This window comes from Sciurus vulgaris, assembly GCF_902686455.1.
Source record: "Sciurus vulgaris genome assembly, chromosome: 1".
NCBI lineage: Eukaryota > Metazoa > Chordata > Mammalia > Rodentia > Sciuridae > Sciurus > Sciurus vulgaris.
The window spans coordinates 114,638,915-114,783,093 of NC_136461.1; the positions used below are offsets into that span (position 1 = coordinate 114,638,915).

Consider the following 144,179-nt stretch of genomic DNA (forward strand, 5'->3'; position numbering starts at 1 on the left):
CATAGAGGTAAGATCTGCATTTCACTCAAAATTATAGTTTCCCTACCAAAAACAAGTTATGTATATATAGTGTAATACATAGAGCAGCTGCTAAAAATATGAGTATATGAAAGAGATCTACTAAAAAACACGATAGACAGATCAAAATGAAATAATTTTTAAAGGCTGCTTGGGGTTAGGGGAGAAATGACATACATCAGGTAAAGCTATCCTTCCTACACTCTTCAGTACATCTTCTCTTATAGCTGTGCTATTGCCAGGTGCCATAATCCCTCTCCTGGTTTATTTAACATGCATGGTTGTTTCTGTTGGGGAGGGGAAGTTGGTGGTAAGAGAGAGTCAAGCACTAGAGTCCTATTTCTCCATCTTGCTAATGTCCATCCAAAACTATCGTGTACACACGTGTTTTGTGTCTGGCATCTTTTGCTTTGTATTAAAGTTGTAAAACTAATTCATGTATTTTCTTTGAGCAGTAGTATTTTAACTTTTATATGATTTAGCAGAATATGAATCTACCATAGTTTTTCTACTGTTGATTGACATTTGGGTTGCTATTTTCAACTTTTTGCTATCACAAGATTTGTACATGTTAAGCTTTGATGGTTAACTGTCAATTTTCCCAAGTGGTGCCTCAGGGTTCCTGATGGCGATGGTTTACAGCTCACCAACGCTTGGTTTTGTTTTTGCTATAGTGTTGATCTATACTTAGCTTTCTACAAATCAAATATTTATATGTCCTGTTCCTATTATCACTCATTTTAACACCATTACCCTGGGAATCAGATTTCAACATGGTCTTCAGAGGGGACAAACCATCTTCCAACAATACACCTTTCAGTGTTCTGGGAAGTTCAATCAAGTGAAATATTCATTTGAAATACTGCACTTTCTATTTCCAGAATTTCCATCTGTGACTTTTGTAAGGTCCCCATTTTACTATGGAGATTTCCCATTGTATTATTCATCTGAGCATTTTTTTCTATAAATTCTTTAACATATTAACTTTTTAAGTCTGCTAACTCTACCATCTAGTCATCCTTGTTTTGATCTTCTTCTCTAGACTATTTATTCTCTTGATTATGTTTTTGTTGTGGTTGTTTGTTGATGATGTTTTTATATTTAGTAATGTTGAGTTTTCTGGTTCTATTTTCTTCCTCCTAGAAAACTGTAATCTGTTCTGGTAGGCAGGTACATGAACAGCAAACCACCTAAGCCTTATCTAAAGGATTATCTTTATAGACCTTATTTCTAGGATGTTACCCTTGGTCCTCTATCACAATATTAACTCCTAAGGTGTAACTTCTCTGAAAGTTGAACAAAAAACACCAAGATTTTTACCAAGATCATCTAGTTTGTCAAGACTCAGACTATAAACTGTCCCTCCAGTACCAAAAGCCAGTGAAGTCTCTGCTTGGCTCCTAGCTTTCCATCTGTTATTTTCCCTATTGCGCATAACTGTTTTAGCATCCTATCTGCTTCAATTTCTGCTTTTTATTGCTCTCAAAGATTCAAAAATACTTTAAAATCAATTGTTTTTCATATTTTCCCAATATTTATCATTACTATTATTATTATAAGACAGTTAAACCATTTTAAAAAGCTACTTTGACATCATCAGAACTGAAACCTATCCATAATTAGCTCTGTATGGTAGTTTGATTGTGTTTTTTGTTTGTTTGTCCAATTCTTGGAATTGAACCTAAGGGCACTTAACCACTGAGTCACATTCCCAGAACTTTATGTTTTTTTTTATTTTGAGACAGGGTCTCACTAAGTTGCTGAGATGTCTCAAACTCGAGATCCTCCTATCTCAGCTTCCCAAGGCATGTGCCACCACACCCAGCTATTGGAATCTCAACAAGCATAATTATTGTTCAATTTTGCAGGGGCATCTGGCAATGTAAGCTATCTTGCCCTTCCCCTATGCACATACTCATTCACTAAAAACTAAAGGGTTGGTTTTATTTTTGTAAATGTACTTGCATATCCTGTATACCTGCCACATATAAGTAGTCTAATATCATTCTTTATGATAGATCTATTGATGCCCTGCTCCAATACCCTGAATCACTCTAACAATTTGGGTCACTATTCATCAGTTTCTCTGCACACAACTTGTATATGAAACTGTCAGAAGGTTATCCTTGACTTGAGCTTTCTCACTTACATGGAGAACCAGAAATGGTGAGGAGTAGACCATAGCCAACGAATGAAAGTTCTGGGAGTTCAAAAGCTCAGCTCATTTGCCTCAAGGTGTAACAAACTCTGAGATGCAGTTCATACTCCAGAGCTCCTTGTGGAATGGGATTGAATGGGGAGCTTTGCTGGAGTCACCTTATTTGACCTCTTTCCCTTTCCTTTTCTACTTCCTTCCTTGCTCTGTTACTGAACTCTCCTGGGAACACTTTCTCAGTAAATCACTTCACACAAATCTGCTTCTCTGTGAGAACAAAAGCCCAGACGCAACGTACTTTTCATGGTATACATTGGGTTTGAATTCAACCCAAGCAACATCACCATTTGACTTTCGTTAGATGTATGTTCCCAGTCACAGCCTAAGTTCTTTTCTGAGAATTATTAAAATGGTAAGTGACAGAGCCACAATTTCAACCCAGATCAGACTAATTACATGAGATGAGCTCTTTGTCCTGCATTGTTATTCCTTCTTTATGGGGAATATGTAACCATATTTATTTGTTTTCCTTTTTAAATCATCAAACATCCTAAAATATCCCCTATATGGTCAGAGGAATATAGTTATGGTCTAAAAATAATAATAAAATAAACACCACATGCATCCAATACCCATCTTAAGAAACAGATAATTGCTAGTGGTTTAGAAGCCTGCTAGGTGCCTCTTTCCTGTCACTGTCCCAATTTCACTTTACCTAGATTTTACTTTAAATTTTTATATATATGTATACTAACCTAAATGGTAAAAGCTTTCATTTTGACCACATTTTTAATTTGTATAAATTCATATTTTATGTTCACTTCTGAGATATACTTATTTCACTCAACATTATTTTTTTGAGATGTATCAATGTTGAAGCATAAGACTATTGTTAATTAATTTTCACTTAATGTTGCAGCTACTTATAATTTTAGTACTATGTACTTATTTATTGTATTCTTGATGATATGCAAACTGTTCAGTTTTTACAATGTTACTATGAGCATATTTTTTTACTATGAGCATTTTTATACATATTTCTTTGCCCATATGCAAAAGCATCTCTGGGTTTAACAGAATTGTCAAGTTCTAGGATACACTTATCTTCAATTTAGTAAATTGCCAGTGCAATTTCCATCTCCAGTAGCAGATATGTTCCTCCATATCCTAACCAACACTTGGTATCACCAGATATCTTAACTTTTACTAATTTGTGAATATAAAATGGAACTGGAACTTCAAACTGGAACTTTACATTTATTCTGCTGTTCTTTTATGCTTCTAAAATTATATATTTAGCTCAAATGTTATCATAATCACTAATAAGACCAAGCATATTTATATGAATTTTAGACAGTCCTATGTTCTCTATTGTAAATTGTCTTTTCAAGCATTTTATCTTTTTTATTGGGTTGACTATATTTCTAACTGAATCACAAGAGTTCTCAGTATGTCAACTCTTGTCAATTATATGCTTTGCAAAGATTTCTCCTTGTTTATGGCTTATCTTTTCACTGGCTTTATGATATTTATAATTTTTTTCAATTCATAGCAGACAGGCTGTTTATTTAAAGTGACTAAGGTTCACTTTCAAACAAAAAAAATTTCTCTTTTAAATATTCTGATTCCTCAGGTTGGGACTAAGAATGGGTAAGTGTGCTGCCTGGAGCCCATTCACAAGACTCCAATTTTAGATTTAACAAACTAATACCTTGCCCAAATTCTATAATTTTGTAAGACTCTATTGGGTTTTCTGTGTAGACAGTTATATTTTGGTGAGTTGTGACAGTTCTTTTTATTCCTTTCCAATCATTATGCTTCTAATTTTCTTATATTACTGTACTGATTGAATGTATAGTGATAGTGAAATCTCTGGCTCATTTCTCAGTATTAAAAGAGTATATTTAATATTATATCATTCATCAGAAAGGTCACACTGGATTTTTTTTACATATCAGTTTAGATTTTAGTTTTTGCTTCTTTTACTAGGTTGCTAAGAATTCTTATACAGTTGCCAAAAATTGGGATGATTCCATGAATCTTCTTCTTTAATCTATTAATAGAGTGAATAAAATTAATACTTTTTGTTTTGAACCAACTTTGCATTCCTAGAGTGAAAATCAACTTATTACATACCATTTTGTGCATTTCTAGATTTATGTTACTGACAGAATTTTTAGGATTTTGCATCTGTGTTCATAGGAGGAATTGGTTTTATTTTACTGTCCATCTCTGATTTGGTGTCAAGCTAATCTGGCTTTCTAATATCAAACCTTCTTATACTCTAAGAATTTTTATGTATCTAGAAAAATCTGTTTCTGGAACACTAGTTCGAACTTTTAGATAATCTCTCTGCATTTGATATTTTGTTTCATGGGAAGATTTTAAACTCCTCATAGTTATATAACCATTCATATTTTACTTTCTTCTTAATTCTGTTTTCAATATTTTCATTTTCCTAAACATGTCCCCACTTGTTTGTTTTTATATTTATTGACACAAAGCTGACTTATTTTTTGAATTTTTGCTGAATCCCTACTAGTCTCCTTTTCATTCCTAATAGTCTTATTTATTCTTTTTCTCTTTTTGATTTATCTTAACAGATATTATTCTATTTCATAGTCATTTCAAATAACTAATTTTAGGGGTTGTTTTTTTTTAATCTTCTCACATATCTTTTTCATTGCACTAATTTTTCTGAAGGTATTTTGTGCTCATGGTCAACATCTATAATCAACTGACTTTAAGGAAGGAGATGATCACCACAGTATGGGTGGGCCTCATCCCATCAGTTGAAGTTCTTAAGAGCTAAATCTGAGCTTTCCTGAAGAAGAAAGATTTCTACAACGAGGCTATAAAAAGAAATCCTGAGTCTCAGCCGTTTGGCCTACCTACAGATTTTGAACTCAGGACTTTGGCTTCAACTCTTTCCTGAGTTGCCAGCCAGCCTGCCCTAAAGATTTCAAACTTGCCAGCCCTGACAATCACAAGAGTCAATTTCTTACAATAAATACTTCTACTTCCTTTCTTGCCCCCACCCTTCCCTCTCTCCTGTTGGTTCTCTTGCTCTTGAGATACCTGACAGACGCAGCCATGCTGTTGTCAGAGTAGATGCTCAAGGCCTCCAGGGTTAGGTAGAAATCCTTAAGCCAAGAACTTGCTTTTATGTTCAACTATCTCCCAACTAGTTCTTACTTTCTTTTACTTTTTAAATATAAAAACAGATTTCTTATTTTTACTCCAGTTTAGTAATGAATCTCATTTTTAATCATATCAAGCATTTTAGTTGGTTCAATAAAAAAGATCATGCAAACCATACAATTTGACATCTTAACAGGTACAAAAGTCAATTGGGATGCTGTCAATGTCTCCATTTTACAGAGAATCTGAGACCTAAAAGACTAACCTTCTCGAATCCCTACCTAGAACCTGCATATTTACTACTAAGCATATATCCTCTGGTCAAATAATTAACAACACAAATAAATTACCAGATGACTTCTATGACATCATAGACAGATTTGACTACCACAGTAGAAACAAGCCCTTTATCACTCATTAAGATTTTTTCATTTTTACTTTTTTTTAAAGTTTTTCCTCTACATTCCTTTTCTTTTACTCTTTTTAAATTTTAGGACTTTTTTCCATTTTTTCAAACATCACTTTATTGCATTATTCTCAATGTTTTATTATGCATGATTCTGTGGGTGAGTATGCATGTGTGATCATGTATGCTCTCACTACACAGATAGGTTTGAATATATAGATATACACATATAGATATACACACACACATATAGTCATACAACTTTATACATTAATAGTTCTCTCCTGCATGTGTTCATTATTTGACCTAAATTAGACTTAGATTGGGTACAATTATATGAAGATTCCAATTGTTTTGATCTTACGTTTTCTGATTATTTTATACCTAGGTTCTGGGCCTTCCCTTCTCCCCTACTTCTCTCTCTTTCCCCAGTAACAGCCAAAATTTCCTGTTCCCTCCTTCTCTCTGCACATCAATAGATGAATGGATTATGAAATTATGGTATGTATTCCAGTGCAAATTCAAACATCAGTTGTCTATCAAAACAACGTGTAAGACAAGTTGCTTGGCATCATCTCTAAACCTAAATTTTCTAATTGTAAAAAAAAAAAAGTGAAAGAGATTAATTAGATCAGCATCTCTAAATATTTATGTGCACATAAAAAATTCCTGTACTTTCAGTATTAAATGCAGTTCCCAAGCTTTATATATCTGATGTAAGAGATCTGAAGCGAAATCTAGAAATTTACATTTTAATGATTACCCAAAGTATTTCTGGTGCAGGTGATCCAAGGTCCATTTTTCAAGAAACACAGAGTTAGATTTTATCTAAGGATGCCCCCAGCCTTGACCATCACCTGATCATCATGGGGAGGAGCTATTAGTAGCTCTAGAGTAACTTTTCGATAGTAACTTGGTGACCAAGGTAACAAGGCATAGAAAAAGGTACAGTGATCTGGTGTCTGAGAATTGGACACATCACTTAATTTCACTGAAGTTTCTCCTTTAAAATGCAAATAATCATTCTTATGGAAAGGAAGGGGTAAAACTTAAGTGAAGGAAGTTGAATACAAGTGTCCTATACATTGTTGGTGCTCAAAAAAAAGAAAACAGCAATTTATCTGAAAAGTTTAAAATTATGTTCTACATTCATCTTGGACTATCCTCACCTTTAACTCCAACTCCTCAGCTTCTTATTCACCATTCTTTCACCTGTTTGCCTCCATTTTCCACCATTCCCATCCACATTCTGCTGCGACCATGTTGCACACTGCCCATTCCATGAATCTATGTCCTTCTTTGATGGTTAATCTTCCTCCAGAAAGCCCTTTCTATCTTTCACCTAGTTACTTCCTACAACCTCTTCAAGCTTTAATGAAATGTGCATTTCTTCTAGGAAGTCTTTCCCAATCTCCCAACTCCTTCCCTTGTTCTCCCTAGAGCCCAATATGCCTCCAAGGTAGACTAACCAGGCTGTATCTTGTGCCCACGTCCATGTCTCTCTTATTCACCAGCCACATATTAAGGTTATGGTATCATGAGAATAAGGGAGCCTGGATCCCTGAATGACTGAATGGAGGAGAAGCCACCTGAATCCACTGCAAATTTATCATGAGTGAGAAGTTAATCTATTCATTTATGCCACTAGTGAGGCTTTGATTTGGAGGACAATTTTAATTACATTAAAATATAAATGTAAGTTTGGATAGGCTAAAAAACCTATCGACTAATTCAACTTCACACCAACAGCATAGAGGAAGACATCCAAATGAATACAGAGAAAAGTTAAAATGTGTACAAAGAACAGAGAGGCGTATAGATATAAACCAAAACCCCAATGTAATGATGGTATTTGGAGATGGGACCTCTGGGAGGTAATTAGTGTTAGATGAGATCATGGGGAGGGTCCCTGGGCCAGTGGAACTAGTGTCCTAAAAAGAGACACCAGAGAACTTGAAAATTCATTCATTCTCTTCTCCTTCTCTAACAATTCTTCCTCCTGCTCCTCCTCCTCCTTTCTTTTCTTTCTCTTCCTTTCCCCATCCCTCGCACACTGCCACCCCGCATCTTGAAGACAGGAAGAGAGCTCTCACCAGATTACAACAATGCTGGCATCCTGATCTTGGCCTTCCAGCCTCCCCATATGTGAGAAAATAAATTTCTGTTGTTTAAGCCACCCATCTGTGGCTATTTTGTTTTGGCAGTCTGAGCAAAGTAATACATGGGCTTTGTGACTACTTAGTTAATAACGAGCACATACTACAGAACTGAATAAATAAAAGACTTCCCTAAATTCTGCAGCTGGATCTAGGAAAAACAGCACTCACTGGACAGTTCCCTTCAAAGTGGCCACTTGTGTGCCTGAGGAAAGCATTTGGAGGTGGCGAGTTCATTGTAGCTGGAGATTTCAAATAGGGTTGAATAACCATTTAGTTAAATAGGAGGCAGAACTAAGTATGAGTAAAGGTCTTTATTAACATACATTTTTGAAAGTGTCATATCTACCACAAAATCAGTGTAATGTTCCAGAAAGAGTCCAAAATATGAAGTGAAATAATTGGATTTGGGACCAGGGATTCCACAACTTGAGCTAAGGCAAATCACTCCATCCATGAGATGAGAGCTCTGTAAAATGGTGTAACAAAGCCCACCTCACATAGCCACTGTGAGCTCACAGATATAATCCTTCGAGAGGAAAGAAATTCGTCCTTGCTTCGTGATCTCAACCTACCTGAGTCTCTGATTGAGGGTGTGTCTGTGCCACTTGCATCACACAAATGGCCTCCCCTGCCCTCCACTGGTGGACATCAGCATTACACTTCATGTTTCATCTGATGCTTCTCCTACCCCAAGGGGTTTACTTTCATGCTAGCAATAGTTTCAGTCAATGCAGTTCTGTGCAGGTAACCTTGTGAGCAATCGACACTTTCTGACATGGGCTCACTGGAATTAGTCATAATTTCCACAAAAGGATAGTGTGTCTCTATATCCCTTATGGACATCAGCAGTAAATAAATCGCCTAAAGGAAAGCACACGGACTTTGAACTTAGGCTTGACTTTATAGATCTTATTCTGTTATCTGAGCAGCTAGGTCACCTTGGCTTCTCACTGGCATTTATTGAGAGGTGCTTGGTTATTAACTTTCTTAAGTCATTTGGTATTTTAAAGAAAATGTCAAAATATTAAGAGATGAAAAACATGCACATCTTATTACTAAACAGATTATCATTCCATCATTTCAGAAAACAGAGCAGATTTCCCACAACAACCATCTTAGAGATTCAGATGAAGAAATTCAGGTTCAGTGGTATTAGTTAATCTAAAAGACACCAATTTTATTTTGTTTCTATTTCTATTGTTGTTTATTTTACCTGTATTATCACCTTAAACTCAAGGGAAACGTATTACAATAGAAGACAGTAGGGAGGTTCAGGAATAAAGACTGAAGGGTGTATTATTGCTAAAGAAAATGGGGACAGTAAAATACCATGTCCCTGAGCTTTCCCTTTTTGTTCCCAAAAACTTAGCCAAGTCAAGGGAACAACAAGAGCAACCCTGGGCATGAAAATCCAGATATATATTACCTTGAAAAACACTGACTTTCTCTTATGAACACTGGGAACAAGGCAAGTTTGTGTTATCTGTAAAAAGTGAGCTTTTTGCACATATGCCATCTTGGGATGCTGGTCAGACAAGCAAATGAAGCAAGGTAATATTAATGATGTCTCCACTTCTGCAGCCTGAGATATAAAACCCATCTCCTAGGGCTGGGGATATAGCTCAGTTGGTAGAGTGCCTGCCTTGCAAGCACAAGGCCCTGGGTTCAATCCCCAGCACCAAAAAAAAAAAAAAAAAAACCATCTCCTAGTGAGGACAAGTGTGGGACTGAGGGAACTATGGAATGAAGCTGTGTCACTTGTTCAGATGGCCACTGCTGCACAAGACACCATGAGAGAGGCACTGCTTGGCAATCACCTTAAAGACTAGAGATGCTATCAGTTTAACACCACTGAATTCTTCTTGCAACAGTTGCTGATCTCTTAGAAGCTTTACCCCAGTAAATCATAAGTCTCCCATGCTGTCTCCAGGTATTTTCTTTGGCCTGTCTGCAACCTACCCCACTGCCCTGTTGCAACTGGGCTGTGGACAAGACAGAGGGAAAATTCAGGAAGTCATTTCCCATGGAAGAAAATAATTCTGCTTCAAAGAACCACCAGCAGATAGATTCCCAGCTCCCAGACTGGGTGGAGTCTGACAACCTAAGCCCCCCAACTCCCTAAGGAAACTTTTACCTGAGAGCTTCCCCTTGCTCGCATCCACAGGGAAGTTTATATTTGATTTTCCCATGATATAAAGCAACTCACATAAGCTATTGAACAACCACCACATTCAATAACTGGCTTGGACCCTAAAGACACACATGTCCCAGTCCTTCTGGAGCTCAAGTTCTAGTGGGAAACAAACAGATAAATTAATGATAGCATTAGTTCATTAACCATCCCACAAATGTTTATGGATCACCTGGGAGCCTGGACCACAGCTCAGAACAAGAATCTCAGCCTCCACAAAGCTCTTAATCTCATCACAAAAATAATCCCCAAACCCAGCACAGGATGAAACACAAGAGTTCTCAGGGTCCCTATTTAGGGAACTCTGCCTTGGAAGACTAAGAAGGGATAAATAGAAGATGTGATGTGCTGGGGGTTTCAAGAAGAAGTAAGTTATCCAACACAGAGGAACATTCAAAGGCACCGACCTAAGAGGTCAGGGAACAGGTCTGTTGGTTGAGTCAGGAAAGAACAAAGAAGACAAAGAAAGGGAGTGGATGCTGGGAGAGAGGTCTTAGTGCAGGCAAGGCAGGGCCCAGTGTGTCAAAACCATCCAGTGGCTAATGAGGACACAAGGGCCTGACGAGTCAGACTTGGTTTTTTGTTTGTTTGTTTGATTGTTGCCTTTTGATTTTAAAGGAAGATTACCACATAAGCAGTATGAAAAATGAAAAGCCAATAACGTAACTAATGAAACACTTGGGTAAGAATAACAAGAATATAACTCAGGCGGTGACATAGGAAAGAAAGGTAGAGATTACAGTCAGGAAACATTTCTGAGCTCAAAATCATAAGGTTTGCAAATAATTGGTTGTGAATAATAGTTCATAAATATTGATGCCTATCATCCTCTTGGTTACCATTAAGCACTTCACCCTTCATTATTTCACAATAGCCTGATAATTTCTGTACTTTACATTCCATCTTGCAGATCTGGAATCAGAGGCTTAGTTTTGGTCCGAATTCCATCTGGATCCAAATTATAGATGCTGAACCAGTAACAATACATCCTCCCATGTTAGATGCAGATGACAAAGAGGGGGAAAGGGTGACATGGAGATTTGAAAAAGGTTTTTAGAGAAAGGAAGTGCCATCACTGATAGGCATGTGGGAAGTGGCATGTCCATTTCACAGTCCATTGCTCTGATGCTCAGAGAAGAGCTTGGCTGCACCCATAGAACTAAGCATTATCAATATGGAAAGGGTAAAAGTAGGAACACAAGTGAGATTATCTGTGAAAAGGTAGAGGTAAAAGAGAAGAGGAGAGAGTTCTAGGGAATTTCAATATTCCTAGCAGGTGGAGAAAGAGAACTTGTAGAGAAGTGGGATAAGAGGCAGCCAAAGAAGCAGGAAGAAAACCAGGAGCAGCATGTTCTCTCCCTGCGGTGGTTCCTGTCAGTTTGGATTTTTTCTGCCAAGGAAAACTTAGTATTATCTGCAAACCTGGATTTCAGAATACCAGCCCAGAGATCAAGCAGATAAACAAAAAATACATCAGATCTGTCAGCCCCAGATAGGTCTCTATTACCCCCAGGATAAAATCTCAATTAAAACATTGAAAGTACACTAGTATAGGTCTCAGAAATGTCACTTTTAACATTTTTCCTAGTGGAAGAGCTCTTATTTTTGTACAGAGGACAGAGAACTTGGTAAATAAAACAGTTTCCACTGGTGCTACATTGAATTATTACAATGCTGTCATAATGCTTTTCAAAGTCCAAACATAGCACATATTCATATGCACTTCTCCAGAGTGCTCTGATAAGAGAGACAGGCTGGCTTCCGCTCACAGAAACCTTCTTGATTCCCTTTGCTGTGCCAGTCACCAATCACACATTATAGCAATGGGTTGGTCTGGATCAGCCGTGTCCTGTAGAAATATAATGTTCATCCAAAAAAGAATCACAGATACACAGAGATGTACAGATGGAGAAGGAGGCAATAGAGCTATGAATTTTCTCCAAGTGGGAAGATTATCTATGTAGAAAATCACAATATGCAGAAAACTACCGAAAATAGTAAATAGAGTAAGATCACATGATAAAAAGTTAATTTTAAAAGTCAATTGTTTTCCTGTTACCAACCAACAATGAACATGAGAATTTGAAAATTAAAATAATGCCATATAAGGCAGGCACAGTGGTAAATGCCTGTGATTCCAGTAACCTGGGAGGCTGAGGCAGGAAGATCACAAGTTCAAGGCCAGCCTGGGAAACTCAGAAAAACCCCATCTCAAAATAAAAATTAAAAAGGACTAAGGATGTATATTAGTGGTAAAGCACCCTGGGTTCAATCCCAGGTCAATAACAATAATAATAATAACAATATTTACAATAGTATCCAAAATAATAAAATATTTAAGTATAGATCTAAAAAAAATATAAGATTTATATGCAAAAATTATAAAACTGATGAAATTTTTTTAAATCTAATTGGAAAGATAGCCTGTATTCATAGATTAAAAGACTCAATAGTGTTAAGACATCAGTTATCCCCTGCTGGATCTATAGATTTAATGTAATCTAAATTTAAAAATCCCAGATAGCTGTTTGGTGGATATCAACTAACTGATCCTAAATTTTATATGGAAAGACAAAAAACCTAGAAGACCTAACACGATACTGCAGGAGAAAAAAAGCAAGTTGGAAAATTTACAGTACCTGATTTTAAGATTTGTTATACAGCTACAATAATCAAGACCATGTTGTTTTGGTGAAAAAACATAAATAGATTAATAAAACAGAAGGAGCCCATCCACACACAAAATAATCAGCTTTAACAAAAGAACAAAAGAATTCAACAGAGAAAAGATAGTTGCTGTAAGAAATTGTGTTAATAACAATAGATGATGAATATGAGAATAAAAGCAAATATAGACACAGACACCTTTCACAAAAGTTAACTCAAAATGGATCATAGCCTGAAGTGCAATATATAAAACTACCAATTTTCTTGAAGAAAACATAGGAGAAAATCCAGGTAACCTTGGACATGGCGATGAGTTTTGAATAACACCAAAAGTACAATTCATGGAAGGAAAATTAATAAGTTGAAATTAAAAACTTCTCTATAAACAACAATGCTAAGGGAATGAAAAGACAAGTAACAAACTGGGATGAAATACTTGTAAAACACATATATAATAAAGGACCTATATCCAAAATATACAAAGAACTCTAAAAACTCAGTGATAAGGAAGAAAACAACCCAATTACACACTGGGGAAAATGTCTGAAAAGACTTACTCCTCCCTCTCCCCACCACACATAACATACACATATGTATGTGTGTATATATATATATATATATAATGTCATATATGATGTCTATAAATAATGTCTATATAGGCCAGTAAAAAATAAGCACATGAAAAGATGCTAAACATCTTTGGTCATTAGGGAACTGCAAACTAACACAACAATGTCCCACCACTACTATGGATTAGAATGATATCTATCAGAATGAATAGAATTTTTGAAAAAGCTGATACAACCAAATGTCAGTGAGGTTGCAGGTCAACAGGAACTCACGTTGGTTGCAGTAGGAACACGAAATGGTATACCTCTTTCAGATGACAGATTGGCAGTTCCTTACAAAGGTAAGCACAGGCTTACCACACAGTCCAGGAATACTGCTTCTAAGCATTTACTCAACTGATTTGAAAATTTATGTTCACACAAAACCTGCACGCATCCTGTTCAGGCTGGTCTGGGCTCCCGGCACCCTCCCTTATCCCCCTTACTAAACTTATTACTTCTACCTTCCAAATTTATGTTTGTACCTGAAACGTCTTTTTTAATACCAAGTTCAATTTTTTTTACCAAGTTCAAATCTGAATTATGCATTTCTGTCTCCACTTTGACATCTAACATGTACCTGATCCAAAGACCAGTATGTGATCTCTTTCATCAGATACTACTCCAGCCACAATCTCCTTCGGCTCAGAAAATGGCACTCAGGCCAAAATCCTTGGGAGTCACCATCAACTCCTTTCCTTTTCCCCATTCTCCTCTCAGTTTGATTCTACCTTCAAAAGACACTCAACGATTCAGCCTCTTCAAAGCACCTCCCTTGCTATCACTCTGGTTTGAGTCCCCATCACCTCTTACCTGAAGCTGTAAGAGCTTCTTAATCGCCCCCTCACTATCTGCCATAAACTCATTGAATTGTTCAATTCCAGCAAGCACAGCAGTATTAGAACTGCTAACCCATTCTCTGTGGGAAACAACTTTATTAAGCAGAGTACAGTGCTTACCTATGACTTCTTTTTTCTTCAATTTTACAGACTCAGTTCATTTCCAGAGTCATTTAAGCTAGCACCTTTGCCCCTACTCCTGTCAGCGAGATTGTTTCAAACATTTGTAACATGGTTAATGTTTAAAAAAAAATTCTTCACTTTTTCCTGAAATTCTTCATACCTCCTAAATAATCTTTGAAAATTTGCATACATTTAAAGATCAGTTTAAAGATCATGCAGAATGTAATGTTTTCACAATTGCATACCCTATTCTTTTCCTCACCTAAGAAAACTATAACTCACATCCTATTTCATTAAAAAAATTTGAAACCTCTGCTCGTAATGACTCATGTCTATAATCCCAACTACTACCTGGGGTACTGAGACAGGAGGATAGCAAGTTTGAGGCCAGCCTCAGCAACTTAAGGAGACCCTGTCTCAAAATTAAAGGTCTGGGCATATAGATCAGTGGCAGAGTGCCCCTGATTTTACTTCCCAGTACCACCAAAAAAAAGTTCAAATGGTAAACTTTATGTATATTTTACCACAATAAAAAAGTGCAGTAAGTTAATTATAGTACATATAGTATTTACATGAGGCAAATTTAAAAATTTGATTTTTTTTAAATAGAGGAAAAAGTCAATGGTGGCTCTGAGATTTCAGGGTTTCTGCACATTTAGAGCTTGAAGTACCAGTGAATGTCCTAGAGATGCCCAAGGGTGAGGGTATTATGTGCATCTGGTTCTCTGGAAAAAAACTCTGGGTGGTCCTCCAGACCTATAGATCTTCAGAATATTGGGGATGAACAATATGTTATCTTTAGGCAGGGAAAGCATATGGAGAGACAGACTACATAAAGATTGGGTGGAGGGAAAAGCCCTCTAAGGAAAATTAAAGTAAAAACTGAAAAGAGAAGAAAAAAATCTGGAAGGCATATTGTCACCAGGGCCACCATAATGAAAGACTTCCAAATATCTAAGGGAATATCTAGAAGTATCAAATACAATAGGTAAAGGCTGGATGATGAAGACTGGCAACTGGCCCCTTGAGTTTGATTTTACAAGTCCTGGAGGAAACTCAGTAAGAGCAATCCCAGTGCAGCAGGAGGTGTGGGAAGCACACTGAAGAGTAAATGAAAAATGAGAACTAGGATGAGTGTTCTAGAAATGTGAGTGAAAAGAATAGAAGACAGATTAGAAAGCAACTATAGAAAGGTGGGGTAAAAACACATTCATTTTTGTTTTTTCAATTTTTTATGAAAAATGAAAATTCTTGGGTATATTTATAGACTGTGGGTATTAGTACAGAGGACTTGGGAAATTCAAAAAATTTATTCTACGAAGTCTTTTAAATACCTACTGTGGCAGGCAAAACCCGGGGCCCAGGGTTACGCCATATGCATCTAAAGATGGCGACTGGCAGAGAGCAAATGGTGTCCTGATTATGCCTGGAGAACGGCAGGAAGCGTTTACAATTGGCTGCATGATAATCAGTTCTGCCGCCTTGCGCACGGACAGATATATTTACATGTATGCTTGAGCGAGTGATCGCTTGACCTTTAACAGGATTGGATGGACATATCTGGTTACAATTGCTTATGCATGAGACTGCTTATATATTGAGGGTGTTATTTGAATAAAGCAGAAGCTGCTTCATGAACCTCTGAAGTGTATGTGTCTTTCGTGCCGCTGGTCCGCCGTAAGAGAAGCGGCTGTGGAGCCACTTGGAGCAGCTGGGCAAAGAAGCGGCGGCTTTCCGTAACCTACTATGTATACCAGACCCTCTTGGGGTTTTTTTCTTTTGGTTTGGTTTTGGGGGTTTGTTTGTTTGTTTGTGGTGTTTACTTGGAGGTTTTGTTTGGTTAAAGTACTGGGGATTGAACCCAGAGTACTTTACCTCTTAGCTACGGATCCAGCACTTTTTTTTTTTTTTTTTCTGAGACAGGGTCTTATTAAGATGCCGAGGGTCTCCCTATGTTGCTGAGACTGGCCTGATCTTGCAATCCTCCTGCCTCAGCCTCCCCAGTCACTGGAATTACAGCTGCCAATGCACCCGGCATACCAAACCCTTTCATGAGGTGCTGATGCTACAGTGGAAAATCCCCACCTCCAGAAACTTATGCTCTGGTTGGAGGAGATAAACAATAAACGTGATAAATAAATAAAAGACAGTACAAAAAAGGGTGCAATAGAGCAGGGAAAGGAGAGAGAGCTGACAGAAAGGCAGCCATGGAAAATCCCTTTGAGAAATTGGCATTTGAGTAGAAGCATGAACAGTGTGAGGGAGGGGAGATATGTATATGAAGGAACAGCCTCACAGGCAGAGGGAAGAGCAGGCCCTGAGGCAAAAGCATCCCTGGACCAGACAAGGCACACAAAGGAGGCCAGTGAGGCTGGAGCACAGCGAGAGAGGGAAGAAATGGTAGGAGATGCAGTCAGAGCCAAAACGAGCAGCTGGATGATGTAGAACCCTCAAGGTCATAGTAAGGACTTGGGCTCTCAATCTGAGTAACGTGAGAAGCCATCGGAGGGTCTTGAGCAAAGGAGAGACCTTAACAGAAGAGAGGCTCATCCCTTTCAAAGTTCATGTGAAGAAAGTTTTAGGAATGCGGATGCATAGACATTTGCAAGCTGGAAGGGAGTTGAGTGAGACCCTGTCAGATGGCCTCAATCTTCTCTGCCAAGAGTAGGGGTTTGGGAAGGAGGCTTCAGGAGAGAGGTGGACAGCAGAGATGTGGTAACAGTGGCAGCAGGGAGCACCCAAAACATATTTGTCCTAAGAAAACGCCAGGGACCTCCGGGAGACTGGGCTTGGTTCCTCTGACCTTGGAGTCTCAGACCCGCGGCCACCTGTGGCTCTGCACCCTGGGGTGTCAAAAATGGTTTGGGGACAGGAAGTCTCAGGACGCCAATACCCTACGAAACCTTCTAGAAATTGCCCCAACAGGTTTCCACCTCCAGCGGTTCTCCCTTCCTTCCTGCGCCTGCATCAGCTGGGCACAGCCTCCTCACCGAGCAGGTCCAGGGAGTCTCCAGTTACGAAGGATCCTCCAACTGTGCACCCACCTCAGCATGCCCAGCCCACAGCAGAGGCCATGGAGCCAGCTCACCTGCACCACCTACCGGCCGACCGAGGCAGGACTTCAGCTCCCTTCTGCTGGGGAGTCAGGATCCAAGGCATCTCAGACCTGAAAAATGTCCAAATCACTGTTTCAACCCATTGTTTTACGGAGAGAATGCTGAGGGCATTCATTCATCCCACACATTAAGTTGCCGCTATGTGTTAGTGTACCTGACTCCATTCAGGAGCTAGGGATACTTTGGTGAGGTTCTTACCTTCCTGAAGCTAACAGTCTAGTGAGCAAGACTGATACAAAATAAATAACCACAGAACTAAAGATACAGTTCCAAATGATGGGGTGTTACAAAGTGGCAAAATTGCTTGCCTTTATTTTACCAACTTGAGAATGTGTATTTTATCCTCCAACATATTTGTAATATTGCAAACTCTTGTCTTTCCTTTAAAAAGCAATCCAGAACCTGTCGTGGTGGCTCACACCTGTAATCCTAGCAGCTCAGAGGTCTGAGGTAGAAGGATCATGAGTTCAAAGCCAGCCTCAACAATTTAACAAGGCCCTAAGCCATTCAGTTAGAACCTGTTTCTAAATAAAGGGTTGGAGATGTAGCTCAGTGGTTAATTAACCCTGAGTTCAATCCCAAACCCTGTACCAAAAAATAAAATAAAAAACAACCCAGAGAATTTCATTATTTCCTAAGTTTGTAACCTTGGTTTCATTGAAACTAGAATGTACCTGTAACCTCCTCAAATATCAGAAGTCTATGGATCATGAAGTTCTGTTCACTTTCCACAAGCCATAAATCAATCAGAAAAGTCTTTATGCAGAGGGTGCAGTAGTGCATGCCTATAATCCCAGCAATTCGAGAGATGAGGCAGGAGGATCACAAGTTTGAGGCCAGCCTCTGCCATTTAGTGAGATCCTTTCTCAAAATAAAGAACAAAAGGGACTGGGGATGTGACTCAGTGATAGAGCCTCCCTGGGTTCAATCCCCAGTACTGAAGAGGAGGAGGAGGAGAAGAAGTCTTATACATTATTCTTCCCACACTGTATGAACACAATACTATTACCTACCTGCCTGGCTCAGGAATAAGTACTTTGTGCAAAGTGAACTACAAGGGCTATGGAGACACCATCCTTGGGCCAACCAGCCACAATACCAGAAGACATACACTTGAAACAAGAAATCCATCACATGTGTAAAAAGATTATGAGAGGAGGTTAAGTAAAAATGGAGCTAAGAGATATTCTCATCTTTTAGTGATAAACTACCATGAAAGTTCCAGATCTGGGACTCATTAGAATAGGGGGTGATAAATGAAATTGATGACTGTAGGTGCTCAATAATGAAAATGAACTAATTGATAGTACTGTGTAGTGCTGGTACAACACACACACATACACACACAAGCATGCTCCAGGGATTGTAAGATAGATGGTACCTATCGATACCTTTGTGGTTGGCAACAAACCAAAGCAGAGATTTATGACTAATGGATTATATTGTCAGCCTGAAGGGAAATCTCTGCAAAAACAACACAAGGTAGCAATAGTACAGGAAAGCAGGTACTCAACCTGTTACTCATCTGTAAAATGGGAACAATGTACCCTTCCTGTTCACAGCAGCATTCTTATGAGGGTCAAGTAGGGCGATCTATGTAAAAGTGCTGGCACGCATTACCCAATGCATACAGATGTTTGATGGATGGATGATAATACAGGATTTGAATATAAATGCTGAAGATAAAAAAAGTGAGCAATGAATCACAAAGGATGACAAAATGGAGATTTAAAAAGATTTCAAAAGATTCGAGTTATGGGAAAAGACTACTAATATGAGTCTAAATCAAGACAAACCGGAGTCCTGCAGCTAGGTTGAAAAACAGGTCTAGTGAGGGTATAATGGGGTGAGAGGTGTGTTAATAGCGCTTATGGTGATGTGGGGGCCAATGGTGTGATGCAGTAGCCAGAACAATGCATCTAAGGTCCCAGTGCCGTGGCGATTATTATTATTATTATTATTTATTATTATTGCTATGTGATTACAGAATTAAACAATTTAAATAGAATTTTTACATGCATTGCCATATTAATTGAAGAACATTGTTGAACCAAGAGAAACAGGTCCTCCAGTAAACTCTGCCAGGGGTCCATTTCCAATCAACAACTGTGAAAGGCTTGTGAGTACTTGGAGGACAGCCAGTGTGGACAAGAACAGAGACCCAGTTCAGCACAGATATGCTTTCACTGTGTGGCCATAAGGAATTAACTTAATCCCTCAGATCCCAACTGGTTTTCTCAGCTTTCAAATAGGAATTAATTCCTGCACAGCTGTTTTAAGGATTGAATGAAATCACATATGGTATGTGCCTAGCAGAAAGGATAGCCAGATGTCATTAGGCACTCAGCCCTCTCAGTTACCCATTATGGGATCTGCTCTGTGGGTCTGCTACAACCTGCTGATCCAAGGTCATTTTCCTGCTGATTTCTCCATCTTCACAAGCTGGACCCACTACCACCCAAGGGTGAGCTCAGTGGGGACAGACCCAGGCAAACCAATTGTACTTGCCACCTGCTCCACAGCAAGCCAAAAAATCACAGCACCTGCTCTCCAGACCTTGGGATTCGGTCTGTCTGTCTAAACTATTGGCTGAGCTTCTACTGAGCACCAGGACAGAGTGATAAACAAGGTCTGTAGGAAAGTTAAAAATATATATATATTAAATATATATATATATATATATATATATAGAGAGAGAGAGAGAGAGAGAGAGAGAGAGAATACATAAATAAATAATTATACATGAACAGAGTCCCAAAGAAGAACAGAATAGGAGAGTTCTGATTTGAGGACTGTAAGAACTGAACTTTCAGAAGCAGTGGCACGTGAGTTGAATGCTGGGGGTCGAATAGGAAATTCCTTCTCCCCTCCTGGGCAGGCTGCCACACCACTCTCATGTCTACCAGCCACTCTGAGAGGGAGCTCCCAGCTCCCTGCCCAGGGAGACACTTCTTACTCCAGCCCACTGTGGAAAGTTCCCTAAGAGGTCACTGACATGCCTCCCAGGAGCTCCACCCCCACCCACCACTCCTTCCAACTAATATCAGCTTCTGCTCTTTCAGAGCTCAACTCTAATTAGAGCCTTTCCCCATCAGCCCTGCCTGGCAGAACCTGCAGGACCAGAAACACATGTGATCCTGCTCTACCTGCCTCTAAACTTCTGGAAAATGTGCACCTTTCCCAGAACCACCCCATTCCTGGCCCTCCACCCATCTCCTCCCACTCCTGGCACCCCTGTGGCCCTGGGACAGGGTGAAAAGGTGATTTTTTTTTTTAAATAATAACTTTATTGAGATGAAATTTACTATCACAAAGTCTACCCTTTTAATGCAATATATAGTTCACTGGTTTTGCACACTCACAAATTGTGTGTTGAACTCCACTAGCTAATTCCAGAATGTTTGCATCATCTCAAAAGAAATCCAAATCCATTAGCAATTACTCCCATTTCTCCCCCTCCCCACTCCCCACCCAAATCCTGGTGATAATCTCCTCTCTGTCTCAGTGCATCTCCCTGTTCTGGGCATTTCATGCAAATGAAGTCATGTATATGCAGTCCTTTGTGTCTGGCTGCTTTCACTCAGCATAGTGTTTTCAAGGGTCATCCATGTTGTAGCATGTATCAAAACTCCCATCCTTCCTGTGGCTGAATAATGCCCACTGTCTGGCTAGGCCACATTTTGTTTATCCACACATCCACGGATGGAACTTTGAGTTGGCTCTGCTCTTTTATTTTTATGAACAAAGCTGCTACATACAAGTTTTTGTGTGAACATGACTTTCTTGAAAGAAATTCTTGAAGAGGTGATTTTGAGGTGCAGATAGAGACGATTCATGTGTTTCCACAGGACTGAGGCTTAGCACCACCACTTCCTTCCCCACTATTTTTTTCACACTAGCATATTCTAGAAAAAGGGCAAAGGTGGGAACAGACGGAACAGGACAGAAGGAGACAGAAAATGAGAAGAACTAAGAGTAGAGAGGGATGCTTAGTGAAAGAAAGAATGAGAGACAGAGGCAAGGAGGTGGGAAGGGAGAAACAGAGAGAGAGACACAGAGACTCTACAGAAAAGGATGACACATAGGGAAAGCAAAAGACCAAGGGACAAGGAGGAAGAGCCCAGAAGCACAGGGAGGGTATGTGCAGGAACCCCAGGAAGAATTTTCCTGTGTGGGCTACTGAGAGGGAGGAAGCACCGAGCGGCAGCCAAACATGTGCTCTGCAGGGCTGCGGTCACCACAGAAGGAAGGTCACAGAAGCCCAAGGTGGGGAAAACATTTGTGCTGGAGAACATGTCTTCCCCCATATCTCACACTGGTGGGAAAGTCACCAGAGGGTGGGGACAATGAATGGCCTAGAATTAAGAAGGAATTAACCTGTAAGAAATCTAGCCAATCATGGCAGTGGGCTGGGTCTGGTGCAGCAGGAAGACACAGGGATTTTCCACTCTGTGGCAAGCATCCAAGACCAGTTGAAAGAAAAACTGCCGCCCTCCCCTGAGGACCTCACCCTGCCTTTCATTCCAGACACCTGGGTAGCCCCAGTAGTATGCCTGGCCCTGCATGAGGCCCTAAAGATGGATCCAGGGAGGAGCAAGCACAGGACCCAGGGAGACCAGGGTCAGGAAAAGGGAGTCCGCCTGAGAGAAGCCATGGGCACTTAGGGAAGGGGATGTCATTTCTGGTATGGAGAAGCAAGGGGCATTCTGAAAGAGCTAGCCTTCAAAAAGCACTTTTAAAAAGTGGGTAGAATTGGAAAGGTCAAAAGGTGGAGTGGGGGTGGCATGAGAGAAGGCACAGGTTGGGAAGCCCAAAGGCTAGGCTCAGGGTGGTCCCCACAGGTTCTATGGAAAAGACTAGACTAGAAGTAGACTCAACCCTGTTGAAAACCATGGAGAGCCATATCCTGATCTTCATCAGAGGGGTGATAGGAACCACGCCTTGGCTCAGAATCTGAGTGTTCCTTCCTTTACCAACTTATCAGACCAACTCCCCACTTTGGGTTCCATCTTCAATAAAATAGGGGGCTTTATCAGCTTAGTATTCACAATTCTAAAACCAAAGAAATTTTTGGAGACTTTTTCCCCCAATTTACAATTTTGGGAAACAACTGAGTAGATGAGCCCTGGAGTCTCTCCCAAACTGACATCCAAGGGGCTCTGAAGGAGATATGACCTCTCCTTCACCACCTGGTTCCTTCAGACCCGATGCCTGCTGATGTGTCTAGCCTCTCCCTGCTCATCACAAGGTTTGGGCTCAGGCTGCACCAAACTCCCCCAGGTGGCTGAGATTAGTGCCCACAAAGCACATCCTTCCTGCCACAGTCAAATAGGACTAATAGACAGCAACAATCACAATAATGATGACAAAAATAATTATAATACCTCAACTAACTTTAAAGGAACAATGGTTGTATGCTGGGCATGGGTTCTAAGATTCTTTCATTGGACTACATAATTCGTAAAACCCAAGGATTTAATCATCACCACAGTCATTTGAGGACACTGCTAGCATAACCCCCACTTCAAATGATTAAGGGGGAGGGAGGAAGAATTTTTCTGCAAAAGAGCACAAAGAGGCCGGGCGCTGCACCACATGCCTGTAATCCCAGTGACCCAGAAAGCTGAGGCAGCAGGATCACAAGTTCAAAGCCAACCTCAGCAATTTAGGAAAGCCCTAAGCAACTTGGCAAGACCCCGTCTCTAAATAAAGTTAAAAAGGCTGGGGATGTGGGTAAGCGCCCCTGGTTTCCAACAAAAAAAAAAAAAATTACAAAGAGGCTAACTGCATACAATGGGCTACCTTGGAATTTGCCTTGAAAGAACATTTGCCAGCTGAGGGCCCTGATTTCACCTATATTGTATGTTTAAGAACAATAAAAATAGATAATCAGAGAAAACAATAATTCAGGCCGTACAGTACTGTGGGTTTTTTTTAATTCTTTTTATTGGATTGCAATTATACTTAATAGTGGAATTCATTATGCCATATTTGTACCTGCACATATAATTTGATCAATCTCATTTAATACTGCGGTTTGGAGGAGTTGTCCATGACTGCTGATACAGACAGGGGAGTCTACAAATCCTCCTCCAAAAGCTGCCTGGGGCAGAGTCTGTGTGGGCATAGGCCAACAAGTCCCAGAGGCCTGGAAATTGTATTTAAATCAGAGAGGGGACCCTCTACTTTGGAGGATTGTGAGGAAGGCCAAGAAATTGAAAGTTAGTGTCTTAGTTTGTTTTAGTTTGTTTTGTACTTCTAGAAGAGAATGACTGAGACTGGATAACTTTAAATATATATTATATATATGTAATATATATATTATCTATTTTTATATATGTATATATATTTTACATATGTACATATGTATATATGTGTGTGTGTGTAAATATATATATATATTTACAATCTGGGAACTGGGAAGTCCAAAGTCAAGGGGACCACATTTGAGTGGGGCTTTTTTGCTGTATCATTCCATGGCAGAATGTAGAAGAGCAAGGGAGCATGTGTGTACATGCTTTGAGAGAGAGAGAAAGAGGGAAATGAATTTACTTTCATACCAAACTCACTCTCATAATAAGATTAATGCATTAGTCGCCTTTTTAAAGTTCTATCTCTCAACACTGTTGCCAATGAGGGACTTAATTCCTAACACATGAACTTTGGGAAACACATTCAAACCATAGCAAATGACTTTTTCATGAGACATTTTCTCGGCATCTCAGTCTATCCCCTTGGCTGCCTCCTGCAGGAGGGGCTGTTAACTCACCCCTGCTCATGAGGTCTCCCCAGGAAATTCTGCGCCCAGCCCCACACCCACAGGAAGCATTGGGCGGACAGAAGTCTCCCATAGGAGAGATGGGATGCCATCCTATCCCAGGAGTCCCCCTCCTACAACTGCCTTCCTTTGCTCTTGTGAATCAGAAGGAGTGCCAAGTCTCCCTGGACCTACATGACCCTCTAGACAAACCATTCCTTCCCCTGCTTACACGCCAGGATGCCTGAGGGAAAAGAACAAATGGTCAGAGATAATCTACTGAATTTAGAGGGAGTCTTTGAAAAGCACAGAGCTGTAGAAATGTGAGGCTGTTAAAACTTGCCTTGTGGTAAAATATGTGAAAATACTCTAAAAGCAAAACACAGTATAAATACCAAAGGAATGTATGGTGGGGGAGAAGAACACATTTCTGGCTCCTTCCCTTCACTCCACCCCTTCTTCCTCCTCCCCTTCTTCCCTTGTTTTTGAATCAGGCCCAGTGAAGCAAGAAACAGCTGTGTGCTTCTATTGAACAGCAATAGGTTGTCTTACCTCTGTCAGAAACTATGGCACTTCCTTTTAGGAAGAAGGAGTCCAGGGGGGAGGACTGTGGAGCACCAAGACTCCTGGTCCTCCACCTGCCCAGCACCTAGCAGGGTCCAGCCAGGTACAAGCAGGTGGCAAGCACTGGACAGCTTATATGGACTAACCCCTGCACTGGCCCTGAAGGAGCACGTGTTCCCTGCCCTCAGGGTTCTCTGGGAGGACAGGGACATAGGACCCTAGAGACACAACACCCATTTCAGACAAGCCACCAGAAACAACTCTGAACTCCAAACTGGGAGGGAACAGGACAGAAAGAGTACTGATGGGGTGGGGCAGGTCCAGAAGGGCTCCCCAAAGAGGGTTGATGAAGGAAACTGGCCAGGTGAGCAGAAACTAGGATCATTCATTTATTCATTCATTTCTTCAACAAACTTCTAAAGCACCTATTAAATTCCAGACACTGCTCAGGAACAGAGAACACAGGGATAAATAAAACTCAGCTTCTCCCCCAGAGAAACTCATATCCAGAAGAAAGAACAGACACTGCAAAAAAAAATAATAATAATAATTACAGCCCTTAAATATGGACTACATCCAAATCTGTACAAGTTGATGTGTGAGCAGAAAGAATGAGTGGACAGCCTGGCCTGAGTGATGGATGAGGGCTGGGGGCTTCCTGGAAGACCACAGGGGAAGGCACACCAGGCAGAGGGACCAGTACAAAAGACAGAGAAGTCTGACAGGGACCAGCCCATCATCTCACCTGGCTGAGCAGGTGGTAACTGTGTTCAACTCAGGTCTATAAGTGCCCAGCTTACAGCCTGGGGATGCTGGAGGATGTTAGCAAGAGAGGACATGAGCATCTCAGCCTGAGAAAAGTGGGTTTGTAGGAGAGGAAGCTCAGATGTTGAGCCAGAGTCCAAGGTGCAGACAATGAGGTCCAGCCATAGGGAGAGCAGCCTCAGGAGCTGGGGCCTCCCTTAGTGCTTGAAGTGAGGCCAAGTTTTGATGATGTTGTACAAAGCCTGCCCAGGAGACAGAAGGTTAGCCACATCACTGTGGCCCACCAGCAGGTAGTTGGGGTCCAGGTACCCTTTGACCACGGCACACTGGATCAGGTCCTGGGCTACGTCCAGTGAGGCTGCATTCGGAGGCTTTTCTGCAAAACACATTTACCCCATCAATCCTTTAGTCTCAAGGTTGCTGGTTTAGGGCAGAGACAAGCAGCTAGATACCAGTCTTCCCCTTTTTTCTCTCCTCACTACATCCCACCATCACCCTAACCAACAAATTCATGGGAACTGTGGCAATCAGACGCTGAAAGAGAACCGGTTACTGTGTCCCCCATTCCTCCTGGCAAAAATTTCTTCCAGTAAGATAAAAGCTGCCCTGGAGTAGAATTCCAGAATGACCCACCACTTCTTAGCAAGAATAGAGCAGATCCAGAACCACTGGATTGTCTACTACTGTCATAGGCAGTATTATTGCCATGGTTACCAAGGAAGAGGACATATTTACCAAATAAGTCATAACAACACCAAAGTTTAAAAAAAAAAAAAAAAAAGATTTTTTTTCTCCCTTGCCCCATGCTTGCCTTGAATATGGGCATAAAGTGAAATGGGGGTGGGGATAGGGATAGGCGAATTAAGATAAATGTTTTGCCTGGGAGGGGCTCCTGATGACATTCACTCTGTACTCAATCCACCTTAAAATACTGCCACTTTGAAAAGCACCACAATGCTGCCTCATGTCCCCACGTTTCCCTGGCATTTCACATGGGACTTCATCACCCAGAACCCCTCTGCCCATGTTCATCCCTTACCTACAAAGTTGCCTATGAAGGCAATTCCTAGAGCAATATCGTTGTATCCATAGGTGTGAGAGCCTTGAACGTGCCAGCCGACCCCCTCATACACTCCACCATCCTGGCCCACCAGGAAGCTAGAATTGGGCAAAGAAAAATAAAGAAAGTCACTCCCAGGAGCAGAATTTGTTTCATTCCTTCCTTCCATTAATTCATTCTTTCATCCATTTATCATGTATTGACTGAATGTCTCTTGTGGGCCAATGAGCATACAGGCCCAAAACCAAAACACCATCCCATCCGCTTCAATGTGCCTTTGTCCTCACCATTTCACTGAATCTGACCCCTCCAAGATGACTAGTGACCTCCTTGATACAGTGCAGAGGACACTTACCTCTGGAAAACACTGATCCCATTGACCATGATCTCAAAATGTCCTCCACCCCAGGCTTCCACAGGCCCATATCATCCCAATCCTCCCTACTCTGCTGCTCCACTGGGTCTCTCTGCCATCCCACCTTCCTTTCACCAAAAGTTGTGCTCTTTGGGTCTCCGGTCTTCCTTGGGACCCTGGCCTAGCCTTTTCTCTTTTCACTCAATGTATTCACCCTGAACAATCATCAGCTCCCATGGTTTCAATCATTGCCTATAAAAGCCACATCTTCAGGTGTGGTGGCACATGACTATAATCCCAGCAACTAGGGAGGCTGAAGCAGGAGGATCAAAAGCTCAAGGCCTGTCACAGCAACTTAGTGAGGCCCTAAGCAACTTAGCAAGACCATGTTTCAAAATGAAAAATAAAAAAGACTAGGGATGTGTCCCATTTGTTAAATATCCCTGGGTTCAATCTCTGGTACAAAAAAAAAAAAAAAAAAAAAAAAAAAGCCACATGTCCAAACAAACCCATCATCTGCCACAGTTTCCCCAGTCAGAAAACTGGGCATCATCCTGAATGCCTCCCTTTCCCTCTCCCTGTCCCATCCAACCACTAATCATAGCCCGTCAAGCCCGTCAAGCGTCTCCTACATAGCTCTTAAGTTCTTCTACCTCTCCTGCCAATTGCCTACCCTGCTCCAAGTCACCGGGTCACTGCAATAGCTCCCTACACAGAGTTTTTGCCTTCTTCCAATCCATTCTTAAAATAGTACTGGAGAGGTTTTTCTAACATACCTATCCTATGGTGGGGCATGGCTTTCAAATAGTCAATCTTCAGGATCAGTTACAAGGCCCCCATCTCTCATCACTCCTCTCTTGGAAATCTGTTTTTGGTTTGATTTATATTTATTTCAGTTCCTCAAAGATACATACTCTGTCTGGACCCCAGGCCCTTTAGTTCCCCTTTACCTGGACTACTCCCTCCTCCTTTGCCTCCACTTCTTATTCATGTCCATAGTAGATGCCCCTCCCTCCAGAAGCCTTTCTCTGACACCAGTCACTCCCCCAAAGTCTTGAACAGAGAATCATCCTATGCACATCCTGTTCCTGGACCACCTTTTGTGGTGAACTTACTTGTTTATTATCTCTCTCAATTTCACAAGGGAAAAAGGACCACATCATCCTTGCCTGGCACCAAGTATACAGTAGCTACCCAATAAAAATTGGTTAGGGATGTAGTCTACTTGGTAGAATGCATGCCTAGCATGTGTGAAGCCCTGTATTCAATCCCCAGCACCATGAGTAATAAAAATAATAATAGTAATTGGCTAAAAAATTTAAAATGATGAGTAAATGGGTGTTCTGTCCTAGTTAGAGTCCACATCAGGGTTGGAAAGAGCACATCATGTGGCTAGAATAGAAAGAGAATTAATGGCAGGTTTTGAAAGTCAAGTAACAGGGAGCAAGTTTTTAAAGATTGAATGGAAAAGGAAAACAAACATTCCTTCAGCTTTGGATGTTTTCCATTTGGAATTTTTAAGTTTATAATCAATTCTCTATTATCACTGCTAAATAACTACAGCAAGATTGCAAAATATCCTGCAAAATGAAACAAGTTTAAAATTCACTGTGATTAAGCCAGGTGTGGTGGTGCACACTTATAACCCCAGCGACTCAGGAGGCTGAGGCAGGAGGATTGCAAGTTTGAGGCCAGCCTCAGCAATTTAGCAAGGCCCCTAAGCAACTTAATGAGACTCTGTCTCAAAATAAAAAAATAAATAGGGCTGGGGATGTAACTCAGTGGTTAAGCACCCCTGGGATCAATCCCCATTATTAAAAAATGATGTGATTACATTACCAATGAAATTTATCATACACTAACCCTAAATCCATCCTATGGAAATTCCCAGGCATCTCCCAAGTAGCTTCTGCTATTCTGTTAGCCATCTTACAGCTGGCATGAAAGGAACCAAAAGAGCACATTTTTCTCCCATTCTCTGTCTTCAAATTGAAAATGTATTGTTGCCCCTATGATAGAAATGAGCCAAAAAAGACTAACAGAAGTTAAAAATTCTGTATCTATAAATAAGGTAAACTGAGCAATAGCAGCCTTCTAATATTACAGAGAGTAAATTTGGGCTTGGGCCAGACCAAGAAGGAGGGGGAGCAGGGCCTTTGCTTCTGATTGATCAGAAAGGACTACAGAGAGGGCACATGCCTTTGATGGCCTCCCTGAGGGTCTCACAGTTTGCTTTATCTCTGCTGCTTCCAGTGCCTTCTTTTCAGAGTCTCACAACCACTTGCAGACAATGTGCAAGAGATATAACTAGCCTTACCGTTGCTCTGAATGATTCTCAGTCCAGAGTCTTGCAAGAAATAATAGAATGCCTTCAGCGAAGCACCTGCCACAAAGGCAGGACTCAGGAAATACCAGCTCCTTCCCCAGGCTTCCTTTCCACAGCTCTGAAGAAGACAGGGTCATGTTTCCACTGGTTCTACTTACTGATATCCGATGTCACAAAAGTCCAGTTTGTCCATGTGGAAGGACTGTATGTCTCTGACGCTACTCAGGCAGTCCATGGACACATTGCATCTTGTCCCAGCAGTGTGGATGATGATAACGTATTTGGCTGGGAGGTTCATTTGAGGGCAGTGTGTCTCTCTGGCTTCCCAAGCAGATCGTGGGGTAATGCTGGGGCAAGCTGAAGTAAGATGGAAAATCAAAATGGAATTTGCCTTTGTTCCTTTGTGAACAACCTCACAACCACAGGGTGGGTTATACCTCAGTCTCACCCCAATGTCTAGCACTATGGACACATCCTAACATGAACTTGACTGTAGGAGTCTGGAAAGTTCAGGAATGTATTGTCTGGGTCAGGTTGCTGAAGCCAAGGGACAGGGTTCTGATAACTACAGAAAACTGTAAAAGCAGAAGGGAACAGACTGTCTGTCAAACAGAGGTGTGGTCATTTTCTTTAAGTAACAATGTATACCTGCATGTTTATGTACATAGAACTAATACTGTATATTATGTAACAAGACTGATAAGCAGAAATTGGCTCATTTTTGAACCGATTACATGTAAATGGAAACTATTTAAAATCTATTTAAAAACTACAAATGTTAAGGATGTATCATTATTGAAGATGGTAGCTGTTAAAAATTAGTCATGGCAATATTATTCTAGTAGGATATAAAAGAAACCAGGAAAGTGCCTGCAATAGTTTGGATTGGAGGTGTCCCCCAAATACTCCGATGTTAATGCAGGAAAATTCAGGGGTAAAATGATTAGATTATGCGAGCAGCAACCTAGCTGGTCCATCTTCATTTGAATGGACTAACCAGGTGGTAAGTATAGGCTGGTGGGGTGTAGCTGGAGGAGGTAGGTCACTGAGGGTGTGCCCTGGAAGGGTTCATCTTTTGCTGAGGCCCCTTTCCTTGTACCCTGATTCACAGCTACTATGAGGTGACCAGCTTTCCTCCACCACTGCCCTTTCACCTCAGTCTCATAGCAATGGAGTCAGCTGACCATGGACCAAACCTCTGAAACCATGATCCCAAAATAAACTTTTCCTCCTCTAAGTTGGTTTGCTGGATATTTTGGTCACAGTGGTACAACTCTGACTAAAACAGTGCCCACTCAGAATTTTGCAGATCTTGGCATCATGATAGGCATGAGATATTCTTGATCCAAGAAGCCCATGAGATCTTGACAGGAAAGAGCACTCCCAAATATGTATGGGTGGTAAAGAGGAGGAGTCTGAGGTAGGATTGAGGGTCTTACCTTTACTGGACAGCCCTGGATGCTGAGGGGCCAGGCAAATCTCTTCTTTCAAGAGAAGTGGTTGAATGTACCTGGGTGATAGGTGACCCTTCTGAATGGCATAGAAGATCAGGCCCCCTGCAGCTGATAAGGCTGCAGGGCTGGGGCTGCTGCCTTGAAATGAATGACATGGAACACAGAACTGTCATTAGTCCAACCTGGACTAGGGAAGATAAGATGACCACCTGAGCCTGAGTTACAGGTGAATGGAGAGAGAGGAAACGTCCAATAGCTGGGACAGAGGGTCTAAAAGACAAGAACTAGTCAGACAGACGTCATCCAAGTGCCAAACTAAGGCTTTATTTATCCCCTCCCTCTGTATACCTACAGGGCCAGAAGGAGGCAAAAGATGCATGCAAAAAAAGGCCCACCTGACCAACTCGGTCATGCCCTAGCATGGAGAAAAGGGTGACAGTGTTTATTAAGTAGTTGCCATGACCAAGCATGTGGTAAGCTCTCTACATACATGAGCTCACAGTTATCACTGGAAATCCCTGAGGTAAATGCAATTACTCACATCAATTATCAACAAAAGATACTGGCAGGTGCCAGATAGCTCTCAACTCCATCCCTGCTCCGTGCTCTCCTCTGCTTTTGTTTTGGTTTTGCAGGGTACATTGCTAGAATCCTACAAACTCCATCTCTCTGACTTCTTTGCCCACTCTCTTCTGGTTGGTTTCTACCAGTGGAAGACACTGGAAGAATAAATAAGCCATGTTGGGCTGGGGATATAGCTCAGTTGGTAGAGTTTTTGCCTTGCATGCACAAGGCCCTGGGTGCAATCCCCAGCAAGAAAGAAAGAAAGAAAGAAAGAGAGAGAGAGAGAGCAAGAGAGAGAGAGAGAGAGAGAGAGAGAGAGAAAGAAAGAAAGAAAGAAAGAAAGAAAGAAAGAAAGGAAGGAAGGAAGGAAGGAAGGAAGGAAGGAAGGAAGGAAGGAAGGAAGGAAGGAAGGAAGGAAGGAAGGAAGGAGAAAGAAATCATGTTAGGGCATCGGTTTCAGATAACTTCAGATCCCAGAACTGATGGCAATAACTGTGAGCTCCAGCAATGTCCATGGTGGCAATGTCCATGGTAGCTTCAGCAATGTTACAAGAGTCAGACCAGGGAAGAGGAAGAGAACATGTCACAGAATCCATCGGAGAAAAGAACTTCAAGAGACAAATGATTATCAGAGAAGACAAGCATGATGTAGGCTGAAAAGGTAAGAGTGTTGAGACTAGGAAAGGGAAGAGGGCTGTAGACCACTCTCTGGAAAAGGGTCCACAGGGAACAGCCATTACCTATCTTATTACCAAAGAAGGCAAGGCCCAGGGAGACACCGTTGTAGCCCTGGGTGTGCGAACCTTGGACCTTCCAGCCAACACCTTCGTACACCCTGCCATCGTCCCCAACTAGGAAGCTGCCAAACAAGGAAATATGGGTAAATAAGGGTAAATCTCCATAACCAAAAACCTCTCACTAATCCCCAAATGGTAAATGGAATTCTAGATGCTCATAAATAAGTGCTACACGTCAATAACATAAGCATAGTAGGGGGACAGAATGACCAATGTTAGACCTCTAAGAGAGGAATATACTTCAATTTTTGTTGTGACTTAACTTACATGTGCTCTCCAGAATCTCACTTTATTTCAAAGTGGAATTTAAATGTGTGACTTTCAAAGACATGTGTTCAATATTTTCAAGGGCTTAAGTATTAATTCATTGTGTTTTTAAATTGCAGGGCCAAGCACTTGAACATTCTTTCAAACAATGACCTGACACTCACGAGTTCCTTTAAAGTGACTTTTTCTTCAGTTTCTCCTTAGGAATTCATTTAAGCTCTTCTTTATCATAGAAACTTTTTTAGAATAGCTAAATAGTTCTCTTTTTTTTTTTTTTTTCAGTTCACTTTGAAATCCAGTGTATGTTTATTTTTATTCTACCTCTTCATTTATTTCTGCCTATTTATATATGCTCATCCTCCACATTCCAGTCTTCAGAATTCATATTCTCACAAGTCTTGCCATATTGAGCTTTTACTAGATCATGAGTTTCCAAAGCTAACTGAACACTGAAGGAACATTTACTTCCCCAAAGTCAAATAGAGACCCTGCATTGAGTCAAGCTGCCTTTCCACCTCACAATGAGGAACAGGTTGGGAGCCCAAGCATGTCCACCATTTCCCTCGCTTGTATTTTTGGTAGATTCCTCTGTCACTTTTGCAGCAGCTTTAGGTGAGTCCAATGTGAATAGTCCCTCAGGGCTACAGTCAGCTGCACTGTAAAAAGTGGAGATTGTTAAATTGTCAATGCAGAAACCCGACTTGCAGATGTAGTGGCTGAAATCACACATACTGTGGCTTAAGTAGACAATGCTGTAGTGACAACTGCAGGGCAGTAGAGGTACGAGAAGCAGGGACAGCAAAAGCACTCTAGTCAATAAAGTCAAAACAGCATCCTCAGAGGGTGAGCCAGGATGCCCTACAATCCTAGGAATGCTGGTGGCTACAACCAAGGTTTCGAGATGTTATCATTTATTTGTGTTTTAAAATGAATAAACAAGAGGGCGTGGATTATCCTTTCCAAATTGGATAATTCAGATGTCATTTCTATTTGCCTTTAGGATTCTGTAAGAGAAAATCCCATTCCAACTCTCTTTCTAGACAAATAGTTTAAATGGAACCATATGGTGGCTCTATTCCTAGTCCTCTGAGGAACCTCCATACTGATATCCATAGAGATTGGACTAAATGAGAAAAGGTGCCTGGCCTCCAATATGATCCTTAGAGTAGATACTCAATACACAGAGCAAAGATCTTTCAGTCTCACGTTTTTCTTTTTTTCTTTTTTTTTATTCATGCATTATAATTATACATAATAGTGAGATACATTATGATATATTCATACCTGCACGTGAGACACTTTTGGTCAGTTTCATTCCCCTCCCCACCCCATTCCTTTCCTCTACTTGTCTCACTTCTAAATTCATGAGATAGATCTTCCCACAATTTTTTTTCCTTTTTTCTCTCTAACTCACACATATGAGAGAAAACAAACTGAGTTTGTCTTATTTCACTTAACGTAATGCTCTCAAGTTTTATCCATTTTCCTGCAAATGACATCATGTCTTTCCTCTAGGTGAATAAAACTCCATTGCATATATATCCTATGTTTTCTCTAGCCATTCACTTGTTAATGGCCACCTAGACCAGTTTCATAGTTCAGCTATTGTGAATTGTGCTACTATAAACATGGGTTATGTATACATTGCTATATTCTACTGACTTTAATTCTTTAGGATAAATACTGAGGGGTAGTAACCACCTGTGGTGGTTCCGTTCCTAGTCTTTTGAGGAACCTCCATATTGACCCCTGTAGTGGTTGTACTAATTCACATTCTCAACAGTGTATAAGTGCACACTCGCTTTAGCATGAGGTCCTCCTCCTCACCATTCCTGATGCCCACTCCTCCCTGTGTGATCCTGGAGTGGCCCTTCAAGGTAATAAGTAGGACTTCACTGCACAGGTCCTCCCTGCTGTGGGGTTGGAGGGGACAGGGCTAGACTATAGGCAGTCTAGATGCTATCCTGGGTACATGTTGTGTGTCAATTTCTCTAAGTCACAGCATTCTCAGGTGGAAATAAAGAAGGTACGGTTTCTTGTACCCAATCTTCCAAATAGATAGGAGGGCCTATCTGTGTAATATTTGTGAAGACCTTTGTGAACTGTAATGTTTGGTGCGCTTCCAAGGTGCATCTGTAACTATTACACAACCTTCCTCATTTCTTTTCAGGATTTTCCAGGGTCAAAGACTACATGAGGAAATGTCTCAGAGTTGCCCCTCCTAATGACCTCTGGAGGATTGTGGATTTTGTTTGATCTCCTTTTAACTATTTTTTATTCATTATAAAAGTAACATAATTGAAGACCAGAAAATAGGAAGAAGGGGAGGAAGGGAGATGGGAAATATCTTTGGATACGGGCTTTGGGGACACAACTGGCCACTTACTTGAACGCCATGTCACACCAGCCTTTGATGTGGACAGAATGGAACTGTAAGCCCCGCAGCATCTCACTGCAGATGGTCTGCTCCTGGCACTCCATCCCAGTGAGCTGTTCCATGATGAGGAAGGCCACAGGTGGTCTCAGTGGGGCCCGGCAGGTGAGTGGTTTTGCCCCCCATTCCTTGCGGGAGACTATGGTGGGAAAGCCTGCAGGGGAGACTATCAGATGGCATACAGCAGGCCCAACACAGTCTGGCTGCAAGGAAAGGGGCCCTAGGGGAGACCTTTACTCCCTGCAGCCTCACTTGAACTTCATAGCCATATCTCCATCTGGGCTCAATGAACACCCAGACATACTTTCACTCAGCCTGGGAAGTCAGGTCAGTCCCCAGACAATCTCCCCTTACATGCCTCTGGACTCTTCTGGCCTCCTCTCTGGCCTGTATGAACTCCCCTCCTTTAAAACATCCCTAGCCAACATTCCACACGCAGCCCTGAAGTTCTGAGCTGCCTTCTCTTGAAGCACCTTATCATGAATCTTTAGGATGTGTTTCCCTCAACAGCACTGACCCCTGATTCTCCTCATGTGTTCACTCAGATTAGTGACTCTCTGAAGGAAGTTCTGACAGTCTCCTCAGCTAGGGGCTCCAGAGCCCACAGGAAGTTCCAAGCACATAGGGTAGAAGATTCTTCCAGATGAAAACTCTCCAGGGACAGGGCTACAAGATCCCCACATGGGACTGCAGGCTCCCAGAGGGGTCCATTTCTCTCTCCTCATCTTAAAAGCCCCAGGAGCTCTCTGAGGGATAGCTTTCTTACTCTGGGATCTGGGGAGTGAGGAATGTGTCTTTTCTACCTGGTTTTTCTCTCCTCTCTTTCTTCTCTTGTGTTTTCTCTTCTTTTCCTCTCCTTAGACCAAGGAACCCACTTTTACCTAAGGACTCAGGACAGTCCATGGAAGTCATTGACAGATGAGCCCCTTGGGAACTCTGCCCTGCTTACCCACTCCCAGCCTGGATTATCAAGTCCTGAGAAACCCCAGACAATTCCCAAACAAACTCACCATTCTGACTCTTGTGAATGAGCTGTGAGATGCTGATAAACAGGTCCAGAAGTTTCTCTGAGATTCTTTTGTCTTCAGTTTCATCCCAGGAGAACTGTGGGCCATTTCCTGCAAAGGCTCATAGGTGTTGGTCCTCAGAGAACACCTAGCCAGCATGCTCAGAGGCACATCCAGACATCCCCACCCCACAGCCCACAGTCTTTCAGCCTCTCAAGGCCCACAACATCTTCTAGGAAGCAATGAAGGAGAACCATGGACAATTTTGGTCTCAGTCTGCTCCTGCCTCCCACATCAGCCCCAAGGAGGATTTTATTCATCCAGTCCTGCTCCAATCCCCCTCCATTCCAAGAGCACAGCAGTCTCTCCTGCTCCTTATCTAAACAGGGCAGCTTTCCTGGTTCACCTGCATACCTACTAATGCATCCATTGGGGGCCATTATTTTGAGTTAACACTTAATACTTGTATTAGGCACCTATGGGTGTCATAAAAATTTCTTAAAATGGAGAAATACATGGGTCATGTGCCTGCTCTCAAAATACAAATCATATTGAGGATTAGTCAGTGCCAACTTGTCCTCATCCCCAGAGCCCATGAGAGCAATAACAACCAGCAGCAGCAGTATTGTCCCCAACATCACTTCCCACAGGCCAGCTGTGTGATGACAAAGCCCCCTCAAGTACACCATCAGAATTGTGGCTTAGAACAACTTCATGAGATAAGCAAAGCAAAATAACCACTGCCTCTCCACAGATGGGAAACTGAGGCTCAGTGCAGTTGAGTGACTCATCTAACACAATACAGATTTTAAGCAGTGAACTTAGATTTCCACCAGACTCTGAACCCAGAGCTTCAGTTCATGACCAACACCCTCTGCAGCCTCCCCAGAGATGTCAGATAAACTTGGGCAAGCCTCTACCTCAGAGAGGCCTATTTCTCTATCTATAAGACAAAGTCCTTGAGGGTGTCCACTGGGTTCTAGGATTCTGTCCTTAGAAATTAGGAGCTAACGCATGACCCTTAGAAATCAAAAGCAAATGCATGATCCCAAGCCAAGGTATACTGGGCAGCAGGACAAAAACTTAGGACAAGAGCCTGTCTCTTCAAGGAAGGAGTCCACAGCTGCAAGGAAACAGGATATGAGAAGAGAGGTGGTGGCCCTGGAGATTTACAAATGATTTACAAATGAAATCCACAGGGCCTTCAGAGTAGAAAAACAGCCATCAGGCCTGAGCCTACACCACATGGGCAGGACAGGTATAGAGCAGGAACAGGAGACCAGTGAGGCCCACTGTCTCACTTGAGCAAGTTCCTTCCCCATCAGGGCCTCAGTTTCCCCATTCTTAAAATGGAAGACTAAACTATGTTTACCCTGATCTGTGTTTCTCCAATATGAACCCTGTTTCAGTCAGCTTTTACACTGCTGAAACCAAGAGACCTGACAAGAACAATTTTAGAGGAGGAAAAGTTTATTTTGCCCTCATGGTTTCAGAGTTCTCAGTCCATAGAAGGCCAACTCCATTGCTCTAGGCCAGAGATGAGGCAGAACATCGTGGTGGAAGCACGTGGTGGAGGAATGCAGCTCAGGACCTCACACCAGGAAACAGAAAGAGATCGACTTTCCAGGGACAAAATATATACCCCAAGGGCATGCCCCCAATGGCCCACCTCCTCCAGCCACACCCTCTCTACCACCCAGTTAATCCCTATCAGGGATTAATACACTGATTAAGTTAGGCTGTCACAACCCAATTATTTCACCTCTAAACGTTCTTACATTATCTCATACATAAGCTTTTGCAGGACATCTCATATCTAAACCGTAACAAACTCTTAAGTAACTCATTAAATTGTCTAAGTAACAGGAGGCAGAGAGAGAGTTCTAATATATCATCATTATTTCTAAACAGTAACTATGGATGTAATACAACATGAAAACATGTCCAGTATTTAAGAATTACCAAAACCAGTTCCTTTTTGATTCGATAGCATTTATGTATTGAGCATTTGCTAAGTGTCTAATCACATGTACGAAATTATAAGAAATATGCTGATGTAGTAAAGGGCACTGCTACTCTGAAGGAATTTGCATTTATTTACAATTATCAACCCCAGTGCTGGGTTTAACCATGATTGGTATAATAATGATGATAAGACAATTAAATTATAGCCAGAAATTACATAATGTTTATTACTTGAGCATTATGCTAAATGTCTCACACTTTGTATCTAATCCTCCAACAACTCTAAGAAAAGAGCAATATTATTCTTCTACCATGGAAGCAAATAAAATGCAAAGATACTGACTAACCTGTTGAAGATCATAGCAAATGACAGGGAAAGTATTTGAACAGTTCCAGAACAGTGCTCCAAATTGAAAAGCTACACTACCCTCTAGCAAAGGAGGAGCTCTGGGGCATTTCTGTTATTCAACTTAAGAATGTCATTTGTCACTCACCAAAAGCACTTCTGATACCAGGAAAGAGAACTTACCCCAGGCCTGGAGACTCAGAGCAAATAAGACAAGAAGCCTGGGCAGCATCCTCATGTGGTCTCAGGTCACCAACAGAGTGCAGGTGCCCTGGGAGGGCAGTGATCCTGGAGAGACACTGACAGTTAATACGACATGCTCTCTCCTTGGGTAGAACACTCACCTACCACTGATACCCCTATCTGCTTCCTGAGGGCCTCCTGAGGGCCAGCACCTGGCTCAGGTTTTTCAGGGTCCCCTTCACACACCAGGTGCTCAATAAATGTGAGGACATTAATGGGTGGGGAGTTGTGGCATTAGACATAGACATTAGCGTTCTCACATTTATTTATTATAAAATCTATCCTGTGTGGCTATTTTCACATCTAATGCTTCAATTTTATATCTATTCCTTATAAAATTCCTGTAAGATAGAACTGAACTCCATTTTTATATAAGAACACTGAGGTTCAGATGGATCAAATGACAAGTGGAGGCTGTCTTGGTCTTCATACTGTCCACCGTAGGAGAATCAGAGGAGTGTAAAGTCATTCAATTCAGTTCTCTACTCTACAAAGATCTCTGACAGACGCTCAGTTGTCCTCAGGATATCGTCCCCAAAGTTCTGCCCTCAAGGACCCCCTCCCTTTAACTAGGTCCCTCCTCCTACAGTTTCTGCCATCGCCCAATAGTCCACTCAACTATGAGTATAGATGGATTAATCTATTGATAAGATCAGAGCCTTCATGACCCAATCACTTCCCAAAAGCCCCAAGTGAACATTGCTACCCTGGGGATGAAGCCTTCAACATATGGGCCTTTAGGAGACAATGTAGATCCAAATCTTAACATTAGGAAATGAGAATTATGACAGCAGTTACTGATCACCTTCTATGGTCCAGGTATTTTCTGAAGACTCCACAGACCATTTCATTAAGTCTCAGTGACCTGTGAGATCCATACCTACCATCAGGAAACTGAGCCTAGAAGCAGTTTAAGTCATTTGCTCAAATTTCCCCAATGTTATGATTTGGATCTACAAAGTTCCCCAAAGTCTCACATGTTGAAAACTTAGTCTCCAGTGTAGCAATGTTGAAAGGTGGGGCTCTAGGCAAGTATTTGAATCATTAGAACTCTAATCTTATGATCATGGGCGTATCTAATCATGATGGTCTCCCTCACCAAAGGCCCACCACAGCAGTGGAATCAGCTGACCATGAACTGAGATCATGAATCAAAATAAATCTTTCCTCCTTTAGGTTATTTTTCTCAGGTATTTTGTCACAGTGCTGAAAAGCTGACTAACACACCCAACTACCCAGAACCAACCCCTACTACTTAGGTCTGCCTGACTCCAGGGCCTCTGCCTGAAACCACAACCTGCCTGAGTTTCTGATGGTAGAGATTCTCCATGTGGCCCTAGAAGATAAACTACAGAATCACTATGGTTCCAACATCATCAGTTCCAGGAATTTTTTTCTGCTTTTTCAGGCAGAAGTGAATTGCTTACTCATGTTCAATCAATATTGAATATCAATCTGTCAACCAAAACATCAACAATTGAGAAACTGCAAAAGGAGGTTTCAGATACAATGGGATAGATCATCACCTTCCAAGGTTCATTTAATACTACAGTCTCCAGATTGAAAATTTTTAGAACCACAGCCTAAGAGTTAAAGATCCAAGCTTCTTGGATCAGGACAAGCAACCTTGTAACAAATAACACCCAGGATTTCATTCATTTAGGAAAACTGTACACTAAAGACAAAATGAGCCCATCACAAATGAAGCAGCCACTGAACAAGTATACAGGACTGTGGGGGTCTCTAAACCACGTCATGTGTGGATGAGAAAAGGGTTTAACTGCCAAAGGATTATGTTGGCTATAAATCAGTCAATTACCCATAAACTTATCTACTCAATAAACACACAAGAGCCAATACTCCTTTTAAGTGAGAGGGGGCATGATGGGTTGGCCACACCAGCTCTGGCCTCTAACAACATGGAGTAGCCCAACCCTCTTTTATTTATAGACACACAGGTAAAGGGGGCCAAGACCAGGAAGAGCTTCTTCTGTGATGGACAGGATAGGGTAGAGTTAGGGAACCCATTCTCTTAGGGGAACTAGACAGGGAACCATCTGATTCTGCTAGATAAGGATGGCTTCCCACACAGGACAGTGTTCAGCCTTCCTCATTATCCAAACAAGTCATAAGGATTAACTTTCCCAAGGCTGAATCCCTGTAGCTGGTCTCCAAGAAAAGGAGCTGGCCTCCTGCAAAGGTCCTAGAAGCCACTGCCAGTCCTGATCAAGAGGAGATTTAGATGCTCATCACTTAATGGTGCTGATTTCCCAACCATGAATGTTAATGTCACAACTCCTGATCCACCCCTGTCACATCATACAACTGAAGTTTCAAGACCTGAGCCCAGCCTTCATCTGGCCAGGGCCAAAACTGATGGTGTCTCCCACCCGCACCTGGAGCTGCAGACACGGAGCTGGCAGGGTAGGCTGGAGCCTGGCTCACATTACCATACATCTCTACACTTAAATAAATAGCAGAACAGGAGACAAGTGAGACATAACGGATTCAACAGAAAGGAAAGGAATTGTATAGAGGAAACCCCAAGACCCACAGCCTTAGCAAGAAAGATCAAGGAGTGCTAGTACCAAACTCATATAGAAAAATGGAGAATAGAGAAAGTTTTCTTATCTGAAAGAAGAGTTCAAGAGCAGGGATCAGGGGAACTTTCTCTACCGTGTTCACATTTTAACCTGATAGAGTCCAGTTTCTTCTTCGGGAGAGGGATTCTGAAGAAGAAACACTCAGACTCAGAAATACCTACAGAACCCTGCGCTGTCCTGGCCCAGCAGCAGGTCAGGGTGCAGTCCACTCGCTCCTCATTGGCTGGCAGCTTCTTTTCTTTCAGACTTGGCCTCTGACACTCCCCTCTTCCAACTGGTGCCTCCTCCTCCAGCCTTCACTCTCCTCAGCACTAGAGGGCGCTCCTTCCCTGGGAATGACCCACTCAGCAGGCTCTGGCTTCCCAGGGAGAAAAAGAAAGCAAGCCCAGGATCCCTCAAAAAAGACAGAGGGCAGAGGGCAGAGGTCTGAGGCCCAAAGCTGGCTCGGTCCACAGCAGCCAGAGGAACTCGGGTGAGATCAGACTGGGCTGGGAACACCTCGGGACCCGCCCTGAGAATAAGCCCAGGAACCTCCTCCCTGGGAAAGGACGAGATTGCCCAACTTTCCCTGAGCTCATTCCTCATCCCTGGCCAACCTGAGGGACCCTGTGGGACCTGTGGGCTGTATCCCTGGCATCTGGAAACTTGGTACCCTTATAGATGAATCTGCTCCAGGAGCTGAAGGCTGTAGATTGAGATCATTCACCTACACTCCCACCCAGCCCCCTTCACCCAAGGTCCCTAGCGGGGTCAGGATGGAAGGAGAGAAATACCTTCTCAGGAGGCTGCCCACAACGTGCCATCATCAGTACTTCTAACTCTGTAGAGTCATCATGGCCATTCATCACCCACCCCCACCGCGGATCAAACTTCCCTGACACAAACGAAACCTTTCTACCTCCTTATCCATTCCTGACAGGCGCCCTCAGTTTTCAGCCCTGGTCCCCCTAAACCTTCTCAGAATAGATTTACACATGAGACTTTCTGTAACGCTCTGCAAAAGTCATCTTAGTTGCAGTCCTTCAAAGTGGGAATGCTCAGGCCAGAGGTCCTAAAAAGTACTCTGCCCACCTGAGAGGTCACTTGAATAGCCACATGTCCTACACACTGATTGGCCAGACCATGCACTTCAGGAACAGAAGCTGGAAAGATCTCTCCCAGAACCTGGAGCCTCATAAGCCTGTTGACCTCTGAAGGAGACATACTGAGTGAGCTCCATTCTCCAGAGACACAGTGAACCCTGGACAAGGTCCTCAAGGTCAGACATGTAGCAAGAGGATCAGAAGTTGTAGTTGGTGAAATGCTGGATGCCACATTATATATTTCTTAAACCTCGGCAGCAGCCTCATGTCTGAAATTTTTATTTATGACTCTGAATGCTTTACTACCATGATTAATAGTTAAGCCCTTAAAGTAAGAATCGTATGTAAGCTCGTCTTTAGAACAGCAAGTTGGGAAGAATCAATGAGATTTTCTCACTCTGAAGTCAAGACTTGGCAGAAAAGAAATCCAAGGGATAATGGGGGATGGTGGCAGCACAAATAGAGCAAGGAAAATAAGTAGAGTCCTGAGGTCCCCAAATACAGATTAAAGGACACCGAAGGGATTCACTGGTAGAAAATCTGAGGGAAGGTTACTTCTAACCCAGATGTATTTGTATGAGAATAATGGAGGGTGTGCCTTCCACAGGTAAAGATTGTACTTAATATGTTATTTATTTCTCTAGAAAAACAACTATAATAAACAGTCACTTTGCATAAATTATGTATACCACATTATTGAACATATAATAGCACTTTGAGTTTTTAATACAATAGTTAGAAGCTCAAACCCAAGAGATGTAACACTGTTATTTATTTGCCTTACTCTCAGAAGAAAAGGAGATGCTCCTGGCTGAAAAAACAAGCTGCCATGAAATGACAGGAACAATGAAGGGGCCTGTGACAAGGGCCCCCCAAGAAGTTTCTGGGGTCTAAACATGGTTCCAGGTCAACAGCTTGAAGAAAATACAAGCTGTCAACAAAATGAACAAGGTTGGGATCAGATCCTTCCCCAGCGAAGCTTGGAGAGAACACAGTCCTGCCCACCTTGACTGCAGCCCTGTGAGTACCTGAGCATGGGACACAGGTAAGCAGGCCCACATTTCTGACTCAGGGGAACTACGCAATCATAAGTGTGTGTTATTTCAAGTCACTACGTTTATGGTAAGCTGATATGCAGCAATAGACAAATGAATCCAGTATCTAAGATGATCACATCATCTCCTGGCCATACAAGAATATGTCAACAACTTAGAATAAAATCTTCCTGCTTACCATACAAGGGTGATGAATAATTCTTTTTAAAAAAATCACTACACTTTCAATAAAATCACAAGACAAAATTAGGACGAATAATTTTAGGAGACCTGTTGTACAACATGGCGATTATAGTTTTTAAAAAAATGTACTCCAGTGCTGCAAAAAAAAAATAATAATAATCGTAATAATAATGTAGCATACACTTGAGAATTGCTAAGAAAATAGATCTTAAGTGTTCTCACTATCAAAAACTAAGTGTCTGACTTCACAGAAGAAGATATACAATCAACAAATATATGAAAAAATGTTCAACATCTCTAGCAATTAGAGAAATGCAAATCAAAACTACTCTAAGATTTCATCTCACTACAGTCAGAAAGGCAATTATCAAGAATACAAGCGACAATAGGTGTTGGTGAAGATGTGGGGAAAAGGTGCACTCATACATTGCTGATGGGACTGCAAATTGGTGCAACCATTATGGAAAGTAGTATGGAGATTCCTCAGAAAACTTGGAATGGAACCACCATTTGACCCAGCTATCCCACTCCTCAGTTTAACCAAAGGACTTAAAAGCAGCATACTACAGTGATGCAGCCACATCAGTGTTTATAATAACTAAATTCACAATAGCTAAACTATGGAATCAACCTAGATACCCTTCAATAGATGAATGGATAAAGAAAATGTGGTATATATACACAATGGAATATTACTCAACCTTAAAGAAGAATGAAATTATGGCATATGCAGGTAAATGGATGGAGCTGGAGAATATCATGCTAAGTGAAATAAGTCAAAACCCCCACCAAAAAAAAACAAAGGTCAAATATTTTCTCTGACAGGGGATGCTGATCCATAATGGGACAGGAGGATAGAGAAGAATAATGGAATTTTGGATTGACTGAGAGGAGTGAGGAGAGGGAAGGGAGTGTGGAGGTGGGAAGGATGATGGAATGAGACAGGACATTATTACCCTATACACATGTGTGACTCTGTACCATGTACAGCCAGAGGAATGAGAAGTTGTGCTCCATGTGTATACAACATGTCAAAATACATTCTACCATCATGTACCACTCATTAGAACAAATTTAAAATTTTTTTAATTAAAATAAGGGTCTGAGGTAATATATACATGTTAATTAGATTTATTTAACCACTTCACAATGTATACTTATAGCAAAACATAGTGTTGTGCACCATGCATATATGCAATTACAGAAGGTGTACCTCCCACGGGTAAAAATTGTAGTTAATAGGTGATTTATTTAGATTAAAATATCCACGGACTTCCAATTACATGAAAGTATGTAGGGGGAGAACAAATGAGCAAAACCAATGCAGAGGCCATAGCAGTGCCTGGAAAGGCCATGATGAGGCCGAACTGGGGGAAGATCTCTGGGTGGGAGAAGAGAACCTGGAAACAGACACGGATATTCATCCGCACATGGTGACCTTCCAGAGTGGGAACTGCTGTGACAGGTCTGAGAATGAACAAGACAGAGCACGGAGGTACTGGAGGTCGACAGAAAAGGACTGGAGAGTGCAAGAGAAGAAAGGCAGTATTACAGCATAGTCAATGAACCGACCACTAAGTAGCATCACGAAAAGCAGCCCAGGAACTGGGAAACAAGCTGCCCCACCCTCTCCCACATCCCGCCATGACATCACAGGGTAACTCCTGCAACATCGGGGCCAGGAAAACCCAGTGTTCAAATATGAGTGACAAAATGGCAGAACTGCCACATCCCATGGAAGTCTCCATTCAAATATAAAATGTCAAACACACTTGATTAACAAAAAAAGAAAATCACTGGAAAAAATGGTTATCATACCTCGTGTACATATATGATCACATGACTGATGCGATCCTACAATATGTGTAATCAGAAAAATGAGAGATTACGCTCTGTTTATGTATGATCTATAAAAATGTATAAATGCATTCTGCTGTCATGTATGACAATTAGAACAAATTTTAAAAATTTAAACAAAAGGCAGAGTAAGTCAGCAAAAATAACTCCAACAGAATTTTCTATAAAAAGAACATCACAAAGCATGACCCCAAAGAAGAATTTAACTAGACAATGGGAAAATCTGAAAAAGAAGTGACATAATAATTCCAGGAATAAATATTAACTTTTACTTCTGAAATTATTATGCCTCTTCCCTTATAGAGGAAGAACAGGTGGAAGAGATGCCACAAAAATACACATGGTTGGGGTTCTAAAGAAAAGAAACAAAATATTCCAAGGAAACTGAAATAGGAAAAAGAGAAGACAGATAAAGAAGGATTTAAGACACATTGTACATAATATGAACATATTTATTGTCTCTTCAATTGTATGCCTAAAATGGTTAAGGTGGTAAATTTCGTTACACATATTTTTCCATGATCTCTTAAAATTGGGGGGAAAGGATTAAAGCAAAAATGACAGAACTAGAATGCAGGCCAAAGAGATCCAACATACATATTATTCATATCCCAAGAAAAGAAAACCAAACAAAGTAAGGGTAAATGTTTTAAACAATTATTCAAGTAAAATGTTTTGAAATGCAAGAAAATATGACTTTACATATTGAAAGGTCACACCTTACACCTGGGAAAACTGAGCTGGAATAGCACATACTAAGATATAATGGGATGTTTAAAATATGTAGGGAAAAAAAATCTTTTCATTCAGTATGAAGAGAGTCCAAGTCATTTAAAAGAGAATATTCAGGTCAGCCTTACACTTCTCAACAACAACATCCTCAGCCAAACTGAACCGGAGGAGTATCTTCAAGTCATGTATCCTTGAAAAGAGAGTATGAGCCAAGGATCTTGTGTCCAGCCAACCTGTCCTTCAAAGAATAAAAACTACAGAAAAACATTTTTCTGAATGTACAGAAAGTAGATAAATATTGCTTCTCCATGAGCATGACTTCAGTTTGAATGTGTCCCCCAAAATTCATGTATTGGAAACTTAATCTCCCATGTGACGGTGTTGGGAGGTGGGGCCTAATGGGAGACGTTAGGTCACCAGGGCTCTGCCCTTTTGAATAGATGAAAGTCTTTATGAAGAGGGCCCACAGAAGTGGGTTCACTCTCTAGCATTTATGTGCATCCTCTTTCCACCATGTGAGGACACAGCAAGAAGGCCCTCACCAGGTGACCAAGACCTCAGTGTTGAACCTCCCAGATTCTAGAGCTGTGAGTCAATAAATTAGACCTCAGTGTTGGACTTTCCAGATTCTAGAGCTGTGAGCCAATAAATTTCTATTCAGTCTACATTACCCAGTCTCAGATATTCTGTTAAAGCAGCACAAAAAACATTAAGACAAGCCTCTTACTGAGGAATTTACTAGGGAGCTATCTTTATCCAATCAAGAGGTAACTAGAAAAATTTTGGCAAAAGAACTTTCAGTAAAGAATGTTTAACTTAACAACTCTGGCTAAATATGTCTAAAGGAGACAAAAGCAGATTTGTTTACATTTTCAATAAAAAGTATTGAAGCAACTGGAGAGTCCTATAGAAAAGGATATATTTGGATGTATACATATGCAATATGCCATAAAAAACTCTTAATGAATCAAAAATAGATATAAAAATAAAAATATTGAAGTACTTGAGAAAGCATAAGTGAATTCTATTTTATCAAAGATGATAAATTGTCTACTTAAAATAAAAAATGCCAGATATTCCAAAAATAAAAGTGCATCCTAACTAAAAACTAAAGGCAAATAAGGAAATGGGGAGAATTCTTTGCAATTAGTTTCTCAAAGAGCTAATTTTCCTAATGTATATATTTTTATATGAAAGCTCTTAGACTACTAGGAATCTCACCTCCTGATAAATGGTAGATCTTTTTAATATTGTGTATATGATCTTTTTGTCATGTATGTGTTTTGCAAATATTTTGTCTAACTCTGTGGCTTACTTTTTCACCTCTTAACAGTGTTCTCTGATTAATAGAAATTCTTAATTTTAATGCAGTGTAATTTATAACATTTTCTTTTAGTGTTAATATTTGTTTTTATCATTCTTAAAAGTTTTTTCCTACCCTATGAAAAATAAAGATAACACGTTATCCTCTAATGCACTTCTGTTTCCAGATCTACAACTCACCTGACATTGATGTTTGTTTATAGAGTGAAGGGGAAGGTAGGTTTTATTTTTTGCTATAGAAAAATACAATTAATCCAGCACCATTTGTTATAAAGACAGTACACAACTATGCACTTCTTGCTTCAGTGCAGTGGAGGCAGTGTATCCTCCAGTCTTAATAGTGTGGGGCTTGGCCAGGTGCCTTGCTTTGGCCGATGGAATATGGAAGTAAGGAACAAAGACTTGGAATTTACAGATGTAGTTGGGCCGCAGAATAAATGTACACAAGGCTGATCTGTGTCTAATCTGGAGCAAGGAGTTAAACTCAGACAGAATCACAGCTTGAAACCAACAAAGCCTACCAATCAAATCTAAATCAGCTCATTCACATTTGTTCTGCAGACTCATGTGTGAAGAACAGATGCTTATTGTTATATTCTGCGAAGTTCTGAGGCAGTTGACTAGGCAACATTACTGTGGTCAGAGCTACACTGGGGAACCCATTCATTATTCTAAGAATTGAGCTTTATTCTTTTGGGGGTATTTTTATTTTGGATTTTTCTCTGTGTGTGTTTTTGCTTTTGTTTTTTTTGGTTTTTTGTATCAACTCTGTCTTGTGATATCCAAATGGTTGATGAAGGGAAGATTTTCTTTCTAAAGGTATTCCAGCTAATAAATGAAGCTAGAATGGTTGGATTATTGTATCATCACTTCAATTATCCCTAATGGATTACTGGACATTTTTACTAGTGTCTACTAACATCAGAAAGAAGAGTCAAGCATACATTCAGACATTATGTCCCTCTTAGTTAAAGAAACCAATTTTGCTGTTAAGTGGTCTTAATCCAAAATTTTTTAAATTAAGATTTGATCAAGTCTCCGAATCTACCACCTTAAAGGAAATTACAAAGTGGAGAGATGTGTTCAACTATGCCGTAGGTACACAATTTGCAAAACCCCATACTTTAGAAAACTAAAGTAAAACAACCTAGTTTCTTCAACAAATAAATTTCAAGGGAAAAAGAGAGAGAGAGAGAGAGAGAGAGAGAGAGAGAGAGAGAGAGAGAGAGAGAGAGAGATGCCAGGAGCCTATAGATTAAAAGAGTCTTAAAAGATACGTTGAACACAATGTGTGGACCTTATTTGAATGCTAATTCTAACAAACTGCAAAAAGAATGTGAGAAATTTGAACACAGTCTCAAATATTTAATGATATTGAGGAATTATTGTTGATTCTTTTAGGCATGGTAATAATATTGGCTCTGTTCTTAACAGAATTATCTTTTAGGGATACATGTTGAAATTTTTATAGGTAAAATTGTATAATGCACAGAATTTCTTTTGAGGAAATAGTTGGGAAGTATTGTTGAAATCTAAATAGTCATGAATTGTTCATTATTGAAGCCAACTAATTGGTACATATATGTTAACTATATTAATCTTTCTATATATATTTGAAACTTTCCTTAATAGAGGGCATTTTTATTGTGCTGCCTCATAGAATAAGTTGGAGAGTGTCTCTCTTCTGCTACTATGGAAAATAGTTGTTTAAAATTGACATTATTGGGCTGGGAATATAGCTCAGTGTTAGAGACCTTTCCTAACATGTGTGAGGCCCTGGGTTTGATTCCCCAGTACTGCAATCAATCAATCAATTTGATATTATTTCTAACTTATTTTATAGAATTCACCAGCGAAACTCTCTCAGTCTGAAGTTTTTTTTTTTTTATTGTTTTTATTTTATTACAGAAGGGTACTAATGATAAATGCCATTTCTTTAGTGGTTATAAAACAATTCATGTTTTTGTTTCTTCTTGGAAGAAATAAAATTTGATGAGGTACACTTTTTCAGAAATTTATTTAGTATAGGTTTTCAACTCTATCAAGTAATGCTATTCATATGTTCTCTCACCATCTCTTTACTGATCTTCAGTAATGTCTCCTCTTTAATTCCTGACTTTAGTTATGTATGTATCATGGTTTGGATATAAGGTGTCCCCCAAAAGCTCCTGTTAATGCAGGACTATTCAAAGGTGACAATGCTTAGAAAGCTTAGACAATCCTATTTTGAATGAACTGACTGGGTGGTAACTATAGGCAGGTGGGGCATGACTGGAGGAAGTAGGTCACTAGAGATGTACCCTGAGGGCTGAGGATATAGCTCAGTTGGTAGAGTGCTTGCCTCGCAAGCACGAGGCCCTGGGTTCAATCCCCAGCACCGCAAAAAAAAAAAAAAAAAAAAAAAGAGAGAGAGTGATGTGCCCTGAAAGGGTGCATCTTCCCTGTGGCCCCTTCCTCTGTCTTTTTTCTGCTTTGTGACCGCATCATGAGTGGAGCAGCTTTCTTCCACTGGGCCCTTTGACCACAGTGTACTGCCTGGCCTTGGTCCCAGAGCAATGGAGTCTGCCATCTATAGACTGGGTCTCTGAAACCATGAGCTGCAAATAAACTTTTTCTCCTTGAAGTACTTTTTGCCAGAGATGAAAATCTAACTCAAACAGTATACTTATCCTCAACCACCACCCACTTTGAGGACCCAGAGGCCCTCAAAGTAAACTGCCATTAGTGCATGACTTGAAAGGAGCGCAGAGTATTCGCACCCCATCAGTTCCAGGTGGCCCTGTTCTTTCTCAGATTGGGAATGCATCAATTACTCTTTTCTGAAAATAACATTTGGTTTTCTTTTCTATTTCATTAAATTCATTAATCTTTCTTATTTCCTTCTTTTCACTTTCTTTGGATTAATGCTGCTACTTGCTTTCTAGTCTCCTGTGATTAAATCTTCTTATCTCATTAGTTTTAATTTCCTTTTTTCCAATATTTGCATTTAATGAGATAATTCCTTTAGCTGTATCCACGAAAGTTTTTGTGGAATATTTTTATTATCATTCAGTTCAAAATACACTCTACTTTTCATTGCAATTCCTTCTTTGACCCAAGAATTCTCTGTTTATCACCTGGTCAATTCCTACTTCTTCCGAAGTCACTGTGGAAACATCAGTTTCTCAAAGAGACTGTCCATGCTCACCAGTAGAATCATGCTCCTTAATATTTTATCTCATAATTTATCAGGCAATTTACTTCATGCCTGGCTCCCTGGTAGACTTTAGCCCCCAGAGTGCCATGAGCTTTTATTAACTTTGTTATCCTAAGTGTTATCACCATGTCGAGAATAGCACACTACAAAAATATTTTGAAAGAATGAAAGAATAAATGAATGAAGTCTTCATGTGGCGAATCATTCCAAGAGCTAAAGGCTGTCTTTAATTAGGAGGTGGCAGTGTAGACTGAGGACTCTGAGTCCATTTTTTCATCGCTAAGATTTCCCAAATTTCCCAGCTGCCCTGATCTTCCTCATATCTTCATATCAAAACCATTATTCCTTCCATTACCCTGCACACAACTACCAGGGTTTACTTTGGGCAAAGTTCATCATCCCAAAACAATTAACATGAGAATCAGTTCACTTTCAAGGAGTTAATAATAGCTTGTGGGACACAGGCTCAAATACCAAGAATTGTTACAATAATAAGGTGAAATATGTAAGCAAGAGAAATTTTAAGGGGGGGTGGACTATTAAGGCTAGAATTGAGGCCCTTAAATGGGTCTCCACCCTATGGCTTCATGCTTGGCCTCAGCAAGGAGTGAAATACTAAGAGATGTAGAAATGTCAGAAGAGACTGGGGATACAAGAGGGATTTACAGTGCTCTCAATTTGAGAGCTGATGTAGGGCCAGCAATGATGAGCTCCAGGACTGGGGCTCAGTTGAAGCTGAGAAAGTTAAAGGAAACAAAATGATGGTTAAAGCAGCCTAGAGGCCAGCGGGATGATCAGGTCTTTGTGTGGACTGAAGTAAAGGCAGGACTATGGTCTAAATATGTCTTTAGCTATTCTGAGACCTTCTAATGCACAAGAGGCATATGGGAAGTGGGTAGACTGGGAATGTATTAGAAAGCATCAGGAAATTACAGACAATAATGCCAGATACTATGATTGCAGAAAGCACCTTGGAAGTGACCTAGGATGAAGGAAGGAGATAAGGAGGCAATGGGTAGGAATATATTCTTGAAGGAGTTAGGTTTAAAGTCTGTGACTCAGGGTAGGGGGAAGGAAAACTAACAGAATGAATCAAACACCATTACCCTATGTAAATGTATGATTACACAAATGGTACGCTTCTACTTCATGTGCAACCAGAGAAACAAGTTGTACCCCATTTGTTTACAATACATAAATAAATAAAATAAAGTCTGTGACTCTTCGCAGACCTCAGACCCCTCCAGTGAAAGATCAATGTACGTGAACAGCAGAGGCTCTCCTACTGGTGGGTCAACAGGCACACCTGGATTCAGAAGCTTCCTGGACCCTGGAGGCTTATAATAATACAGTCTCTGAAAAGTCTAGTCAGCTCTAGATATGGCCCAAGCCAAATCTAGAACCCAGTTCTGATTCCCATGGTCTAGTGAACACTTTCAGCCAAGAGTCTCTGATCCATCAGAGCTAAAGGATAAGACCTGGGACAATCACCCTGGGTATCTGATGTAACAACACCCTACTGCATCCTACTGTTTAGGGGAGGGTAAAACCAGGTTTCAAAGGCCATTGATTGCTATCTAGACGGAGAAAAGTTCCCAGAGGTATCATCAGGATATAGAGATGGAAAGAGACAGACTCATTTTCTCTCCTGGGAGTAGAAGCAAAGTGCTGATTAGATTGTGTGCATATTAAGCCTCTGTTTTGCTTTGCTTCATTTTATGATTGAATGACCCATTTGAACAAACTTCAATGGCTCCCACCCAGTGACCACAACATAGCACCAGAAACACAGTCAAGACACTGCCTCTATTCATGTACTAGTAGAAGGGTTTTGGAAATCTATAGAGCCACTATAAGCCTATAGGGGGAAATCTGCAATACCCCAGATCTGCACTGCTAGAGGGGAAGATACATGAACAACATGAAAAAACAAGGGAAGAAAATGATCCAAACAAATCTAGATTCTATAGTAATAGAATCCAATGACAGTATGTTAGAAGAAATGTCAGAAAAGGACTTCAGATTATACATGATTCAGATGATTTGTGAAGTAAAGATGGAGATTAGAGAACAAATGCAGGCAATGAATGATAATACCAATAAGCTGAAAGAGCACCTGCAGGAAGCAAAAGATCATTTCAACAAAGAGATAGAGATTCTCATGTACTAGTAGAGTTACCCCACAACAACTTGACAAATAAGGATGATCCTGCAGAGAAACTTTGTATACCTTAGATTTATAAAACTTATTTTTTGAAGACATAACTTCCTTCCATTCATTGGAAATCACTGACTAGAAGATGTACAAATCTTTTATTAATCTCTGACACACCAAAAATCCATAAAGATCTAGCCTCAACTACCCATTCATCTTTTATCATGGGTGTCCTTACCTGCCCTCATATCCGGGTCAGGTCCCCTCCTCTTCACCTCTACTTTATATGATTGAACTCATACCTGCTCATACCAGACTACACCAGAGGAAGTTGCGGTGACTGCCCAAGAAGACATGCCCTGCCCAGAGCCCAGATGAAGTTGACAATAACCAAACAGAACTAGCTCACAGGTACTGAGAGATCACCGTATATCAGGCACTGTTTCCAAACAGGTCACACATTGTAATATACCTAATTTCACAAATCCTGTGAGGTACGTATTTCTATTGTCCCTAGAGCAAATGTTCAGGGATAACACAAGAAGCCAGAAAGCAATTTCTTTATAGCAAGGGTTTATAGGAGGTCATCTGTTTGTAGCACCTGAAATTTTACCCTGAAGCTGCATTCATCTAGCAAACACTTTATTTTTACTGAGACAGTATGTGGAAGAACAGTGTTTTAAAATTGCATGCAAGTACAAGGCCCTGGGTTCAATCCCCAGCACCACAAAAAAAAATTGCATGAATAGGGGAAAATGTCAGTAATTCAGACCAGGAATTATTTTCCTGGTGGCTGCAGAAGGGCATAGACAGATGGAGATGCTGAAAGAAGTGGAAAAAGGCTACCTACCTTAATCAGCTTTATATTGCTGTGACCAAAGTTTCAGACAAGAACTTAGAGAAAAGATTTACTTTGGGATCATAATTTCCAAGGTTTTAGTCCATAGTTGGTTGACTCCCTTGCTCTAGACCTGAGATGGGACAGAACATCATGGGTGAAGGGGATGGTGGAGAAGAGCTGCTCAGCTCATGGCAACTAGGTAACAGAGAAAAAGAAATAGAGAGAGGAAGGGACCAGAGACAACAGATAGTCCCCAAGGGTATGCTCCCAGTAACCACTTCTTCCAAACAACCCCACCTGCCTACAGTTTCCACCTCACCCCAATAGTCCACTCAGTTAATTAATCCATCAAATGGATTAATCCACTGATGAGGTTAGAGTCCTCATGATCCAATCACTTCCTAGAAGCCCCATTTCTGAATGTTGCTGCCTTGAGGACCAAGCCTTCAACACATGCTTTTGGGGAACATTCAGATCCAAACCATAAGAGAGGCTAAATTCCCTCCCAAACAAGCAAGGAAAGACTGAGAAGTCCTTGACTCCTGATACCAAAAGAGTGAAGACCTGGAAATCTGGACAGCTCCTGTTTCATATCACCATTTATGAGACCCTGTTCTTCCTTTTTGTTCACTTTTTAGTCACATCCTTCAGCAGAGGGCAAGGTAGGACAGAAATATCTTCTCTTGTCCTTCATCTCTTCAGGGGAAGGACTGAGGTTGGCAGGACCCTGGGGGAATGAGTATCAGGAGGGTCCCTCCTGCAGCCTCATTCCACTGTTAGGTGAGATAAGAAGAGACTCAGAATCTCTCAGGTTTGCTCTGCCCCTTGGGAAACAAGGAGAATAATTCTCACATTCATTATATAGATGGTCTGAGGGCAAATGGCAGACAGGGAGACTGAGGTCAAGTGAGGCCCTTTGAGCACTTCAAAAACCACAAACTACTTGCTTTAAAATTTTGAGAGTTCTGACATTTATTTCTGTTATAAAAGCTACAAAAACATAAGAAAACAAGACAAAATTGAAGACCTAAAAATATTGAAGACAAACCACATATTTTATTCCCTTTATTCATCTCCACTACTTCCTCATACTGTCCCCCCAACACACCTTTTTTTTTTTTTTTTTTTTTTTTTTTTTTTTTTTTTGCAGGTCAAGAGAGAGTAAATGTTTCATGTCCTTCCAACAAGTAAGATGAAGAGTCCAGGGAGGCTGCAGAGCACCAGGGCTCTGGGTCCTTGCTTTGCCCAGCACCCAGTGGGGCCGGCCAGACAAAGGCAGGCAGCAGGCACTATGTCCATACACAACTCTTCCCTGCCCCTGGAGGAGCACAGTTCCTTCCCTCAGAGTGCTTTGGAGAGACAGGGACACAGAATTCTAAAGACATAGCCTTCATTACAGAAAAGCCATCAGAGCCAGCTCTGAGCCTCAGACTAAGAGAGAACAAGATGGAGAGAATATTGGTAGAATGGAGCACTCTCCCAGAGGGCTTCCCAAAGAGAAGATGATGAAGCAAATTGGCCAAGTGTTCAGGAACTGGGTTCCACTCTTTCATCTATTCATCCATTTCAACAAACACCAAAAGCACCTATTAAATTTCAGACATTGGTAAGGAACTGACACAGGACACAGGGAAAAAATCAATCTCCGCTCCTTCCCTTAAAGAAACTCATAGTCTGGGAGAGAGAACAAATACAGCTATGCAAAATTACAGCCCTTAAATAACAGCTGCATCCAAATCTGTACAAGTTAATGTTTGAGCAGAGAGAAGGAGTTGGCACCCAGGCCTGTGTGATGGGCAAGGGCTGGAGGCTGCCAGGCAGATTCAGGGGAGGGCACACCAGGCAGGGGGATAGGTACAAAGGGAAAGAGAAGTCTGATGGGTACCATAATCTCACGGGCTAAGCAGGTGGTGCCCAGGGAAGAGGAAGGTGAAGACAGAGGAAGTGGGCCCAGACTCAGAGGGCTGTGAGTGTCCAGTTTACAGGATGCTGGAGGATGGTAGTAGGAGAGGACATTATCACCCCAAAGTGGGAAAGGGAGACAAGGTGGGATTTGTAGGGGAGGGGGACACAGATATTGCTTCCCCTCCCCAGGGTGGGCGGGTGAGGACAGAGACCCAGCAGTAAGTTGAACAGCCCCAGGAGCTGGGGCCTCCCTCAGTGTTTGAAGTGAGGCCAGGTCTTGATGATGTTGTACAAAGCCTGCCCAGGAGACAGAGTGTTGACCACGTCACTGTGGCCCACCAGCAGGTAGTTGGGGGCCAGGTACCCTTTGACCACAGCACACTGGATCAGGTGTTGGGCCACTTCCAGTGCAGAGGCTTTGGGTGCAGTACCTGCAAAACATAGTCAGTCCATTGGTCATATGATTGCTGGGTGCCCTGCCCAGGACAGGACACACTCCTAGAACCAACCACCACCACCAAGCTAGTATATTCCACTGTTGTCAGCCACTCAGTGGACAGACAGAAAACCAGGTCTAGACTGCAGTGCCTCAGTGCCAAAGTTTTCCTAAATCAAAAGGGCTGAGCCTGGCGTAAGAAATGCAATTGTTCCAAGAATATGCAAATCCTTTTTCCGCTGCAAAAGTTTATCTTACTGGGGAAAGTTTAGCTCCCCCAGGGAACATGTGGCAATGTCTGGAGACAGTTTTGGTTGTCAAAATTGGGAATGAGAGGATACTGTTATCATCCAGTTGATAGAAGCCAAGAATACTACTAAACATCATAAGACCCAGAACCTGTGGGACCCAGGACAGTGCCACAACAAAAAAAATTATCTCATCTGAAATGTCCATAGCACCTAGGCTAGAAACCCTTGGTTTAGTGGCAGACGTGCTTCCTCCTTCTTCACATGCCCTGACCCCATTTCAGTCCCATTTCCAGGCATGGTCCTGGGTCACTCCTGCCCCCACCCAATTCCCATTTCTGTGTCAGCCTGAACCAGCCCCAGTGACATAGCCTTCCCTTTCTGGAGATTAGATAAAAAACACCTGAATATTAAAAAAAAATTAAAAACTCTAGTCAAGGGCTCTGGTCCAAGACCATCTTTAGTGTGGAGTCTCAATGCAGAGTCAGGGTTTATCAATGCTTTCACACATAAGGTGAAAGGGTACCACTTGCTGCCATGGCAACCCAAGAAGTGATGTGTCTGCTGACTAGGATGAGCTTAAAATATGCACAAAGATCGCTTCATGTGTTCCTTAGGTATTGGAAGAGAGAGAGATTTGACTGTGTGAGCAGGAGGTAAATTTAAGGTGAGCATTTCATCTGAGGATCACCTCTGGTCACACTCAGCTTAATTAAATATCAGATTTGAAGCTTCAGCATGTGCAGTCATTAAGACTGAGTCTGATGGCTTTGTCATCCTCGCCAGACTTTCTCCCTCAAATACCATACAATGACCACCACTGCCCAAAGCATCTACTTACCTGTAAAGGTGCCCATGAATGAGATGCCCAAGGCAATATCATTGTAGCCAGGGGTTTGGGAGCCTTGGACATTCCAGCCCACCCCTTCATAAACAGCACCATCCTGGCCCACAAGGAAGCTAGAAGACAGTGAGGGGGAAATGGAGATGTGCATGAGAGAGAGGCATTCTGGGGATTGTTTCTTATCATTATTCATTAATTCATTCGTGTCTTTTCTTATCAGATATTATCTATTAAATTCTAAGCACTGAGTCACAGAAACAAGTAAGACATAATCCTTACCAGTGATGTACTGATAAATCAGCTGGTGGGGCAGGAAACTCTGATTTATAGTATTTGCAGAGTTCTGTGGAAGAAACTTTCCACAATGGCTGATTTTAGGCTACCAGTTATTAAGCAGCTAGCTCACAAAATTCCTGAATCCCTAACAGTCAGTTCTCATGAGCTGGCACATGCCCATCTGGCTCCAGCACATCACTTCTGCCCACGAGGAGCTCACTGTCAATGAAGAAAATAAAATGAAAGCTTTCAGTGCCTACTTTTCCCCTACCTCACCAATAACTACTTTCTCCAAACTGTCCCACAGCCTCCTCCCCACTGAGGACAATGCACACATCTCTAGGCTTACCTGGCTTGACGTCTAGGTACACTGGACTCTGTAGACCCCTCTCACCTTCTCCAAACATTCTCTTCCTATGACTTCCACCACACCACACCACCTCTCTCAGTTTTCTTTTTCTCTGGCTGTTGCCTCTCTGCCCCTCAGTTTCCTGTGGCCTTACCATGGGGTTCCTCAAGATCCTGCTCTGTTAAGCCTCTTCCCAGCAACACATCCTCCCAAGACACATCCACTTCCTGGCTCCTTTACCATCCATGAAAGTCCACAGGTTCACAATTGGACTCACTTCCTCCCCATCTACTCTCCTTTTTGGGGTCTCCTCTTGGAGAAAGGCATTGCCACCCATTGCCCACTGGTCACAGGCCAAAACAGTCCTTGGCCCACCCACTCACTCAACCAACACTTGTCTGCAGAGTCTCCCAGCCACTCACCAACCCCTGCATCCTAATCATTAACCAGTCACCTCTTCCACTTCTCTCCATGACAGAGGCCATCACCCTAGACGTGTCACCAAATCATCTCGCCTTGCACTACACAGTCGTCAGACCTCACTACCTCCAGTTTTGCACTTTCTGGATCCACTCCTGAAGCAAAAGCCAGGGTGGTCTTCCTTAAAAAATGTTGCCTATCATGTTAAAATCCTACTTTTGGTCCCTTGGCACTAAGTCCAACCTCCTCAGTTCAAGTTACAAGATCTTCAGGACATGGCCGGTACTTGCCTCCCCAGGCTCACTTCCCACCAAGCCCCTTTTTGGTGTATATGGGCTCATGATAAACATCTCTCAGTTCTTCAAAGGAACTGCTATCAGGCTGGAATCCAAGTCTTTCCACAGAAGTCCTATCCTCTACCTGAAATGTTCTTCTTCCTCTAATTTGCTCCCACTCTGTCTTTGGGTCCCAGTTCATATGTGATTCCCTCAGATAACATGTCCTTCACACCCATCTTCCCAGCAACCTAAGTCCCCCATTAAGCACTTAATGTACCTTATTGAGACTTACTTGTCTAATTATTTTTCTCCCTCCCTAAAGTACTAGCTCCATAAAGGCAAGAATGTGTCTTTGTTGCATTCGATGGCAACCCCAGAGCACAGCCTAGGGCAATCTCCTATGACAAGCAAGTGTTTATCCTGACTCCAGGACCTCTCGAGGTGAAAAAATGACAGTCATAAAGTATAATAGAAGGGACACAAAAAGTCAGAAGTCAAAAGACAGGTAACTGCCTTGGGGAATCTGAGTGTAAAAGGTAAGTAACCTCTCCTCAACCTATTACTTTCCTGTTTAGGATTTCCAAATTTATAGTTAATTTTTAGATGTCCAACTGTCAACACAGTGAACAATGCTCCAAGTAATCAATCCTTCATGGCAGAACCTAGCAAAGCACTTGGGAGGTTCTGATAGATGATATATGTTGAAAAAATTTTTTATCCTCTCTTGAAAAGTTTGTTACTAAAATGGAAACAGCAAGAGGGTCAGTCAGTCCGGAAGCACACATGAAGTAATGGTAAATTCATCTAAGACAGGCTCCCTGCACAGGGCTTAGCAGGCTGCATCCTGAGCAAAGGTGCCCAGTTGGAGGCACTAAAATTCAGCTCTACTTGCTAAGCTGTGAATGTCCTCAGAAGCAGGGGTTCCCTTTATTAAGGTGTACAAATATGCAATGGGCTAACAGTGTCCTGTCCTGAGACTTAATATTTAATGTGATTGATGTGATTGTTTCTGATAGTATGCAGCCCCAAATGTCTTATCTGCAAGCTCTGAAAACATCCTGGAGAAATCTCTACGTGTTTTGTGGGCCATTTGGTTCTTTGTATATATATGCCAGTATTAAGTGACAAGTTTTTAAAATTGGTACTCTTTAATGGAAACAATTTGATCAAAACTGTCACAGAATTTTGAGCCCCATTTAGGTTACATTTAATAAGGAGAAAGAGAGAGAGAGAGAGAGAGAGAAAGGGAGGGACGGAAGGGAGGAAGGAAGAGGGAGGGAGGAAGGAAAGTATATTGGTTTCCTCTCCTGTTAGGTCAGTGTGTTCTTTAATGAGACTTGGCACTAGAGAAATCAAAGGATATTCTCCAGTCCCTCCCTCTGCCTTCATACAGGGGAGATTCTCCAAGTAGGTTTACAGCCTGGATGAAGAGGATGGTACTAAACATGAGAGGGAGCAAGCTTCTGGATGTGGCCACACTGAGGGCAAAGCCTAAGTCACTGAGTAGAGGGAAGCAATTACATGAAACACACACACACACACACAACCCTGAGATTGTCTTTTCTAAAGATTCCATTTGCACACATGTGACTTCCTCTGATGTCTTTTCAACAGTCTTGGCATCGGTCACATCAATACGCTACCTTTGAAAGAGGTACATAATCTGAGAACATGCCTAGGGCCATGACCACCCCCTTAGATAACTCCTAAATAAGACCCTCCCAGGATTGGGTGGGAAATCAATGGGGCCCTACCTAAAGGGTCTCTCAGATGGTGAGAACTCAGCAGATATTATTTCTTTTTCCCCTCCTTTCACAGGTTCAGTTTCTGCCCCCAGAAACTGGAAAAGAAGCTTCTGTCCTGGGGTCCACTTACTTATACCCAATGTCACATGCACGGTGTCTGTCCATGAAGAGGGACTGGAGGTCTCGAACTAGCAGGCGGCATTCATCAGACACACTGCAGGTCCTCCCAGCAGTGTGGAGGATGACGACATACTTTGCAGGGAGGGTCAACTTGGGACAGTAGGTCTCCCTGGCCTCCCATGCAGACCGAGGGACGATGCTGGGGCAAGCTATGGCAAGGCAAAATAATAATAATAGTAATGGAGAATTTATTTTGTCAACCCAGGTCAACTACCTGACTACCAAATGCTACCATAATCCTCAGGATGTTGAAACCCAGGCCTCCAACCCAACCCTGATGGTGGGACTCAGGAGCTGTGTCTCAGCAGCAGGACATGAATGTAGACATGATGTTGCTACTTGTTAAAGCCAAAATAGTGTCTACCTTATCACCTCAATTACACTAGACTCTTCTTTTAAAATCTACGTAAGTTTCCTTAGAAGTTGTGTTGTTCTACTTTTGTGGGGAGGGGGCTGGTACTGGGGATGGAACCCAGGTGTGCTTTACCACTGAGCTACATCCCCAGCCCTTTCTAGTTTTTATTTGCAGACAGGGTTTCACTAAGTTGCTGAGGCTGGCCTCACACTTGCAATCCTCCTGCCTCAGCCTCTCAAATCGCTGGAATTACAGGTGTGCACCATCATGCCCAGCTTCTTGTTCTACTTTTTGCATTCAGAAATGTGTTTGCACATAAGCATGTGAATATATAAATAGGTGTCTAAACATCCTATCCCTTTCTGTGCTTTTTCCCTCCCTAGCATTTTTCACCATATAACACACCAAGTATTTTACTGGTTTGTTTGTTGTCTTTCTCTGCCCTGTAGATTGAAACTTCACGAGGTCAGGGATTTCAACGCTCCTGTTCCGTGGTATATCCTGAGGGTCTAGTAGGTGCTGAGTAAATGTTTATCAAATGAAGAAACGAGTGCACATATATAACACCACCCTGATGCAAAGGCTCTACCACTCTAGAAATCTGAGGGGTAAACAGGTGCCCTGGAGGGTCCCTCTCTAGGTTTGCCAGCCCCAAAATGTCAGAGAGTTGGGTGACCAGTTGCCTAACAAGAGAAATGAGAGGAGAGCCTAGTGTAGAGGTCACCCCCACCCCAGTGGTGTTTGAATTTAGTGAGAAGCGATTCTGGATGGAACCCAGAAAGGTTGGAGGTCTCACCTTCCTTCAGACTTGCCTTTGGCAGAGGAGCCAGGCAGTTCTCGCCTTTCACAAGAAGTGGCTGGATGTATCCAGATGACAGGCGTCCCCTCTGCACAGCATAGGAGATTAGGTCCTTCATGGCTGACAGGGCAGCAGGGCTGGGGCTGTGGCCTGGAAAAGAGCAATTGTGGGAAATCTCAGTCTGATCTGAGCTTTAGGGGAACTATATGGAGATGGGACACCCTGCCAGCTCCTGCATGGGTGTTGGAGGAAATGAAGCAGGAGCCAGCTCATCCCCCAGGTCTGAGAGGCAAAGTCAAGGGTCTGCCACGACAGAGTTCTCCCTGGCCCAGGATGAAGTCCTTTCCCAATGACCTGCCAGGACTTCATTTGTCCACGCCCTCCATTCATGAGAGAGCTCAGAGGCAGTAATCACCCAACAGCACTGGCCTGCTTAGGCCAGGATTTCCCACCAGTAGGGCCCCACAGGCACAAGCCAGGCTCTTCACCCACATACTCCTATTATTCCTTATCACAAACCTCTAAGGTAGAAGCTACTATTAAGCCCATTATTCATGTAAAGGAACTTGAGGCCATAAAAAGCAACACATTCAAAATCTCAAGCCAACAAGAAGCAATAAGTAGTCCAAAATCTATAAACAAATACATTCACACATCAATTAGTAAACAAAAGGCTGAACACAGTGAGTCCTCTGGCATGCTGGAAATCACCCTAGAGTTGGCAGCAGAGGAAACAGACTCATGTTCTGATTTCTCTATTTATGGCTGTGTCTCTTTGAGTTATTTACTTCTCTGAAACTCAGCCTGCACTCTGTGGTAATAGAAATTGTGAAATTCACCTGGACAATCTCAAAGAGTAGGGGAGGAAAATGAACAACTAGGATTTCAAGATCTTTGTTACTGGTAAGGGCTGCACAAATTCAATGAAATGGTCCTGGACAATGTATGTTCCAAGGCAGATAGTAAGGTATTTGGAGCAAGAGACTAGAAGAAAGTGGAGTCAGAGAATAGGGAAAACCTGGGAGTGAGAGATGGAAGGAGGAAGTGTCAGGCGGGAATCTGGGGGGTACAGTCTGCAGCTACAGAAAGTTGACATTAGAGGAAGACGACAGGATAGTCATTCACACAGAGGTGACAGATGAATTCCTAATCTTTCCAGAAGGAGAGCAGGGGAACATACTTGCAGAGAGAAGATCAGTGAGCAGCTCTACCTATGAGATGCCTAGAAGAAGAGGAGCTACTTGGAGACAGAGAAAGAAGTCAGAGCAGTTGGAGAAGGATCCTCACCAAGCCATGTATGGAGGTCAGGGAGAAGAGAATTCCAAGAGTGGATCTTCAGAGAAGTTTAAGAAGCTGCAGTGTTGAGTGTTAAGGAATCTGGAGAAGATTCAGCTGGGTGGTCATTACCTTCCTTGGTGCCAAAGAAGGCAACGCCCAGGGAAATGTTGTTGTAGCCTTGGGTGTGCAAGCCTTGGACGTTCCAACCAACACCTTCATACACCCTGCCGTCATCCCCAATCAGGAAGCTGTGCAGCAAGGAAACACAGGTTTAGTGACTGACATTGTAGCCCACCTCTGAGAGAGCAAACCACTTACCCAGGCTCTAAATGGAGAAGGGCTTGAGCCATGTTCACTAAAAGGATCCACATGGATTCTTTCCAAACAATGGAAAGACCAAGTCATTTATTCTAGTCCTTAACATTCTAAAGGACCTGCTCCAGCCTCCCTACCTCCCCGATCCCTTGCTCAGAGACTGGAGTTGTATATAAACAACTTCCTTCATCCCAGAGGAAGGAGAGGTCCTGGGACCTTCACAGTAATTAACACCGACCCAATTCCAATCCCCTCCTGACACCAACCCTATGTCCCAAGGACTTAGGGAAATCTGGGAAGTGGTTGGCCAGGGACTCTACAATGCTAGAGTTCTCAGATTCTACACTTTCTTGTGGCTCTTCTCCCTCCTCCAAAATGCACAGTGCCCAGGTAATCATCATACCAGATATTTATCTGATTTCTCCCTGCAGGGTAACTATCCTGCAAATACCTGGCACCTGAGACAAGGACACGGAAGCAGAAGCCAAAGTGAGAGAAGTGATCCCAGAAGCCAAAGTGAGGGAGTAGAGAGAGTAAGAGAGGAGGGATAAACCAAACAAAGTGTGCACAACTGGGCTGGCTTCACAGTGACCACCCCTTGCCATCACCCACCCCACCCAAGTCCTTCTGAGGAACTGTGTATGCATATTTTACAACTGTCCTTCAGAAGGGCTGGGGGCCAAGGGAGAATTCTATCAGCTCCTGCCTCCCCTCACCGTCGAGGACTTTGGGAAAGCCTGAAGTATGGTGGACACTGAGGCAGAAGCCATCATCATGCTCAGGAACTGTTCACATCTGGCCAAAGTCAGATGTGAGTCTCCTAGATGGCTCTTAGAGCAACAGATGGGACGACGGCCCCATCAAGGTGTATGTGGTGGGTGGAGCATGCCAGGGGCAAAGACATGATTTTGAAACAATTCAGTCTCTGTGACTCCACATGTGGGGCTTTGAGAAAATCAAACAGCCCCCCTACCTTCCTACCTGGAGAGGTGGAGACAACTGTTCTGTCAAACTCAGAGCTGTTGAGGAGTAAAGGCACTCAGGGACAAGGAAGTCATCTGTAACCTGTGATGTGCTAGGCAAACCAGAGTTGGAGTGGGTAGGAAAATAAGTTATCATTTGACTGTCCTTATTTTCTTTTGGGAGTTCTCAGAAAGGCAGGGACCTCTTGGAAAATTCCAAAGGACTTAGGATTTTATAAAGGTTTTAAACATTTTATTCATTATAAGACCTACATAACTACAAGCCAGAAAATGAGGGAAATGAATGAGAAGGAATTATGGTTTAGACATAAGGTTTTCCCCAAAAGCTCCTGTTAAAGCAGGAATATTCAGAGGTAACGTAATTGAATTGCACATGCTATAACCTAATCAGCCCATCCTAGATTCAACAGACTGATGACTGGGTGGTAAATGTAGGCAGGTGGGAGGTGGCTGGAGGAGCAGGTCACTGGAGGAATGTCCTGGAAGGGTTCATCTCCCCTGTGGCTCTCTCCTTCTCTCTCTGTCTTTTGACCCTGTCACAAGCTGGGTAGTTTTCCTCTGCTGGGCCCTTCCCCCATGATGTGCTGCTTCACTTGGGCCCAGAGCCATGGAGTCTACCACCTAAGGACTAAGACCCTGAAACCATAAGCCCTGAAAAAAACTTTCCCTCCTCTAAGTTGCTCTTGTCAGGTATTTCAGTCACAGGAACAAAGAGCTGACTAAAACAGGAGGAATGGGAGAAGAATCCTGGGAGAGCAGTTTTGGCCATGTGCCTTGAGACCCACACTCCAGTGCTTACTTGTAGGCCACATCACACCAACTGTTGTTGTGGACATGATGGGCCTGCAGTTCCCGCAGCCTCTGACTGCAAACGGCCTGGTCACGGCACTCTAGCCCAGGGACATGATGTGTGACAAGGACATCCACGGGCATGGTCAGTTGAGAGCTGCAGCCAACAGCTTCTGCCCCCCATTCCTTGCGAGACACCATGGTGAAGACATCTGTGGAGGAAACCATGGGCCGTCACTGGGTGCGTCCTGCCCTGTGGTTGCCCGTTAGCTACCTGGGCTGCACATGTGTGTCTGGGCTGCATCTGCCCCCTGGTGGTGGAAGAGCATTAGGAGGAAGCCCTCAGCAGGCAGGCACACCCACCCCTGCTCTTCCCCATATCTGCATCTCACCCCTGAGGCAGAGTCTGATCCAGTCAGGGAGCCTGGATGCTTCGCTGCCTGATCCCCACACAACCCCAGTCCAATAAGACACTACCTTCCAGCTCCTTCCCTGCTCTTCCCAGGCCCCTACTTCACAGAGCATCTCTATTTCTATCTCACCCACTTTCCTGAAGAAAGTCCTGAGCAGGGCTGCACCTCAGGACTGAACCTGAGAGGGGTGTACCTCCTCCTTGGCCTGAGACTCCCTCCAGGCAGGGGCTGAGTTTCCCCGCCCCAATCTCCTCCCTGAGGTCAGGGTTCCTATCCCCTCCTGACACCAATCCTATGTCCTAAGGACTTAGGGAAATCCAGGATGTGGTTGGCCAGGGTTACTCTCTACTCGACCCCATTTGCCCCGTCCCAGTGTCACATGGCTGTGCAGACCTGAGGCACGTTTCCAGCCACATAAGAAACCCTAGTCAATCCCCAAGATTCCTCACCATCAAAACCTAGTTTGCCTTTTTCAATGAACTGAGAGATGTTGCCAAACAAATACTGCAGACCCTCTGACACCTGTTTTGTTTGTGTGTTGTCCCAGGAGGAAACAGCTGCAAAAGAATATTCCATTGTGCATCAAACTTCAAAGAATTCCAATACCAGGTATCCCAGTGGTACAGGCTCTGACCAGAAAGAGCCACCCCCTCTCCACTGCCCCTTGGCCTCCCCAGATACCCAAGCCACCTCCAAGAAATCCCTCTGAACTAACCAGAGGACCACCTCCAATAGCAGAAGGCATGGCTTTCTCCAACATCAACTCCAGGTGAGCCCCCGGGTTGTTACTTAATAGTTACAGACAGGGAGTCAGAAATAGCCTATTCTCATTGAGGGGCATCTACACACACGATTCACAAAAACAACTTGGAAGTGCATTTGGGCACCTTCAAACCACAAAATCCTCTTCTGTGTGAATTTTAGCTAATGGAACATTAAGAAACAGTGTGTGGGGAAACAATTAGGATCATCTGCATGAAGCAAGCCCGTGCCTGATTGATTTGGAGGGCATCTGCTAACCCATGCCTCATAGTCCATGATGGACAGCAGTGAGATCTGGGGACAGGGCACTGACTTGTATCCAGTGATTGATATTCTTACCCCCAAGGAACTTTTTTATTCCTTTTTTTTTTTTCCAGGTTTAGAATCTTGATATGGTTAATTGGGTTTGTTTTTTTTTTCCACTTTTTAAAAATGTGTTCTTTCCAAGGAACTTTTTTTTTTTTACAAGCAAAAACCTAAGTCAAGTCAGACTCTGAATGATGTACTAGTAATATATTGTTCCAGTTTATTTGCTTTTACTCTCCAAGTTCTAAGTCCTTTGCGTGCATTATCTCATTTGATTCTCACAATAAGTTTAAGAGGCTGGTAACCTTATGTCAATGTTCAGGTTGGAACATTAAGACTTAACTGAATAACTTATTTGAAATCATTATTGGAAGCAGGGTGAGGAGTCAAATCCAGGTCTAGAGAGTTCAAGTTCTATGCTCTAAGTATAAAGCTATTTTTTCAACCTAGGGAAGAGCAAGCATTTTAGGAATTTCTATTTCAGTATTTGGTCCAGAGAAAGAAAACTTACCGCCGGACTGGAGACCCAAAACAGAGAAGATGTGAAGCCAGGGCAGCATCCTTACATGTGCCAGGACACTAATTGGGACACTGTGTTTAGCAGCCCTTAAGGAAAGCAGTGGCCCTGGGAGAGACACTGACAGTTAACATGATATTATGCTGACTCTGCAAATGGAGCACCTCCCCGCCCAGATTATGGGTACCGCTGTCTGTCTCCCTGTCACACTGTGGGCCTCCTGAGGCTCATGCTTTCTAGGGTGCCCCTGCCCACAGCCAACATCCCTGTCTTTTTACCCCAGCGACTCAATTTCATCAAATACCTACTATGTGCAGGGCCTGGTTAGGCACCTGCACATGCAATCTTTTTTAATGCTCACCATTTCTGTAAGGTAGGATTGTTAACCCCCATTTCTACAAACAAGGGAAGTAAGATCCAAGAACAGTTCAACCAAGAAATCCAAACTCTCCTAGATGAGTCCACTGCTGAGAATTACTTTCCAGCTGGGGACAGAACCAAGTGAGGGAGATACAGGAATTGGGGGAAAGGAGCATCCCAGTTCCAGGGCAGAGGAAATCTGATCTTACTCTCCATTTGGTAAGGTCCTTCTCCTGGGAGGGACTCTGGAGAAGAAACACTCAGAAATACCTGTGGACCGGTGCTGTCCTGGCCCAGCAGGTCAGGGTGCAGTCCACTCGCTCCTCATTGGCTGGCAGCTCCCTCTCCTTCAGACTTGGCCTCTGACGCTGTCCTCTCTTCCAGCTGGTGCCTCCTCCTCCAGCCTTCGCTCTCCCCAACACTAGAGGGCGCTCCTTCTCTGGAAGTGACCCACTCAGGCTCTGGCTTCCCAGAGAGAAGAGGAAAGCCTGGGATCCCTAACAAAAGACAGGACAGAGGTCTGAAGCTCAGAGCTGGCTGTTCCACAATAGCACTGAAAGGAACTGAGGTGGAACCAGACTGGGCTGGGAGCACCTGGGGACCCGCCCTGTGAATAAATCCAGGAATCTCCTCCCTGGGAAAAATTAAGATTGCCCAACTTTACCGGAGCTCTTTCCTCATCCCCAGTACTTAAGAAGCCCAGTCAACCTGTGGGAACCAGGGGCTGTGTCCCCCTGACATCTAGAAACTTCCTGTCCATGGAAAGGGATCTGCTTCAGAAGTCCGAAAGCTGTGGATTGAGGTCATTTCACCAACATGCCACCCTGTCCTCTTCCCCTAGGTTCCCCTGCTTGAAGGGAGAGAAATAAAAAGCTATATTCCCAGGAGATGGTTCACTATGCCTAATTCTGACCCTGTAACTTATACATGCATCACACTCTTCTGCCACGCCACATCTTTGGCCTCGAGCTGTCCCCCACTACAGGAAGCCTCCCACGAGCCAAGCATCTCCAGTCCCTCACCCACTCCTGGCTCAGGACTATATTACTGGGTCATCTCCTCATCAGGTTCATGCCGTGCAACTCTGCTCTTCCTGAGCTGTGAGTCTTTGCAGAGGACGTTCCATGTGACACTTTCCAAGAATACAGCAAGGTGCACATCTCCATGGAGACCTCTCAGCTCCTAGTGGGTGGGGCAACCTCTAGAGACACTGAGGAAATGCCCGTATGCAGAAAGGTCGCCCTTAGTGAGTCACAGTCTCATTCTCAGGTCTCAGGACTCAAGAAAAGTTCCCTAAAAGGGGTCCTTGAATGCACACCAGGTTCACCCACTTTCTTCCCAGTCCTGCGCCGAGATCCAGGCCAAAGCATGAGAAGAAGCAGGGGCTGCTAAGCCTGGGTGAAAGAGCAGGTGTGCAGAGCCAGAGACCAAGATGAAGGAGACCCCAAACTGGAGCCCAAGATCAGTACCAAAGGAACCTAGAGGTTTCCTGACCCTTTGGGGTGTGTTGTTTTTCCACACCCCAGTTCTCTGCCCATCTTAAGCAGCAGCACAGCCCTTAGAGTGAGGGATAAAGTCTGAAGTCTTACATCCAGGGACTTCAGGGGAGGGAGGTGCAAACACTCCTTTTACCTCCCCAGAGGGGCTTGGGGATGAGAGACCCAAGGAAAACCTGGGTGGTGGCTGCCCAAGAGCACCCATAAATGCTCTGCCATGTCCAGACACCAACACATTCCTGTGACAAACATCTGTCCTGGACAAGGGTATCAAGAGGGAGGAAGAGAACAGTGTGGATCATCCTTCTCTGGTTCTGGGAACTTAGGACTAAAATCCTAAGAGGATCTCCTGAGTCCTGAATGACCCAGTTCTTGTCAATCACCCACCAGCCCCATCTCAGCTCACTCTGCAAGAGCAGGGCCCTTCCTGTGTATTCCTGCCTCACTCCTCACCTGGGGAGGCTCCACTCAGCCTGGCTTCTTCCAAGATGCCTCTGTGCCTAGTTTAGACTGGTAGAGCCTCAAGAGTCCCCTCCTGTCCTAAATTGTGATGATGCTCTCCATGAGGGCAGCCCCTGAGTCTGCCTCTTCACTGGTGCCTAAGGTAGCAGCACACAATTTTTAAAGATATGAAAAGAAGGAAGGGAAAAGGAAAGTTCCCTGGAGGGCTTCAGGTAATGCATGCCTCAGACAGTGGTTCTCAGGTGCCAGGGAAACCGTAGGGCCTCCAGGTGCTCCAAGGATCCCCTTCAGAGTTCTAAGGGGTCAAAACTCTCCAGAAAAATGTGCATGAGCCACCTGCAACAGGAAGTCACAAACCAAAAACCCTCAGTTCCTCGGCTTCTGTACTACACTGATATTGGCACTGGTAACACAGAAACAATACCATGGGATGTAGAATTGCCAGCAACGTAGCACAAACCAAGGCAGTGGCACCAAGCTCAGCTGTAGTCTTGCATTCTTCACAATGCATTCCTTCAAAAGAGGTCCAAGCCGGGTGTGGTGGCACTTACCTGTAATCCCAGTGCGCAGGCAGGAGGGCCTTGATTTTGAGGCCAGCCTTAGCAATTTAGCAAGGCCCTAAGCAGCTTAGTGAGAACCTGTCTCAAAATTTTAAAAGGGCTGGGGATGTGACTCAGTGGTAGTGTAGGGAACATTCCTCAAGCTTATCTGACAGCAGTCACTGTCACCATGGTCTAAGTAAGCCAAACAGACTGAACAGAGAAACTGAGGTAACGATAAAGACTCGTCATGGAATGAAGGTCTTTGCAGTTGCTGAGGCTGAGTTTGAACTGAGGGGAGGCCTTGTTCTGTCATGCATCCCAGAAAGCTGTGATGTGAGCTCCCCAGGCCCGCCCGACCGGCACTGCCTTGCCTCATGCTGTGGGCTGGAGCTTGCCACTCCCCCAGTCCTTTGTCTCAGACCTGTTGCTGGGCAGAATTGCTTAGGCATGCTTGGTGTGTTTACACTACCTCGACCTCAACATATAGTTCACCTATAGGCTGACTCTGTTATACTTCAACAATCGTGCTAACCTGATTGGATAATGTCCCTATATATGTCCTGTGCAACCCTAAATAAAATTAGATCTGTGCCTTCAGAGCTCAATCTCCGATGCCTGAGTAAGCGCGCTGGTACGGCTAGGTAAGGTAGGCAATGTTCGTCCTTACCCTCAGCAAACCTGTCTCTGAACATCTACAGTAAAGCACCTCTAGGTTTAATCCCTAGTACCAAAAAAAATTGTTTTTCACCAAAGATTGATTTGTTTTGTTTTGTTATTGGTTCAGTTTTTGTTTTTGTTTTTGTTTTGTTTTGTTTTGTTTTTTCAGTACTGGAGATTAAACCCAGGGGTGTTCAACCATGAGCTTCATTCCCAAACCCTTTTATTTTTTATTTTCAAACAGGATCTCTTTAGGTTGCCCAGGTTGGCCTCCAAATTGTGATCCTCCTGCCTCAGTCTCCCAAGTATCTGGGATTATAGTCATCACCACCACATCAGGCCCTACCTAAGAACATTTTTAATGAAGCAGAGAAAATTATTCATTTTATTAAATCTTAATCCTGGTTCTCTCGTGGAAAAGCATTTGTGTGACGGAGCTGTGACCAAACCAGTCACTTTTTCATGGAACACCATTTTTATCTGAAAGAACAGATAACAAACTACATATTTATACTTGGGCACGTGGTAGATATCCTCTTGAAGATGTACAAGGTGTGCCTTCTATTTCAAGGAAAACAACTAATGGAATTTGTTACTTTAGTAAAATTAGGACTTTCAAGCAAAAATTAGAGTTTTTGAAAAAAATTATGTCTGCCACCATGATTTGACAGCTTCCCAATATTGAAAGACTTTACTGAGATCAGTGATGATATTGCCATATGTAATTTGCATACAGATATACACAAACATAAATATTTACATATAAATATATGTCGAGTAATGAAATTTGTCAGCATTTAGAAGTGCATACTTCAGTAAACCAGTATTTTCTGAATCACTAATATATAATGTTGCAAAATCATGTTTGAATAAAATATCCATTCAAGTTTTAAGATAGACCAATTGATTCTAATGAAACCAAATACAAAGAATTCATTCATATGGTTTCAGAATCTACATTACAAATAACTTTTAACAAATTACCAATTATTGGGTTTGGATGTATATCAAAGAATAATTATTTTTAAAGGCCACTAATATATTCCTCCCCATTCCAAGTACCTGTCTGTGAGTGACTGGATTTTTCTTCTCATTGTCAACCAAAACAATATATTGCAACATGTCAAATGCAGAAGCAGTTATGGAAACACAGCTATCATCTTTTCATCCATACAGGAAGTAGTAGGAGAAAATGTTTTAAAAAGTGACACTTCTCACTAACTTTGTAAAACATATAAATAATTATTTTTAATTTTTGAAATGTATGTTAATGTGTAATTGGCTTACTAATGCTAATTTTTTTTTCTTGTGAACGAAATTTTTATTTACAAACTGTATCTAGGAGCAGATACATAAACTCTTATACAATTAATTTCCAAAAATGTGCAAGAAATTACTATAATTTGTTTACAAACCAAAACACGTATTAAAATCAATGGACTTTGGATAGTTCGTTCTGTGGTGTTCTTAGTACAAATGGCACACACCTGATTTGAAACATACAGAAAAAGTGTAAACTACAGCAATCTGGACTGCAAGTATTGATTTCATGGCACTCCAACGACTATGAAATACTAGTGCTAATTTAAATGAATATCTCAAACTTTTCAAATTCCAATATGGCAAATATTGATTAGACATAACCCACAAAAGCTCTCTGAGGTAGTCTGTACTTTTTTTCACCAGTGCAAAGGTATTCCGGGAACAAAAAGTCTGAGGCCAAATGAATGCCACAAGCGCTGGTGCAGGTTGGCCACCAGGTGGCAGCACGCGTTCCTTGAATCCTGGTGCAGCCTTTCACACATCCCCACTCTCAGGTGTCTTCCCCACCTGCCCACGTCCTTATCACTCCTCTCCACTTCCTTCTTTTCCTCTGCTTTCTGTGTTACACAACTTCTTAATTACCGGAAATGATCTTCTAAGCATAGGTTCTATGAAAGCCAAGTCAGTCATTCATTTTATCCTGCAAATGCTTATCAGGTATCTCTCACATGCAAAGTTTATCATTCAAGAATGAGTAAGAGGAGAAGCTGGCTTGCCAGGATTTAATCATCTAGTGAGGGAAACAGGACCAAAGGCCAGTAATTATAATGCCAACTTGGCGATGTTTGTGAAAGCCCTTATTTTCTACAAAGGGGATTTCTGAGAGGCAGAAGAAGCCAATGGAGAGATACTGAGAAACCCCTCAGAAGTCTTGGGGAGATCTGAAACTTCAGTGTGGGATAAAGTAAGGATGACCATCAGAAAATGGGAGAAGAGGAAGGACTGGAGAAACAGCATTCAGGGGACAAAAAACGGAACATCAGTTTTCTTGGTTTGCAAGACAAAGTTTCACAGAAATTAAGAAGTTTCTGAGCATGAATAGTTGAGGTGGAGTTAGGGGAGGTGTTCAGACCTGAGGAAACTTCAGGGTAAAGCTCTATGAAGTCAGGTTACCAGAAAGGCCTCGCTGTGGATGCTAGAGCAGCCCAGTATGGGGCAGGAGATGGGGTCTGTCCTCAGCAGAGACCTCAGAATGGCCCATCAGTGAAGGCTTGGTGAGATGGGAGCCCAAAGATGGCAGGAAAACAGTCTGAAGTCACCTGTGGATAACTCCTCTGAGCCATCCTAATGCACCAAAGACCCAAACTGAATAGTGGTGAATGGAGAAGTCAGAAAGTCCAGATCCAGAAGGTTCCCAGCAAGCGAGAAGGGAGGGAATGGAGGAAGAGGCAGGAGATTGGACTTAGCCTGGGAGGGGGTGAGCCCCAGGTGGCAGCTTTGAGGAGGGACCTTGCCTTCCTCTGCTGGGGGAGCCACACATAAGCCAGGAATCACACAGGGCCCTGGAGCATCAAGGCTGAGTGTTCATAGAGCCCAACAAGATGCCATCAAAACCTGGTGCCAACACAAAAAAATGACTTGAGCTGACCCAAACTCTCTGTTTAATGGATACAAAAGTGGAGGCACTAAGGAGCAAAAGACTTCTGATGACCATCCCCCCCTCACCGCCCCAGTGAGGCTGGCAAAGCTAGGACTAGAACTCAGCTCTCAGCCCCCAGGTCACTGTACACTTTCCACCAGGATTCCACATGCTGAAGATGCAGAGCTTGGGGTAGGGGGAGTCCCACATGTGCCCAGTGTGATACCCAGTACAACACAGACAGACCAAGTGGCCTGAAGGGCCACAGCAGGAGAGTGAGAAGAAGTAGAAAGACTCAGGCCCACTGTTGGTCCTGAGCATGGGAAAGGGGCTGGTGACCTGATTGTGGCTATAGGATTCTCTGCCAGTTAGTTGTTTGCTTATGCATTTTTAATCCAGAAACCACATCTTTTTCTCCCAAAAACAACATCCATAGTCACCGTCCAGAGCCAGAAAAAATTGGCCCAATTCATGTCCTAGCAGGAAGTTCTTAGTTTGCCTGGAAAATTAGTACCCTGAGAAGATCTACTTCCCAGTATCCCTCAATCCAACCTGGACCTTGGCTGGTAGTGAGGATGAGGATGGGGCTGGGAGCATCAACTGATCAAGCCAGGAATAACTGAGACCTGTCTTCACCTGGGCCTGAACTAGGCTGGGATCTGGGGCCCACCATGGCCTCCTGAGATGAGAACTTACTGTCAACATGGGATTCCCCAAGTGCAATTCCATGTCCACTTTGAAACGTAGTTAGACTTGCTTCTGCCAGCTGCCAAGGTTCATCTCCCCTCTCCCCTCCCCATTTTCATCCTGAAACGTGGTATGATGACAATCAGCAGCTGTGCAGAAAGTTAGAGGGCAAAGGGCAAGAGACCAGTGTTCATTCGACATTCACTCACTTCATTAATTACTGCATGCCTGCATTGATTCATTCAACAACTGTTCATCCAGCACCCAGCAACCCAGGCCCTTGCTGGATGCCAGGATCCCAGAGGTGAGCAGAGCAATATCCCTCCCTAGAGGAACCACCATCAAGTGAAGGAGACAGTCCTGAGAGTCAAGAACTCCACAGCAAGCAGGTCACCCCCTGTCCACCCACAGACACACACACCCTGCTTCATTGTTAGTTCTTTTGCTTTGCTTTAAAATTAGTTGACAAATTTTATAAATGGAAGTTTACAATAAAAATGCAGGTTCCACAGGTCTTTGGAAGATCCAGCAACACCTGGTCCACATGGCAGCCCTCCCCCGAGGCTAAATACTGGCTGTCACTCCAAGTTAAGAATGCTCTCACCAGCCAGTCTCCACCACTACCTAGTGTCCTTGACCCAGAGTTCCCATGACAATGGCCAAAGTCACCCTACTGGTGCTGTTGATGTTCTCACACCAGGCCAGCTTCACCATATGCCCTGTTCTGCAGGAGTATGTGACTCTTTGGTGCAGGTGAAATGGCTCCAACAGAGCCAGCAGAGGGTGCTATGGGAGCACAGGAGAAGGCGCCCTGGGCAGCTGCCTACAATGCCTAAAACCAGGTCTAGATTCCTTACCTGCCTCAGGAGGTGGGCACACAGGGTCCAAGCTGGCTCTTGCTGTTTCCTCCATTCAGTGTTTCCTCTAAACAGTAGGGGTAGCATCATCTGGGGAATGCACCTGAGCTTCCCATTTAAGTATTCCTTGGCTGACTGGGCACAATGGCACACACCTGTAATCCCAGCTATTCTGGAGACTGAGGCAGGAGGATCACAAGTTTGAGACCTGCCTGGACAACTTAGTGAGATCCTTTCTCAAGAACACAAGAAAGTGTTGAAGGTGGTATAACTCAGTGGTACAGTACCCCTGGGTACCCCGGTATCACAAAAATAGTAATAATAATTTCACAGCCATGTCCACACCATTGTGGACCATGAATACACTATTGTGTATTTAATGTGCATTTATTAAATAATTGCTATGTGCTTAACACAGTGGCAGGCCCCATCCCTAACTACCAAGAGTTTAAAATGTGATTAGGAAGACATGATGTAACATCATGTCTCCCCTGTGTTTTGTGACTCACTCACCAAGATCCCCCAGCATCTCATGTTGGTAGCAATACTTGTTGCACAAATGAGTGAAAAGGTAACTGATAATAACGCTTCTTATTTCCTGAACTCTTCCTAATTCTACATGTATTGTCACAATCCTCAAGGTAAGCGCTATTATTCATCCTATTTTACTGATTAAGGAAAGTGAAACACAGAGAAGTTCAATAAACTTCCTAAGTTCACACAACAAGTCTGAACTCTTAATTCTCTGTGCCACCTCAGCAGTGCAAGGGAGGACATGCTCAGGACCAAGGCTTAGCGCACACTGGGGCCACCCAGGGCTGTCAAGGGGCAGTGGGCAGGATGCCTAGGCAATGAGGGAAGATTTCGTGAACACTGGAGAAAAGAACTGGGTGAGGTGGAAAAGGAGAAATGTCTTCCCTGAAGGAGGGAGAGAGACTTGGGTGAGCAAGAAGGCAGGGAAATATCTGAAGTAGGTCCTCCAGGCACACTTCCCAGGGCGAGGGGTCAGGATGCCAATAAGGAAACGTGATGATTCAGCAAAAGCAAGGGTGTCCCTCATGCACAGCCCCGACTGTATGCATGGAAGGAAATGAATATGTAAAAGAACCTCTCTTTCAGGATCTACAAGTACTCATTAGACAGAAGCAAAGTATGCAAATAACTCCAGGAAAGCAGGCATTAGGAGGCAGAAGTGGTGTGGAGGAAACTGTCCTGGCCAAGGGGATTGTTTCCTGATGGGAAGAATAGTGCAGGTTCCAGGATGAGGCAGTGTTTGAGCTGAGCCATGAGGGGTGGCTAGGATTTCACCAGGTAAAGCTGTGGCAAGGTGGGAGGTGCGTGCCCACAGTGGACGGGGAGCGAAGGGGAAATTGACCAGAGAGACAGAGCCCATGCCCCCATAGGGTCTTGGGTGCAGGGCTAAGCCATATTGGTTTTCTCTGTGGGCAGCAGGGAGCCACTGAAGGTTGTTGCAGGAGAGGGATCCATCTTGCCCACAAGAAAGCTACATAAAAATCGACATCATCTAGGGCATAAGTTCCTGGAGGGCATGGACCCCTATGAGGAGCAGGATTTAGAAGAGGTAGATGCTGAGAGATGCTAGTAACACATTGGCCCTGAAGATATCTCACTCAGACTGTAAGAAGGAGGTAAACTCGCAGTTGCCCTTAACCAGGAATCAGGATATCTGAGTCCAAGTCCTGCTAGGTCACCAACCAGCTCTTTAACCTTACTGGGGTCCCTCTCTTGGGCATCAGATTCTTCATCTGCAATTCAAGACAGTCAATCATCTCTAAGAATCTTTCTAACCCTAACTGCCACCCTCCAAATTTAAGAACTCATACCAAATCCCATGCCAAACCCTCACCCTCACAGAGCCAGCCCAGGGGACTAAAGAGAGGAAAGGCAGAGGGTCTCAGGCACCCATGGGTCCTCAGACAACCTCTAGCTATCACAGGGTGGAGATGGAGCAGGAGAGGTGCCAGAGGAGCAGCAGGCTGGTGGCTTGCTCAGGGAGAGAAGGGGGTGGGGGTTGCGGGGACTGAACTAACCAGCCTCCTCCCAAACCAGTTCTAGGCCCAGGGCTGGCAATTTCACAAAAAGGCAAAAGGAACTATGTGAACATTTCCTGTCCTGCCCCAGCCCCCTTCCTGGAAGCTTACCAAACTGATCATCTGTGAAGCAATCTCCCCCGAGACTGCCGGCCAGAGCTGCCTATAAATGCCAAGCCAGCACCTCTCTGTCAAAAGCTGTGTGTCTCGTCGGCTTTGGTGAGTGAGCTGCTCACTACCCATTGGCAGAAGCTTGCCCTTCAGTTCTTTCTCTTCTCTTTCCACCCAACCTTCTTCCAAACTCTGCTCCTGGAGTTTGGCCCTGCACACTTTATAGCATTCTTCACATTTTCTTAGAGTCTCCTGTGCTCAAATGCTTTCCCCTGCTCCCCTTCCTTTCTGTCAGTGGCCAGAGAACATGTCAGGGAAGCTTGGCAGTCTGTTCTTTCTTCTAATCACCCCAACCCTTGCTTCTCCATTATTCAGACAGAGTGCAAGAAGATGGCATTGAACATGTCAGAGATGGAACGCAGCATAGAGACCGTGATCAACATCTTCCACCAGTATTCAGCAAGGACGGAGAATCCAGACACCCTGAGCCAGAAGGAATTCCAACAGCTGGTGCAGAAAGAGCTACAAAACTTCCTCAAGGTAGGGCTTGGTTAAAGAGAGAGGAGTGGGTGCTGTCTGCAGCAATCAAGGAGAAAGTTGTAGCCGGGCACATGCCTGTAATCCTAGCTACTCAGGAGGCTGAGGCAGGAGGATCTCAAATTTGAGCCAACTTGTGTAACTCCACAAGACCCTGTCTCAAAATTAAAAATACAAAGAGTTGAGGTATAACTCAGTGGTAGAGCACCTCTGTGTTCAATTCACAGTACCAAAGAGAGAGAGAGAGAAAAAGAAAACTAGTGGCTTCTACTCAGAGGCACTAGAGGTGCTCAAAGCTAGGCAGCACTAATAGAGTAAAGAAATTGTCTGGGGGCTGGGGATATAGCTCAGTTGGTAGAGTGCTTGCGTCACATGCACGAGGCCCTGGGTTCAATCCCAGCACCACCGAAAAAAAAAAAAGAAAGAAAGAAAGAAATTGTCTGATTAGATATCCACTGTGTGTGAAGCCCTGTTGTGGGCACAGGGAGGTAGCAGTGAACAGGGAACCCCCTATCCCAATCAGGAAGACACATAACAAATGAACACAGGTAGAGCCAATGCCAGTAAGTGCCTGGAAGAAAACAAGTTAGAGGGACGAGGGTTATAGCTCAGTTGGTAGAGAGCTTGCCTTGCACACACACACAAAAAAAAAAAAAAAAAAGAAAGAAAGAAAACAAGGTAGACTGGTAGGGCAGAGGGGACTAGGTAGCGTGGACAGGAAGAACCTCTTTGAGTAGACACTTGAGCTGAGACCTGGGGTTGGGAAGGGGAGCACCTAAACTTGGCACTTGGCAGGAAGCTGAGGAGCTCTAAGACTGAGCTGGGAATGCGGGATAGATCTGGAGGGCTTTTCCAATCCTGCCTGTCTAGGGAAGAAAATGGGGAAATAAGGAGCATGTGGAGAACCCCCAGCACAGCACTGGCATGTACAGAGCACTCAGTAAAATGTTAGTGTTTCCCCTGTTCTAAAAACTTATTTTGAGGAAACAAGGATTCGTTCCAACACTTTTTTTGTTTTCTTTATAAATTTGGGGAAATTGGAAAAACAGAGGCCTGGACTAAGAAGGGTAGAACACATGGGTCCCAGTCTCAATCCTATTTCCAGGGCTAGCTGTCCTGGGGTGGTCCCCATTCTGCTCTGGTGCTCCTCCCTTCCTGGTAAGGTGGAGAAATGTCACCACGGGATGTCTGAGGGACAATGACACTTCCCTACAGTTGAAAGTCTCTGCAAAGCAGCTTGCTGGATGAGGGTGGACCAAGAGGTTGTGCAGATGAGGGTCTCCTCTGTGGGACCCCCACCTACTCTCCATCCCCCTCCCCAATGCCCCCTGCCAGAAGCAAAGTGACAGGCCAAGAAGGGGAACTGGGACCTACAGGATGGGTCACTCAGACTCCAAGCCCAAGAGAAGGCTTAGCAAAGGTGTCTCAGCCAGTGAGTGGCAGAACTGGCTGTCGTTTCTCTTGGTTCCACCTGGACCTCTTCACCTCACCCGCCATCTTCCCTGGCATACTCCATCAAACCCTTTGGGATCAGCAGAGCCCCTACACTGCTCTCTGTCCCTACCCAAGATTTCATACCATCTTGCTTTTCTAAACATGTATGTTAGGCAGGAATGAGCTTCACCAACTAACCTCTAGGGGAAAGGAAGGGAGGAAAGTAGAGGGAATAGGACAAGACTGGACCCTAAGTCAGATCTGAATTTGCTTTCTCTACTCCTGTTTCCAAGCATGCTCAACCTGGGGAAAACTGTCGACCCTTTCTAAGACTCAATTTCCTTAAGTCTTCCAAGGAAGATGTGATTTCCACCTAGTAAAGTTGTTAAAAAGATCAAACGAGGAGATATATCTAGACTTGCAAATTGTGTGACCTTCTTCGGTAAAATAGAAAGCCATGGTACCCAATTTGTAGGGCCATCTGGGGAATAAATTAGAAAGTGTTCAGCACGTGCTTAGCACCTGCTCCACTGGGGGCACTCAGCCAATGGTCATCTTCAAGTGTCTTTAATAGGGGCCAGCCTTCCCCATGCACTTGCCATCTGGGCATTCACTGTGCTCCCGGGTCCCCACTCCTGGCCATACCCAGCCCTTACAGTTCTCTCTCTCACACCCACAGATGGAGAACAGGGATATCAAGATGATAAATCACATCTTAGAGGACCTGGACACCAACCAGGACAAGCAGCTGAGCTTTGAGGAGTTTGTCATTCTGATAGCAAAGCTGACCCATGCCTCCCACGAGGCGATGCACAAGAATGCCCACAACAAGGAAGGTCATAGCCACGGGCCAGGCCTTGGGGAGCTCCACTAATCAGGAGGCCAGATCACCCTGCATCTGCCCAGCCAGGTTCACAGGGAATGGTGTGTCACACTGCCTTGGCTGTGAGCCTGGAGATTGAGGGGAAATAAAGTCTTCTTCCATGCCAATGCTTGTGTGTTTCTTCTGCCACTTCACAACTTGTCCTTCCCAGGAGTCTGAGCACTAGACAGCCCTGCCCTTGTCTGCAAATCAGCCCTCCATTTGGTCATAACAAAATGAGAACCGGCAATATGTGGGTCTGTTCTGACCCTCTTGGGTTCACCTACCTGACCATGTCCTCATTTCTGACATTGGACCCTACTGCTCAGGTCCCATCACCCTGTCCAGCCTGTCAACACACCTGTCACTGCAGAAAGCAAAAGCAGGCTATCACTGTCCCTCTATCTACCACACACTTCCTTAGCCCTGCCCAGCCCTGCCTAGCCCCTCTTCCCCCATTAAACCTCTATCCCCCTGAAGTCTTCCAGAAATGGACTTAGACCATGCTGCATCTGGGGAAGAACATTGGAGCTTGGGCAGTGGGAATAAGGACAGATACATGTGATTATACACCAACTCATTTCTGGATCCAAGAGAGCAGCTGGATTTCTCTAACAGACGTAGTATTCTAAATGTGGATGTTAGGGCAAGGTGGGATGCTCATATGGGTGGGCATTGGAGTTAGTCCACCCCAGCCCCAGCAGTATGGTGAAGTGACAAGAGCACCCACCTGCCCAGCAGAATAAATGAGCTTCAATCTGGGTTCTGCAATAAAAAGCTTCATGAGTACCAGGAAGAACTTGAACTCTGAGTCCAGAGAGCATTTGGGGACTGAAGATCCATATTTTAAGCCTCAAGAGCCAGCTGATCTCCCTGGTGCAGTGGAGATTTTCTCCAGTCCCTGGTCAGTAGCTGAGAGCTAGAGCCAGTGGAATTTGCTCCTCTCTGCAAAACCTGCATCCTCCAGACCCAAGTGCCCACCTCGAGACATCCAAGTGACTCCTCTTTATCTCCCTGCCCTCTGACCATACAGGTTACAACCAGCTTGTGTGGGCCTTGCAAAAAAACACAGCCCAGTTCAGGGTTCTCTTGAGATTTAGGATAAAAAGAGAGACTGTATTTAAAAAAAAAAAATACTCATACGCCATTGAGATGCAGAAAATGCTCAGGAACAGTTGTAACTCCTGAGGGACACGCCCTTAAACCAAGCACAAGTAAAATTAACAAAATGTGCAAGCTCAGGGAAAACTGGCAAGAAATTATGTAAATCCACCCTGGCTCCACTCTCTATAAATATTACCACCCCACACCAAGGGGTTGCTGCTGTCTCTCCCTCTGGAGCTAAGTCACACATTCTTCCTTGAATTCATATTCCTTGCAAAGGCAGCTCTCTTGAGATTGCCCCCTTCTCCCTTGACTACATATCTACTTTCCTAAACAAACATCTGTCTATGCCTTTAATTGGCTCATGCTGAATTCTTTTCCATCACATATACCAAGAACACTACTGGTCCTGAGTGGAGCTCCCCCTTCTCTCTGGGAACTCCAAAAACACTGCTCCAGAGACATGTCTTCTCCAGTGACAAATACCCCTATCCTCACAGCAGGGAAAAGACACAGAATTAGAATTGGGGGGAGTTGGAGAAAGACTAGCAGTCATCTATTCCTTTATTTTTTTTAAATAAATGAAGATACTGAGGCAAAGAGACTAGTGCAAGGTCATACAGGAGCAGAGTTGATCAAAATAATGTGAAGAGAAAGAGGACTTGAGTCCCATCTGCTTCACTGCCTAAGTCTCCCCCTTCCTTCCCCAGAGCTCAGCATGAAGGGAGCAGCCTCCCCTTACTGCCTACTGTCGCTGAGTCCCCACCTGCTTGTAGCATACTATTACCCTAAGGCTCGCAGTGCTCCCCTGTGGTGTGAGGAATTAAGGGCCTATAAGGGTCTCCTGGCTGTGAGCTTGGGTAGCAGAGCTGGGAGGCCTTTACCAACCCTTCAGTGCCTGACTTGGAAACCCGACATGCATCTTCTGACAGGCTACTGCCCCTCACTCACATCCAGGGAGGCCTCACCACCTTTATCCTCTGCCGAATGCCATTTGGCACAGAGGAAAGAAAAGCAACCTGGGATATGAGGCCTGAATTCTAGTACTGGACTCCATGCTTAGGGTAAGACAGGTAGGTGCTTCCCCCCCGTGCTGCCACCACCCTCTGCTAACATTACTGAGCACAATGTCCCCCAAATATGTCTGTGACTCTTTCTCCCACACAAGACCATGAACTCTGTGACAGCAAAGTCCACGCCTTTGTCTTAATCTGAGTTTTATCCCCAGCACCTAGAGCGATGGGCAGAATATAGTAGGACCTCAACAAATACCGACTGTTTAAATGTTCTAAAATTTCTTAGGGACTCTCTTCTCAGGGAAGGTGTAGGGGGGAGAAGGAGGAGAAAAGTGTAATTAAAACATGTAAATGAAAGGCTTCTGGGTTAATATCATAGACATAGGAACCTGACGGTAGGGAGCAGAGGCTTATGGGAATCGAAGGCCCCTTCCCCACTGTGTTGAGTCAAATCAGTTCTGCTTTTATGTCACACACACACTGGAACTTTGGATTTGAAATAAAAAGAAAAAGAGAGAGAGATTTGCTGTGGAAAAAAAAAAAGTAAAACTATTGCTTGAATCCAACCTGTCGCAGCTCCAACCCCTGAGTAATTCTCCCAACATCCCTACCAAGAGGTTGAACCAACCCTGCCTGAATTCCTCCAGAAAAGTGGGCTTCTTCCTTTGGCTCTGACACTCAGAACATCCTTCATTACACTGATCCAAGATCTGTCTCCTCATCCTTGGTGCACATTAATCCTAGTTTCCTTCCTTTGAGGGAACAGAACTTTTTGTGGGCACAGAACAAATCTAATCCCTTATCATCCTTCCACCCATCCAGTTCTTCAAAACCCTCTCCATAAATTATGTCCAGTCTTTCTCCAGCCTCTCTACTTTCACATCAGGAATTCTTCCCCATGTTGATGTGTCCAGTAAGTTCCTTAGAATCCATCAAGTCTCAGCCAGTGTTTGACTCCACAAAGCCTCCCCCCTACCACCTACCCTTCTCAAGACCAGAACTCTGATCCCCCACTTCCTCTCTTTCTCTCCTTCCCCACACCAGTATTAGAGAGAGAGTGAACTTAGGAGTACTCTACCACTGAACTAAACCCCCAGCCCTTTTTATTTTTTATTTTGAGACTGTCTCTTGCTAAGTTGCTGAGGCTGGTCTCAAGCTTATAATCCTTGTGTCTCTACCTCCTGAGTTTCTGGGATTACAAGCATGTGCCACCATGACCAGTTTGATATTTCTGACACTTCATTTAAAATTATGACTGGTAATTCCTTGTTTGCAAGTTGATTGTGAGCTCCTGAAACCAGGGACGAGGGTTGTCCTGCTCCACACCCCCAGATCCCATCATGGTGCAAACTCTGTGAACATTATGGATGAACAAATGAAGGTCGGATGGGTCTAGGGCTCTGGAGAGTTGGTGGCAGAGGTTGAACAGAACTGGGTCCTTCACAAGGAACAGAGAGGATGGACCCTTTTAGGTGCCATGGACCCTTTTAGGTGCCAGCAATGCTTCCTCTTGCTTCATCTCTTCACAAACTCTGTCTCAGGGTAGGATATTGTTTTAGAACCCAGGAGAAGGACTGACAGCAAGCCACTTTCATGGGGTCTCATGGGGTTTTCTTTAAACATAGTTTAACAGAACTGGTTAAGGTGATTTAGCCCCTTCCTTCCCATTAGCCCTTTCCTGTTGATCAAAGGGGAACAAAGGCCTCTTCCCTCAGATAGAGAGCCAAAGTGTCAAGGCTAAGATTGCCACTCCAAGTGAGAAAGAACTAGAGGCTACCTCTAAGATTAACAGGCTCTTGGGAGAAACATGAACTTTAAGGGTTTCCCCTGCATTGTAGTGACAAAAGAACCAGAGATGACTGTCCCCAGTTCCTACAAGAGGGAGTTGCCTTTCAATCTGGTTAGCAGTGGAACCTGAACTTCTGGATGTCTTTTTAGGAAGAATGAGGAAGGAGCAGTGGTGGCTGGAGCTGCTAGACTCTGCCCAGACTGTAACAGTGCTCTGAATGTACTCCAGAGTCCGGGTGGCATGCAATGCTCTAGAATCTGGGGGATAAATGAATTCACTAGTCTCCCTGCTCATTGACTCAGTGAATGTTCACTGGACGCTTGCTGTATGTCGGGGACTGCATAATGCTGCAAGGGGTCACCACAATAATTGAGACTTGACTCTTGTCCAAGAGCTCCCAGGCCTGCAGGGGAGACAAGACAGGTCCTTAAATTATCCTAATAAGGAAAACAAAAGATGGGGAGGCGCAAAGCCAGATGAAGCTGAAATGGGAGCCATGCCCCTCAGCAGGGACTGTGAGAAACAGCAGCATTGAGGCTGGTAGCTATGAACATTCCAGAATAAACCTGCAGGTGCTTCAGAGAGAGGAGGCCAGGTGGGCAAAGGCCTGGCAGGGACAGGTATGGGGTTGAACAAGAATGAGGAGCACCAGGGGTGTGAAGGAGAGAGGGTCACAGAGGGGAACAGGCAGACACGAGGCCAAGGAACTCACACTTTGTTCCATGGAACGAAGGGCAGAAGGAACGATGGCTTCAGGGAAAGAAGTGACACAGTCATATTTTTACTTTATAAAATTCTCTCCAACTATGGTTTATGTCATGGGTTTGGGGTGGGATTGAGACCAGACCACATGGCCTGTTGGGGGCCTGCCACAATATTCCAGGTGAAGACTGAACAGCACCTGCAGTGGTCCTTCTTAGAAAATACAGATTTTTCAAAATCTCAGACTATCCCAGGCTCCATCAGGAAAAGCACAACCTGCAACCCCTATTGAATAAATAAGATGCTATAATTTTATGCTGTTTGCCAACACCTTGCCAGGAAGAAAGGCCCCTACTTTCACCAGCCCCGTGAAGCAATCTTACACAACCCTGATGCAGGCCCTGCTCTGAAGTAAACTCCAGAATCCAACCTCAGAGCCCTGCCCCCTCCCAGCAGTTGCTTAAAATTTATATATTAGAAAGCCCTGTGTCATGGGTTTTGACATTCCAATTACCAAGGTGACAACAAGACTGAAACAAGTGGTTGCTCAAGTCCTATTGCATCTTGGGGCTCAGACCTGAACCAACTCCTCTATCCCAAGGTCAGCTCCTTAGCCAGATTGGATCCCCACCTGGTCTCCCAAGATCCCCTCCCCGTCACAAGAGACAGGGAACATGAGCCCCAGCAGGGAGTCGCTGGCCTGTCCATGATGATTTCCCCCAGTCTTGCCCATGTACCCACAATTGTCACATGCAGACTTCACAGTGAGGAAGGGGATCGTTACCAAGGACTAAGATGAGAGAGAAGAGGAGGGTGGCACCCAGCTGGCCCAGCAAGAGTACAGGATCCTGGCAGGTGACCTGGGCAGCTGGGAGCCACCTTTCCTTTCTCCCTCCTCTCCCCTAACTCTCTCCCCCTTTCCTTCCTAACCCACCCCTCCCCTTCTCCCTCCACCTACTCTGTCCTCTCTCTGAGCTCTTCCTCACTTGCTGCCATCTGCAAACCCCCACCACCACCTCCAGTTCTCCATGGTGAGACACAGTCCTGTGTCACTGGGGTACTTTACTTTCAGGCAACGCCTTTGAGAAGGAACTAGGAGTCATATCTAACCAGGGACAGAGATAGGTGAACTCTCAGGAGAGAGAAAGAGACCCTTACTAGATGGAGACCCAGATCTATGAGCACGACCAGCCCTACTTGTCTCTGTTGGATAAACAAAGCCTCAAGCATTTGCTTGTACCAAATCAACTAGAACAAAAGCATAATTAATTTAAATGTCACCAGATTCAAAAGACCTATACAAGGTGCTCACAAATAACTTATGGAGAGATTGCTTAACCAAGAGGAAACATTCTGAACCCCCAAATATCAAATGATTGATACAGGACTTGATTTTCAAATGATTGACACAGGACTTGATTTTCAAAAAACGCTTGCCTAGGAACTTGTACATTTCTTACCAGGAATATTATATATACAGTCAGAGAGTCCAATCTTGAGCACGTGGTTCTTCTCTACTCTGACACATGAGGATCTTCCACATCTTCCTTTGGGGACTATGTACCTGTTCTTTAATAAACCTTTGCTTGTGCCTTGCTTTCAATGCATCCTGAAATTCTTTTTGGTGGCATAAGTCAAGAACCTGCCAGGGCCAAATTGAGGTCCCACTGCCCCTTTGGAGGGACCTGTCCTATGACAGGATGATTCCTTCAAAGCACACAATGTTTAGCTTCCAAATCGCCTCTTAAGAACAAAAGGAGAAAATCACTAGAGGAAAACCCAGATGTGTGTCATTTAACAGGAATCAGGCAATTTGCTGTTGTACAAACATCCTAAAGTATGCTTCCATGAAGCTGGCGGATACAGGTCGATCAATCAGGGCAGCCTTTTGATGCAGTAGAGAGGCTCAGTAAACACAAGATGTGTGAGGCAGTAGCCATCAAATACAGCATACTGTTTTTACAGTAAACATTTTTTATTTGTTCTAGTTATACAAAACAATAGAATGCATTTTGACACATAATACATAAATAGTGTATAACTTCTCATTCTTATGGTTGTACATGATGTAGGATTACACCCATGTGTTATCATGTATGCACATAGGGTCATAATGTCCAATTCATTCTATTATTCTTTCTACCTCCATATTCCCTCCTCTCCCTTCACTCCCCTCTGTCTAATCCAAAGTACCTCTATTATCCCCTAAACCCCCCCTTATTGTGAATTAACATCTGCATATTAGAGAAAATATTCAACCTTTGGTTGTTTGGGAATGGCTTATTTCACTTAGCATTATATTCTCCAGTGCCATCCATTCACCAGCAAATGCTACAATTTCATTCTTCTTTAAGACTGAGTAATATTACATTGTGTATATATACCACATTTTCTTTATCCATTCATCTGTTGAAGGGCATCTAGGTTGGTTTCATAGTTTAGCTATTGTGAATTGAGCTGCTATAAACATTGATGTCTGCGTCACTGTAGTTCACTGATTTTAAGTCCTTTGGGTATAAACCTAGAAGTGGGATAGCTGGGTCAAATGGTGGTTCCATTCCAAGTTTTCTGAGGAATCTCCATACTGTTTTCCAAGTGGTTGTACCAATTTGCAGTCCCACCAGCAATGTATGAGTGAACCTTTTCCACCACATCCTCACCAACATTTATTGTTGCTTATATTCCTGATAATTGCCATTCTGACTAGAGTGAGATGAAATCTTAAAGCAGTTTTGATTTGCATTTCTCTAATTACAAGACACATGAACATTTTTTCATGTTTGTTGACTGATTGTATTTCTTCTTCTTTGAAGTATCCAGTTCCTTAACCCATCTATTGATTGGGTTATTTGGTATTCTTGGTGTTAAGTTTTCTTAGTTCTTTATGTATTCTGGAGACTAATACTTTATCTGAGGTGCATGTGGTAAAGATTTTCTCCCATTCCATAGGCTCTCTCTTTACACTACTGATTGTACAGTAAACATTTTTAAATTTAACTAGGAGGAGCACACCACAAAATAACAATAAAAATTATAGTATAGTAAATAAATAAACCAGAAAGTCATTATTATCCTTATCAATTATGCTGTACTGTACATAATTGTGTGTGCCATTCTTTTATAAAACTGACCAAGTTCGTTTATACCAGTGTCACCACAATCATGTGAGAAAAGTCTTACACTGCATAGTACATCAAAGCCACCAGGTGATAGAAATTTTTCAGTTCCAGCATAATCCTAAGGGGCCATTGTCAATTGACCAAGATGTCATTATGACTGTCATTGAAGGGCTTGGGGAATTGAGCCTGGAGAAAAGGAGCAGGGAGGTCATGACACCTCCCTTCAAATACTGCCAAGGCCTTGGGAGAGGCGCCCACTCCATGATGAGTCCTGAAAACCCTTCATGCTGTGACTCATGTGCTGTCAGCCCCTCCCGTGCCCTCAGCACCACCACAAGCATCTTCCTGGCATTCAGTGTCAGCCGGTCTCTCCCTTGGCCAGAGCACAGTGACTCCACTCAAGGAAACCACTGCTCACCAGTTGTTGGCTCATTCTGCAATTATTCACTGAGTATCCACCAAATGCAGTACTCCATTCCAGGTGCTGGGTCAACAAAGCATGTGAGGTCCCTGTTCTCTTGGAGTCTATATCTAGAGGAGTTTCAAGGAAGAATCTGCCTAGACCATTTCAGAAAGTGATGGGGTCCACAGAGAAACTAGATGAAGATGTGACTGAGTGACTGCTGGGTGAGGTAGGTAACCAGGCCAAGCCTTACTAAGGAGGGAACAAGGACATGAGGCCTAAGTCACAAGTGGCCATCTCCACAAAGATATTATTCCAAACACACTAGAGAATCTTTGGAGGGGTTCCTCAGGCAAGTGATGTGATGTGATGTGATGTGATGTGATGTGATGTGATGTGATGTGATGTGATTTATGTTTGAAGATCATTCTGGCTGCCCCATGGAGAGCAGAGTTGGGGGATCTGGGGTAGAGGTGTAGGATCCACTGAGACAGCTGTTTCAGGAGCCCCCGAGCCTGAACTGTGTCAAACACTGTGCTAGGTAGGTCCCCACACTTAAGAAGCCCTGGGTCTATTGGGGGCAACAGACACCAAATAGATATTTTTAACACTGGGTTGCGAGCAAAAGATAAGCAAAAGTGGGTGGTAAGCACAAGACACCTTGGGAGAATAGAAAAGGCTTTTTTTTTTTTTTTTTTTTGTCTTCTTGACTAGGGTGGAGGCAGGGTTAGAGAGAAGGAAAGTTTCCTGAGCTGAGTTTTGAAAGAGCAAGAGTTGCACTTCGAATGCCCAGCACTGTGTTAGGCAATGAGAGAAATCAGAGGAGCATCGGAAGTAGGGTCCTTGCCCTCCAGATTGCTACAGTTTAATTGGTTTCATTCAATCTGGAAGGCTTCTTAGGTTGGCCAAGTCAAAGTGACGTGGGTCCTAACCATTCTCACATCGGGGGTTTCTATAGTCATTCTGTTGACTCCAGGTCCTTCTGCTGACCTCCAAGTTCCTGGTACACAGGTTAGCTTGGTTTTGGAATGCCAGCAGTCTTTGCAAATGTCTTCACAAAGGGTAAGGGATTGTATATACAGCACCCCAAAGAATAGCCTTATTGTCCTTTAGCACACAATAATGCTATAGCCCTGATGGTTCTGTCAGACTAATCATCCCAGCAGAACCCTGAGAATGGAATAGGCAGGTAAGATTCAAGTTGGAAGGACCTAAAATCTACTCTCCATAGAGATGTGCAAGGGGGATACAGGCAGGTGAAAACCCCAGAGGATAATTGATTTGGACCTTGGGGTATTCATAGGCATGACAGAACCAGAGAAGAACCACACAGCCTGGTGCCTACAACAGAGGAGGCATGGACAGTGTTGTGAATGAAGGGAAGCAAAGGTACTGCAGACAATGAGATCACAGGACATGTTATAGTTTAGATGTGAGGTGTCCCCCAAAAGCTCATGTGTGATGATGCAAGGAAGTTCAGAGGTGAAATGTTTAGGTTATGAAAGTCTTAACATAATCAGCACATTAATCCCCTCACAGAGATTAACTGGGTAGTAACTGTAAGCAGGTAGGGTGTGGTTGAAGAAGGTAGTCACTGGGGGTCATGCCGTTGGGGTATGTATTTTGTTCTTGGTGAGCAGAGGTCTCTCTCTGCTTCCTGGTGCCATGTGCTGAGCTGCTTTCCCCTGCCACATTCTTCAGCCATGATGGTCTGCCTTACTCAGGACCCCAAGAATGGAGGTGGCCATCCATGCGCTGAGACCTCTGAAACTAGGAGCCTCCAGATAAACTTTTTCTCCTTTGATTGTTCTTGTCAGATATTTTAGTCACAGAAGTGAAAAGACTGACTAAATCCGGACAGCGAGAGCAAAACCCAAGAAGTTTGAAAGTTCATAGGGAAACTGGAGCATGTTCTGGAGTGACTGGACATAGAGCTTCAGCAGGAGGACAGGTGTTGATGGTGAGACACTGGAGAAGACAGGTCCAGTCTCTGTGGCTCTGTGATCCTAAGAGTACTTGTGTTTGTTTGCTTATTTAGTGACACCTGCCAAAGTCATGGGATCTAGTCCTTGTTTTTATGAAGGAATTTGTTGTTACTAGTTCAAACAACACTTTACAGATAGAAAAACTGAGCTCAAGGAAAAGGAACCACTAGCCCAAGCTCACCAGGCCTATAAACAGTTGAACCAGGAGTCTAACCAGTTCATGGGATTGCAATTCCAAGGCTCTTTTCACCCTTGCATGCCTCTGATTGATGGATTCTTGACCAAATTTATCAGTTCATGAATTCTTCCTATGACTTCAGTTCAATTTGTGGTTCAGCTGGTTGCTGTGGGGGGAAAAAAAATCACAGTTGGTGAATGTGCTCACAATAGCAAATACACTGGGTTTTGTTCTTCTTGATGGTTGTTGGTTTTTACTACTATTTATATCAGAAATGATCAGAAATGCATGTGAGTGCATTAAATGACACAGCAGCTTGGTTTAGTTCAAAGGCCTTTAAAAAAAAAAAAAACCTATTGCATAATCACTCTTGGTTACTTGACTACCTAAGCTGCCCCTAATTTTAACCTTAGTCTTTGCTTCAGTTTAAAATAATCTTTACCTATTGACCTATTGCAGAGAATAGGTGAGCAGCAATTATCACTTGTATAAACTGTCTTATTGTTTGTGTTAGTCGACTTCGTATCACTGTGATCAAAATGTCTGACAAGAACAACTTAGAGGAGGGAAAGTTTATTTTGGCTCACCATTTCAGAGGTTTAGTTCATGGTCAACTGACCCCATTGTTCTGGGCCCAAGGTAAGGCAGAACATCATGGTAGAAGAGTGTGGTGGAGAAGCACTGCTCAGCTCATGGCAGCAAGAAGGCAAAGCAAGGGGGAAAGACAGAAAAGGCCACGAGGAAGATGCACCCTTCCAGGGCATGCCCCCAGTGACTCACCACCTCCAGTCAGGCCCCACCTGCCTCTGGTTACCACCCAGTCCATTCAAACTAGGATGGACTGATAGGTTACCACTCTCACAATCCGATCATTTCATCTCCGAGCATTCCTGCATGATCACAAGAGCTTTGGGGAGATACCTCATATGCAAAGCATAACTCCATTTTTACTAATTTCTGTTAAGTACTTACTCTGCATTGGGAGCTAGGCCAAGTGCTTTACATGTGCTTTGAGATTAGCTGATCCTCACTCCAGCTCTGGGAAAAAGGTTCTATTGTTATCCCCATTTTATGGATGGCAAAACTAAAGTTGAAAGATTTAGTTATTTGTTCACAGTTTCACAATTAGTAAGTGGCAAAACTAGGAGTAGAAACCAGAAATATAACTTCAATCTTCATCCCCTTGGCTGCTACCCTTTAGTGCCTGGGAATGTCATCCTTGGTACCTTCACACTAAGTGATGCTCACCTTCTAGGCCCTATTCAAAGTTCCCCTCCACCCAGTCAACATATCTCAGGACGTTAAAACTAGATGACAACTTAGTGTTTGCTAGTGTAAAACTCTTCAAAAATGAATTTTTAAAATTCCTTTGAATTCCTCAAAAGTGAGGAAAACAGCGGCCACACTTGGTGATGGAAGCCTTCCAGGCTTTGGCCATTCCAGGACCCTCTTCTCTGGGTTCCAAACCCCTTCCTCCTCTGCCAATCCTGCTTCACCCCATCTTTAGCCTCTCCATCTGGCCCCATACTCAGGCTTCAACTTCCTCACACACTTTCAACACTTCCCCTGCCACATCTCTGCTCAGCTCAGACACACATCTCACAGGTAGGGGGTTCCTCTGTGGGGAGGAGGATTGCTGGGCTGAATAGTGGGCCCCAGTGCTAAATCCCAGCTCCCTATACATCATTTCTATGTGGCTTCTCATTAAATAAGCCAGAAGCCAAAACCATGTCCCCATAATAAGAAATCCCCCTTCTTGCTTTTCTTCACATCTACACACTGAAGTTCCAACAAGTTATTTCATCTTTCTTCAAATATTTCTCAGATTCTGCCCTTCTGAGCTATTTCTACTGCTAAAGAAGAGGCAGGGTGGCAGCCATTGAGGGGTCTGCAAGAGCTGAAGGCTCTGTCCTGGAGGCTTCTCCCTTGGGTATCTTAACACTCTGATAAATTGATCTGAATCCAAGGAGCAGAACTTACTTCTGATTCCAAGTTTCCCATCCATCTCATCTGAGCATTAGCATTTTTTGGAGGGAGACAGGACTGGAGGTCAGGGAACCCCCACCCCCACCCCCACCCCGTGACTCCTGTTGATCAGACTGAATTACCCTTATCTCCAGGGAATACCAATCCACCTGTCCCTTTGAGAGATTATTCCTGCACCCTGGGATCATGGCACCTGTTTCCCTCTGGAACCACTGTGGGAAATCAAACAACCAGGTATGGTGGTGCACTGCTGTAAGGATGGCAAATTCAAAGCCAGCCTCAGAAATGTAGTAAGATCCTAACAACTTGGCGGAAACTCTTAACTCAAAACAAAAAATAAAAGGGTTGGAGATGTGGCTCAGTGGTTAGGTGCCCCAAGATTCAATCCCTGGTATTAAAAAAAAAAAAAAAAAAATTAAAAGAAAGCCAAAACAATAGCCTTATTGATTTCCACACATTTATTCATTAAAAAAATACTTATCTAACACTGTCAGAGTCCATTTGTACCACTATAAAAAAATACCACAGGCTAAGGCATTTATAAAGAATAGAACTTTATTTCTCCCATTCAGGGAAGCTCTACAGCCCAAGATCAGGACTCTGGTAGTTTCCATGTCTGGCGAGAGCAGCTTTCTGCTTCCAAGATGGGGCCTTGTTTCTGCATCCTCCTTAGGGAATGAATGCTGTGTCTTCCAGTGGTGAAAGCGACACACCCCATTAAGCCTCTTTAATAAGGCACTGACCCATCCATGGGGGTGGAGCTTTCTTAATATTTGGCCTCCTAAAGCTACCGGCTTTCCAAACTGTTGCATTGGAGATTCAACAGGTATTTTGGAAGGACACAAACATTCAAACCACAGCAAGCAAACCCCACTGCCAGGTTCTGTGCTAGTGTAACCGTGCTTCACTTCACCCTTTGAATACAGCTCTGAGGCTTATGTTTAAAGGGACAAGTTTTCCTTTTTCTCTTCTCCCTCTCCCCCTCCCTAATCTGGGGGCAGGGAACAAGATTACCCTGAGTTTTCTATGCTCCACAGGAAGGAGATGCCTGCTGAGGGTCTGGGAGAACCCCCAACCAGAGCACACCTGGAATGTAACCCTTGAAGAGTTCCTTTAAACCGCCCCCCACACCTGCTCCTGTACCTCCTGGTGAGCAGAATCACATCCTTTGTGACAGGAGTCCCCTGTGTTTCTCCTTTACTAGCAAAGCAATAAACCTTTTCTTTTTCTCCCTTGTTCTCAAAACCGTGTCCTCGTTATTGAATTGGCATTGGGGACAAGGACTGAGCTTTCGGCAACATTAGTGCTTGTGATGACACAGCACCTGCTCTCAAACAATCAAGTCCACTGGAGAGTATGGGCATGAAACAAAATCACATTGATGCATGTGGAGTCACAGAGAGGAGAAAAGCACAAAGAAGACGGCACACTCCTCAGTGTTTAGCAAAGAACTCGGCCTGGACCATCATGGATCTACACAGAGAAGTCTTCCTGTCCTTTACTCATGTTGGACAAAGCATAATATTCTACTACCTGGTCTCTACTTTTGTTCTTCCTAACTTCTGTCCCTTTTGAGAAAACCAAAAAACGTTCTTCACTATCCCATGCTCATAAACATGCAAATACTGGAGTATTTTCTGCCTTTCAGAGTTCTACCCCAAATATCATGGCCAAGTATCCACTCCTTCAGGAAGCCCAACAACCTCTTCCCCCAAGCTGGGCCACTTTCATATTCTTCCACAATGTCCTGTGCTTACTTTTGTTAAAATACATATGACACGGCATAGAAATTTCTGCTGACTCTCAGTTGTCCTCACCAGAATTGAGCTCCTTAAGACAAAGACTTAGTCTTTGATTTCTATATCCCCAACATCCAGCTCAATGTCATAGAGAAAAAAAATCTTTGGAGTAAACTGTGATTTCTCACTTTCCACCTTCAAAATGTCCTCAGGATCTGATCAATTTTATCACCACCCTCCTAGCCCAGTTCTGCTTCTCTCCAATGACCTTGAGCCGCAACACACAATATGGTGGCCATGAACTAGATGTGACTATTGAGCCCTTAAAATGTAGCTGCAGCTATAAGATATACTGAACATATAAAATACACATTGGATTTCAAAGGCTTTAGAAAAAAGATAAGAATGTAAAACATCTAAATAATTATTTTATATTTGTTGATGTGAGCATAGTCCTGTCACCTGTAGACCCATATCCCACCTACCCTCACTCCCCATCTCAGTTATTATACTTCAGGTACACTGGCTTTGTGCTATTCTTAGAGCCTATGCCACCTCAGGAATTCCTGGCTGTCAGATATCTGCAAGCCACTCTCCTTCCTTTCTTTCAGACTTCTACTCAAATGCATGCCCTAAACATCCCATCTAAACTAACATCCCATTCTTCTTTTTCCTTCCACCCCAGCCCTACTTCCCTGCTTTAGCTTTATTCATATCACTTATCATAACCTTCCAATGTTATCTGTATCTATATCTATATATCTATCTATCTATATTTATCATATATATATATATATATATATATATCCAACACCCAGCTCAATGTCATACATTATGTACTTGTCTATTCATTTATTTCCCAATTGAATATAAACTTTGAGGAGACAAGAACTTGTTATTTTGGTCTCTAGCTTTCATAGATATTCAATGAACATTTGTTAAACAAATAGTGGACTTTCAATAAATATTGGATGGACAAATGGAGCCAAGGGGTTTAAAGGGTCTAAATGAGGCTGTGCAAATAGCAGGGTGATGTATAACTAAGTTGAGGGACCATGCACAGAAAGAAATAAAAGTGGACAGATGCCATTGAGAATTTTTCATGAGTACATTTATTAATTCTGGCTCTCCGCAGGCAAAACAGGACTGTGAGGGGAAGAAAGCACCCTCCTAAGGACATTGCTGGGTGAAAGGCTCTCAGAGAGCTTCCTACTCATGGTGGAGGTTCTTATGGGTTGTCTCAAGCACAGAGGCCACCAGTAATAGGAATTCCTTGAAGTCGACCTGTCCATCTGCATTATCATCCAGATCCTGGAATATTTTGTCAATGGTAGATTGGTCTTTGGTATTCTAGGAGAGAGAACAGAGAACTTGAGTTCAGATCCTTCATATAAAATTCCCCACCCCAACCTTCCTAGGCCACTCATCTCTCAGGACTCAGTTTAGTGAAGTCTAAGACATTAAGTCATTAAGACAGCACTGGGAAATCCAACATGACAAGACAGAAGGTGTAACTGTCATTGCAGGATGAGCCATCCAGGAATCATGCAAGGCTTGACCTGGAAGGTGCTCTGCAGTTCACCTAACCAGCCTCCCCTCCCCTGCATCTTCATACTTTACATGAGGAAACAAATTCTGGAAAGAGGAACTGAGTAAAACCCAACAGGATAGAGAGTATGAAAGATGACAGCAGAGGCCCTATCTCATAGTGGGGGAGATTTACCTTGGGAGCGCAAACTGGGGCTGACCCCACCCCTGTCCTTGTCCCACCACCCTCCCTCAGAATTCACCACTCCTTCAGCACAGGGAGAGGACACATTGGTGACAAGAGGGGCATCACCTACCTTGATGGTGTTTGCAAGGTCCCTTGTAATCAGCTTCTTCAGCTCGCTCTTAGAGAGGGTGTCAAAATCCCCCAAACGAACTGAGTACTGGTGGAAGATGTTGACAATTCCCTCCAGGTGGTCTTCCAGTGTGGGCATCTTCCCAACCTCAGGTTCACCTTCTAGAAGACAAAAGAGGTCTAGCATCAGTTCCTCCTCACACCCCTTAACATCCATTCTCCCCTCTTTCTGTACCTAGAGGTGCAGAAAAAGCATAACAGAAATCTTCCAGATCTACTTGGGGTCTCTCTGCTCCAAGTTTGAACCGTGATGGTTTTTCATTTGTGGATAGGATGAGAAGGAGAAGGACACATAATATTTTGTAAAGTCTAAAAGAATCAGCCTCAGTTGCCCGTGGTGTCACATACCACACCATGCACCAAGGAAGATCATTTACAGGTTATTGCTCACTTAAGCTCACGAGAAGGGTTCTATGGCTGATGATGCTCTTCACTTTCCCCAGATAACAAAACTTTGGCCACACAAGCTCTACAGATGTCACCACCCCAGCCAGGATAAGCCATGCCTAAGGCTCGATCCCCCTAGCACAGCAAGAGCTTGAACTCAAAATGTGTGTCAGCCCAGAGATGCCCAGGCAAGCAGAAGCTTCTGTGATTACAAAGTGACCACCTGCAATCACACTCCTGTGGAACACCTAAGGACCCAGCGAAGGAAAAGACACTTACCCCTCAATGCACGAAAGTGTGGAGCAGTAGCAGAAAGCCAGCACTGGTAAAGAACACAGGCCAAGGAGGCTTTTATAATGCAGTCTAAGCTTCACCTTCAACCTGGAGTCGAGAAATCTCTCTGATTCATATTGAGGCAATTGCTGAACAATGAAGTTGCTCAACAGTTTTGATCCTGTGGTTTTGACTGCAACAGGAGCAGCTCAGATGTCACCCGCCCACCCAACCTGACTCTCACACTCCTCCTCATCCTCAAAGCCACAGCACTGGCCACCCACCCATACTCAGGAGCCTTGCACATTCTCAACCCTGAGCCAGGGCCCAGGCTTCAAGTTCAGCTTCACACCCTACTTCCTACAAAAAAGCTAAGAGCGAATTTCACTGTCTGGAAAGGGAAGGAGGAGTATTCATTGACAATCTATTACAACAAAAGCGAGAATGACAAAATAATCAAAGTATATGTAATTCTGAAAGATGAAAAAGAGATTAGTTTAAAGTTAAAGAAATCTAAATAAATGGAATTTTGCTATTATCAATAGTGATACAGTCATATTAACAAATGTAGCATACCAATGTGAAATGTTAATAATAGAGGAAACTGTATGCCAATGCATAGAAACTGTCTGTACTATCTTCTCAATTTTTCCATAAACCTAAAACTATTCTAAAAGAAGAGTCTGCCAAGAAGCAAAGAGGCATTGAGCACTCAACACACCTTGCTTAGTCTTCAAAGCAGCCCTATTTTTCGGATGAAGAAATTCCCTAAAATGAGAATAGTTTTATTACTATAAAAAACAGTACCTGTTCATTCTTTTAAAAAATGTATATGATTTTTGGTAGACATAGACAATCTTATATCAGACCCTTGTCTTTTTTTCCAATTTTTTTCCTAATACAGTCTCAGTTCTCAATTTCCTTTTCAAAAATTCTTTCCTCAATGCAACCCAAGCTCCCAAAATCACTGTGGGAAAAGCCCTGTGCTGGGCTCAGGAACGGACAGTGTGGCTGCTCTCCCCCTTCCCTCTTCAGGAAGTTCCTCTCACCCCACCTGGACAACCAAACTCATGTTGGTGCTCAGCCAAGGAAGCTGTAGGGGATAAAGGGTTTTGTCATCGAATAAGCACCTGGCACAGTTCCTGGCTGTCAGGGGCTGGCTCTGTCTTCCCCACCCAACAGGAAATCCTTGGGGTCTGGGCCATGCAGAAAGACTGGCGTGCAGGGGAGCCAAAGTTTGTGAAACTACTGTGAACGACACCACAATGCAGGGCATGAATCATTAGACAGAGGTCAAACCCATAGAATGTACAGCACCAGGGCTGAACCATAGTGTAAACCATGGACTTTAATGATAACAATGATCAATACTGGCACATCAATTAACATATGTACACACTAATGTCAAATGTCAATAGGGGAACTCAAAGAAAGTCAGTCAATGGGGCATATTTTGGAACTCTCTGCACTTTCTGTTCAGGGTTTTTGCACGCTCAAAACTAACCCCCCCAACACCAAATAGTTTATTAATTTAAAAAAGTATTGCCACATCTAAAGTCACTGTGTACAAAAAGTAGTGGAATACAACACAAGAATCAACTTTTTAAATAGTCAAGTTCACTTTCATCTCTCCCTCTTTTTTTTTTTAATTGTAAACAAATGGGATACATGTTGTTTCTCTGTACATGGATTAAAGGCGTACCATTTGTGTAATCATAAATTTACATAGAGTAATGTTGTTTGATTCATTCTGTTATTTTTTCCCTTCCCCCCACCCATCTCACCCCTCTTTTCCCTCTACACAGTCCTTCCTTCCTCCATTCTTGCCCCCCTCCCTAACCCTAACACTAACCCCTCCCACCCCCCATTATATGTCATCATCCGTTTATCAGCGAGATCATTCGTCCTTTGGTTTTTGAGATTGGCTTATCTCACTTAGCATGATATTCTCCAATTTCATCTATTTGCCTGCAAATGCCATAATTTTATCATTCTTTATGGCTGAGTAATAATCCATTGTACATATATACCACAGTTTCTTTATTCATTCATCAATTGAAGGACATCTAGGTTGGTTCCACAATCTGGCTATAGTGAATTGAGCAGCTATGAACATTGATGTGGCTGTATCTCTGTAGTATGCTGGTTTTAAGTCCTTTGGGTATAGGCCAAGGAGTGGGATAGCTGGGTCAAATGATGGTTCCATTCCAAGCTTTCTGAGGAATCTCCACACTGCTTTCCAGAGTGGCTACACTAATTTGCAACCCCACCAGCAATGTATGAGTGTACCTTTTTCCCCACATCCTTGCCAACACCTATTGTTGCTTGTGTTCTTGATAATTGCCATTCTAATTGGGGTGAGATGGAATCTTAGTGTAGTTTTGATTTGCATTTCTCTTATTACTAGAGATGTTGAACATTTTTTCATATATCTGTTGATTTCTTGTAGATCTTCTTCTGTGAAGTGTCTGTTCATATCCTTAGCCCATTTGTTAATTGGGTTATTTGTATTCTTGGTGTAGAGTTTTTTGAGTTCTTTATATATTCTGGAAATTAGTGCTCTATCTGAAGTATGAGTGGCAAAGATTTTCTCCCACTCTGTAGGCTCTCTCTTCACATTGCTGATAGTTTCCTTTGCTGAGAGAAAGCTTTTTAGTTTGAATCTATCCCAGTTGTTGATTCTTGCTTTTATTTCTTGTGCTATGGGAGTCCTGTTAAGGAAGTCTGATCCTGTGGGGAGAAAGGTACACTCATACATTGCTGGTGGGGTTGCAAATTAGTGCAGCCACTCTGGAAAGCAGTGTGGAGATTCCTTAAAAAACTTGGAATGGAACCACCATTTGACCCAGCTATCCCACTCCTTGGCCTATACCCAAAGGACTTAAAATCAGCATACTACAGAGATACAGCCACATCAATATTCATAGCTGCTCAATTCACTATAGCCAGATTGTGGAACCAACCTAGATGTCCTTCAATTGATGAATGGATATAGAAACTGTGGTATATATATATATATATACACAATGGAATACTACTCAGCCATAAAGAATGACAAAATTATGGCATTTGCAGGCAAATGGATGAAATTGGAGAATATCATGCTAAGTGAGATAAGCCAATCTCAAAAAACCAAAGGACAAATGATCTCGCTGATAAGTGGATGATGACACATAATGGGGGGTAGCAGGGGTTAGTGTTAGGGTTAGAGTTAGGGTTAGAGAGGGGGGCAAGAATGGAGGAAGGACTGTATAGAGGGAAAAGAGGGGTGAGATGGGTAGGGGGAAGGGAAAAAAATAACAGAATGAATCAAACAACATTACCCTATGTAAATTTATGATTACACAAATGGTACGCCTTTACTCCATGTACAGAGAAACAACATGTATCCCATTTGTTTACAATTAAAAAAAAAAAGGAAGTCTGATCCTAAGCCGACATGTTGAAGATTTGGACCTACTTTTTCTTCTACCTTGTGAATTTTTTCAAAGTTTTAACTTATATCAAACTAAATTATTTCAAATTAAAATAATATAAAAATTAAGTCACCAATACAAAAATGTTATAGCAACAACCAAAAGGACTTTTTTAGTTACCCAAGAAGTAGGGAGGGACATGCCAGCAGCTTACAGTAGGACAGAATGGCAGTCCTCCTCCCCCTACTACCCCCCCACAAGTTCGGTTTTACTTCAAGTTAACCCAGAGCCTGGCTTTGGGTAGTCACTCAATAACTACAAATGCTTTTCTCTCGTCAAGACAGCTTTTCTAAAGTTACCATGTCCAAAGAGGACATAAACTCCCAGATATGCAAGGAAAGAGAAAAAGATGACAGAGTCCCTTTAAAGGGTGTGTGACTGAGTCTAAAGAGATGGGCAGCCTCAGATCGGTTCTGAAGACCAAGCCTCTTAACACATGAGTTTTTGGGGAACAGTCCAGATCCAAACTATAGCAGGTGGGGATGAAGGTGAAGAGGGCCAGAGGAAGCATTCCTTCTTGTTGTTTTAACAGAATAGGTTACAAGCCTTGGTTTTGACCAACTGAATGTCACCTTAAAGTTTTTTGGTTTTTTTTTGTTGTTGTTGTTTTGTCTGTGGAGGAAATGAATGAAGCCAATGAGACAAGAAAGAACTCTCTCTGAGTTGTTTTGGGATGCAAAGCTAGTCACTGGAGTAACAGCTCAATTTTTAAAACAGAGCCCAGAGTTTTCAGGAAGGAAAAGAACAATACCACTTTCCCATCATGCTGCCTGAACTTGGCAGTTATAAAGAGTGAGGAATTTGGACTAGGGTGACCACTACCTGTGAAGTACGTGCACCACATATTGGGTACTTTACCACTTGCACAAGTCTAATGAGACAGAACATTAACATAAGTTTAAGCAAAGCAACTTTATTGGGGGTGGAGTATGAGGATAGAACCCAGGGGTGCTTTACAATGAACTACATCCCCAGTCATTATTTTTTATTGTTGAAACAGGGTCTTACTAAGTTATTCAGGTTGACTTTAAACTTGTAACCCTCCTACCCCAGCTTCCTGAGTTCCTGAGATTACAGGTCTGCACCCAGCTGCATCATTACAGCTCACAGATTAGCAACCATAGACAATAGATGCCTAGAATTCATGGCAAGCTGGTCCCCCAAGGTTCAGGAAAATCACCCAGGCTGGATGGAGTCTCATCTACAACCCATGCTGCTGAAGCACTCTTCCCTGAGTTTTATACCAGGGGCAACTGGAATAGCTGGGTCAGCCAAGGTCATGTGGGAACCTGTCCTGCAGTCCACCCCTCAAGCCAGGTATCCTCCTGCAAAGATAATTCATCTCATATGTCTCCACATCTCCCTAGATCTTACCACATCCATGTGATACTTTGACCCAATCTCAGTGCAAAAATTATTGAGCCATAGCCAGAAGACATCTCACTAGACCCTACCACAGAAGACCCTACCAGGAAGACCCTACCACAAGCAGGACTACCTTGAGCAGTGACACCTTCCAGGATGCCAGCCATCTAGGGAAGAAGGTGCCGAAGAGGCCAAAGAAGGATCCTTCAAATGGCTCCACTGTTTGCAACCAACTGGTGGTGGGAGACTTCTGAGTCTCTCCCAGGATGCCTCTACAATATCTGAAGTGTTTACCCAGGTACAGCAGGAGGTGTTGGCAATAACCATACACCACCCTGTTCTTCCAGCAGATAATCAGAGACTGTTCAGTTACCCATCATCACCCTAGCCAGTGAGTTCAGCAAGTCTTGTTGATCCTAAATAGCCTTGGTGGCAGAGTTGGACATCTCCACCAGAGTCAATGACAAGTTGGGGACCACTTCTCTAGGACATATATGCATCTCCAGGTACAAGGACACAGATAGCAGAATGGAGTCCATGTTGTTGGCCGGGTGTGTCAGGTAACCCTCTGATGTCAGAGTATGAGCATTTCCAGCTTAGAGCACCACTTTGCATAAATATCCAAGAATCCAAAATTGCCAAACATCATGCCCCATCTGAGGGTGACAGACACCTCACAAAGGAATATATGAACCAAGGGAGCGCATGTAACTCTGGTTAGAGAGTGGTCATTATTCTTATAATAATATATAGTGTAGTACAATATATAGTGTAGTACAATATATAGTGTAGTACAATAGTACAAAGCCTGTGTCTTGTTTAGCCATGAATAAGTGACAGAATTAATTTGCAGGACATACATACCCTCACACACCACTGGCAATGTTGAATATCTGTCTGATTTTATATCTATGTTCTAGGTATACCACCCACACTGAGTGTGTCACTCTCCAATCAGAATTGTAGATGGCTTTTGGGACCCGCATCAGACTGGCAATGGGCCACACGTATACCATTCAAGTCTGGTGGGGGAAGTGCTCCAAAAATGGCAGATCCAACCACATTTCAAAGTTCATGGGAACTTCCAAAGCTCCTGAGACTGGAAGGAAGCCTCCTCCACCCCAGAAGGAAGAGGAAATTATTTCTGGGTCAAGCCCTAAGAGCTTAGGGAGATGAAAATGTCAATCCTCTTGCTCTATGTGCAGGAAAATTATCCTTGTCTGAAATATTACTCACACCAGGAAAGACTCACAGTGCCTCAGGCACTGAGATGTGTCTGGGACAGAGGAGAGGACCCAAGGAAGAAGTTCATCTTGGCATCTGTTCTCTCTACTTGTCACTCTGGGCAGCAAAGGTGCTTCAGGGGGCAAAGAGAAAGAGGCTGGAAAGGCAGGCAGAGAGCAAGGGCTGGTCCTGTCCACACACAAGATGGAAAGCCAACTAGAAAAAAAATGTGCACTAGACAGACTCTCTTACTTGTGATAACTCCAAGGATCTCACTTGCCAGATTAGGAAACTGTTGAGTTTCTTAACCTCTCCAAGCTTTCTCATATGCAAAATGGAAATAGTAATTACCTCTCTCATAGGGTTGTTATGAGAAAGAAATGAGATCAACTACCACAGCATCTCATGCTTAGAGCAAAATTATCAACAATTTTGAGCCAGAGCAAAATTATCAACAATTTTGAACCAAACCAAAATTTGATTTGTCCATGAAAGAACTGGCAAGAAAGATTTTCTTTTAAAACCTGATTCAAATAATATTTGGGAATATACAAAGACAGAAAAGGAATGCCTAAGTAAGATTCTTAAGTTACATCTGAGACTCTTCTAACTTTTAATGAGTTGACAGAAACCATGATAGTCTGGGGTTTAGCATCTTAACCAGTCTGCAAAACCCTATTACCCTGTCTAGCAAATAAAAACTGTCCCCTCCTTTTCTCTGTGTGAATGGCTACTCAAACATACTTTTGCTGACCACTATTCTCAAATGTCAGATCATGATGATAAGTAACAAAACCTACTTTCATCCAGATAAACCTGACATGAGATTAAAAACATAAGCATTCGTCATTTTGTCTTTTTCCAGGTTCGAAATTTTGTTTGTTGTTTATACAGATATATAGCTGAAGACTTCCCCTCTTCAGCCTGTTTGAATTCACAATGAAATCCCCCAGTCAGGACACCAGAAAGTGGGCTGGGATCTGGCCCCAACCAAAATGGGCTTGGTTTCCAAGTCGAGGATGTTCAGAGAAGTCTTTTGCATTGGAATAAGCTCTTTTGTTCCATTACTGGTGATCAATTGCCCATTTCCAGATCCCCTCCAAGCCATTTTGGACTTTTTGTCACAATCACTAGGCTGAAATTAAGAGCCTTAGGTGGAGAACCTGGATGGAGAAACAAGATTTCAGGCAATGTCATCTTTTCAATCTCCGGAAATCTCAGTGGCCGGATCTGCCTCAGTTGGTGAGCCAAAGTCTCTTTTGTGGGCTGAAACGTTGCATGAGGTTTCCTGTCAAACTACTTGTTTCACAACTTCCCTCTGCCTTGTTCTTCTTTGGTAGCTGGGGGAAGAGGAAACCAAATCACCTTGCTCTGGCCCATAAGCCCTGTCTGACTCTGCCCAGCGGTTCCTGTAATGGGCACAGTCTTGTTTGCAAGTGATAATCTCCAGAACTGACTCCTCCATGAGGACTCTAAGGACAGCCTCCTTACCTCCTCTTTCTCCAGGCTGCCAGAGCCACTTGGGCTGCCTCCCCTGCCCAACCATAAGCTCGAGAATCAATTATTGGTAGATTGTGTTAATCCAGTTCTTTACAATCAGGGCCCCATCACTTGTGGTGAAACTCCACAGAGCACATGGGCCACCCCATGGGCCCCCTGGATGGGCTCGGAAAAAGCAGACTCACAGGAACTTCAACTAAAGGCAAACGTTATTAATAGTAGTAAATTCTAACAAAGATTCCAATAACCCATTAAGTCCCACGTTTTCAATTCTGTGAATATTTCAATGAAATAGACACACAGGTGCATTAAAAAAAGTTGGAAATAGCAATCTAGAGTTTATGCATATTACTGTAGTAATATTATCATATTACAATGTACTAATATTCTTATTGATATTTTTATATGATTATATAATATGTTATGTACTATATTTAAGTTTTCGGTGTTCCACATCTGGAACAATGTGACAAAATGGGTTAATAGCAAGTCTAACTATGCATTTTCAAGAGCAATCAAAAACACTGGGATATGTTACCCCCTACTTCAACCCTGATACACACACACACACACACACACACGCGCGCACACAACTCATCACCATCACCATTAATGTAGGTAACTAAAAGACAGAATCAGGGTACTCTCTCCTTTTGTGTATTCCTGAATTATCTTTCCACCCATTACAACTCCTCAATGTCGAGCAAGGCCTGGGATGTGGTTCGGTGCACCTGGAACCCTTCTCATCTTTTTTTGCCTGGGCCTCATTTGGGCCAGCTGCTTGCCTTTGAACTACGTGTAGGAGAAAATTATACCAAGATCCCTGTGGTGCCTCTCAGAACCGCATAATCCTTGTTTCCACATTGCAGAGTGTGTTCCAGGCTTCTGACTCAGGTAGAAGCACTAACTTTGAGAATGAAAAAAGATATTCTTCAACAAAACCAAGAAGAAAACAGTTCATTCCCTGGGCCTCCCACTTACCCCAACAGGAGCCCAGCTTTAGGTCCCAATCTTAACTCTCAGCTGGTTCCAACCATACTCACTATTACATCACTGATAATAAAATGGGCTGGTGATGAAAACATTAGTAAATAAGAGTTTAACCTGCTACCTTTTCCTGCTCATTTGCATTTTAATATGACCGAGTTTACCACAAACGAAAAACCTAAAGATCTCAAGTCATCTTGTTGTTTCCTCTGGGGTTCCATCCAGACTCTGACACACCTGCCCTGGGAAACTCAGGGTAAATCCCTTCACCTTTCTGGGCCTCAGCTTCCTCTTCTGTCCACTGGGCAGTGTCCATTCCTATCTTCCTAATACACATACTTTGAGGGTTTGGGTTTTTTTTGTTTAATCTTTTTAAAAAATTTATGGATTCTGGGACTGAGGTTGTGGCTCAGTGGCAGAGCACTTGCCTAGCATGTGTGAGGCACTGGGTTTGATCCTCAGTACCACATATAAATAAATAAATAAATAAAATAAAGGACGTGTGTCCATCTACAAATGAAAATATATTTTTAAAAAATTCTTTTTAGTAATGCATGACAATAGAATCCATTTCCATATAATTAGTCAAGCATGAATATATCTTATTCTAATTCTGACACCCGTGCCTCTCCTTCCCCCTCTCTCCCCAGCCCCTGCTCCCTTCCCTCTCTTCATCTTTCTGCCATTTGCCCACAGTTTTTTGTTTTGTTTTGTTTTGTTTTTTGTTTTGTTTTTTAATTAGTGTTGTGTGGAGGTACGCGGTGGCGAGGTTCATTCATAGAGGTGTATTCATAGATGTGCACAGGAAAGTTGTGTCAGATTCCTTCCACTGTCTCCTTTTCTCTGAGGTTCTTGTGAGACAGAATGGATGTGAAGTGTGTTGTGATATGAGACATATGCCACAAATCCTCAGCAGTGGAAGCCAGGGAATCTGAGTGGCATGTTGTTAGTGGTGGTGGGGAGGGTTTGCCCTCCTGACATCCTGGGACCTTGGCTCCCTCCACTCCTCCTCTTCAGCATGAAGCACATCTGGCTCCTCCAAAGAGCTCTCCCTCTCTCCAGCCCAGAGTTGCCTGCCTTTCTCTGGCCCAGACTTCTGGGGTCTAAGTCATAAACATCACCCCAGAGAGGGTCGAAGGCCCCTGCCGTGTTCATGCAGTGGCCCAGTGCCTTGCATAGTGCAGGAGGACCTCAAGCCAGCCTTCCTCTCCCAGGGCACAGGCACCTCGGCTCCCAGAGCAGGATGGTCGTGCAGGGCTGCAGGCAACAGGAGAGGAACTGATCCAGCTGAGACACCACCTGTCCCCTCAGAGTCCCACCACCCACCCAAAACACACCATAGAAATACCTGACCTTTCATGACTAAAAACCAGCAGCCAGGCCCTGTGTTCTTGCCTTTCTGGGGTCTCTGGACCCTTTTGAGAGTCTGATGAAAGCTACAGAGGAATGTTCTTCTGCACAACCCTCAGAATGCTGCTTCCAACTTCAATTCTGATTCAGAGGTGCATAGACTGGTCAAGTTAAGGACCTTGTTTAGTGCTTCTGGTGGCAGCTCCCTACCCTCTTCCCCTCACTGACACCTCCGCGGCAGCACCCAAATGAGGACAACGACAAATTTCCCAAGCCACAACTTGGAAATCAGCCCAGGAGTTAAGCTCTGGTAAAAGGCACCCCTTCATCTCTGGCCTTCCCATTTTATAGGCCTTGAAAAAATCCACAGATTAATGATTGGGAAACTATTTTAGATAATTCACAGATCGCCAGAGAGGAAAAGCCCTCAGGGCAGCATTTGAATAACCTATTCTTGGAGTTGAATTTTATTAATAGATTAGCCTATCTGCCAATTCCTATGACATTTAATTGAGTCAGGAGATTTGAAGTGAAAAGGGAGGAAAATCTTCCAAAATCCCTAGGTTCAAACTACAGATGTGGAACCAGGGATCTCTCCTAGTGTCGTTAAGGCAAGAATCTAAACATTATCCACCAGCAGTCACAGAATCAGCACCCGCCCCACCCCTCACACACACACACACGCACACACACACACACACACACACACACACATCTCCATACACACTCCTATGTAGCTATCTCCCTAATTTCCCTAGAGCCACATCTAAAACATTTAGCTGGAAACTAAAATTTAACTTGAAGAACAGTATTAGTTTTTCTAACACCACCCTTTTCCCAAATCACTCATTTGAGAGGAACTAATAAAATCATCATCTATAGTGTTATGGACTTTTTAAATCCTTAAGTTCTAGGATGAATTACTGGAGACCACGAGCTAGAAGAGACTCAGAATAACTTGGGGAGTGAGTGAGGAGGAAACCAGAGGAGTGGCGAAGCACTGAAGGCTTGTGAGCGGGCAGGTGGCGGGGTGGCAACAGCTGAGTGTCTTCTTCTTCCTTCACCCCAGGAAGCTCATTCCACAAGAGAAAAGCAAGAGACAAAGAGAGGTCTGAGGTATTGGTAACTTTATTATCCTGCAGGTACACATCCAGGGGCCCAGGCCCAGGGCCTGACAGCTCTGCTACTCTCTGTGTGAATCTTCATGGGCTGCCACACCCACCTTTATCACCAGTGCAAGGAACTCCTCGAAGTTAACCGCATTATCTGAATTGATATCCAACTCTTTGAACCAGGTATCTGCACTCTTTTTCTGTGAGGATGGAAGGGGAAGAAGCCAGAGTATAAAGATCTCAGAGAAAGCTGAAACGTGACTGTCTACAGAGGGCAGTATGAACCACTAGTGACCCCTGGGGGCATTATCAGAGCCAAGCAGAGACCCCCAACCATACTCAGCCCCTCCTCACCTTCATGTAATGAGGACACTCCTTAGTCAGCAATTTCTTCAGGTCATCCCTGTAGAGGGCATGGTAATTCCCCTTCTCCAGGGAGTACTTGTGGAAGACATTAATGAACGAGTTCATGGCGTTCTCCAGATCAGTCAGCATGGTGCCCAAGGATCTGTTCACCTGAGGGAAGGAGCCACATGGGGAATCCTGAGGCGGAGATGGTGCACTTCCCCATGAAATAGTGAAGATCAGAGAGACACTCAAAGGACTCTATCCCCAAGTGATGACTTGATCTGTTCTCTACCGTCCAAATAATTAAACCAGCAGATGCCTGTGGCTCTGATGGGAAAGGTGGGATGTGGGTATAGAAGGGAGTCCTCTCTCTCTCTCTCTCTCTCTCTCTCTCTCTCTCTCTCTCTCTCTCTCTCTCTCTCTCTCTCTCTCTCTCTCTCTCTCTCTCTCTGTCTCCCTCCCTCCCTATGGCACCATACTCTGCCAAAGAAGTCCCTGCTTAGGAAATGAATGTGCCCTCACCCACTGGACAAAGCTGGAAGCCTCCACTTATCTTTGTCTCACTCTTCTCCAAGAGCACTGGCTCTTAGCTGAGATCTCCCAAGCTTCCTCTCTCACCATAAGCTACTTCGCTTCCCCAACCTTCCTCAAAGGGAAACCTACGGAGTAGGGCAGAGCCAAGCAGTACCACTTACCAGATGTCCCTGAAACCGGTTGACAAAGGACCTTCAGGACTGAGTATCTGCTCCCTTTTATAGCGGGAGGCTTGGCCAGCTGCCTGCAGCCTCAGGCCATTCAGAGAGGCTGCTTTCTTGCAGAATTGCTCCAGCCTCTTGTTTCCCAACCAGGTGGGTGTGACAATCATTGTGCACAGTGAAAATTTCTGAGGGGTGGGGAGATCGGGAAGTGGAAGACAGAAGACTTTTGCTGGGCTGCAGGGCCTGGGGGAGAAACAAAGAAGAGGCCATGGCAAGCACTGCTTTTCTGGGTCCCTGGAACCCCCTCCCTTACTCCAGCCACACTCACTCCTAAACCTTCTCCAATGTTGCTGTTGCTAATTCCATGCCTTGCAGCCAATCTTTGCACCTCTGAATCAGAATTGAAGTTGGAAGCAGCATTCTGAGGGTTGTGCAGAAGAACATTCCTCTGTGGCTTTCATCAGACTCTCAAAAGGGTCCAGAGACCCCAGAAAGGCAAGAACACAGGGCCTGGCTGCTGGTTTTTAGTCATGAAAGGTCAGGTATTTCTATGGTGTGTTTTGGGTGGGTGGTGGGACTCTGAGGGGACAGGTGGTGTCTCAGCTGGATCAGTTCCTCTCCTGTTGCCTGCAGCCCTGCACGACCATCCTGCTCTGGGAGCCGAGGTGCCTGTGCCCTGGGAGAGGAAGGCTGGCTTGAGGTCCTCCTGCACTATGCAAGGCACTGGGCCACTGCATGAACACGGCAGGGGCCTTCGACCCTCTCTGGGGTGATGTTTATGACTTAGACCCCAGAAGTCTGGGCCAGAGAAAGGCAGGCAACTCTGGGCTGGAGAGAGGGAGAGCTCTTTGGAGGAGCCAGATGTGCTTCATGCTGAAGAGGAGGAGTGGAGGGAGCCAAGGTCCCAGGATGTCAGGAGGGCAAACCCTCCCCACCACCACTAACAACATGCCACTCAGATTCCCTGGCTTCCACTGCTGAGGATTTGTGGCATATGTCTCATATCACAACACACTTCACATCCATTCTGTCTCACAAGAACCTCAGAGAAAAGGAGACAGTGGAAGGAATCTGACACAACTTTCCTGTGCACATCTATGAATACACCTCTATGAATGAACCTCGCCACCGCGTACCTCCACACAACACTAATTAAAAAACAAAACAAAAAACAAAACAAAACAAAACAAAAAACTGTGGGCAAATGGCAGAAAGATGAAGAGAGGGAAGGGAGCAGGGGCTGGGGAGAGAGGGGGAAGGAGAGGCACGGGTGTCAGAATTAGAATAAGATATATTCATGCTTGACTAATTATATGGAAATGGATTCTATTGTCATGCATTACTAAAAAGAATTTTTTAAAAATATATTTTCATTTGTAGATGGACACACTTCCTTTATTTCATTTATTTATTTATTTATATGTGGTACTGAGGATCAAACCCAGTGCCTCACACATGCTAGGCAAGTGCTCTGCCACTGAACTAGAACCCCAGCCCCAGAATCCATAAATTTTTTAAAAAAGATTAAAAAAAAAACCCAAACCCTCAAAGTATGTGTATTAGGAAGATAGGAATGGACACTGCCCAGTGGACAGAAGAGGAAGCTGAGGCCCAGAAAGGTGAAGGGATTTACCCTGAGTTTCCCAGGGCAGGTGTGTCAGAGTCTGGACCGAACCCCAGAGGATCCAGTTCTAGAACTTGTTCTGATGAGAACATGACTGGCTGAAATTCCTCTCTCCTTGTTTCCTTTAGTCATTAAATATTGACCAGTGCTTCACCAGTACATAGGCCATCAGCACCACCTTGGGGAAAAAGATGGCATTGTCCTCTCTCCCTTGGATTTCCACAGCCCTCTGGGCTTCATTATGCCACTTATTTTATAACAGTGTGACTTTGGGCCACTTACTTACCTGCTCTGTGCCTCAGTTAAATCAATTCATAAGTAGAAATATAAAATAGAATAAACCTTCAGCCCATAGAATGAGAGAATATATTTGTAAATTGTGTACCTAATAAAGGATTAATATCCAGAATATAATAAAACTCTTGACAACTCAGCAAAAACAGAAAAAAAGACCCATAAAAAAGTGGGTTAAGGACTTTTAAGATATTTCTCAAAAAAATGTATACAAATGGCCAAGAAGCACATGAAAAATATGTTCAAAATCACTTATGATTAGGAAAATGCAAATCAAAACCAGAATGAGATACCACCTCATACCTGTTAAGACAGCTACTGTCAAAAAACAAAAAAAATGAGCCAGGAGCAGTAGCACATGACTGAAAGCTACTCAGGAGGCTGAGGCAGGAGGATCACAAGTTCAAGGCCACCCCGGGCAACTTAATGAGACACCCTGTCTCAAAAATAAAAATAAAAAGATCTTGGAAGTATATTTCAGGGGTAAAATGCTGTGGGTTCAATTCTCATAAGCCAATTCCAAAAGAACAAAAGTCAAATGTTTTCCCTGATAAGTGGATGATGATATATAATGCGGGGGTGGTGGGGGCAAAAGAAGAATGGAGGAACTTTAGATTACATAGAGAGAAATGGGGCGGGTATGAAAGATGGTGGGATGAGACAGACATCATTACCCTATGTACATGTATGATTACAAGAATGGTATGAATCTACGTCATGCACAACCATAGAAATGAAATGATGTACCCCATTTGTGTACAATGAATCAAAATGTAGTCTGTAAAAATTAAAATAAATAAATAAATAAAAAAGGAAGAAAAACAAAGTAACAACTGTTGGCAAAGATGTCGAGAAATTGGAAAGCTTGTGTGCTGTTGATGAAAATGTAAAATGGTTTGGCTGCTATGAAAAACGGTATGATGGCTTCTCAAAAAAACAAACATATAATTATCACATGATCCAGTAATTCCACTACCAGGCATATAGCCAAAAAAAAAAAAAAAAAAAAATGTAAAATTTTGGGCCGGGGATATAGCTCAATTGGTAGAGTGCTTGCCTCACAAGCACAAGGCCCTGGGTTCAATCTCCAGCACCGCAAAAAAAAAAAAAAAAAAAAGTAAAATCTTGAAAAGAGATTTGTACACCCATGTTCATAGCAATGGTATTCACAACAGCCAAGGGGGAAGGAATGCAAGAGGACATCAACAGATGAGCGGATAAACACATATGCCTGTACAATGGATTATTATTTCAAAAGGAAGGAAATCTTTTTTTTTTTAACTGTAAACAAATGGGATACATGTTGTTTGTACATGGAGTCAAGGCATACCATTTGTGTAATCATAAATTTACATAGGGTAATGTTGTTTGATTCATTCTGTTATTTTTTTTCCTTCCCCCCACCCCTCCCACCCCTCTTTTCCCTCTATACAGTCCTTCCTTCCTGCATTCTTGCCCCCCTCCTTAACCCTAACCCTAAACCTAACCCTAACCCTAATGCAACCCCTCCCACCCCCCATTATATATCATCATCCGCTTATCAGCGAGATCATTTGTCCTTTCGTTTTTTGAGATTGGCTTATCTCACTTAGCATGATATTCTCCAATTTCATCCATTTGCCTGCAAATGCCATAATTTTATCATTCTTTATGGCAGAGTAATATTCCATTGTATATATATGCCACAGTTTCTTTATCCATTCATCAATTGAAGGACATCTAGGTTGGTTCCACAATCTGGCTATGGTGAATTGAGCAGCTATGAACATTGATGTGGCTGTATCTCTATAGTATGCTGATTTTAAGTCCTTTGGGTATAGGCCAAGGAGTGGGATAGCTGGGTCAAATGGTGGTTCCATTCCAAGCTTTCTGAGGAATCTCCATACAGTTTTCCAGAGTGGCTACACTAATTTGCAACCCCACCAGCAATGTATGAGTGTACCTTCAAAAGGAAGGAAATCTTGACGTATGATACTATATGGATGAAACTTAAGGACATCATGCTAAGTGAAATAAGCCTATCACAAAAAGACAGATGCCCTATGACTCCACTTATCTGAGGTAACTAGAGGAGTCAGATTCATAGAGACAGAAAGTAGAATGCCCAATTCCAGAGACTGGGAGGAGGCAAAGAGAGGGTTGCTCTTCAATGAGTCCAGTGTGTCAGTTTTGCAAGATGAAAAGAGTTCTGGAGATTGGTTGTTCAACAACGTGAGTGTACTTAATACTGCTGAAAGGTGCACTTAAAAATGGTGGGGACAATAAATTAGTGTTATGTATGTTGTACCATAATTATTTTTGGAATTTTTAAATGCTTCCACCTACAAAAAAAATCTTACCTTGTGAGGATTAATAATAGGTGCAAAAAGCTTATGACTTATTCACTTTTCTTGGCTCATTTTGTCCCATCATTCCAAATGTCATATTTGCCCAATTTTCTATTTATAAAACTATGTTGTCCCAATGTCCCTTTTATAGATTTATGGGCCAATCTGTGTTTTCATTTCCTTTCTTCCTCCTTCTCCTCCTCCTCCCCATCCTTCCTTTATTTGGTTCTGGGTGCTCTATCATGGAGCCACATCCCCAGCCCTTTTTATTTTGAGTAACAGTCTCACTAAGTTGCCCAGGCTGGCCTCAAACTTGTGATCCTCCTGCCTTAGCCTCCTGTGTCACTGGGATTACAGGCATGAGTCACCATACCCACCCAAATTTTTGTTCTTAATGATAATAAAGAATATATAAGTTCTAGATCATAATATCCAACCCATTTTAATACACCTGTGTCAATTTCACTGAAATATTTGCTGAGTTGAAAATTTGGGACTTACTATTGTGCATTATATTTTAATAAAAGATTTACACACACACACACACACACACACACACACACACACAAATGTTTAGTGCTGAGATCTGAAGTGTTCAGTGCTGAAGGACAGCGTGGGAGCATGGGCCATGATTCCTGCCCCAGGCCTGTGACTGATTCTCTAACTGTATAGTGAACACTCCAGAGCCAGACTATGCATCCTTGCCTCAACAGGATCCAGTACAGTTCCTAGCTCACACAATAGGAGTAACCATAATTGATAATAAAAATAAATAATTGCAAAATCACACCTAACATTTGCTTGGTCTGTATCACATGTCAGGAACTGTCTTACATCAATTCATCTAACTCTCACAATAATCCTGAGTTATGTACTATTGCATTTTCTATTGTACAGATGAGGAAACTGAGGCCCACGGACAGACACAACGATGAGATTCAGGATATGTTGTGACAGCATCCACTTCCTGTCGCTGCCTGGAATGCTTCTTCATCCTTGTGACATCTTTCTCATCTTTCCCAGCCCAGCTCTGAGTCCACCTGATCCCCTACATCCCACATACCCGGGTTCTCTCCTCTGTGCCCTTCTCCATCACAACATTGACCCTGCCTTATTAGGATTCACCTGTTTGTTGTCTATCTTTTCTTTGATTCTAGGAACCCCTCTAGAAGAGAAACCACATTAATTTCCACACCTCTAGATGTGGAATATTAATATTTAGTGAGAAAATAAATGATTGCACAATTGAATTTTGGTGGTTTCTTCACCCAATGCAAAAATTCCCTTTATTATACTTAGCCTTTTGGGGAAGAAGGCAGGGTATATAAATCCATCAACCAAATGCATTCTAACTTCCTTGACAAGAGGTAAATCAATCTCTAGGTAAGAAAATAGTGCCCTTTCTGCCATATGTCATGACAAGTTTTCAACCAGTGATCAGCCCATAAATTGCATATATTATTCTTCAGGGACTATCCTATATGACCTGCCATACATCACCTTATCCCAAAGTGTCACATATTTTCAAAATGTGTTTACATCCACTGACTGACTCATTTGGTACTCCCAGCAACCTTAAAAAAGTGGGTGTTACTGGTATAATTATCCCTGTTTGACAGATGGAGAAACTGAGGCATAAGGTGTTGTTTGAGGTCCTCCTCCAGGAAACTAAAGGCAGTCATGAGTGCTGGTTTCCTTCTAGCATCCTGTGCGGACTGGCCAGTGAGACTATGAACTGTCACCCACCAAAACATACATATAGCCCTCTGAAATGTTAGACTCGGAGGCTTCAGAGTGTAGAATACGAGCTGAGCCCGCAGAATATGGGTGCCAAGAATTGGGTAAACATGTTGGGGAAAAGGTAGAACCTGTAATCAGCCTGAGGGACATGGGGCAACTTAGGGGAAGCGGAACCTGGCGTGTTTACAGGAAAGAGACCAATCCCCAGTATGTGTCCTAACAGACCTGACTCAGCCCATTCCCCCAGGCTGAGGAAGTGAAGACAGAACCTGCAGAAGTGGTGGAGAAATCCCCAGGAAGGGGATGGAGGGAGGCAAAAGGGACTCACCCTGAGTGCCCTTGTTAAGTCCTCAGAGGCCAGTGGAGCCCAACACATCTCAGGTGAGACAGGCAGCAAGGCCTCTCCCCTGGATCTTGAGGAAGAGTGGTCTGAATAATTCAGTCTCCATGACAGGACTAAGACTTGACCAAGGGGTCCTGCAGAAGAGAGAGTCTTGGGTCTCCAGTCCAGCAGACCCCTTCCTGTTGACACTTGCTGAGCCAAACCTGTGCTGATGCTGGTTTAAGGGCACGATCAGGACTGGGAGAGTGAAATAGAACTACAGTGTAACAGAACATGCCCCTTGAGCAAGAGGAGCACAAATTCAAAGCCAGCCTGTGCAACTTAGCAAGACTGGGTCTCACAATAAACAGGACTAGGGATGTAGCTCAGTGGTAGAGTGCCCCTGGGCACTGAAAAAAAAAAAAAAATGCCCCTGGATGGGAAAAGACCAAGAGAAATGGGATGCAAAATCCTTCCCAGAGGTGAACAATGCAATGATGTCCTGTCATTCTTTTAAAATCCATCCTTTTGATCACAATAAGCTCAGGACACCAGCTCCCAGATTCATCCTCAGAAAAGAAAGTCCACCAAGATGAGCTCCAGCAGGGCCTGAAGGCAGATGAAACCCTCCCTGCGGAATTCTGCCAATTCCTAGGCTCCAGAGGAGAGGGAGACGAAAACAACACAGATGGGGCAGGGACAGGTCTCTGTTGGGAGGGTTCAGGGACCACAAGAGGGCTTGGAGCCTTGAGTCATGAACAACTCAGAGACAGGAGTAACACCCACATCCATCATTATGTTTTATTAGTAAAAACCAGACCTAACCTCTCCTCCTCCAGGAAGTCTTCACTGCTTGACAGTCTCCAGGTTCTGCTCATTGCTCTTCCTATGACAGGTGTCTACCATTCTGCCAGGCTTGACCATCAACTTTGGCCCTGTCTCCACCTCTGACTCAGCATGTACAAAGCCTAATGCACAATCCTCCCTGGCACACTGGCTCCCCACCCCAACACCCAAAATGCCAGTGCCAATTACTATCATCATCTTCCCCTGTCATCAATGCTTGAAACATTGGCCTCGTTCTGGATCCCTCGGCTCCCTCAGTTTGTCACCAAGGTCTGGGGCTTTGATGTTCCCACTTCTCTTGTGTCTACTCCCTCCTTTGTATCCCTGCATACAGACTTTGACCTTGTCCTCATTGCCCTGTGCCCAGGCTATGCAAGAGTCTCCTAATGGAGGGGCTGGGGTTGTGGCTCAGTGGTAGAGCGTTTCCCTAGCATGTGTAAGGCACTGGGTTCCATCCTTAGCACCACATAAAAATAAATGAATAAAGGTCAAACAACAACCAAAGAAAATATTAAAAAAAAAAAAAAGAGTCTCCTAATGGGTCCCTAGCCTCTCCCCTGTCTGATCTATCCCTGTGGCCCCCAGGTAGCTTCTGAAAGTACAGGGATGGTCACGGGCTCCCCCACCTTAATGAGCCACTCAGGGTTCCATTACCTAAAAGAGTGAGTCCAAACCCCAATGCTCAACTTTCCATGACACCCAGAATTTTGTCCTGGGTCTGGGGGTCGTATCTCAGTGTTAGAGTGCTTGGCTAGCATACACAACCAGGCCCTGGGTTCAATTCCCCAGTACCACATGAAAGAAAGAAAGGGGGAAGGGAGAAAGAAAGAAAGAGAAAGAAAGAAAGAAAGAAAGAAAGAAAGAAAGAAAGAAAGAAAGAAAGAAAGAAAGAAAGAAAGAAAGAAAAAAAAAGAAAGAAAGAAAGAAAGAAAGACTACCCAAAGGACTTAAAATCAGAGTACTACAGTCACGCAGCCACATCAATGTTTATAGCAGCTCAATTCACAATAGCTAGATTGTGGAAGCAATCTAGATGCCCTTCAACAGATGAATGGATAAAGAAACTGTGACATATATACACAATGGAATATTATTCAGTCATAAAGAAGAATAATATTATGGCATTTGCAGATAAATGGATGGAATTGGAGAATATCATGCTAAGTGAAATCCCAAAAAACCAAAGGTCAAATGTTTTCCCTGAAAAGTGGATGATGATATATAATGGGGGTGGATGGGAGTGAGAGAAGAATGGAGGAACTTTAGATTATGTAGAAGGAAATGAGAGGGAGGGAGGTATGAAAAATGGTGGAATGAGACAGACATCATAACCCTATGTACATGTATGATTACACGAATGGTATGACTCTACATCACGTACAGCCATGGAAACAAAACAATGTACCCCATTTGTGTACAATAAATCAAAATGCAGTCTGTAAAAAAATAAAATAAATAGTTTTTTTAAAAAAAGAAAGAGAAAGGAAGGAAGGAAGAAAGAAGGGAGAGAGGGAGGGAGGGAAGGAAGGAAGGAAGAAAGAAAGGGAGAAAGGAAGAAGGAAAGAAAGAAATAAGGAAAGGAGGAAGAGAGTCTTGTCCTGCTCACCTATTCAAACAGAGTTGAGTTTATTCTCCTTGGATATTCATTTCCAGGCAAACTTTCTGTTGTCCTGGACATACCACACATGTCTCCACTGCTGTTCCCTCTTTTAAAATGCGCTCCTCTCCCCACCCTGGTCCCTTCCCAAGCCCAGGCCAGTCCCTTGATATACAGGGTCATTGAAGCTCTCATTCTGAGTAGGGACACCTTCAAAAATGGGGTCCATGTTCAGTGTTGTCCTGCCCACATGGCTCCCCTTCTGTCCCATATGTGCACAGAGAGAGTCAGTAACACAATTGGTGAGGCATGGCTTCTTTATTAGAGGGTCACCTGCCAAAAAGAAGAGCCTCCTTCTCACCAGCTGATAGCTGAGGGCAGGGGCTGTCTCCCCACCTAAACTAGAATATATGGGTTCAGGGACTGTGACTCCCTCATCAGACAGGGGCACTTTGAAGGCAGAAGTTGTATCTCCCATCCAAAATGAGTGCTCCCCAGCAACCAAATCTTCTCTTTTGGACCTTTTGGGGATGCCCAGAACCATAAGTTGCCCAGAAATGTGTGTGAGATTGTACATGTACGTGCTCACGCACACAGCAGAGCTCTCCATCAGCAGCCTGGAGTCAGGTCACACTTCCTCCTGGAAGCAGGCTCCAGTGGGCAGGAGACTGCTTGTCCTCCTTCTAGTACAGACTATGCTGGGTGCAGTAATGGGCACACAGCTGTTGGTGGTACTGCAGGTGGTAATCTTTCACCAGCTTGCCCAAGATGTAGAGGAATTCTTCAAAGCAGACCTGGTTGTCCTTGTTCTTGTCTGCTGCCCGGAACAACTCTGTGATGTAGTACGGCTCCTTCCGACCCTGAAGAGTGGGCAGAGGGTCAACCACCCACCAAGCATGCAGCCCACCCACCAGGCCTTCCACCACCTGCAGGGTAACAGCAGTGTGCCCTGTCCACAAGGGCCTTGCAGGAAACACTTCACTTAAATAGTGACTAGGACACCCACATGCTGCAAAATCGGGTTGAAGATGGGTGCCTCGTGTCACTGGAGCAGCATGGACACAAAAGGAGGAAGTAAACAGCACTGTTCGCAGACTGAGTACAGGCCCTGGTGGTGCTGAGCAGCATGGTGCCTTCAGGCACACTCTGTGTCCACTGTCAGTGGCTGTGGAAACCTGGTGTCCCAGCTGTACTGCAAGCTTCCCTGGAGGGACACCCAGCAGGCTTCCTGAAGGCAAGGTTGTGTCTTCTTCTTCCACACTGGGAGCTCCCCCAGAGCAAGGTCTACCTGTCACTCATATCTGCATCCCCAGCAGAACTGTAGAGCCAGCACCAAATGAGGTCAGGTGTTTGCACATTTCAGTATCTGCCTAGGAATTGTTAATGACACTTTGTCATGTCACCTACATAGAGAACAGAGGGAAAGGACAAAGCCCTGAGCCTTGGAGCTGTCTAGGATGTGTCCCACATTCCTGATATGGCTCTGAGACTGAGGTTTTGGGATTGATAGAGGAGAGGAAAGCAGCGTTTGAGGAAGAAGGGACAGCATGAGTAAGTCAGCGGTCCAAGCACAGCAAGGAGATGGGTCAGGCAAGGTGGGCACGGTAGACAGCAGGCAGTGGCAGGTGAAGCAGGTTTCAGTAAGATTTGTCTGGCAGGAATGGTTGCTCCAACACAGTGTGGAGTATTTGGGAAGCATTTAGGGGAAGGAGGCAGTTGCATGGGGCAGCTGTGGGCCTGGAGGGCAACCCTTCATCCCTGCCGGCAGATTCCTGGTCTCTCTCCCCTCACCGCCTACCACCTGCTATTCCTATAACCCTATTGCCTCCACTCAGCCGATTCACCAGAGAAGAGCTGCAGGCTTCCCAGCCTCCTTCACCTGTGCCACTTTCATCAACTGCTACCTGGGCCCAGGTGTTTGTCCTCAAGGGCCCTGTACTTATACCTAAGTGCGACTGTGAGCCCCATGTATGGAGGGCCTGGGGGAGTGGTCTAGGCACAGCCCCACAGTTTTCCCTGGAAAGAAATGACTAATCACCCCAGCTCCCCTACTCAAAGCTCTCAGAGGTACGCTCCAGTCAACAGAGAGCAAGACTGTCTCCTCTGCTCTTTCCCAGTTAGTAGCAGAGATGACCTTGAGTCAGTGGTTGAATCTGATATCTCAGATGAGATGACTGTTCAGAATTGGGAGAGAGGGCAGAGGGTAGCACCCACAAACACTCCAGTGGGCCTTAATGTCCCCAAGGATCTCTTGGGCCTGGTAACAAAAGGTGGGCAGGCCCTAAGGGGTGGGTTGGGCTCAACCATATCTGAGAAACTCAGGGGAGAGGAGGTGGAAGGGAAAGTTACCTTTTCCTACCCCTACCTGTCCTCAGGTAAACTATGCTCCCCTACCAGCCCGGGGGGCAGAATGAAAGGAAAAGGAGCTGGGGCTCAAAGGGCTTGGTGAGGTAGTCCAGGGCTTGGGGCAGTCACTGACAGAATGGGCCTGTGAACAAAGGGAAGAATTTAGGGCCTGTACTCAGCAGGCAAGATGGACAGAGGGATGGACAGTTTGAGGGCTAGGTCTGAGTTTCTTGGACTGGAGTGAGCCAGGCAGAGAGGGAAGGACAAGAAGTAAGTCTGGGCAGATCCTGCCCTCCTGTACTCCCTCACTTCCCTTTGGAGAGTCTCAGGGACATCAGCTCCCTTCCCAACCCTCACCACTCACTTCCAACACTCCCCTCAAACCCCATAACCAACCCTACAGCCATCCCCTCTTCATCCCCCACCCTGATCCCAGACCCTACACACCAAGGTCTCCATGAAGCGGGGTACATTGTCCATGAGCAGGGCCTTCAGCTCCTCCAGGGACAGGGTCTCCACGTCCCCTTCACGGGCTGCATACTGGTGGTAGCAGTGGATGATTTGGAAGAGGGATTCCTCCACTGGTGTGTCTGGCATGACTTCTAGGTCCCAAACTGGGACAGGGTTCAGATCTGGGGATGCAGGGGTAGAGCAGCTGGGGAGAGTGGAAGATCTGGTCTGGGTCAATCTACAGCAGAATGGATGCTTCCTCCCAGAGCCTTCTGCCCTCCTGCTCCTGCCCACACTCAGCACCTGGTCTCAGGCATCTTTCCTGCAATCCACCTGGCCCCTTGCAAACTTGACTCAAACTCACTGCCCTACAAGAAGATTTCCAGCAAAATTTCAGGACATAACAGTGTCCCCTCACTTGGACTAAATAGGACAGGCATCCTGGGTGCAGGAGCTGTGTCCTCCTCCCCGCCAAACCACCTGGGTTTAAGAGTCACCTGCAGTCAAAGAATGAGCAGATACTAAAGACTTTTTGAAACAAGACAGTGTTTATGTTGCTTACAATGGAAATTTTTAAATCCTTGAAAAGGTAGTATCCCCTTACATTAACAGTTTTGTGCCACAAGCACAATAGTAAAAAAAAATTGTAGTACTCGGGAAACCCAGCCCTGTTCTTGCATTTCTGCTGTTTTCTTTCCCGCTTAAATATACAGACAACACATGCACTGACATCTTTGCCCTACCATCCCCTTGCTGCATGGACCTCTCTAGGAGCTGACGTGCCAACAGAACGTGCCTTCCACCCTCCAATCCAATGGCCGTCCCACCACTTCTATGCAGACCCCACCTGGCACTTTGACACCTACGACCTGCTGCACCCCACTTCCTATGGAGATGGAGATGAGACCCCAGTTTGGGGAATCCAGCTGTCCTCCCTGAATCCTGTGCAGTTGAGAATCAAGACCACATTCCTGTACCTTGTCTCAGGTGCTGCTTCTACACTTAAGGAACCTGCCAGGCAACAAAGCCCATTCTACACATTATCCCATTTAATCCTCACAATGACCCTAGAAGGTGGGACCCATTACCCCCATTTTCCTGGGGAGGAAAGGAGATGAAACCCAAAAGGGTTAAGAAATTTCTCAAGATCACACAACTGATCCACCTGGAGTCAGACCCAAACCCATGTCCTTGGGAACAAGCCCAAATGCTGCTTTGCTTAGGGCCTCACAGTTACGCTGTTGGGACACCCATCCACACTGCATTTTCTCCAAAACAGGTAGGCTGTCATCTCTGCTCTCCAGAACCTACTCACCCAGCACAGCCCACCCTTCTCCTGTGGTTCTCTTAGAAGAGATGCTGACCTGTTGCTGTTGGAGCCGGGCTGCTCCAGATTCCCAGTACAGCCTTTGTTGATCCTGGAGAGTCCCAAGCTCAGGCAGGAGGCAGTTGTGTGAGCAGAGGACCCCTGACCAGGCCCCACATCCTGCGCATAGCTGGTGCCTCCAGTTATGCCAGTGTGTGCTTCTCCCCAGGTTCCTCAGCAACTGGATGGAGCCTCAACAGCATTCCTGAGATGACATCACAACACTTATTGCTAAGATGAACTCATCCAGTTTCAGGGACCCACCTGCCCCCGAAGCAGGATCCGTAGCATCTAAGAATCACAAAAGGTCTCATTATCTATCTCCTGCCTCAGAACTCATCCTCCCAGCACCAGGGTTTAGGTGGGGTCAGGCACACACTTAAACACACCATTGTCAGATGTCCTCCTCCAATTAGTGACCTCCAAACTCCACAGTCATGAGCACATTCATTCATTCATTCACAAATATTTCTTGAGTACCTACAGTGTGCCAGGCCTCTGCTGGGCATTATAAATAAGACATGGGGTCAGCCCAAAGGATGGCGATGAGTGAAGGGACGATCACACACTGTCATGATGCTCTCAGTAACATGAATGGAGCATTCCAGGCACCTGACAAGGAGCACCTTCTGCCTGCAGAGTAGAAAGACTTCCTTAGGGAGGTGATATTTGAGTTGTGACTTGAAAAGAAGTTGTGAGTTGCAATGAGGAATGAAGGACAAAGGGCTTCGGGCAGAGGAAACTGCATGGGCAAAGGCCTAGAGAATGGCCTGCTCAGGGGATAGAGCAAGGCACAACACAAGCAGTAAGAAGACACAAGGGTGGAGAGGCAGATGGAGAGAAAAGGTGAAGGGGCCTGGACACCAAGCCAGAGCTGCAACTTTAACCTGTGCTTGGAAAGAAGCATGTGTTAGCATACATGTATCAGAGAGAATATTTGGGTTTTGGGGATTGGTTTATTCACTAAGCATGGTAGTCTCCAGTTCCATCCACTTACCAAGAATGCCATAATGTCATTCTTCTTTAAGGAGAGAGGGTTTTTAATGAGTTGTGGGTGATGGGTGAGAGACGAAATGTTGAAACCAATTTTGTTCGTTAGGAAATAACCGACTGCAGTGTGGAAGTGCTTCTGCTCTGAAGGGGGCCGGCCCCATAAGCTTGGCCCACTCAGATGCCACCTGGTCCTTTGAATGACAGGTGAACTCTCATCTCACCCCACACAAACCTTCGCTCAGTGGCCCCTTTCCCCACTAAACACAGCAACCCTGGGAGGCACCACACAGGCTGATGAGTGAATTCCCCAGAAGAGGGCACCAAAGGATAAGTAACTGAACCAGGGACTGAGCCCAGGCATCCCTGAAGGTTTGAGGGCAAATCACAGATGCTGGAGCTCAGTCACAGCAGTCCTGCACGACGCACCTTGGGTTCAATCCCCAGCACCAAAACCATCATCATCATTATAGGCAGATACTTAAGCCAATGCCTTTTCAACTTTGACTTCATCTACCAATATAACAATTTCCTCAACAAACAAGTGGTTCATCCATACATACACACACACACACACACACAAAACTTCTTTTTTTCTGTACTGGGAATTGAACCCAGAGGTACTCTGCCACTGAGAGACATCCCTGACCCTTTTAATTCTTATTTATTTATTTATTTATTCATTTGTTTATTTATTTATTTTTGAGTCAGGGTCTCACTAAGTTGCCCAGGCTGGCCTCAAACTTTTGATGTACTTCCCTCAGCCTCTCAAGTAGCTGGGATTACAGGCATATGACACCATAACTGGCTTATGCTTTTGTATTTCTAAACTAAAAATATGATTCAAATTTCTAAAAAGTAAAACAATCTGGCAATATTAAGCTAGAGCACAAAGAATTTTATTGAATACCTTTGATTCAGCCATCTCTTCCCTGGGAATTTATCCCAAGGACTTCATTAACCAGGTGTTAAAAGCAGTAATCAAGGAAAATGTTCACTACTGCAGTGTCTGTAATCAAGAAACAAAAATAACATTAAAACCTTGCCATCAGGTAATTAACAGCTTTAGTATACCATTATGATTCATCCTTGGACAATTGCTGGATAATAATTTGTCTCTCAAAAGAAATTCCATTTCTAACCCATGACTTTCTGGGGAGTCAGATTATACTCCTCTTACCCTGCCTGCTTTTTTTTTTTTTTTTTTTTTTAAAGATCATTCTCTTCTCATTGGTGTGTTATAATTGTATATAATAGTGGGCTTCATTGTGACATATTCGTGCATGAACATAATATAATTGGGTCAATTTTATCCCCAGTACCTTCCTTTTCCCTCCCCTTCTCCCTCCCCCATTCCCTTCCTCTACTCCTCCAGTCTCCCTTCTATTTTCCTGAGATTCTCCTCACTTCCCTTCCCCCTTTTCTTTCTTGCTTACACATATGAGAGAAAACATACGACCTTTGACTTGGAGTCAGGCTTATTTCACTTAACATAATGCTCTCAAGTTCCATCCATTTTCCTGCAAATGAGATGACTTCATTCTTCCTTATGGTTAAATAAAACTCCACTGTGCGTATGTACCATGTTTTCTTTATCCACTCACTTGCTGACAGATATCTAGGCTGGTTCCATGGTTTGGCTATTGTGAATTGTGCTGCTATAAACATGGATATGCATGTATCACTGTATTATGATGGCTTTAATTCTTTGGGATAAATACCAAGGAGTGGTAGACCTGGGTCATATGGTGGTTTCATGTCTAGTTTTTTGAGGAACCTCCATATTAATTTTCACTAATTTACAATCCCACCAACAGTTCCACCCTGCTTTTTGTTCAGTCTGAGACAAAATATCCCCACGTAGCCTGCCAGTACACAGGGATAATTCCTTCCACAGCACTTCTCTAACTACCCTCTTCATGTTATTGTAGCCATCTTCTCACATGCTTAACCAAAGCTAGCCTGATTTTTAATGACCATATAGTGATCATTTGCATATATCAAAATGTCTTATTAATCCATTATTGGTCAGACACTTGGGTTACCTTTAGTTTATACATTTTAATATCAGCTCTTCCTTCACACTGATATTTCTTCAAAATTTTGCCGTGTGATAAGGTTCTAGTTATACCTGGGGTGGGTGCTGGGGAGAAAGAGGATCAGAAATGATTTGAATAATATTCTGCCTTCCAGAAGTCCACAGTCTGAAGGTGGAGTGAGACTTCCAGACAAAACTTCAAGGTAGTGTGCTTATGAATGAACCACAAACTTGGTGTCAACCATTTGTCCCCCACCTCCCCCATACTCTCACCCCAACTCCCTACTCCACACCCTCCCCTGTGGCCAGGATAAGTTTGTGACATACGAGCCTCACAGTCTTCCCATCTTGCTGATTATGGAGGCCAGTCACTGGAAGCAACACTTGGTGGTGTCCAGAAGCCCCAGCAGCCAAGGAGATAGGCTTTCTGGTTAGCTGGAGAAAAGAGATCCACCTAGATGGCCCTGAAGCCCCCTGGGATTTCAGACAAGTCCAGGATAGGTAAAGACCTCAGGAAGATAATAAGAGTTGTGGTTAAGAGGGTAACATCAGGTAGAAGGGATCAAGCAGGTACTTTGAAAACTAAAGAAACCTGGTTATCTTTGCACCCAAGATGATGAGTCAAGTTATACTGTGAAATAGTGAGGCTTATTTGGGATTTTTACCAATTCTCATCAGTGTATGTCTACTTTCTACTTTACAGGCCTAGTTTATTTGTGGAGATAGAGCAAACTGATATTCTACTCAATGGCCTCAAAACTATCTAAACTGGTTGAGGGATGGGTCTTTGCTTGAAGAAGGCAGATGGCTACTAGATGCTTTAGAATCCTCAGGGAAAACGTTTGGGATGAGAGAGAGTTGGGGAGGCTCCTGGAGACTGAGAACACAGCAGAGTATTGAGTTCTCCTGTGCTAAGCACTGTTTTGTTGTTGTTGTTGTTGTTGTTGTTCTCTTTTTTGTTTTGCTTTCATGTCTGGTGCTGGCGCTAGATCTCCGGGCCCCACACATGCCAGGCAAGTGCTCTCCCACGGATTTATACCCTTCAGCCCACTGAGCACTGCTGTGGCCTTTACATCTGTCCGTTCATTTCATCTTCCTAACAATTGCTGACAAGGAACCAAGGAGTGACATGCTCTGAGCATGTCACTTTGTTTACTTTGAGTAAAGCAACATGCTCAAAGTGACACAGCTAGTAAATGCAGAGGTGCCTGCTCTTAACCACTACTTTATGTTGCCTCTGAATAATGGAGGATGCAGCTATGGGAAGGCCAGGGGAAGAGCCCTGCAGCTAGAGAAAGAATGGGAACAAAGGCACTCAACTGGAGTCACACTGATGTGTTCAAAAGATAGAAAGAAGGGCTGGACGGACATATACGAAGAGCAGAGAGACAGGAGGCGAGGTCTGAGAGATCTGAGCACTTTGCAAATTTGGAATTTATTCTGAGTCGGATGGGAAGTCACTAAACAATTTTCAATAAGAGAGATGCCATTTCATGAACTGGAAGGCTCTGCTAATGGAGAACTGCGAATTCTCCTAAAAGTACTCTACAGATTCGGTGTCATTCCAAACCCAGAATCCTAGCTGGGATTTTTGTAGAAATTAACAAGCCAATTTTAAAAAGTATATGGGAATGCAAGAGTTAGGAAAAGCCAAGACAATCTTGAAAAACAAGAGACTAGAGGATTCACAGAACTTGAGTGTTAAGATTTCTGATACTCGCTATGGTGACTAAAACACTGAGGGGCTAGCTCAAGGACGGTCAGATAGACCAATGGAACTAAGTGGAAAGCTGAAAAAAGACATAAGTGTCCACTTTATTTATTCTATGACAAAAATGACACTGCTTACTTTTTACTGGATCATTTGGATATTGATTCACAGGAAACAGAAATGAAACTTGACCTCAGTAAGCAGATTTAAATTTATTAGAAGTATATTATAGAGTCCAAATGTAAAAATGTAAAGTAATAAAGCTTCTGTAACTTAAAAAAGGATACTCAAGACCTCAGTCTTGAAGATTTACTTCTATATTTTCTCCTAAGGGATTTATAACTTTAGCTCTCATATCTAGGTCTGTGACCCACTTTTAGTGAATTTTTTCATATGACATAAGGAAAGGAGCCAACCTCATTCTTTTACATGTGACTATTGAGTTGTCCCAGCACCCTTTGTTGAAAATGTTACTGGTCGAGGGTCCATTGAACAGCCAGGGCAGCCACAGAGGTCTTTAGGTACCAGTCCTTGTGATTCTCCCAGGAAGAATTCAAGCAAAACTCAGAGTAGCTAGCAAAAGTTTAACAGGGAGAGCGAGAAGTGAGGGTAACGTACAGCACAGCAACTGCATAGACCACCTCCAAGAAAGGATGGTGTGGTGCCCACGGAGTTGCAGCTTTTAAGGAAATTGAGTCCCACTGTTCTTACCTCAGTTTTCCGGCCCCCTTAATTGCTTTATTACCCTTTGGATGGCCCACTTAAAGTCACCTCACTGGCATAAAATCAGGATGGTTGAAAGGGTTTGTTTTGAACAACAAAAGACACCCCCAATATTCAGGAAATTCTAAGGTTTTAGCAGTGTTAGGAACAAAGACAAAATATGTATTTTGAATTATCGTAAGGATTTCAGACTACATTTGTATCCAAATGCAGTTAATCCATCATTACTAAAAAAATCAATTCTTTTCTTTTCTTTTTTTTTTTTTTTTTCCTAGTTCAATTCCTGACAAAAATATGATTCTGATTGAGACTGTTCACCAGAATATGATTTTGTGCAAAAGCTCTTCGGTGAGCACTAGAGTCAGTTGAATACAAATAAGAAAATCCCTAGGCCCGTTGGAAGATTTCAGTGTAGACCAGAAGATGTACAGTTCTGAAGAAGATCAGGAACTACTGAGACAGCCCAGCTACCCTGGAGAGACCTCATCCTAACAGCTTTAAGGCATGTGCTCCATAGCGCCCCCATGTGGAAGCTGGGAAAATCGAAAACGAGAGTCTGCAGCAATTATAACAGCCCTGATTGCACATCAGAATCATGAAATCCCCTTAGCCAGGAAGCCCCCCACTGCTTTCTCCACATGAGCAGCGCCAGCCTACATTTACCAGCCTTTTTCTTGAAATTGGGCGAGATTAACCAGGCGCAGTGGCACATGCCTGTAATCCCAGCGATTCAAGAGGCTGGGACCTGGGGATTGCAAATTCAAGGCCAGCTTCAATTTAGCAAGACCCTGTCTCAAATTTAAAAATTAAAGAAAAAAACAAAGACTGGAGATGTAACTCAGTAGTAGAGCATTGTTGGAAGCCACGAATGAACTGTGGGCTTGTCTAAGCCATCTCTAAGCAGAGGTGTGCCTCTTGGGGAACTCTCGGTGTAATATCAACCATTTGAAACTGCTTCATTGCCTTGGCAAACGTCCTGCTCAAAGAGAATTCTGCGATACCCAGAATTTATTGACTCAGACAGCCCTAGGTTCAAACTCAACTCCCTTGAGGCAGAGAGAGATACCAATGCCCCAACCAGCTGTGCAACACCAACTCCCTGGAGGAGGAAGAATTACTGCACAAGTGGTAAGTCCCCAATCAGACCGACTTCTCTATAACCCCTGGCTTCTTGTTTACCTTGAAGAACCCCTCCTCACCATAAATTCCTGTGGTGTCTCACTATAAATAAAGCATTCGAGGGTTTTTTCCCTTTGTTAGGCTCAGGGCCATCAGGTCTCTTCTACCTGTCAAGTCCCTGCTTTGAAAAATATTTTCCATGTTTTTTGCTTTATTTCTTGATATTACTTTTTTAGACTTTTATTTCCAGCCAGCCCACATTTCCGAGGGTTACTTTATTCCCTCCTAGCACAGGCAGTGACTGAGAGAGCACCCCTGAATTTATCCCCAGTTCCAAAGAAAGAAAGAAATTGGGTGAGATGAGGAATCTGGATTGCCATGCAGGGTGAAGCCTCCACCTCTCACTTGGGTCCCCAACCCCCCACGTGGAGAACTGAGCAGCAGAAACATGTTCCAATGATCTCTCATGGATGCTGTGAAACTCTCCCTCTCACCTCCCCTAACTGCTGTGTGAGTCCAGGCATGCACCTGGCCAGCACAACCCTGAACAGCCCCAATCAGAACAATTTGTTGTCCTTAAATATTCCCCTACTGACAGGTGTGGTGGCATACATCTGTAATTCCAGCGACTCAGGAGTCTAAGGCAGGAGAATCCCAAGTTTGAGGTCAGTCTCAGGAACTTACTGAGACCCTCTCTCAAAATAAAAAGGACTGGGAGTGTAGCTCAATGGTGCACCCTTGGGTTCAAGTCCCACTACTAAAACAAAAAAATCCCCTAAAATTTGCTGTCCTTAAACATTTCACTCTGCCCTGCCTTCCTACCATGGCCTCTTTCATATTTCAGCCTTGGCAGTGCTCCATAGTCTAGTCAAAGGATACCCAACAAAGCCTTCCCTGATTGTCCCACCAGAAAAGTGATTTCAACCTCCTCAGAACTCCCATACGCTTTACTTGAATCATTCAGAAAAACGTGTGTGTCCAGGACTGTCATCAAGATGTACAAGGACATGGGTGATGATGGTTTTGACCATGGAAGGCTTTACAGAGGAAGTAACCTCTGGACTATAGGGGGCTTCTAAGGTCCATCTCATTCTACTGCCCCCCTGCCCCATCCCTACTGCCAGTGACTGGCTTACTGGAGTTAACCCCTGGAGATGGAGCATTGCTCCAAACAGCTGGCCACCTGTTTCCATAAATAACTTTAATTGAAACAAAGCCACAGTCATTCATTTATACTTATATCTATGTCTGCTTTTGACAGCAGAGTTAGCCCCCATTGATCTATATCATTACTGACATTTCTACCTACCTATGCCGTGAAAGTCACCAATAGACTGTGACAAAACCTGCCAAGGAATTTCATCTTCATCAGTTTCCATTTACTTCTTTCAGTATTTGCTTTACCTCCTTCAAAATTCTGTTCCTGTGTAAGGATTAAAGCTTTTGCATCTTGGTGATTTGCACACTATAAGAAATATCCCTTTTTTCCATTTAATTTCTTTTCTTGGAATTCTATGTGGCTTCATATTAATATCACTGTGCCTTATTCCTTTGGTATTGATTTTCTTCTTTTCTGTTTTTTGGTTTTTGATTTTCTAAAAAGAGATCATACATAACTCAAAATGAGTCAGACTGAAATGAAAAACACAAACTTACCAAACCCCTAGAAGATAATATAGGACAAAATCTAAATGATCTGGGGTTTGGCAATGACTTTTTAAATGCAATACCGAAGGCATGAGCCATGGAAGAATGAACTAATAAACTGGACTACATTAAAATTTAAAACTTCTGATTTGTTAAATGCAATGTCAAAAAATACAAAGACTGGGAGAAAATTTTTGCAAATGACACATCAGGTAAAGGAGCATATCATTACACAAAGAACTTTTTAAAATTCAACAATAAGAATACAAGAAACCAAATTTAAAAATGAACAAAAGACCATAACAGTTTATCAAAAAATACATACAGATAGTAAATAATCATATCAAAAGACACTGCACATCATATGTCCTCAGAGAAATGCAAATTAAAACAACAATGAGATACCACTACACACTTTTAAAGTGGCAAAATTCTGAACACCTAAAACACTAAATGCTGGCAAAGATGTGGAGCAAAGATGTGGAGAACTCTCATTCATTGCCGGTGAGAATGCAAAATTGTGCAGCCACTTTCAAAGACAGTTGGTTATTTCTTTCAAAACTAAATATACTCTTACCTTAGGATTAAGTAATTGTGCTCCCTGGTATTTTCCTACAGAAGTTAAAAACTTGTGTCCCAAAAACCTGCATACAGCTGTTTATAGCTTCTTTATTAATAATACCAAAATTTGAAAGATGCCTCTCAGTAGGTGAACAGATAAACTGTGGTACATCCAGATAATGGAATATTATTCACCACTAAATAGAAATGAGCTATGAAGCCATGAAAAGTCATGGAGGCCAGATGCACTGGTGCATGCCTGTAATCCCAATGGCTCATAGGCTGAGGCAGGAGGATCAAGAGTTCAAAGTCAGCCTCAGCAACTCAGCGAGGTACTAAGCAACTCAGTGAGATCCTGTCTCTAAATAATATACAAAAAAAGGACTAAGTGCCCCTGAGTTCAATCCCTGGTACCCCCCATCCCCGCCCAAAAAATAAAAATTCATGTAGGAGAGATTTAAGTGCATATTACCAAGTGAAGAAGCCACTGAGAAGGCCACATACTGTAAGATTCCAACTATATGACATTCTAGAAAAGACGAAATTTAGAGACAATAAAAATCTTAGTGGTGTCAGGGGGAGGAAGGAGAGGAAAGAAAGGGAAGGTACCATGAGTTGAGATTGATCAAACAATGTATGTGGATGTACAAATATGGCACAATGAATGTCATTATGATGCATGATTATAATGTACCAATAAAAATTGTTTTTAAAATGCATAGTGGTTGCAGGAACTAGGGTACAGAGGATTTTTAGGACAGTGGAACTATTCTGTATGTATAATGGTCAGATAGAGATCATAATACATTTGTCAAATCCTATAGAATATACAACACCAAGAAGGAACATTAATGAAATCATGGAGTTTGGATGATAAAGTGTCAATGTAGGTTCATCAATTAACAAATGTACAAACATGCTGGGGGATGTTGATAATGCAGGGGACTGTGCAGGGGCAGGGGCAGGGAACATATGGAGAATATCTGCATCCTCTTCTTAATGCTTCTGTGAACTTAAAACTGCTCCCCAAAAATCTGTTTTTCATATTTTTATTGGTGCATCATAATTGTGCATGATCAAAAGTCTATTTTTAAAAAGTGATCAAACAATAAAATAACTTTTTTAACCTATTTAACAAGACAAATTTCCAGCTCATTTTTCTTTATTGTAAACAAATGGGATACATGTTGTTTCTCTGTTTGTACATGGCACAAAGGCATACCATTTGTGTAATCATAAATTTACATAGAGTAATGTTGTTTGATTCATTCTGTTATTTTTTCCCTTCCCCCCACCCCTCCCACCCCTCTTTACCCACTATACAGTAGTTCCTTCCTCCATACTTGCCCCCCTCCCTAACCCTAACTCTAACCCTAACACTAACCCTTCCCTCCCCCCCATTATGTGTCATCCTCCACTTATTAGTGATATCATTCGTCCTTTGGCTTTTTGAGATTGGCTTATCTCACTTAGCATGATATTCTCCAATTTCATCCATTTGCCTGCAAATGCCATAATTTTGTCATTCTTTATGGCTGAGTAATATTCCATTGTATATATATACCACAGTTTCTTTATCCACTCATCAATTGAAGGGCATCTAGGTTGGTTCCACAGTCTGGCTATTGTGAATTGAGCAGCTATGAACATTGATATGGCTGTATCTCTGTAGTATGCTGATTTTAAGTCCTTTGGGTATAGGCCAAGGAGTGGGATAGCTGGGTCAAGTGGAGGGTCCATTCCAAGTTTTCTAAGGAATCTCCACATTGCTTTCCAGAGTGGCTGCACTAATTTGCAGCCCCACCAGCAATGTATGAGTGTACCTTTCTCCCCACATCCTCGCCAACACCTGTTGTTGCTCGTATTCTTGATAATGGCCATTCTAATTGGGGTGAGATGGAATCTTAGGGTGGTTTTGATTTGCATTTCTCTTATTACTAGAGATGTTGAACATTTTTCCATATGTTTGTTGATTGCTTGTAGATCTTCTTCTGTGAAGTGTCTATTCATTTCCTTAGCCCATTTGTTGACTGGATTATTTGAATTCTTGGAGTAGAGTTTTTTGAGTTCTTTATAGATTCTGGAGATCAGTGCTCTATCTGAAGTATGATTGGCAAAGATATTCTCCCATTCTGTAGGCTCTTTCTTCGCATTGCTGATAGTTTCCTTTGCTGAGAGAAAGCTTTTTGGTTTGAATCTATCACAGTGGTTGATTCTAGCTTTTATTTCTTGTGCTATGGGAGTCCTGTTAAGGAAGTCTAATCCTAGACCAACAAGGTGAAGATTTGGACCTACTTTTTCTTCTATAATCTGCAGGGTCTCTGGTCTGATTCCGAGGTCCTTATTCCATTTTGAGTTGAGTTTCGTGCATGGTGAGAGATATGGGTTTAGTTTCATTCTGTTGCATATGGATTTCCAATTCTCCCAGCACCATTTGTTGAAGAGGCTATCTTTTCTCCATTGCATATTTTTGGCACCTTTGTCTAGTATGAGAAAATTGTATTTATTTGGGTTTGTGTCTGTGTCCTGTATTCTGTACCATTGATCTACCTTTCTATTTTGGTACCAATACCATGCCGTTTTTGTTACTATTGCTTTGTAGTAGAGTTGAAGATCTGGTATTGCAATACCCCCTGTTTCACTCTTCCTGCTAAGGATTGCTTTAGCTATTCTGGGTTTCTTATTCTTCCAGATGAATTTCATAATTGCTTGCTCTATTTCTGTGAGGCACATCATTGGGATTTTAATTGGAATTGCATTGAATCTGTATAGCACTTTTGGTAGTATGGCCATTTTGACAATATTAATTCTTCCTATCCAAGAACATAGGAGATCTTTCCATCTTCTCAGGTTTTCTTTAATTTCTTTCTTTAGTGTTCTGTAGTTCTCATTGTAGAGGTCTTTCACCTCTTTTGTGAGATTGATTCCCAAGTATTTTATTTTATTTTTTTTTGATGCTATTGTGAATGGGGTAGTTTTCCTAATTTCTCTTTCTGAAGATTCATCACTTATGTATAAGAATGCATTGGATTTATGAGCATTGATCTTGTAACCTGCTACTTTACTGAATTCACTTATGAGTTCTAAGAGTTTTCTGGTGGAATTTCCAGGTTCCTCTAAATATATAATCATGTCATCAGCGAACAGGGATAGTTTGAGTTCTTCTTTTCCAATTCGTATCCCTTTAATCTCTTTGGTTTGTCTAATTGCTCTGGCCAGAGTCTCAAGAACGATGTTGAATAGAAGTGGTGAAAGAGGGCATCCCTGCCTTGTTCCAGTTTTTAGGGAGAATGCTTTCAGTTTTTCACCATTTAGAATGATATTAGCCATGGGCTTAGCATAAATGGCCTTTACAATGTTAAGGAATGTTCCCACTATCCCTATTTTTTCTAGTGTTTTGAGCATGAAGGGGTGCTGTATTTTATCAAATGCTTTTTCTGCATCTATTGAAATAATCATGTGATTCTTGACTTTAAGTCTATTAATGTGGTGAATTACATTTATTGATTTCCTGATGTTGAACCAACCTTGCATCCCTGGGATGAAACCAACTTGATCATGGTGCACTATCTTTTTAACATGTTTTTGTATGCGATTTGCTAAAATTTTGTTGAGAATTTTTGCATCGATGTTCATTAAGGATATTGGTCTGAAATTTTCTTTCCTTGATGAGTCTCTGTCTGGTTTAGGTATCAGGGTGATATTGGCTTCATAGAATGAGTTTGGGAGGGTTCCCTCCTCTTCTATTTTATGGAATACTTTGAGAAGTATTGGAATGAGCTCTTCTTTAAAGGTTTTGTAGAACTCGGCTGAGAACCCATCTGGTCCCGGACTTTTCTTTGTTGGTAGGCTTTTGATGACTTCTTCTATTTCAGTACTTGAAATTGGTCTATTTAAATTGTTTATGTCCTCCACGTTCAGTTTAGGCAATTCATATGTCTCTAGAAATCTGTTGATGTCTTCGAAATTTTCTATTTTGTTGGAGTATAGATTTTCAAAATAGCTTCTAATTATGTTTTGTATTTCAATCCTATCTGTTGTGATATTTCCTTGTTCATTCCGAATTTTAGTGATTTGGGTTTTCTCTCGTCTTCTCTTTGTTAGTGTGGCTAAAGGTTTATCAATTTTGTTTATTTTTTCGAAGAACCAACTATTTATTTTGTCAATTTTTTGTATTGTTTCTTTTGTTTCAATTTCATTGATTTCAGCTCTGAGTTTAACTATTTCCTGTCTTCTACTACTTTTGGTGCTGTTCTGTTCTTCTTTTTCTAGGGCTTTGAGCTGTAGTGTTAGGTTGTTTATTTGTTGAGTTTTACTTCTTTTATTAAATGCGCTCCATGAAATAAATTTCCCTCTAAGTACTGCTTTCATAGTGTCCCAGAGATTTTGATATGATGTTTCTTTGTTCTCATTTACCTCTAAGAATTTTTTAATTTCCTTCCTAATATCTTCTGTTATCCATTCATCATATAATAGCATATTGTTTAATCTCCAGATGTTGGAATAGTTTCTGTGTTTTACTCTTTCATTTATTTCTAACTTCAATCCATTATGATCTGATAGAATACATGCTAGTGTCTCTATCTTCTTGTATTTGCTAACATTAGCTTTGTGGCATAATATATGGTCTATTTTAGAGAAGGATCCATGTGCTGCTGAGAAGAAAGTGTATTCGCTCTTGGTTGGATGGTATATTCTATAAATGTCCGTTAAGTCTAAATTATTGATTGTGTTATTGAGATCTATTGTTTCTTTGTTCAATTTTTGTCTGGAAGATCTGTCCAGTGGTGAGAGAGGCGTATTAAAATCACCTAGTATTATTGTGTTGTGGTCTATTTGGTTTCTGAAATTGAGAAGGATTTGTTTGACATACATGGATGAGCCACTGTTTGGGGCATAGATGTTTATGATTGTTATATCTTGCTGATTTATGCTTCCCTTAAGCAGTATGAAATGACCTTCTTTATCCCTTCTGACTAACTTTGGCTTGAAGTCCACATTATCGGAAATGAGGATGGATACTCCAGCTTTTTTGCTGAGTCCATGTGCATGGTATGTTTTTCCCCATCCTTTCACCTTTAGTCTATGGGTATCTTTTTCTATGAGGTGAGTCTCTTGCAGGCAACATATTGTTGGATCTTTCTTTTTAATCCACTCTGCCAGTCTATGTCTTTTGATTGATGAATTCAGGCCATTAACATTCAGGGTTATTATAGAGAAATGATTTGGTTTCCCGGTCATTTGGTTCATTTTTTAAATTTTGTTTATTTATTTGTTTGACACAACTTGTTTCCTCCTTTATTTGACAATTCCTTTAGGATAATTCCTCCCTTTGCTGATTTGCTGCTTTGTTTTTCATCTCTTCCTCATGGAATATTTTGCTGAGAATGTTCTGTAATGCTGGCTTTCTTTTTGTAAATTCTTTTAGCTTTTGTTTATCATGGAAGGATTTTATTTCATCGTCAAATTTGAAGGTAAGTTTTGCTGGGTATAAGATTCTTGGTTGGCATCCATTTTCTTTCAGGGCTTGAAAAATGTTGTTCCAGGCCCTTCTAGCTTTTAGGGTCTGGATTGAAAAGTCTGCTGATATCCGTATTGGTTTCCCCCTGAATGTAATTTGGTTCTTTTCTCTCACAGCCTTTAAAATTCTGTCTTTATTTTGTATGTTAGGCATTTTCATTATAATGTGCCTTGGTGTGGGTCTGTTGTAATTCTGTGTATTTGGAGTCCTATAAGCCTCTTGAACTTGATTTTCCATTTCATTCTTCAGATTTGGGAAATTTTCTGATATTATTTCATTGAATAAATTGTTCATTCCTTTGGCTTGTTTCTCTAGGCCTTCCTCAATCCCAATAATTCTTAAATTTGGCCTTTTCATGATAACCCATAGTTCTTGTAGATTCTGTTCATGATTTCTTACCATCTTCTCTGTTTGTTCAACTTTGTTTTCAAGGTTAAATATTTTGTCTTCAATGTCTGAGGTTCTGTATTCCAGGTGTTCTATCCTATTGGATATGCTTTCTATGGAGTTCTTAATTTGGTTTATTGTTTCCTTCATGTCAAGGATTTCTGTTTGGTTTTTTTTTAATATCTCTAACTCTTTATTGAAATGATCTTTTGCTTCCTGTATTTGCTCTTTTAACTGTCGATTGGTGCGATCATTCAATGCTTGCATTTGCTCTTTCATCTCATCGTTTGCTTCTCTGATCATTTTAATTATGTACATTCTGAACTCCTTTTCTGTCATTTCTTCTGCCATGCTGTCATTGGGTTTTATTGATGTAACATCTAGATTTGTTTGCAGCATTTTCTTTCCTTGTTTTCTCATATTGTTCAGGTATCAGTGGACCGCTGAGATATTGCAGATTTCCTCTATTGACTTACAATGTCCCTGAAGATTTCTATATATATCCCCCCTTAGCCTTCAGTAGGCTGAAGTCTTGGAGGAAGTTGATAATGCGGTGCTCCACAAGGAAGCTGCCTCTCTAGGAGTGGTGGCCTTCAGGTGGGGTATAATCCCTGCTAGTGGGCAGAGGTGCCTCCACTTGTTAACCAATGGTCATCCAAAGGGGACCTAGGCTGCGGGCTGAGGCAAGGCCTGTTTGGGCCTGAGTCTCTGGTTTTACCGTCCTTGTGGGGAAACCTCACCCAGCAGGGAAGACTCACCCGGTGGGGAGGTCTCGCTGGTCAGTTCCCTCCTAGAGGTTCCCCTCAATTTACAGCTACCGCCTGGGCTGGGCTGCCTTCCTCTGCAAAGTTCCCAGGGGCCCGGCCCTACCTCCTGGGCCTGGGAGCCTCACCCTTTGCAGATGAATCTCCTTAGGCTGCCCCTCCTCAGAGAATCTGCCCGCAGGCCTGGAACCTTCACTCCGCCCTAAGCCTGTCTCTGTGCGGCTCTTCCACCCAGAAGCCTCCTAGATCCTGGGACCCTGCTCTGCACCTAATCGCCTGGCTGTGCGGCCCCTCCTCTGAGAAGCCACCTGGGGCCCCGAACAATCGCTCTGAGTCCCAGAGACCCGCCACACGCCTCTTCCTCCAGACAGCCGCCCAGTATTCCGGTGCGGTCACTAGGAGTCCAAGAAACTCACTTCGTGCCTCCTCCTCCCACCAACCACCCGTAGCCCTGGGCAATCAATCACTCCGAGTCGAAGTGACCCTCCCCGTTCCTCCTCCTCTCCAGATAACCCCCCGGGTGTTCAGGAGCAGTCGCTCTGAGTGGCTCTGAATCCACGTGACCCGCTGCACGGGTCCTCTGGGCAACTGTACGGAGCTCTGGTGCGGCCACTCAAGACCAAGCGACCCACCACGCTTCTCCTCCAGGCAGCCCCCCTGTGTTCAGGAGCTGTCACTTTAAGTCCAAACAACTCACCACTCGCCTTCTCCTCTGAGCAGCCGCCTGGAGCGCTAATGCAGTCACTGCGAGTCCAAACGACCCGCCGCACTCCTCCTCCTCCTCCTCCTACTCCTCCGGGCAGGCCCCGGTGTTTAGAAGTGGTCTGAGTCCAAACAGCTCGCCACGCAGCCCCTCCTCTGGCAACCGCCTGTGGCTCTGGTGTAGTCACCCGAATCCAAGCGGCCGCGCTCCTCTTCCTCCTCCTCGTCCTCAGGGCAGGCCCCGGGGTTCAGAAGCGTCGTTCTGAGTCCAAATAGCTCGCCGCGCGCGGCTTCTCCTCTGGCAACCGCCTGCAGCTCTGGTGCAGTCACTCCGAATCCAAGTGGCCACGTTCCTCCTCCTCCTCCTCAGGGCAGGCCCCGGTGTTCTGAGTCCACACAGCTCTCCTCGCCACTCCTCCCCTGGGCAGCCGCCAGAGCCCCAGTGGTGGCTCCGAGTCCCAGCGCTGTGCCGAGTGGCCTCCTTTATGGCGCTCCCAGTTGTCCGAGTTCACTGCTCCAGCGGGGGGAGGGGCGTCTCGCCGGCAGCTCTACTTCACAAGTTCCCTGCGTTCCGGGACCACCGTCCCATCTGGGACGCCTTCCCAATGGGTGAGAGTCACCCGGTTGCTTTGAGTTGGTCCCAAGTGTCTCAATATCTCCTCTTTTGAATCCTGAGTCCTGGAGCAACACGAAATGCAGCCACCCTCTAGGCCGCCATCTTGAAACCGCCTCCTCCAGCTCATTTTTATTTTAAGCAATTGCATATTATTTGTAATATAGGTATAATAATCCTCAATCATTTCCATTTTAATTGCCATTCAGGTCATCTATATCCTTTTGTCACTAAATAATACCACCATCCTGTGGAGCAGAGGAGAGGGCAAAACAATGGTAACAAGAAGGATTGAAGGGGAAGGAAGTTGAGAGGACATGGCCCCATCTAGGGAGAACAGAACAGAACAGCTCCATTCAGCCCCACGGTGACTGAAGGGCTGCTCACTACATGAACCCAGAACACTCTTGTACCATATAAAGAACTTCAGAATTGATGGGAAAAGGCTCCGTTTCAGTGATTCATCATCCCTTTCCTCACTGTGTTGCCGATCTGCCACTAACTCCCCATTCCTGCCTTCCCCTACTTAAGCCAGCCTTCTGCAGCAAGCTAGGGCACATCAGAGCCAAGGGCATGACTACCAGCTCCTACACAGGCTGTTTCGCATAGAGGAAGGGGGAAGCACATTAAAGACTTCTTGGGAAGCCATGGTCACAGAGCCTGGAAGAAACTTTGCCCAACCCCCTGCCTCCAGGCCCAATCTTTAATGGTCACTCCACCAATGGATCTAGACAGTGGACCCCTCACGCCAGCACTATCCTTGCAGACTCCAAAGAGGATGTGACCAGAGGACGTCATTGAAGCAACCCTGCCTCCTCCCTGGATGGTGAGTTCCCAAAGAGCAGGCCATGATGTGACCCAGGAGGCTTAGTAGAGGTGACAGGAATAAGAATTTGTGTTAGGCTTTTCTGGGCTTATAACCCACTTTGCTGTTTACTGGCAAAGTTGTAAAGTTTGCTTAACACTGGACACCTCAATTTCCCCTTTCCTAAAATGAGGATGACATTGCCTACTCCATAGGAGTGTAAGAATTAAGGAAGGGATGCAAAGCAGGTTTCTTGATGTCACCACAAACTTGTAGAAGGACTGGGTGAATGAAAAAACAAGCCACAGTGCTACCCAGGGCCAAAGTTCCATCCTCATAAGGTCCAGAAACCCAGTGTTCTCCCCAAACCCCTCTCCTATTTCATTCACTGGCTGCCCCAGTTCCAGATCAAGTTCAGACAAGAGAAGGTTCCAAGTGAGGTCTTTCAGGATGTGCAACCCCCAGTCACTGGGATACTGACCAGAAATTCTGGGCAGTTTTCTAGGTGTGTCCCACCCAACTGAAATAGCACTGGGTTCCAGAAAACTGATGAGTGATGGCCCTGAGGCTCTTGGCCCCTCACGAGACTGAGCCTTATAAAGGGACTGCTCTTTGTCCAGATACATACACCTCACTGTCCTTCCTCTCCAAGACACTTCCTCCTCCTGTAAGTCAGCATCTTCCTCTTTGCTATCTCTGGGGATAGTTCCCTGTGCCCAGCCTGCCGTTCTTGGGGTAAGTCATAGCACTTCCAACTGCATCCTAGGACATGCCCATTGACCCTCCACGTATAAGACTCAACTTCTGGCATCAGACACAGCTTCCAAAAGGCATTGAGAAGTGATGGTTTATTGTCAGAGGCCAACATGCAAGAGTCAAGGTCATTTCCTGATTCTTAGGGAAGCCGGGGTTTGGGAGTTTCACTGTTTAATTTCTCTGACTTGGAGTTCAGTCCAGCTCAGAATCTGTCAGTCATAGAATCTACTTTGGGAAATTAAGTAGCATCTCTATTTAAACAGAGTTAAGTTTCGGCAATCCAGAAAGAAGAGAGGAACATAGGACTGATACTCCTCAAGAGCAGACAATCTGAAGGACCCCAACTCCACCCCACCCAACAACTTAAGAATCAGGGCATCCTGTTTATTTTAGAACTTGTCATCATCAGCCAGGTCAAGGAAACTGCCCTGATCTTGGTTCACCAAATTCAGTCACATGCCCATGTAAGAAATAAACAAACAATGGAAAAAGGAATTTAATGCAGTTTGGCCAAAACTGGAGAGAAGCAGCTAGTCTAACACCACTGGTCCTAAAGAAACAGTTACAATTTGTAGGGATGAAAGACAGGAGATTTAGATAGGCTATGCTACCCAGAGAACATGTCACAATTCCTGTTTTTCAGCCCTTGCTGGCACTATCTGGCTTTAAGGGCAGTGTCTCAGTTTCCATTCTCAACATGAGGAAGTTCAGGAGCAAAGGCAATTTGAAGCTTTTAATTCTGAAGGAGTTTTTTTACCATCTGAGGTCAACCACTGTAACCAGTTTCTCTTTCTCACTCCAAAGATGGTGGCAGAAGACCTCTGCCACAGTTCAGGACAGGGCTGTGTTCTCTGCTCACATTCACATTCATACTCACACCAGGAGCCTCCACAATTTCATTCAGAGCTTGCACCCCCAGGTGTCTTGTTTTTTGATCCCACAGTAGTCAGAGAGCAGATCACTAAAGACATTGCCCCAATGGCTCTAACCCTGACTCTGAAGCTGAAGGAAATGGATTTGGTTCTGCTGGAAGAGGGGTCTACCAAATTCTGGGTGTGGCACATCAGGGTTCAGTCCTTTTCTGTACGGTAGACCTCCAGCTCTCCCTGCTTCTACATTCTGTCAATGCTCCTGCAGTTGGTTTTCTATTGTCCACCTACATTTCCTCTTGGACTCTTGCCTGGGTGGGCCCAGGTCTCACATGTGGTCCTACTCTCCCTTTTTGAGCAACTTATCCCATCACATTGGGGGGAAAAGTTCCTTCTGCTCCACCTTAACCCCCCTTGCCTTGGTCCTCAGCCCTCCTGTGTACCATTACCCATATTTACAGACCCACATGTAAGAGAAAGAAAAGCAAGATCATTGACTGTCTTCTCTGCAGCTTTTTGCAAGCAAAGATGAGCAACACTCAAACTGAGAAGTCAAGGATGGGCATGATCAACATGTTTCACAAATACATGGGACAGGGCTGGGGAGATAGCTCAGTCGGTAGAGTGCTTGCCTTGCAAGCACAAGGCCCTGGGTTCGATCCCCAGCACCGCAAAAAAAAAAAAAAAAAATACACGGACAAGATGATACAATGGACAAGCCAGACTTATTAAAGATGAAGAAGAACTTCCCCAACTTCCTGAATGCCTGTGTGAGTGGAAATCTGAGTGGTGATCTGATTTTTCAATCTTGGTTGAGTCCTGGCAAGTCTGAGGATGCATTTTTACTCTGGGACCTTGCACAAGTCATCCTTGTTTTCTGGTTCCCAATTTTCTCATCTGCAAAAGGGGGACAATAGAATAGGTCTTCACTTTCTGGATTATTATGAAATTTAAAGACATGACATGTGAAAATGTATGAAGATGGGAAAGTTATATGGATCTAAAGGGTTGATAGTACTTGGTCAATAAAGTGCTACTTGTGGGCAGTGAATAGGTCCCCCCAGCTAAGATTGATACTTCATTAGACAGAACCCTGCCTGTCTCTTGAAGGCTCTGCATCAACATCTCTGATCCTATGCTAAGGCACTAGAATGCCACCACAAATAGAAATTAACACCCCTCTTCACAATTGACAAAGCTCATTAACAAACCGAAAAAAAAAAAAAAATGTGGTTTACTTGGTAACCCAGAGTCTAGGTACCAAGAAGAAGGAACAGAAAAGTTTTTTCTTTTTGCAGAATTGTATGAAACTCTGAATTCTATTCCAAGGACTGCAAAAAGAGAGAGAAGAAAGGAGATGAGGGTTAGAGGATGCAGAGAAGAGGCATAAAGGCCTATTTTGAGTCCTTGGTGTAGACATGGAGTGGATTCTCATTCAGGCTGGAAACGGGGAGAATGGGACAGGGACTGGAGACCCCTACACACCCAGCTCATTCATTGGAGCACTCTGGGCAGAGTTTGCTGCCCACCCTGATCTCTACTTTTAACAGTGATGTTCTACAAAGGAATCTCCATAAAGAGCTCTCAGGGACCAGGCTTAGTGATGCTCATCTGTAATGCCAGTCACTCAAGAGGCTGAGGCAGGCATATCACAAGCTCAAGGCCAACCTCAGCAATTTAGCAAGAGTTCATCTCAAAATAAAAAATAAAAAGGGCTCTAAGTGTAGTTCAGCAGTAGAGCACCTCTGGGTTCAATCGTCAGGACCACACACAAAAAAAAATTTCTCCAGGGATACCAGCCCTAACCACTTGTCTCTCTGTCCCCATCTGCCCTTCCAGGCATGACTTCTTTGTTTCTAGCTTTTTCTGGTTTATATGTTTCTTTCCTCAAAGATGAAAGAAGCACAGATTTCTTGGTTAACATCTTTGAGAAAAAGGATAATAATGATAAGAAGATTGAGTTTTCTGAGTTTCTATCCTTGCTTGGGGACACCATCAAAGACTAACACAGACAGTACCATACTGTTCTGGGTAAAACTAGTGATCCCAGCCCAGCTCAGGAACCACCAGAGACCACCAAAAACAATAAAGTGTCTCCTCCGGCAAGACATTCACCTTATTTATTTATTTATTTATTTATTTATTTATTTATTTATTTACTTACTTACTTACTTATTTACTTATTTTAGGTTACTTATGTTGTCAAAACCATCAATTCTTGGTTAACTTTGTTGGAGAATCTCCCCTGGGCGGATTGAACCAAGAATGTACCAGTAACATTCCTCCCTATGTCCTCCAGCCATACTGAGCTACCTCTTTCAACTTGTATCCACCTTTGTTCCTAATCCCTAAATGCAGCCAACATGGCATCCTCCAGAGTGGAGGCTAGTGCAAAGTCTTCTGCCAAGTGGCAGAGATACTTTTCTTTGTCAAAGCATGGATATCAGAGTTATTCAGATACTAGATTGATAAGGAGCCAATGTCTCTCTCTTGCTGGGCTCCATGTCCCTGTCCCCAACTCTGCTCCTGCTCCATCAATTCCTCCAGATCATAGGGGAGACAATACCACTTAAATAGGGTTTCCTTGGAGGGCATCATGACCCACAGGCCCTTGTTGTTGTGAATCAGAGGCTCAGCAGGGCCCTGAGGACTGCTCCCTTATCCTGTAGGCTGGGACCCTTGAGCTGTGCTAAGTCTACATGCTGTGGACTTGTGTGTTGTAGGTGACCCTAGGAAAGTGAAAGAGAGTCAGCCTGATCCACAATGATGGCTTGTCAAATGCCAGCGAGTGAAAATCTGGGGATACCCAAGTGGTGGTGAAAGTTCCAACTTTCACCAGGTAGTCTGGAAGCCCAAAAGATCAACAGAACCCAAGAAAGGAGACTGGATTAAATAAAGAGCACTGTGGAAATTCTGGTAAGGACAGAAAAGGAGAGCTCATGCAAGGGTGATACCTTGCAGCCTTTCTATCTGCTAGGTAAATGCACAGTTGGTTATAGGTAGTCTACTCTAAGTTAGGCACTGTGCTAGAGACTGAGGATGCAGAAAAAAGTCAGAACACAGTGCTGCCTTAGCACAGTGCTGACTCTACCCAGAAATGCAGGGTCATGTACCCATGGGGCCACAGCATAGGGTCAACACTATCTAATCCCCAGTGCTGCCTTCAGATCATGCCCCCCAAGAGCTACTGTTAGCTTCACCTTCATGAGATTCACACCATATGTCCATACCACCCCTACCCTCCCTCCTAGTCAGAGACCCTATTAACTTCTTAATCAGACCAGCCTTCTTGGAAGAATCAGGCAGCTGTCTTGCAAATTCTGTTTGTATCACATATGTAGGAATCCTGTGGAATGAGTTATTTGTATATATGGATGGTTGGTCCATTCCCTGCTCACACTGTTCCTTGAGCACCTCCCTTCACAGACCATCACCTCCTCTCCACATCAAGAGCATAATTTCGTGACCATATTCTTCATCTTGTCATTATTCAGGAATATCTAAAACTTTCACCTCTTACATCCCAATATTTGACTTTAGACCATTACTTTCTTCTCCTTTCACTCTCTCTACCTCTTCATTCTCTTTATTTTGAGAGGAGAGGGGGAAGTAGATACTAGGGATTTAACCCAAGGGTGTTTTACCACTGGGCTACATCCCCACTCCTTTTTATTTTGAGATAGGGTCTCATTAAGTTGCTTAAGGCCTCATTAATTTGCTGAGGCTGGCCTCAAACTTGCAATCCTCCTGCCTCAGCCTCTCGAGTCACTGTTATTACAGGCATGCCCCACTGCTCCCAGTTCCCTCCCTCATTCTTATTCCGCTTGTTTTCAAGCTCACAAAACCCTGTCTTCCCTAACATGTCATTTTTGTTCCTTATCAGCCCCCTGTTGCTTTTCCTCTGCAG

General features: G+C 43.4%; 6 protein-coding genes across 10 annotated transcripts; 1 reads left to right on the plus strand and 5 right to left on the minus strand.

The window, feature by feature from the left end:
- Positions 1–25,024: 25,024 nt before the first annotated feature.
- Positions 25,025–40,784, minus strand: PGLYRP3 (peptidoglycan recognition protein 3; the record flags this gene model as incomplete). Its single annotated transcript, XM_079127692.1, has 8 exons — positions 25,025–25,885; positions 26,549–26,667; positions 29,409–29,607; positions 30,690–30,842; positions 32,009–32,127; positions 34,719–34,920; positions 35,777–35,884; positions 40,724–40,784. The coding sequence occupies 8 exons, from the start codon at positions 40,782–40,784 to the stop codon at positions 25,707–25,709; spliced, it is 1,140 nt and encodes a 379-aa protein (XP_078983818.1). The 3' UTR covers positions 25,025–25,706.
- A 14,235-nt stretch (positions 40,785–55,019) lies between these two features.
- On the minus strand, positions 55,020–67,452 carry PGLYRP4 (peptidoglycan recognition protein 4). Of its 4 annotated transcripts, none has more exons than XM_079155367.1 (9): positions 67,183–67,452; positions 66,547–66,660; positions 65,417–65,524; positions 64,565–64,766; positions 62,597–62,715; positions 61,187–61,339; positions 59,986–60,184; positions 56,785–56,903; positions 55,020–55,690 (listed from the first exon to the last, which is right to left on the minus strand). In XM_079155367.1, exons 2-9 carry the CDS (start codon positions 66,593–66,595, stop codon positions 55,512–55,514), a joined length of 1,128 nt encoding a protein of 375 aa, XP_079011493.1. In that variant the 5' UTR covers positions 66,596–66,660; positions 67,183–67,452; the 3' UTR covers positions 55,020–55,511. The 4 variants fall into 4 exon arrangements, with proteins under 4 accessions (XP_079011493.1, XP_079011492.1, XP_079011495.1 ...); XM_079155366.1 differs by having other exon boundaries at positions 66,547–66,672; XM_079155369.1 differs by lacking the exon at positions 65,417–65,524.
- A 9,571-nt stretch (positions 67,453–77,023) lies between these two features.
- On the plus strand, positions 77,024–79,638 carry S100A9 (S100 calcium binding protein A9). The gene is made up of 2 exons (XM_079155830.1): positions 77,024–77,217; positions 79,328–79,638. Exons 1-2 carry the CDS (start codon positions 77,068–77,070, stop codon positions 79,520–79,522), a joined length of 345 nt encoding a protein of 114 aa, XP_079011956.1. The 5' UTR covers positions 77,024–77,067; the 3' UTR covers positions 79,523–79,638.
- A 14,979-nt stretch (positions 79,639–94,617) lies between these two features.
- On the minus strand, positions 94,618–96,250 carry LOC306654764 (protein S100-A12-like). The gene is made up of 3 exons (XM_079128619.1): positions 96,101–96,250; positions 95,376–95,536; positions 94,618–94,881 (listed from the first exon to the last, which is right to left on the minus strand). The coding sequence occupies exons 2-3, from the start codon at positions 95,511–95,513 to the stop codon at positions 94,741–94,743; spliced, it is 279 nt and encodes a 92-aa protein (XP_078984745.1). The 5' UTR covers positions 95,514–95,536; positions 96,101–96,250; the 3' UTR covers positions 94,618–94,740.
- Positions 96,251–107,106: 10,856 nt separating this feature from the next.
- On the minus strand, positions 107,107–108,289 carry S100A8 (S100 calcium binding protein A8). The gene is made up of 3 exons (XM_079129611.1): positions 108,152–108,289; positions 107,463–107,624; positions 107,107–107,308 (listed from the first exon to the last, which is right to left on the minus strand). The coding sequence occupies exons 2-3, from the start codon at positions 107,601–107,603 to the stop codon at positions 107,180–107,182; spliced, it is 270 nt and encodes an 89-aa protein (XP_078985737.1). The 5' UTR covers positions 107,604–107,624; positions 108,152–108,289; the 3' UTR covers positions 107,107–107,179.
- Positions 108,290–117,408: 9,119 nt separating this feature from the next.
- On the minus strand, positions 117,409–121,108 carry LOC306659745 (protein S100-A15A). Of its 2 annotated transcripts, none has more exons than XM_079137476.1 (3): positions 121,016–121,108; positions 119,698–119,882; positions 117,409–117,764 (listed from the first exon to the last, which is right to left on the minus strand). In XM_079137476.1, the coding sequence occupies exons 2-3, from the start codon at positions 119,845–119,847 to the stop codon at positions 117,588–117,590; spliced, it is 327 nt and encodes a 108-aa protein (XP_078993602.1). In that variant the 5' UTR covers positions 119,848–119,882; positions 121,016–121,108; the 3' UTR covers positions 117,409–117,587. The 2 variants fall into 2 exon arrangements, with proteins under 2 accessions (XP_078993602.1, XP_078993601.1); XM_079137475.1 differs by having other exon boundaries at positions 119,698–119,905; positions 121,065–121,095.
- Between the last annotated feature and the right edge of the window lie 23,071 nt (positions 121,109–144,179).

What these genes read in the sequence shown, in the direction of transcription:
- PGLYRP4 (XM_079155367.1), bottom strand. Translation starts at nt 66,595, where the DNA reads ATGCTGCCCTGGCTTCACATCTTCTCTGTTTTGGGTCTCCAGTCCGGC. An exon ending in TTTGGGTCTCCAGTCCGGCG is followed by an intron (nt 65,525 to 66,546) that starts GTAAGTTTTCTT and finishes ATTCTTTTGCAG; the next exon opens with CTGTTTCCTCCTGGGACAAC. An exon ending in ATTCATGGGCACCTTTACAG is followed by an intron (nt 55,691 to 56,784) that starts GTAAGTAGATGC and finishes TATGTTTTGCAG; the next exon opens with GTACTGCACCCAAAGCCTCT.
- LOC306654764 (XM_079128619.1), bottom strand. Translation starts at nt 95,513, where the DNA reads ATGCCCACACTGGAAGACCACCTGGAGGGAATTGTCAACATCTTCCAC. An exon ending in ACCTTGCAAACACCATCAAG is followed by an intron (nt 94,882 to 95,375) that starts GTAGGTGATGCC and finishes TCTCTCTCCTAG; the next exon opens with AATACCAAAGACCAATCTAC.
- LOC306659745 (XM_079137476.1), bottom strand. Translation starts at nt 119,847, where the DNA reads ATGCCAGACACACCAGTGGAGGAATCCCTCTTCCAAATCATCCACTGC. An exon ending in CCCGCTTCATGGAGACCTTG is followed by an intron (nt 117,765 to 119,697) that starts GTGTGTAGGGTC and finishes CCCACTCTTCAG; the next exon opens with GGTCGGAAGGAGCCGTACTA.
- S100A9 (XM_079155830.1), top strand. Translation starts at nt 77,068, where the DNA reads ATGGCATTGAACATGTCAGAGATGGAACGCAGCATAGAGACCGTGATC. An exon ending in AGCTACAAAACTTCCTCAAG is followed by an intron (nt 77,218 to 79,327) that starts GTAGGGCTTGGT and finishes TCACACCCACAG; the next exon opens with ATGGAGAACAGGGATATCAA.
- S100A8 (XM_079129611.1), bottom strand. Translation starts at nt 107,603, where the DNA reads ATGCTGACTGATCTGGAGAACGCCATGAACTCGTTCATTAATGTCTTC. An exon ending in AGTGTCCTCATTACATGAAG is followed by an intron (nt 107,309 to 107,462) that starts GTGAGGAGGGGC and finishes CCATCCTCACAG; the next exon opens with AAAAAGAGTGCAGATACCTG.